This window comes from Lampetra planeri, chromosome 45 (genome assembly GCF_965212315.1).
Source record: "Lampetra planeri chromosome 45, kcLamPlan1.2.h2, whole genome shotgun sequence".
Taxonomy (NCBI): domain Eukaryota; kingdom Metazoa; phylum Chordata; class Hyperoartia; order Petromyzontiformes; family Petromyzontidae; genus Lampetra; species Lampetra planeri.
In genome coordinates, this window is record NC_136151.1 from 2,878,325 (window position 1) to 3,022,503 (window position 144,179).

At 48.6% G+C, this 144,179-nt stretch overlaps 3 protein-coding genes and 1 pseudogene across 12 annotated transcripts in view; all 4 read right to left on the reverse strand.

The window, feature by feature from the left end:
* Window positions 1–7,962: 7,962 nt before the first annotated feature.
* LOC144733001 (uncharacterized) lies at window positions 7,963–58,408 on the reverse strand. 10 transcript variants are annotated; one of them, XM_078614697.1, is made up of 21 exons: window positions 58,297–58,408; window positions 53,914–53,972; window positions 53,792–53,809; window positions 53,078–53,095; window positions 43,863–43,880; window positions 43,152–43,169; window positions 41,441–41,458; window positions 40,730–40,747; window positions 39,578–39,595; window positions 38,288–38,305; window positions 36,987–37,004; window positions 35,678–35,695; window positions 27,970–27,993; window positions 27,795–27,854; window positions 24,676–24,699; window positions 19,974–19,997; window positions 19,107–19,220; window positions 18,255–18,344; window positions 11,594–11,641; window positions 10,727–10,753; window positions 7,963–10,334 (listed from the first exon to the last, which is right to left on the reverse strand). In XM_078614697.1, exons 2-21 carry the CDS (start codon window positions 53,968–53,970, stop codon window positions 10,170–10,172), a joined length of 813 nt encoding a protein of 270 aa, XP_078470823.1. In that variant the 5' UTR covers window positions 53,971–53,972; window positions 58,297–58,408; the 3' UTR covers window positions 7,963–10,169. The 10 variants fall into 10 exon arrangements, with proteins under 10 accessions (XP_078470823.1, XP_078470824.1, XP_078470825.1 ...); XM_078614698.1 differs by lacking the exon at window positions 58,297–58,408 and adding an exon at window positions 56,612–56,775; XM_078614699.1 differs by lacking the exon at window positions 39,578–39,595.
* An 11,976-nt stretch (window positions 58,409–70,384) lies between these two features.
* On the reverse strand, window positions 70,385–100,124 carry LOC144733003 (uncharacterized). The gene is made up of 11 exons (XM_078614708.1): window positions 99,947–100,124; window positions 99,815–99,844; window positions 98,335–98,364; window positions 94,252–94,308; window positions 89,098–89,133; window positions 82,426–82,572; window positions 80,595–80,660; window positions 80,202–80,231; window positions 75,816–75,863; window positions 74,521–74,538; window positions 70,385–70,506 (listed from the first exon to the last, which is right to left on the reverse strand). Exons 1-11 carry the CDS (start codon window positions 100,028–100,030, stop codon window positions 70,393–70,395), a joined length of 660 nt encoding a protein of 219 aa, XP_078470834.1. The 5' UTR covers window positions 100,031–100,124; the 3' UTR covers window positions 70,385–70,392.
* Window positions 100,125–105,421: 5,297 nt separating this feature from the next.
* Window positions 105,422–106,302, reverse strand: LOC144733236 (ATP synthase peripheral stalk subunit F6, mitochondrial pseudogene; annotated as a pseudogene).
* Window positions 106,303–124,426: 18,124 nt separating this feature from the next.
* The window catches only part of LOC144733188 (uncharacterized), a 21,884-nt gene continuing 2,131 nt past the window's right edge, over window positions 124,427–144,179 (reverse strand). The window contains exons 2-13 of the mRNA XM_078614981.1: window positions 138,311–138,445; window positions 137,400–137,459; window positions 135,051–135,131; window positions 133,136–133,213; window positions 131,783–131,860; window positions 130,923–131,000; window positions 130,466–130,510; window positions 129,534–129,611; window positions 128,358–128,417; window positions 125,465–125,548; window positions 124,550–124,765; window positions 124,427–124,467 (exon numbers count right to left, since the gene is read on the reverse strand). Coding sequence (XP_078471107.1) covers window positions 124,427–124,467; window positions 124,550–124,765; window positions 125,465–125,548; window positions 128,358–128,417; window positions 129,534–129,611; window positions 130,466–130,510; window positions 130,923–131,000; window positions 131,783–131,860; window positions 133,136–133,213; window positions 135,051–135,131; window positions 137,400–137,459; window positions 138,311–138,410 — 999 coding nt within the window. The 5' untranslated portion in view covers window positions 138,411–138,445. The remainder of the gene's footprint in view (window positions 124,468–124,549; window positions 124,766–125,464; window positions 125,549–128,357; window positions 128,418–129,533; window positions 129,612–130,465; window positions 130,511–130,922; window positions 131,001–131,782; window positions 131,861–133,135; window positions 133,214–135,050; window positions 135,132–137,399; window positions 137,460–138,310; window positions 138,446–144,179) is intronic.

Sequence of the window (144,179 nt, forward strand, 5' to 3'; positions counted from 1 at the left end):
GGGTAAGCGCACCAGCCGCGGTTTCCATAACCGGGTCCACAGAATCTGGGGTCGGCAGGTCCGGGCAACAGATTTGTTGGAAGATAGCATAGATGGGTTCTTCTTCTTGAGATGTTTAGACATTTCCGCACCTCACTGTATTGTCTTGTCTCAAAAAGATCCACTTCTGACTCCAGTTGTAATAAACGACTTCCATGACGGAATAGGACTTGTGTGGTTTTCTTTATTTTGACTGCTCGGCTCCGCACTCACTCCCGTTGGTTTCCCTCTCTCTCTCCCTTCACGCGCGGCCGCTCCCTCGCTCCACGCGGTTCCCTCACTCTGCCTCTCTCTCTCTCTCCTGCACACCGCTGATTGACGGCATGTTGGGTGGAGAAGAGCTTCGGCCCGAGACCGCCACGTGGCCAGTGGCGGGATGAGGCAACGGAGATGCAGCCTGGACTCTTGCTCTTCACACCGACCCCCGAGTCCTCCCATTGCCTCTCCTTATATCCCCCTCGCGTGCGTTGTAAGGAAACAGCCGCCGAAACTTGAAGACAGTTGGTTCATGATGGAAAAAGGCATTTATTTTGTTTAAAAATAACCCGTGGCTAATCGACCACTGATAATTATAAAAGGCCGGAATGTTGTATATATAGGCCTTTTTCCAAAAATGTATATTAAGAATAATTCTGCCAATAGTTTTTTTATAATCAATCGCGGGGTCGCATGGAGCAAAAGGGGGTGATGCAAAACCCTCCCCTTACGAGCAGCCGCCCTTCACACTCGGGACCAGAGAGCCGGAGATAAGCCATAAAAAGTAAAAAATACAGGCGTCACCAACTTCCCAGGCAGAAAAAACCAAACAGGCAAGTTTTTTTTAAGTTATTTTAGTTCATGGAAAAGTCCAAAAACTTAGCGACAAGAATAAGTGAACATCATAGACCCACACACTCACTCCGATTAAAGACCAGGCTACAATCTACATTAGTGGATTGTTATTTCTCATTTATAATTTTAATACTAATGATGCACCTTTTTTAATATTCTTCTTCTACCTACGCGACCTCACGAAAGCACCAAAGAGTGAATTATGGCAGTCAGGGATGCGTTTAAGCCAAAACGTAATTCTCCAACCTCGGGATATCAAATAATAACTCGAGAATAAACAGCACAAATCCCGGGATACAGACGGGGGAACGAAGGTTAATAAAACCTTAGGAATATACGTGGTAATAACAATGCTAAATCACAAATCTTGGATAAACATAATAATAATTATGAAATATTGTAGCGAGGGTCATCCACAAGAATAAAAGGCGAAATAAGTCAACCACACATAGAGAGAGAGCCTCACAACCGCCTTTGTCTCCCAGCAGCACGTATAGCGGGATGGCCCGAGGAAGGCGATAGAAACCAGGCTTTGATGAAACTTATATTACCTCAATAAAATCCGAACACACGCACACACGGACACGCGTACAGTTGTTCTCACAGGCTGAGAGCGACATCAAAGGAAGCTCTGGTCCTTTGTGAGAAGGAGTGCCGAAGGGAGAGATTTTCACATAAAAACAGAGACGCGACCCATACAACCCAGAAGACTCCAGCCAGCTACAGAAGACCACCATAAGCTACAGAAGACTACACAACACAGAAGGGCTCTGCAATCAACCAAGGATGGTGAGGCTTGCTGAGTAGCGATGTGTTGCCCAGTGCGAGTTCAGCGCTGACAGAAGTATCGCTCGAAAGTCATTCTACACTGAGTACTAGCTCCCACAAGCAGCTGCAGCTCGAGTTGAACTGACGAGCAACGTCAAGCAATCAACCTCGAGAAAGGGCGGAAAGTGCCAAGCATCGACCAAGCCAGCATCACAGAGAACCAGCGGCACGCGCAGTTGTGCACCGAGAGAGAGCACGCAGCAGTGCCACTGAGTGCCACCGAGCGCCATCGAGCGCCACCAGCTCCATCGAGCAAGAGTGTCTGTCACCAGCGAATGAACTGCGAGCGCATCGTTCATCGCCAGAGAGTGCGTGCAACCAGCTCATCCAGCAGTGGATGGAGCCGGAAGCTAATAGCAGACACGCCCCGAGCGAGAGGGAGCAACGAAGCTGTTCGTATGACACACCCACATTCACACGCTACCACGCATCGCCCGGCGTCTGTTTGACGCGAAGAATTGATCCAGGGAACCAAACCACACACACACATAAACATACCCGGACTAATAATAAGGATCAAGGAGACAAATCCCCACACACATGAAACACATACCCGGACTGATAATTATAAGGCTAATGATAAAAGTGCGTCAACTATTATTGATAACAAAGAACCTCGCTGCCAATTGAGTTACGTGATACGGTCGTTTAGAAGTATCTTAGTCGTTATTTTTTCATTTGCACAAAAATTAACAGTGAATTCATTGATGAAAACTAAACGTTTAGAAACCTACGTTACGAAGCAATACACTCGCAGGGAGAATATTGTGTAAAATCTTTCTTTTGATCACAGGATAATTCATTGACACATACTTTGCCTTCGGGATATGTTTCTTTATTGCCGTTCGTATGAATATCGTCGCATGCATGTTTAAGGACTTTTTCCTATCACCGTATATGCTCTCGTTACTCCGAGGAATTAATCGAATGTTCTGATTACCCAGTTTGACAACGTAATCATTGAAGATTTAATGAATGGATCAATGAGGAGAACATCTCCAGCAGTACTGTGTTAACAATTCCAAACATAAGAGTTCGCATATTAGAGTGTATATTTTCGTTTAGAAATTTAAGTTGCTTAACACAGAAGTGTATGAGTGGTTCCTTCCTGAGTTCGTGCATAATAATCTCAATCATGAGAACTGTATCCTGTGATGATATTTGAATTTGTAGACCTGATGTATATTCCAAAGAACACAGGATGAGATGTTACTATCCTTTGTGCAAGCACTTCCAAGAGTTCATGAACAGTGAGCCTGGTGAAATTTGGGGAGCGCATCGTCAGTAGTGAACCTTTGGATCCTAGGGTGTTTCGGCCTTTCATACTATACACCCTCCCCAAAGGCGGCCAGCGACAGGGTGATCAATCCTATGCTTGCGTCCCATTCCCAATTAGTCATAGGAGTTGCCTTGTTGTTGATAGCCAACATCCCATGGGACTATGCATGGCAGGGGTGTCCTCCTCCCTGAGTCAAGCATTGTTGACTGCATACCTCCTGGCCCTCTCACTTTGGGGCCCAGCTGGGGTGAGAAAAACACTAAGGCATAATCAGTAAATGTTAAAGCGAGAATAATTGTATTTTCCCGATTGATAATACGACCCTAGACCATGAAGCTAAGCTTAATTATAATAACTTCATACATGTGCATAACGTATAGACCACATCCCTCATTAGCATAATTTATGTGCATAAATACAGACATTATCATGGTCTCTGATAATTACGCATTTTTCCGGTTTTCATTTAATTTTTATTATTTTAATGATTTTTCTAATCCCAATATATACAACAGGGCAAGGCTCCGCCTCTAACCACGCCCCCCTCATAACCTTCCCCTGAGTTCCACCCATGAACCTTGACCCAGATATAATCCGTAGCCCTGATTGGCTATCACCATTACAGCAGTGCCTATGCAGTCCTCCGACGCCCGTCAGTGTGCCCTCTCATTGCACTGCAACAAACACATATGGTGAAACCAAAACGTTTTCGAAATTACCAAAATAAAGCTATACATACAATGTAACAGTGATCATAGGAACTGTGATTCAAATTTAACAATAAACGATATACATAACCTATACGACCAAACTTTGCAGCCATAGCTGGCAGCATGAGTCACTCCATAACTCTCTGGTTTACATTAACAGGTTAAATGTCTCACACTAACACAGCGACCGTCGCTCGTCTCCTCAAAGTTGGTGGTGGCTCTGCGATCTTACATTGACATGCAAATTTCCCACTTTAACATCACTAGCCCCGCCCACTTCGTTTATGACCCTTGGGTTACACCCATTTCAAACCTTTAAGACAGCCTGTCAGCAGCTTTCTCGCTCTTTTTTCTCCTGATGATGATTGCTTGTGTTGCGATCGACAAGTCATGTTTTTTAAAAATAATTTTATTATTTTCTTTGAACCTATCTACATGACTTTACCTAAAGACCTAAGAATATGAATTCCTACAGTCACGAAAGCTTTAAGTCAAGATTTAAAATTGAAAGCCTGCCGAGATCACCTGTTGATATTCCATCTCTCAGGCGACGCAAACCTTTCGTAAAATACTGTAATTCACGTTTGCGGGAGGTGATTTGGTGGCTTTCAAGTGTCGTTTCACGCAGAACTGTGACTTGGCGGGGCAGACAGAGGCGGAGGCGCTGAGAGCGCTTCCCACCGCTTTGGACGACGATGCCCTGACGGCGTTCTGCACCATTCCGCCGACGGAGAGGGCCATGCTTCCACGGGCCTTTGCCCAGATAGCGGCCATCTATGACCCACCATCGAAGGTTCGCCACAAGTTCGCTACGCGGAGGAGGGGGGAGACCGAGATGCCCCTCGCCTTCCGGAGTGCACTGCTGGTGCTGGCAAAGGCGGCCTTCCCGAAAATGGACCACGCTGGAGTCGACTCGTTGGTCCTTTAAAGGTTGCTGATGTTGGCGAGGGATTTCAATATCGTCCTGCCAGCTACAGAAGAGGATAATTTATCGTCACTAAAAGTCGCAAGATGCATTCAGGCACGCCTGCTTTTAAAGCAGCAGCAGCATACGGCATTGGTGGCATGGACAGTGCCCCTGGAGACACGCGGTGCATCTGAAGATACAGAGCCCGTCCAAGCCTGCACATCAGTCTATGGCGGAGGCTGGCGGGGACGTAACATGGAGTGACGGGGAGGACAAGATGGACGCCGGGGGTCCTTCTCTCGTTCAGGGAGCAGGTCTGTCGTGTGCTACAACTGCGGCCTCCCATCATCCTTCCGCATCTCCGCTGGGTCCAAAGGCGAGTCGCGACACACCACACACTCGGCCCTTGCCTCCACCTCACCCATCATGTTCAGATGCTGTTCGTTCCCATCGAGGGTGATGAGTGAGGGTTCGTGGCAACCACTTGCCGTGGCAACCACCGGGTGGTTGCCGCAGCGGGTTGATACAGGGAATTGAAATTAGAATACTTGTCAATACTGGTGCGTCCGGGAGTCTGTGTTTTGCCATGAATGGTGGTTTATTGGGTATTATCGGTCAGATTAACACAAGAAGTGTGCATTGGTGATATCAAGTTGACGGGACCTGTTCTGGTTTCTACATCCCTGGCCGTTCCTGCTTGTTGGGGACTGATTTCTTGGAGAAGATGCCCCTGAAAATGTAATTAGACCAAGGTTGTATTGAGTTGTCATCTGGCCGTTGCATGGCATTTTTGCCTTCCCCCACACGCTTGCACATGGCCAAGGCTACTGTACAAGCACTTGCGAGCAGAACTGTAAAGATCCCTCCTGGTGCCAAAATGTTGGTTCCCTTGCGGCTGCGATAACCGCTTGACCAGGAGGCGACTGCGGGAGGCATTTTTCTCGGACCCTCTAACAAAGCTGGTCGTGGCTTGACGTTGGTTGGGGCACAGACTTTAGTGTCTAGTAGCCAGGAACCCTTCATTCAGGTCCTTAACGCGGGGTTAGTAATGGCGATTATACAACAGGGCACCGTGTTGGCCCATGCGTCACCCGCGCTTCTTGAGGGAACACCGTGGGTAGTGTGGTGGCCGCATCAGTTATGGTGCCACAACAGAATCGCGATGATAAGTGGCTGGATACACTCTGCTTGGAAAATAAGGAATTATCTGATGCTCAGAGGATGGAGTTTTGGGCGCTCTTGAAGGAATTTTCAGATGTATTCAGTTCAGGCAAATTCGACATTGGCCACACTAACTTGTTGAGTCATCACGTTGCTACGGGTGAGACGCCCCTATTCATCCAAATCCTTATCGGCTGAGCCATAAAGAGAAGGACCATGTGCGGCTTGCAGTTGATGAGATGTTGGCTGCACATATTATCTCGTGGTCTTTAAAAAAGCATGAAGGCAGTTTGAGATTCTGCATCGATTTCCTTAAGCTTAATCAAATTTACGTGGCTGACGCGTACCCCCTACCACGAATGGACAATTCCTTGGATGCTCTGGCGGGGGGGCATTATTTCTTTACTCTTCATCTCCTTTCTGGATTTTGGCAATTACCTCTTGATGAGTCGTTGAATCCTATGACAGCTTTCTGTACACCGCAAGGCTTATTTGAATTCAACCAGATTCTGATGGATCTTCACTCAGCTCCAACCACGTTCCAGCGCCTGATGGAAATGGTTCTGGCTGGCCTCCAGTGGGACTCGTGTTTGATATATATTGATGATGTTATTGTGTTCAGCCGTGCGTTTAAGGAACATCTGGAATGGTGACGCTCCGTCTTTCTCAAAATACACGCAACGAACCTAAAATTTAGACCACGGGAATGTCATCTGCTCCAAAAATCTGTTCGGTACCTCGGCCATATAGTGAGTAAGTCAGAGATAGCGACGGACCCGGAGAAAATCGCGTCTGTGTGCTCTTGGCTGACCTCCAAGTCGGCAAGCAATGTGCAGAATTTAATTGGGTTTGCATCCTACTACCGCCGTTTTGTCTCCGGGTTCACCACTATCGCCAAACCTCTCCACGCCTTGACGGTCAATGGTCAAAAGTTTAATTGAGGGGAGGAGGAGGACCCCGCATTTGTTCTGCATGATCTGTGCCCTTGCACCCTGCACCTATACCCTGGAAACTCGTGCTCTACAGACAGCGAAGAACTGCAAGGAACTTAGACTGGAACTCCGTGGCCTGGCATTGCTCTGCGGGGACATTGCCACTTTTGTTGGTTTTCCATTTACCTGGTGCACCTCCACCATTTCGGATGAAAAATTCCCCGAAATCGACGACTTGCCTGACTTGTGGTACTATTGAGGCGAGCTTGCTTGTCCGTGTTCCGTCCTCCGTCCTCCGGGTAAGCGCCAGACAGAACATGTGACTGAATGTCGTAAATAACGTTTAACACGTAGAAGCAGTTGTAGTAAATAGCAGGGGCTTTCGCGACCAATGTTATCCTAAATAAAAGTGATTTTGGGTTAGATCACGTAAATATAAATGTGTCAATCTTGATTTGAAGCTTTGGTGACTGCAGGAATCCATACTCTTTGGTTCTTTCGGTAAAGTCACGTAGCTATAAAATAAATCATGACGTTTCGCTTTCCCACCTGATGACGGACGCTTGTGTCGCGCCCGAAACGTCGTGATTTATTTTATTTTATACCTACGTGACTTCACTGAAAGACCCAAAGAGTATAAATGTGTCGTCAACACACAACCACCCGACACAGCCAATTAGGGTTTGTCACGTAAACAAATCGTAGCCAATAATTACTACTTCAGCACTAACCGGTGTTTGGAGAGTAAACTCGCAACATGTCCCACTTGAGTACTGTAATGATTCGCTGGTGCTCCTCTGCACTCTGCTATTGCTGGAGGGCGACTGCATCCTACTTCCCAGTAGCGTCCTTTACGAGACTCCACCACAGAGGCTGATCTTGTCCACGCAGCTCCATATCATCCTGTACCACGTGAGTCCATCTCTTAACTATCCCGAATTGCACCCATTTAACCCCCTCTATCCGGCCAAACAAAATCTGTTTGGGCATGTGGTGGCTGGGCATGCAGGCTACGTGACCCAGCCAACACAGCCTTGCTTGCTGGATCGTTCAATGATTTGTGAGCTCAAATAATCCAGCCTGCAGATTAAACCCTGGATGGATCGTAGATAGGCCAGCCTGAATGTATCTAACCGGCACAGATATTCCATTTGATTTGAGGGGTCCACGTTTCGCAAGCGTAGAGAAGAGAGTGCATGACTGACCGAGCAGACCCGAAGCTTTGTGTGGAGCGACAGATCATCACCACCACCATCTTCACCACAACAACCAATGTCACCATCACCAGTAATATGTTTAATTTACAGTCGAGAAGCCTCATGATATTCATCACGACCACCATCACCAAAGATCCCCTGTAAAACATTAACAGGCTGTTGGGGAAAGTGCTATTAGAGAGCACCTATGCTGGTGGCCAGCACCACGCCCGGTCGCCTTTGTCTCCCAAGTGGCAATGTTTACACACCACACCATTTGAGATTAAACCGACCTAGGGGAGGTCCAGGACCTGTTCATATAATCGTCACTGGTGTTGGCCGTCAGAGGGAATCGGACACGGGCCGCCAAATTTGTAGCGCAGTGAGCTAACCGCTCAACAACCGCTGTTTAAATAATAGTCGAGAAGCCTCCACGATATTCATCACCATCACCACCATCACTAGCAGCTACTGACAGGCAGGGTTTTCTTCAGGGCACGCAGGTGATGCTGCGCCAATTCAACAATCCATTCACGAGCATTGAGAGACAATAAGTGGGTGAATACATTTAGGATTTATAGACGGGAAGTGAGTATATTAATTGAAGATCAACAGACAGGAAGTGGGTGTATGAATTGAGGATTGAGAGATAGGAAGTTAGTACACATTGTTGATTAACAGACAGGAAGTGGGTGTATTATTTGAGGATTGAGATACAGGAAGTGGGTGTATACATTGAACATTGAGAGGCAGGAAGTGGGTGTATAAATTGAACATTGAGAGGCAGGAAGTTGGTGTATAGATTGTGGATTAACTGATAGGAAATGAGTGCATTAATTGAGGATAAACAGACAGAAAGTGAGTGCATTCATTCATTATGTAATCACTGTGGTTTTCATTAGGCCCACTGGTACTGCTCACCTCTCTCTCTACGTGTGTGCTATGAAGGGCCATTGCCTGAAACTTTGCCTTCTCTACACTTTTCCTTTGAATGAGGGGGAAAGTATGTGGGGTCGCTACGGTGACCAACAGATGTTAACTACATCGCCTGGTATGCAGGAGGTTGTGGATTCGATTCCAACCCTGACGCCTTCTGTATATTTTGAGTTTTAGTATCTCTTGCCGCGGTTGCATGGATTTTTCTCTGGCTCCAATTTTGTCCCTCCATATTTAGAATCAACATGAATTAAGAGTATTTGGCTATTATACATTGCCACGTGATAAGCCACTTTGTTGAGGTATATATATTAGTCAGCCTTACCTTGTAAAATAATAAGTTTAGTTTTAGTTTAGTGAGGGAGTCGGTGGGTGGGTGAGTGGATAGGTTGGTGAGTAGGTGAGTGATCATGTTTCATGTTATGCCACAAGTAAAACTTTGCTGTTTTTTCCTGGATTTTTCTGTTTCGTGTAGTCACTTTAAGATGTTTATTGTTCACGTTTTTTGTTGTTGCGGTTGTACCTGAGTCAAGAGCCGCATGGCTCACAGAGATATACCTAATAAATGAAACTGAAACTGAGTGGATGAGTGGTTGAGTGTGTTGGTAAGATGGTGGGTGGATGGTTGAGTAAATGAGTGGGTAATATGGTGGGTGAGTAGTTGAGTGAGTGGGTGTGTGGGTAGGTGCGTGGGTGATAGGATAGCTGGGTGGGTGAGTGGGTGGGTGAGTTACTAAGTGAGGGATTCGGTGAGCGAGTAAATACGCGTATATATATTCCCCTTGTAAACCTCCTCCTCCCGCTCCTACTTCTAGCCTTCCTCCCGTTGACCCTGGAGCCCAGGGTTATACGGGGGGGGGGGGTGCAAAGCTCAAAGTTACACATCAGATTTAAACCCCAAGACCTGATACGTAAGATTCCACGCGACGCCAGTGAGTGACTGCATAGCGCAGGCTGGAACAGGAACGCACATCTTGACAGTGCATGTCGCGAAAACCAACCGTTGCCTATGAACATCTGCTGGCAGTTAACCAAAATCAGTCGGTTCTGTGTGAGTCTGTGGGTGTCTGTGTGTCTCTTTCTGATTATATGCGTCTCTGTGTGATGAGTCTATTGTTCTCTGTGTGAGTGTGGGTGTCTGTGGGTCTTTCTGGGAGTCTGTGTGAGATTGCGGGTCTCTGTGTGATGAGTCTGTGTGTCTTTGTGTGAATCTGTGGGTCTCTGTGGGTCACTGTGTGGTGAGTCTGTGGGTCCCTGTGTGGTGAGTCTGTGGGTCTCCTCCCTTCCCACTCCTTATCCTCCCTGCTCCTCCTCATGCCTCCTCCTCACTCCTCCTCCTCACTCCTCAGCTCATTGAATGGTAAGATCCACGTATGGGCTGTCCATCCCTGGATTGGTGGGAGCGCTGTCCAACTGCGAGTCTGGGCATTCGTAGGGCGACGTCGAGTGCTGAACCGTAGCCTTGAAGTTGAGGTAGTGAGGCTCCGTCTTCTGGGCTCTGCCCTCATCGTCCAGCTGGAGATGATAGAGAGAGGTGGAGATAGGTGGAGGGGAGGAGATTAGAGATATATAAAAATTGAGAGAGATGAGAGAGATTTGGAGGCGATGAGAGAGATAGAGATATTCGAGAGAGATGAGAGAGAAAGAGGTGGAGAAGATGAGAGAGAGAGAGAGAGATGGAGAGATAGAGAAGTAGAGGAGATGAAAGAGAGATATAAAGAGGGGGGAAGGAGATGAGATACATAGATACAAGATAGAGAGAGGAGATATAGAGAGAAAGGTGGAGGAGATGAGAGAGATACAAGGAGGGGACGAGAGATGATGGGTTAGGAGATAGGGGGAGACAATGAGAAACGGATATGTTGGGGAGACATGGCTCTCTACGCGATTCTCTACGTGGGTCTCACCTCTTCGTAGATTTCATCTTCATTATCCTGTTGGGGGTAAGAGAGAGATTGAATCACGTGGGTAAATGTAACGTTCCTCGTATAGTTTCAAGGAACAATAAACCATCATCATCACACGAACTCCGGTCACCCTCGTAGCAGCAGCGGCTTTTTGGCTAACCGTCGAACAAAGATGGTGGTCTCCGCACCGCATGGCGCTCCTGCGGCCATCTGGAATGCCCTTCCAATATATTAGGAAGCCACTGGAGCTCTGTACATTAAAATCATCATCAAGATTGATATGATTTTCTTTAGAACTGCTTGTTGTGTTTAGTTTCTTGTCCTACATCCCCGGCACCTCCGATTAGCGCCGTTGTCTATGTACGGTGCGAAAGAAGTTCAAAACACATACTTACAAAGACAAAGATCCCCTTTATAGCATTAACAGACTGTTTGGACAAGCCCTGTTAGCGAGTAATGGCTATGAAGAAGGCCGGAACAGCAAACGAGGGGGTGGGTGGTCATTACCATGGCCGGCCGCCTTTGTTTCCCCTTTGCTGATGTTCACATACAACTGCACCAGTTAATTATTTGAGGCTGAGCAGAGTGGTTGAGTGAGTGACAGAGTAGGTGAGTGAGTAGGTAAGTGAATGAGTGGGTAAGTGAATGAGTGAGTGTTGGGAAAGTAAATGAGTATTTGCGTGAGTGGGTAATTTAATGGGTGAGTGAGTGGCTTAATGAGTGGGTGAGTGAGTGAGTGGGCCAGTAAGTGCGTAAGTCAATGATGGGTGGGCGAGTGAGTGAGTGGTTGAAAGAGTGGGTGAGTGGATGAGTAAATGGGTGTGAAATTGCCACTGGTGTTGATAATGATGATGGTGCTGATTGTACCTTCATCGCCTCCCGCTGAAACTTAATACCAGGCAGTTCATCAGGCACCTGTGATGAACACAGAGATCAGGTTCAATGGCCATGTGGGTGGGCGCGTGAATGAGTGTGTGAGTCAATGCGTGGGTGAGTGAGTGGGTGAATGAGTGATTGGGTGAGTGTTTGACCGAGTGGGTGAGTGAGTCAGTGAGTGGGTTTATAATTGACTGAATGGGTGGATCAGGGAGAGAGTGAATGTGTGAGTAAATGAGTGGGAGAGTGAATGGGTGAGTGAATGAGTGGGTGAGTCAGTGAGTGGGTCAGTGAGTGTGTGAATGAGTTCATCAGGCAGATGTGATGAACACAGAGATCAAATCAGTGGGTGGCTTCGCAATGGCTGTGTGGGAGGGTGGGTTCACAATGGCCGTGTCGGTGGGTGGGTTCACCATGGACGTGTCGGAAGGTGGGTATGGCGTAGTGCATGAGGCATACCCATTAAGCTGGAGAGAGAAACTAGTGTATTTGGGCGCGGTCCTTTGTGTGGAGCCAGGAGGAGGCACAGCGTGGTCAAATCGGCGTGGTGATATGTTTTGAGTGGAACAGGCCAATCTCAGACCATTTATAGTCGGGCCTCTCACGTGATTGGCCAAGGGGATAAACAATGGGCTGAGAGCAGCACAATAAAAGGAGCACCCAAGCCGGCAGTGGGGGGTGGGACGAGCTGGACGAGCCCCCACCCTCTCAAGCAGCGACGCGAGTGAGGACCAGGGGATCATCACTGTAAGTAGCAGTTGAGGGCTGTCTTCCACTCCATGGAATATATATTTTATAGGGAAACGTTAGGTGACATTAGTATTATTATTATTGTCATCTGTTTCCAGCGGCCGGCCTAGGGATTGATCCAGGGCAGGTGGGACTCCTGGGATGGAGCAAGGGCATGATGGAAGCAACGGAGATCCGTCAAGAGCACACAACGAATGCTCAGTGTCGTCAACATATCCTGGACGAAAATGATCGCTTTTTCTGCTGGTACAACAGATTCACCAACAGCTACCAGTTGATGTGCAAAGTCGAAGCACGAGAAGTTGACAATGCACTTCAAGCGGGAGAATAAATTCCATTGGTCAGTATGGTGCTGAGACGTGATTGTCAGTCGGATCAACGATGATACAATGCACCAACATCAAACGAAGTCACGATGGTCTTCGTCAACCAGGATGGCGAGCCACCATTCGAGCGTGCCATTCACATCTACCCGAGGAATCCACAGAATCCCAAAAGGCAGTTCATCAACCTCTATTTTCAGTCCCAGCATGGATCCCATGACGTACGCGATTCTACATCCATACGGCGAGCCAGGAAGGTAACCGAACTGGCAGTGCGAGGCTAACGGGGGGGGCACAACTGAATAGCGTTCGGAACAACGTCAGCATGCTTCAGTATAAAGCAGCTCAAACGGCGATTCGAGGCAACTTCAATCCAGTCATGAGTGCTGGAAATATGACTCAACAATGGTTGGTGAATTCGTACCTGCAAGTCAAGGCCAACAATCTCAACTAGAACCGCCAAAATCAGCAGTGACTGCGAGTAGAGCAGTACCAAGGTGTCGCAGACCACATCGCAAAGTTAGCCCAAAACGCAAACATTGCAGCTGGCGTCGAAGTCAATCCTCCCTTTGAGCTTCGAGGGATCACTGAGAAAAATGCGTGAGCGATGCAATGTCGATCTTTGCGAGTTGGGGTGCACCTGACCTCTTCATAACATTGACCGCAAATCCAAGCTTGCCAGAAATCACTGACAACCTTCGACTGAGTGAGCAGCCATCAGCTCCACCCGACTTGGTGGCACGTGTGTTCAAAATCACGTTGGACGCTCTGATCGATGATCTGACCAAACACGGTGTGTTTGGAGAATTGAAGGTCCACGTCTACACCATCGAGTTCCAGAAGCAAGGCCTTCCGCACGCCCACATCTTGGTGACTCTGCAAGCTCAGGACAAGTTCACAACCGCCGAACGGATCGACCAGTTTGTATGCGCCGAAATTCCAACGCGGAACCATCCACGACTGTGCGAGATTGTCACGAAATGCATGATGCACGGTCCATGCGGCGCTGCAAACCTACGCGCCCCCTGCATGAACGACGGAAAGTGCAGCAAGGAGTTCCCAAAAGTTTTCAACAACACCACAATCCCGAATGTTAGCGGCTACCCACTCCTACCGTCATCGATACGCTGAGCAGGCAGAAGTCCAAGGCGTTTCGATGGACAATCGATACGTCATGCCGTACAGCCCCTACTTGACGCTCTACTTGACGCTCAAGTACAATGCGCACATCAACGTGGAAGTTTGCACTTCCCTTCAAGCCATCAAGTACATCTATAAATACATCTTCAAGTTATTCGATTGAGCTAACATTGTTCTCACTTCGAACGGACAGCCGGAACTGCGCTAAGATGAAATCACCAATTTCATCGATTGCCGCTCCACAGGCGATGTGGCGGCTCCTCGAGTCGAAGATGCATAATCGCTCACACACAGTGAGGGGACTGCCAGTCCATCTGCCCAACCAACAGACAGTAATGTTTGAAGCCAGACACGAGGAGGAAGCTCTGCTATCAACAAAGACCGGTCGCACAAAGCTGGAATCGTGGTTCTTGCTGAACGGAAGCGATCAAGACGCACGTCAGTGGCTCTACACCGACATCCCGCAACACTACGTCTACGTTCTAGGCAACTGGCAGAAGCGGCAAAGATGAGCCGACAAGATCGTGTCCCGCATGTACACGGTCAGCATTAAAGACGAAGAACGTTTCTATCTTCGAATGCTGCTATTGCATGTTCAAGGTACGACCAGCTTTGAGTCACTGCGGACCATCGATGGAGTCGTGTGCGAGAGCTTCAAGGCAACAGCTTCAGCAAGAGGTCTTCTTGATTCGGACGGCGAGTGGGATTGCTGCTTGATGGATGCCGGCACCCACATGATGCAAAAGCAGTTGTGCGAGATGTTTGCTTTCATCTGCTGCTTCTCTCAGCCCGCATCACCTCTCAAGCTGTGGGAGGACCACAAATTGGACTTAACTCTCGACTACATGCCAAGAAATGCCGACACCACGATCAACAAAGCACTTCACGACATCAACAGCATTCAGCAACATAACGGATTCTCTTGCAAAGCAATTGGCTTGCCAACACCAAAGAGAAACCCACCAGAAGAAGATGTGTATGACCAAGTTGCGGAAGCAAACGAGGGCGCATGTCTCGCGATGCTCAACAAGAAGCAGCTGGACGCCTTCAACAAGATCATCATGGCTGTCGATGACGAGAATGTGACGAACCGATGCTTCTATCTCGACGGTCTCGGAGGTTCGGGCAAGAACTTCCTCTACACAACTCTCATGGCGTACATCCGTGGTCGAGGACAAATTGTACTGCCATTTGCAACAACAGCATTGCTGGCACAATGCTCAAAGGAGGACGTACTGTTCACAGTGGATTAAAGCTTCCAGTTCTCTTGCTCGACACTTCAGTCTCTTCCATGCAGCCTGCATCACCACAAGCCGAAGTTCTGCACAAAGCTTCGCTCATCATCATCGACGAAATTACTATGCTACCGAAGAATGGACTTTGCTGCATCGACAAGCTCTTGCGCGGGGTGATGGGCAACGAGAAACCATTCGGCGGCTAAGTCTTCGTTATAGGCGGCAACTTCCGACAGACTCTTCCCATTGTGCCACGAGGAACGCGAACGGACATTGTTGAGTGCTGTATCAAGGCAAGCCGGTTGTTGAAGAACTTCACGCAGCTCATGCTTACGGCAAACATGCGCAGTGAGGGACAAAATGAGCACAACGAATGGCTGCCTAAAGTTGGAACAGGCAGCTTGCCCCCAGTGCCGGGAATGTTCGAATAGAGCACAATTCAAGTCCGGGATCAGATTGTGGCAATGGAGGATCTCATCGAATCCATCTAAGGTAGCATTGGAGATATGTCTATAGATGACATTTCGAAGAAAGTAATTGTCGCACCGACCAATGCACAGACACTCGAAATGAACCACAAGATCATCGGACAGATGCCTGGCTAGACCACCATCTACTTCAGCGCCGATTCAGTCATAAGCGAGGATCCTATCGACACAATACATTTTCCAGTCGAGTTTCTCAACGACCAGACGCCATCGGGAATGCCACCATACGTCCTGCTGCTGAAGAAGGGCGTCATCATTATGCTTCTGCGGAATCTCGACCCAAAGAAAGGACTTTGCAATGGCGCGCGACTGATTATCGAGGTGACGCGAAAAATGTCATCAAGGTGCGGATAATCTCCGAGTGTAACCGAGGCGATTTGGTGTTGATTCTCAGAATCGACTTGGCCTCCACCGAGACAACTTTGCCATTTGTTTGTGGTGACGACAATTTCCCATTATCCCTGCATACGCTATCAAAATCGACACACACGGATAGACGTTCAATTACGTTGGAATCGATCTGCAGACGGCGGTCTTCTCGCACAGCCAGCTCTATGTCGCCTTATTTCGATCCCACAATCCAACCAGGCAAAAGTCCGCATCGAACCGAACCCCCAGCAAGGACATCTACTTAACGACGAGAGAAAATTCACACGAAATGTCGTTTTCAATGAAGTCTTCCAGATGCAAAATGATGTAAGCGTTCAATGAAGATATCAAATTCTCTAATTCAAAACATAATTAAATTCAAAGATGTTTCATTTCAAAACGGAGCATCGGGTGCTTGCGTAAATGCGTCGTTCATGTGCAAATGTTGTAAATGTCTTCTTGGTTCTTTCGGTAAAGTCACGTAGAAGGAAAATAATAAAATAATAAAAATAAAACATAATAAAATAATTCTCACGACGTTTCGGCCACAACGCAAGCAGCCGTCTTCAGGTGGAGAACAGGTCTGTCGAGAGACAGAGTCTGAATGGCACGCCGCAGGCTTGGAGCGACTATTTATGCTGGGATAGAGGGGCGAAGAGCGACTTGACAAAATAATTTGCATATCACGAGTAATTTAGCATATTTATGGGAAATGCAGATATGCGATTAGTACTACTTGTGAAATGCGTAGGAGGTTTGGCTAGGGGTTTAAAGTCATTATGCCCATGCATTATACAGGATTAGCAGTATCAAAGGGAGGAAGGTTAGAATTATTAAAGGGAAGGAATATTAATAATATAGCGCCGCAGCAACTAATATGCTTATAAACTATACATTGTAATATTACACTATGTATTATTCTACCCACCCAACTGTATACCACACTGCTATATATTCACTATACAATTATGATACTATATATTACCTTATACATTGTATTAAACATTACACTTTAATACTATTTATTATTATACAATATGCTATACACTATACCATTGACCGTCGCGTGAAAGGTACTAAGAGGAAGCAACAAAATATGTCAATGGGAGAGTGGTGATAGGAAGCTTGCAGCGGAGCAAAGAATTCATTCCCTGCGGAGTGCATATACCTTTCACGCGACGGTCAATGGTATAGTGTATAGCATATTGTATCATAATAAATAGTATTAAAGTGTAATGTTTAATACTAGTTGCTGCGGCGCTATATTATTAACATTCCTTCCCTTTATTAATTCTAACCTTCCTCCCTTTGATACTGCTAATCTTGCATAATGCATGGGCATAATGACTTTAAAACCCCTAGCCAAACCTCCTACGCATTTCACAAGTAGTACTAATCGCATATCTGCATTTCCCATAAATATGCTAAATTCCTCTTGATATGCAAATTATTTTGTCAAGCCGCTCTTCGCCCCTCCATCCCAGCATAAATAGTCGCTCCAAGCCTGGGGCGTGCCATTCAGACTCTGTCTCTCGACAGACCTGTTCTCCACCTGAAGACGGCTGCTTGCGTTGTGGCCGAAACGTCGTGAGAATTATTTTATTATGTTTTATTTTTATTATTTTCCTTCTACGTGACTTTACCGAAAGAACTAAGAAGATGAATCCCTGCAGTCACGAAATCTTTAAATCGAAACGTTGTAAATGATTTTGAAGGGCGCCGCAGGCACCCCCAAACAACCTCGTGTAGAAATAAAAGCTGACATCCCTAACATTCAGGTATCTGAGTGGTCTAACACCAGCTCGAGTCAATACACCCCAACTGTCAGCCCTCGTTGATGGGCAACGTGACAGTGGGTTTGCAATGACCATGTCGGTTGGGGTGTTTGTGATATCCGTGTCAGTTGGTGGGTTCACAACGTCCATATCAGTTGGTGGATGGGTTCACGATAGCTGTGTTCGACGGTTGGTGGGTTCACAATGGCCATGTAACTGGGTGGGTTCACGATGGCCGAGTCCGTGAGTGGGGTTCACAATGGCCATGTCGGTGGGTGGGTGGGTTCAGAATGGCCGTGTCAGTGGGTGGGTTTACGATGGCTGTGTCGGTGGGTGGGTTCACGATGGCCATGTTGGTAGGTGGGTGGGTTCACGATGGCCGTGTCAGTTGGGTTCACCATGGCCATGTCGGTGGTTGTGTTTGCGATATCCGTGTCAGTAGGTGGGCTCACAATGATCATATCGGTGAGTGTATGAGTTCAAGATAGCCGTGTTCGTGGTTTGGTGGGATCGCGATGGCCGTGTCGGTTGATGAATGGGTTCACGTTGGCCGTGTCTATGGGTAGGCTCACCGGCAGTTGGCCCCGGGCCACTGGACTCGGGATGTATCGTGAGGGATCCTCTGTAGCAGAGGTGTTTTGAGGCTTCTGTAGGGCATGGGGCTGGGGCAGAAGAAGAGAGAGGAGAGGGGGAGGGGTTTGTGAGAGAGTGAATAGGTTGTGAGTTGGTGAGTGAATCGATGAGAGAGTGAATAGTGGGTGAGTTATATTCTTGGTTCTTTCGGTAAAGTCACGTAGAAGGAAAAAAAAATCCCACGACGTTTCGATTGCAACACAAGCAATCATCATCACGTGTGAAAACTACAGCAAGAAAATTTGAAAAAAGTGGCGTTTTTTTCTTAACGTTAGCAAAACCGCCACTTTATTATTTCCCTTCTACGTGACTTTATCGAAAGAACCAATAATATGAATTCCTGCAGTCACCAAAGCTTTAAATCGAATAAAGTTGGTAAGTTAGTGAAAGATGAAATAGTGAGTAAGAATGTGATGGTGAAGAGTGAGCAGGTTGTTAAGAGTGAATAGTTAACGAGTTGGTGAGTGATTGATTTGAGTGCATTGGTGAGAGAGTGGATAGTGAGTGAGTTGATAAGTGAGTTAAAAGCGAATGAATCGGTGAGAAAGTTAGTGACATGGTGAGTGAACAGCGATTGAGTTGGTGAGAGAGTGATTAGATAGCAAGTACGTTGGTAAGAGAATGAGTGATATGAGCTGTGAGAACCTCTTGGTGTTGACGATATTGACGACGATGATTATGATCATGACGATGATGATCATGCTGATGATGACAATGATGACGATGATGATGATAATGGTCATGACGATGATCGTGATGTGATTACGAGGTCATTCATCACCAATGCTCACCTCATTGCGTCGCTTGCAGTAGCAGACGCTGAGCGTGATGACGAGGATGAGTAGAACCCCGGCTCCCACCCCGACTCCCACGCCGATTCCCAGAGCAGAGCTCGGCGCGGAGGTCTGGGGAGACGCGTGGGGGGGTGGGGAGACACGTGGGGGGGAGAGATGCGTGGGGGGGGGGGGGGACGGGTGGGCGGGGGGGACACGTGGGGGGGTGGGAGACGCGTAGGGGGGGGGAGACGCGGGGGGGGGGTAGACGCGGTCGGGGAGATGCGGGGGGGGGGAGACACGGGGGAGGGGAGACGCGGGGGGGGGGAGACGCGGGGGGGGGGGGAGACGCGGGGGGGGGGGGAGACGCGGGGGGGGAGAGACGCGAGGGGTTGGAGACGTGGGGGGGGGGGGACACGCGGGGGGGAGGAGACACGGGGGGGAGGAGACGCGGGAGGGGGAGAGACGCGCGAGGGGGGGAGACGCGGGGGGGGGGGGGGGAGATGCACGGGGGGGGGGGGACGCGGGGGGGGGAGAAGCGGAGGAGACGCGGGGAGTTAGATGGGGAGAGACGTGGGGGGGGGGGGGGTGGAGACGCGGGCGGGGGGGAGACGCGGAAGAGACGTGAGGGGGAGATGTGGGTGGTGGAGACGCGGAGGGGGGGGGTGACTCGGGTGGAGAGTGCGGAGACTTTTTTGATTGAGTTAGGAGAGAGTTAAGGAGATGTATGTTTAACTTCTTTCACACCGTTCATAGCCAACCGTGCGAATCGGAGGTGCTGACCCCATCCTGACGGTTTGGTTAAACCTCGTAGGGGATAGTCCGCCCACGTGGAGTGTGCGTGTGTGGGTGCTGATGGGATGTGTACAATATTATTCTACTCACTGTAGGTCGGGCGACCGTCGTCACCTGCAAAAATAACATCATCGTCATTATTAGTAACATCATCATTGTCAGCAGCATGATCATCAGTGGGGAGACAAAGGCGGTCGGGCGGGCGTGATGCTGCCACAGTACCGACCTTCATACATAGGCGCTTCCTTCTTATTTTTTTGTACAACGTCACATTCAGGTGATCAAAGCCAGGAAAACCTCGTCAGGAGCAAGCGCAGTTCATGATTGTATCATCGTCGCTCTCGTTCAGTGCTTTTTCACCGATTTCTTTTCAGGGGGGGGGGGGGGGGTGGGACATTTGCCGACAAGACGTCAGCAGTACGAGTGAGGGGCCACGCCACACGTTTAGGAACAACCATTGGGGGATTTGACAGCAAGCAGCATGATGATGGGGGGGTGGGCGGGTGCTGTCGCTGTTTGTGTGTTGTCGGGGGTGGTCGCACATTAGGGGCCCATGCTTAAAGGGTCACTATGGGGGCTGCCAGTGGCCCCGCGGGGCTTTGCAAATTTAATGACAAGTTGCCAACTGTTGATCAGGAGGGGTAATCGTGAGTATGGGTGCGTTATATAATAACCAACTACAAGAGGGGCGTAACTGGGTTAAAGGTAAAAGGTGGGATCAGCCGGAAACCTGCTCGAAGGTTCTAGAAGGGTGCATGGTCGGCGGCGGGGCCTGGCCATGCCAGTAAGTATATAAGGGGGACGTGACCGAAGGTTCGGGGCTGTCGTTGGGTCCGGGTCCTGGCTGCTGTCGCTGTCTTCACCGTCATCTCTCTTCATCGTTCGGCCATATGGCCGATCCTTTGCATGGCTCTCATTGTCGTCGCTATATTAGTCGGCCAGCTATGTAGATAGACGCCGACGATGGGGCTGTGTAGATGGGTCGGCTATGCGTAGTCGTGTATATATATGTCGCCCAGTGATTGTGCCTAAAGTGTGAGAAAGAAATTAGAAGCCCTCTAAATGTTGTCTCGGAAGTTGCTCACTACACAATGAAGAACAACGGGGTAGTACATGGTCTCATTCCATAGTTAAGTATATAGTAGTGTGTCGTGTAGTGTAGTGTATAGTCGCGTAGTGTATATTAGTTTTGTGTATAATAGTTGGAATGGTGTGGGCGAGCCGAGGTGGGGGTTCTTAATGTTACCGATTGATTATAATTAATATTCCACCAAGGTGGAGTATTCTATCAGCAGGCTTCATCGTCAAAGCGTGTTCAGAAGAAAGTGACATTTGCCAACTCCCTTAGTTCAGAGGCCTAATGATGGAGAAAGTTTATTATAATTAATTTTCACGGTGTAGCCGTCTTTGTTCGTACCTTGTGTGGAGGCGGTGCGTGTGTGGAGGCAGTGCATGGTCTAGGGGTCACGAGGGGCAATTACAGAGTGGAACAATCTGGGAAGTTGAGGAATGGGCTCGAGAGTTCGAGAAAAAGGGCGTGGCCATGGGCGGAGCGAGGGCCATTCTGGGGACAAAAGGAGGGTGCGTGGTTTGGGGCTGCCGTGAGATTAGGTCGACTGTCTTCATGCCGTCGCTGTCTTCATATCGTCGCTGTCTTTAGGTCATCGCTGTCTTCAGGTTATCGCTGTCTTCACATCGTCGCTGTCATTGCCGTCTCCATGTTGTCGCCATTAGCTTGCGATCCCTGGACCAAATTATCTGCATGTCATACCTGGCCAAGTTATCTGTGTGTCATCCCTGGCCAAGTTATCTGCTTAAAGCGTCCTAAATAATACATAAAAGAACCCTCTACAGTTTGTGTTGTCCGAGAGTCATTACACTAGTATGGGTGCCAAACGTTAAAAATCGCCACGGCCCATGGGGGGAAGAGATTCATGTCTGGTATGTGCCATATGCACAACCACCCTGCCTGGTCTTTTCGGGACAAACCCTTGTGGAGTGGGGGGGCTGGTTTGTAGGGGATGGAATATAACGGTGTGGCCCAGCGCAGTTGCAAAGTGGAGAGCCAAGGTGGCTGAGGTTACATGAGGTAAAGGGGGGTGGGGGGTGGTGAGGGGGGAGAATACTCTAAAAACCCCAACTTCTGGAAGCAACGGCGCCGTTCTGTCTGGCGGCGGGTGTTGCCAATTAAAAGTTTAATACAGTACAACAAGTTTTCAAGGTTCCAATTGGAGGACGCTGCACGTGCCAAGTTGATTGACATAAAATTCCATAGGCAAGAGACGAATGTCTATTACCCAGCAAGAGGCAGCGGATGGGCTGCTCAGGAGGGAGAGAGGCCGTGAACGTGGGACTACATTTGTGGACTTCAGCGGGCACCACTGTGTACGGTGGAAGACAACGACCTTGGATCACCCCGACCACCGGACTCCAGGAGAAACCAGCGATGACTACCGGGCAGACGGCTCCGAGACCCAGGCTGCAGCCCTGTTGAGTTATTCAACGTGGGGATAGAGGAGATGGCCGGGTCCCTGGACTGTCCTTGCATAGAGTCTCAACTTCATAACCACGACTGCAGCCGTTCAGATTTGTTCAACGTGTGGTTGAAAGCGTCTACCAAGTGCAAAGGCCGTCTTTTGAGTGGATCCTTCAAGAATACAATTGTCAATGCAAAACAAGATACTCCAGTTGGGTCCTGGGAATCCTTGAGGCTGCACACGATCCTGACTGCAGATTCGTGTTCTTATGCTGATTCATGCTGCTATTTTGTTTTTTCCGAGACTGGAATGTGTGAGTGTACGAACGGTCCTCTTGTTTTTTTAGTATGTTTTACTAGCTTTACTACCCGGCTTCGCCCGGGACTTGGATTCTCGACGCCCGGCCGCCTTTGTCTCCCCAGTGGCGATGTTCACACCACGGTTACTCGTTTGAGGCTGAGTCGACCTAGGGGAGGCCCAGGACCGGTTGAAATGATCGTCACAGGTGGTGGTAGTAAGTGGGAATCGAACTCGGGTCGCCGGGTTCATAGCGCAGCGCACTAACCACTACACTACCGCTCGCCCCACACACGCGCCCCCCGTCCATAGGTACACATACACGCGCTTGCTATAGGGTGTGCGTACGGCAGTAAACGACAGAAATAATAAAGCAATGCTGCGCGAAGAACGTCTTAGACCTGCAAAACATTTGTATGGCACTTTACTCACGGAGGGTTGGGGGGGGGGGATGCGTGACATGAGCAGGCACACTGCGTTACGCTTCCGCACGCGCGGGTCACATGACAGATGTGACGTCACAGCTCACTTGCCGTGCAAAATATATGCATTATTGCGCCCCCCCCCCCCCAAAAAAAATATACAAAAGTAATGTTTTTATAAGTTTTGCATGGTGTACATTCTGGAAAGTACCCACATGGCAAATTTCACGTTTTTTTCATGTCGGGAAGTACGCTAAACATTTTGAACAGACACACATTCACAAATTTCCCTTTTTTACATATATAAATTACCACGGTGCTTTGTTAATGTCACCACACGGGGGCAATGCGTAACCGTGTGCTATTCGACTTTCAAGGAAGTTTCAAGGAGTCGGTTCTATTCAGCGTTCGGTAACTTTTGACACGCCAGTACATTATGCGATAATTTTGAAAAGTATTGTACTGATTGTTCTGAAGTTGTTGTCGAGCGATTGGCACTGTGTATAGTTGAACAGTTTATTTAGAATTGCCCTGTGAGCTAAGAAGCTCTTGAATCGGGTTTAATCGACAAAGCAAAAAAACTGTTAAATTAAAAAGACAACTTTGCAACAGGTCGCATAAACATTATGATTACAATAAATACAGCACATACTTTGTTTTCCTTTCCTTTATTTTACTTTATTTTATTTTACATTAACTTTCTAATCTCTTTCTCCATTTTCTTTTTCTCTCCCCCGAGTCGTTCTTATGCGACGACGGAAGCTCATTGACTTTTACTTATTTTACTTTATTTTACTCAATTTATTTTATTTTTATTTTACATTTACTTGCGAATCTCTCCCTAATATGTCTCCATAATCGCCCCATTAACTCAAACATATATAACCCCTTATTTGCAACAGTTCTCTCACTATTTGAGGATGACCGCTTGTGTTGCGATCGAAACGTCGTGATTTATTTTATGTTATTTTTTTTTACCTACGTGACGTTACCGAAAGAACCAAAGATTATGGATTCCTGCAGTCACGAAAGCTTAAAATTAAGATTAAACACAGCAGCGAAAAAAGTCAACAAGTAAATGAAATGTACAATATATTACTTATAAATGTAATATTTAAGGAACGGGAAGATTGAGATTCAATACATATTGTAGATGCGGGAAGTTATTATCCGCCAGTGTTTGAGTCGTGTCCTTGAACAAAGTGTCATACATTCTAAATCTGAAGACTCTCTGTATTCCGGATTGCGTTATTGTATGCCGCCATTAAAGCGCTTTCAAAAGTCCACATTGGTGCCCTTGAAGGAATTGCATGGGAGAGATAATGGAGCCGAATCCCTCTCTCTCCCATCTTAATAAAAAAGAGCAACCATCACAATAGCATAGTTTATAATAGTGTAGTTTATAATAGTGTAGTGTGTATATCTGTCTGTATGTATGTATGTTGAACTTCTTACGCACCGTACGTAGAAAACCATGCAAATGGGATGTGCTAAACCCATGCTTCCGGTGAGTTGAAATCTTAAGAGGGCAAGGTCCATGCGCGTGTAGTGTGTGTGCATTTGCTGATGGGATGTGTACAACGTTCTTCTACTCACTATAGGTGGCGAGTATGTGGTATCCTGCAAAAACAGCATAACCAGCATCAGTAACATCAATCATCGATATTTAAACGTATTTTCTAAACAATTTTTTTATTTTACAATTTGCTTATCGTCGTGTGGGAATGTATAGCAGCCAATTTCTCTAAAATGCGTGGTGATGATTCTAATGTGGAGAGAAAACCCGGAGGACCCGTAGAAAAATCCATGCGACCACCACGGGCAAAGAGACATGCAAACTCCATATATACTGTACAGCAGGCCTCGTGGTCGGGATCGAACCCACGAACTCCTATATAAGAGGCGAGGTGGTTAACATCTCGCATCATCATCGTCGCTGTAATAGCCACCACCATTATCATCAGCCCCAGCAACAACATCACCACTCACCACCATCACAACCAACGACAAAAACAAGAACCGTCGTCCGTCACTAAGTGGTGATGACATCACCATGGCGTTGTGCCAGGCTCGGTGCATCTTGAGGCCACGTGACGTGTTGTGATATAATGTCATGCCTAATAGATGCACCACCACCTGTGCTCCCCACTGCGTTTTAGCCTCTCAGCACTCTGCTCCTTGTTGTGAGCGTTACTCCTCCGCCCTTCAATGTTTATTGAGGGCGACTGTCTTTAGCTGACCTGTAGCGTCCTTAACGAGCCTCCTTTTTAGATGTATTTATAACTGCTTTTGTATTTAGTTTGTCCTTTCCTCCGATTACCACGGTTGGCGTATGGTGCAAAAGAAGTTCGTTATACGTACATACGTAGAGGTCGATCTTGACTACACTGGTACTGAACATTGGCAAGTGCACTCAACTCCACATCCTTCCTGTACGCATCAGCCTATCTCCATACTCTAGCTTATGCCGTACCCTTCTAGCCGCCTCTATCCAAAGATAACCTGCTTCGTAGTGCATAAATCATCACTCGAACTCCGGTCATCCTCGCATCGGCTTTGGCTGGCCATCTGACAAAGACGGTCACTGCATCGCGTGCTTTGGGATGCGCTTCTGCAGCCGTCTGTAACGCTCTTCCTTCCGATATGAGGAAGCCAATAGAGCTATGCACTTTACAATCATCGAGTTTGAAAATCATTTCTTTCAAACTGCTTTTTGTGTTTAGTTCGTTGTCCTTCTGCACCTCCGCTTTGCACGGTTGGCTATGTATGGTGCGAAAGAAGGTCAACATATATAGTATGCTACTATGCACTACACTGCTATATACTACACGACTATACACTACACCACTGCAATTAGCACGGTTGGCTACATAGCGTGTGAAAGAAGTTAAATAAACACAGTAAAGCCTCGCCTGCCGGAGCTCACTTTCCAGCAACTATGAGTTCCTCACAAAATCTAGAATACTTCAAGCCCAGGATGGATTGTAGGCAGGCCAGCCTGGAAGCTTAGAGAAGGGAGTGCATGACTGACCGAGAAGGCCCGAAGTTTTGTATTGAGTTATCAGGCAGGCGGCTTCCACACAGCGTGCTGCCTGGCAAAGGGACGATGTTTAATAATCCTTCCCAGGACCTTTCCCGGCCTCGCCCTAAGGAGGGAGATGCCCCCTTAGTTATTACAATTGGCACCGTCCCCCTTGTTAAAGAGGGGGACCACCAGGGAATCCTTCCAATTCTGTGGAACCTGTCAAGTGGTCAGACGGTTATAATGCTGTGATTATAGGGCAGTCTGCACACAAACACCACCCTCTCACTCAGCAGTTCGCTTGGAAGATCATCTCTACCCGGTGCTTTTCCTGCTCTCAAACTCTGGATCTCTCTTCGTACTTTCTCAACAAATGGCACCTCAGCCAGCCACTCACAGGGAGTGGCTTCATCCTCCAATATTTGACACACTGCAGCGCCAAGCAGCGTTAACCAAACATTTCCCCCGTGATATAATCTGTGCTGAGGGAATTTTCCTCTCCCATAACCTTGCAGAAATGCTACAAATCTGCGAACATGTTCCTAGGGGTGTGAAATAGCTTAACTATTTATCTCATGGACGTTAATATGTATGGTATTGCAAGTGACTTTTTTAATTGAAAATAAAGAGTGATTTATGATCGCCAGCTTCTGATGCAGATTTCATCTCCTCAGGAAACTGCAACCACCACTCATCCATTCAGCGAAGCACGGCTCTCTGAACCTCCGAGCGAAGGCTGGGGTATTTGACGTGTGATGCTGTAGACGGTGGGAGTCTGCTTGTCGTTTTCTCGCAGGCAGCCGAAACACCACCTCTGTCAGCCAGGGTGCCTCGGGAGGTCTCGACCGTGTACTCAATGCAGCCTTTGCATCTGCATGAGCAAAAGTCCTCTGAAGCTCTCCCATTTACCCTGGGTATCATGAGGTATGTGTGGGGGGGGGGGGGGTCGATGCCAACCCCAGCTTCAATCACTGATTATCTTCTCGCATCTAACAGGCCACTGTGGGTTTGAATGGCGTCCAAGATGGACGCCCAACATCATCTTAGAGATGGCAAGCCAATTGTCAGTGGGCAGATCAGCTCCATGGAAAGTCCTGGTGTCAAGGAAATGGGCCTACATCCGCTGTTCCCTCTATATAGTCCAACAGACCTTCTTGCTTGGACCCAGCATCCATCCATGATGTTGTGTGGATGCGTCAATACCAGAACAGCATGTTGGTGATTACAAACCTAAGTCTAGAAGCCTCCTGCTATTGTAATTGAACAGATTTGATCTATGCCTTCCAATTACGCCAATCCAGGGGTTTGCATCATGACCCACTTGGGCATTAAAGTCACAACAGGAGGACTCCATCCTGAAGGGCCACTAGAGCTAGCACATGTGACAGTAAATCTTAGAAGACATCTGACTCATCAGCCTCGCCTGCATCCCTCTACTGATGTCCATTTTCAGCGGGGGGCATAAGCAACCACCAGCACTATTCTTGTGCCCTGTTGATGGTGAAGCGAATAAACAGTAATCTGAGACATCATGAGGGGAACGGCTGATTGGTATCAGCCTCTCCACCAATGGCATTGCTCACAGCCACCACAGCGTTACCGACCGGCAGCCATCACCACTATCACCACCACTAGCACTATCATCAGTATTATCAACACCATAACAGCAACCACCACCACCATCACCACTGACCGTTGGGTAGGGTTCACACGCATCTGAGAAGCTGGCTCCAGGAGGTCGGGGGAGATTCAACTGTTGAGACATCATCAGCAAAATAATGATGATCAGCTGCAACATCATCATCAGCAACATTAGCAGCATCAAAAATATGATGACAAACATCATCAGCAGGAGCATCAATACGTACCTTGTAGACGATGATGGCTAAAGTCTGCGGGACAAGAAACAGGACATCACCATTAACATCAATGATATAATCAACAACAACAGCCCCCTTTTGCCACTGAGTGGAGCTGACATCGCCATGGCGTTTGTGCCAAGCCAGGTGCACTCTGAGGCCACGTGAAGTGTTAAAAGCTCACGGACAAGAGCTTACAAGACATCATTGTAATCGGCAGCAGCATCTAGACCATCACTTCCACCATCACCATAACCACCGCCATCACCACCACCATCATCAACATCATCATCATCACCACCATCACCATCCTTACCACCATCACGGAAATCATGAACATCAAAAGCCGCCATTCACCACTAAGTGGCGGCGGTGTCATCATGGCGCTGGTACCAGGCTAGGTCCATTTTGGGGCCACGTGAAGTGTTGAAAGCTCTCCCTGCTGGCACAAGGTCATCGCACAGACCCAAGTGTCATGGGTTGACTGCTGTGCTAGCCTAGGTGTAGGATGAGGTCACGGGACAGACCCAGGTGCCAAGATGTCATCTTGACTAAGATGACTTAGTCAAGATGACATCATCTTGACTAAGATGACTGGCAGATGCATCAGCTGTGCCCCTTACTGTGCCAACTTAGTGCGTTTTAACTACCTGGCACTCCGCTCGTTGTTGTGAGTGTCGCTCCTCTACCCTCGGTTGTTGCTGGAGGGCGACTGCCTCCCACTGTCTAGTACCATCCTTCACGAACGTCATTCTCAGAGGCCCGATCTTGACACTGCTGGTACCGGTAGTCGACAAGTCCACTCAGATCCAAATCCTCCTGTACCATATCAGCCCACCTCTACTTTAGCCCATGCCATGACCGTTTAACCCCCTCTATACGGTCAAACAAAATCTGCCTCGCCATGCAGTGGCTGGACTTGTGGGATACATGGCCCAGCCAACATAGCGTCACCTGCTGGGAGGAGCTCACACATGGCGAGTCTGTCCAGATCTTTCAAGCATCTGTGAGGCCCTCGCATAATCCAGCCTGCAGTTTAAACCTAAAACGGATCATAGGCAGGATGGACTGAATGTTTCGAACTGGCAAATATGTTCCATTAGGGGGTCCATATTTCACAAGCATAGAGAAGGGATGGCATGGCAGTGGCTGACAATATCCGAAGCTTCGTGTGGAGTAATAGACCAGGTAGCTACCACACAGCATTACGCAGCCGATGAAAAGATAATGCCACCCGACTGACTGGAAGTGAGACCTCTGCTGTCAAACCTGAGCTGGACATAATTGCCATTCATGAACAAGATGATCCTACTCGAATGATTAAAAGTGATAATTCTACTGCCAAAACAGAGCTGGACATGAGCATACCAATCCACTTTCGCCACAACTAGCCCATCACGGCAAGTGGAGGGCGTGGAATGTCTGATGACGTAAAATACTCAGGCAGGTGCTTAGCTTTGGTAGGGCTGATGGCACGACCTCCATCTCTCAGTAGCATACTCCAGGTTCAGCAGCAGAGCCTCCAAACTCTTTTCAGCGTAAGCAGCAATCACCAGATCATCAGCTTACATAACAAGATTGACCAATAGGGAGCCGTTAATGGTGCCTGGGCAACGATTAGCTATCCATTGTATATGTATTAGATAGAAACTCCACTGGTACAGCCATAAAAAGCGTCTCTAACTATACAGCGCCAGGGGATGCAGGCACGTGTATCAGTTGCCGCTCCTGCATTTTTTGTTTTGTTATTGTGTCTGTTTATATCCTTTAAAATATTTGATGCTTAATATCGTCGGATCTACAAAGATTAACGAGCTGACATTTTCTACACACTCGTCTCGCGTGACAATTCAATATTTTATAAAAGAAACTGGTCAAGATCGTGGGTTTTTTAGTTTTTTTACTTAATTGTAATAATTAATACTCGTAAATTCCAGCCCCTCTTTTTGAAATTACGAATGGTCGCGCCCAACTACGAGGGTAAATGTCTTGTCAAATCAGAGAGGCTGTTGCTGGGCGACTGCTGACCAATGAAATGATTAATTACATCGCCACTCGTTATGGCGACGAAGCGGCCGCCATGCGTCCCTCTTCCTTAGCGCGAGACCAACAATTACAATATTAATAATTACTACTCTTCTTATTCTAAACATAATAACATACTTTTAATCGTTATAAATAGCGTTTTCATTTGCTTAGTAACGCCCGTTCTGATGTGCTGAGGGCGGCATGGTTATGCTGAAGTTGCACAAGCAAGTGAGAAACGTCATGATTGCCATTTAAATATGGTCATGTTATCGCCAATTTACAAAATGTTCTAATTATCACTACTCATATAACTACTCTAAATTAAAGTGTTCACTGTGCAGCTTGAATAAGCTGTCGCGATATATACACTGCTGTGCGTTTTCGCGAATTGTTATAACATTACAGTCCATATCTATTGCTGTCTCCCATACACTACCGTACCTGATGATCGCAAGTTACATAATTAAACGTGCTATACGTTTCGCCTTGTTCTAAATGTAATTTCACTCCACTTGGATATGGGAATGCGCATGCTTTCAATTACTCTAGGTTCAGCTGTTCACATAGGCAAGCCACCATTGCCATCTCTACACGTTGATGCACTGACCTTGCCATTGCAATGGGCAATTTCCACTGCTCGAGATTACCACTGCACAATGCCCCTAGGAGCATAGAAACCTTTTGTCATTCCACTGATAGATGACGGCCTGAACACGCCGCGCTGGTTTCGGAGGCCATTTGACCATACTTCCCCCGCCGCTGGTCAGTGCGGATTGCCCCTCCCCCCAGCCCTATGATAACCTGTTTGTGCATGGTGAACACCCCGTCCAGCTACTGTCCTGGGTCAAAACTGCTTTACTTTCGAAGTCCAAACAGATCAGCCACATTCCAAATCAGGGTGGTTTCTTCCTAGGCCTTGAGGGAGATAGCCTTGCCGTTCTTCACAGTTAACATCATGCGGTGGCGAGATGTTTACTACCTCGCCTGGTTAACAGGAGGCCCAGGGTTCCATCCTAACCCTCACGCCATTTGCATGGTCTCCCCCTATAAATTACATTTTAAATTTGCATAAAAAGAGATTAATATTACTTTCGTTTGCGTTGCTGCACTTCAACTTACATGAGCTTACTGTATGCAAATTACCAGAATTTACGTTCACGTATTTACTAATATAAGAATAGGTTTTACCCTTTCTGGAAATAAAGACGGTGTTAAGATGTTGAATCACCAAACATAAACTTTTTTGCAATTTATCATGTCTGCATTAACCACATATACTTGTGGCGAACATGCAGGCAAAAAAATGCTATGATAGTATATGCATGTATTTTAAACTATTTGATCCACACCAGAGACAGCTTTCTTTAGAGCCTATTCTCAAACAGTGTGCTGGGGTGCTACAGGTGACCTGCCAGAGCATTGCAGGTGTACGACTGGTGCGCTGCTGATGTGCTGCTGGTGTACTACTGGTACTCTGGTAGCCACTGGTGCACTGCTGAGGTGACTGGCTGGAGCACTGCAGGTGTAAAACTGGTATACTACTGGTGTGCCACTAGTGTGGCACTGGTGAACTACTCATGTACTACCAGCGCATTAGTTGTATACTACTGATGTGCTGTAGTACTGCAGGTGTACTACTGGTGTGATGCTGGCACACTACCGGTGCACTGCTGAAGTGCCAATGGTGCACTGTTGAGGTGCTACTGGTGAATTGCTGGAGCACTGCTGGTGTACTGCTGGTGCACTGCTTGTGGACCTCTGGTTTGCCGCTGGTGTACTGCCAGGGTGCTATAGGAGATCTGCTAGAGCACAGTGCGCGTACTACTGGAGCTCAGAAAATCCTAAGGCACCCACCGGACCTCACTATGGGTTAGGCCACATTAAATCGGCACCCCGAGCCCGAGTTAAGCCTACTGCTGTCCACTCAGTGCCCATTCATGACATGACTGATGATACTGTTACAGCTCTGGTTACCAAACAGGAAAGCAACCACACTACGTCTTTATTCACAATCGCCACCCATTTAATATTCCAAATGCCCATCGAGCAGTGAAACGAAGGCCATCCAACTCACCATTGCCGTTCGCTATCATCTTCAATTCCCAGCTACTGCCCAAAACCTTGGCAACCCACCGACGGTATATATCTTGAACGCCTCATCCATCGCCAAGCACCATGTAATAGACCGCCTCTACGATGTTGGCATTGCATTCATCTCCGAGACCCATGCCCCATTGTCACCCAGCCTACAAGCGGCTCAAACACCCTCGGCCATATCTTTGTTTTGACAGAAGATCATGACCACATGAAGGTCGTGAAGCCTGTACTCAAAACTGACCATCTGGAAAAAAATCGCGTATTCTGGCCCCCCGAAAATGCAAGCCCACAAAACCAGAATACCCTACACCTTCCGGAAAAGAGGCCCCACTCAACATGCCAGGTTTTTTGCTAATGTTGCTCAAATTTAAACTCAGCTCCGCCTGTTATCCGAATCCGACATTCAAGCATCCTTCGACCATTTTTACACTACCGAGTTCGCTACTCTCAATTAATTATACCAAGAACGCTCTGTTACCCTCATCTCACGTGATCCATATTTTGTTGCAGATGAAATGAAGGCTGACCTGCGACTCAATAAATTGATGCGAGCAGGCCGACTTGAGGAAGCCAGTGCACTTGCAACCCACATCAGCCGAAACATTACCAGACAAATACAACTGCACTTGTCAAGGCAGATCCTCGACTGGATGTGAAGGGGATATGGGATAATGTTCGGCGCCTCTCTCACCATGATATATACTCATCCATCACTGTGCACCCCCTTAATGCCTATTATGCCACTAATTCCCATGATCACTCATACACCATCACCAGGAGGAAGTCCCCAGCTTTAGCTTACAACTCGAACCACCACATCTCTGAGCACGTGATATTCACATTTCTGGACAGACTCTGCCACATAGCCACCGGTCCTAACAACTTCCCAGGCTGGTTTCTTCGTGTTGGTGTCTCGATATTTTGCCGGCCCATTGCCCAACTATTTAATGTGCATCTCTCCTCGAATGTTTCTGAGCAGTGGAAGCGAGCATCTATCAATCCTATATCTAAAGATGTCCACCCCTGTCCGCCTTTCTGACTTAAGAGAAATATCCATCACTTCTGTTTTATCCAGGATGCTTGAAAGGATTGTTGTAAGGACATTCATCTATCCCATTCTACGCAACCGACCACCGTCCTCGACTTACTTTAGTCAATTTGCCTTCCGCTCTTCAGGCTCCACCACTGCTGCCCTCATCAAATAGGCATTTATATTAACGTCCAACTGACTCATAACTTTTCAGTCACTCAACCACCCAGCCTGTGAAGGTTCTCTAGAATCTGGCGAAATTTTGAGATTGTGGTTTGGGGTATGGAGACTGAATGGATTTGATTTCTTTTCTCTGCAAGGATTTTGTTCTTGTTATCTGTATCTTTTCTTGTTATGTATGTATATATGTTTTTATCTGCTAAGTAGTGGGATTTGTTTTTGTATTATCTGTGTACTGAACTGGATAATTGGTGTGCAGCATTGTCGGATACAATTGCGTGAATTACGTTATTTTAAATTATATTATCCACATTCTACCCCGTTGCTGTAATGTTCACCACAAACAAGTACATTAATGTCATCTGCATGGACTTCACGAAATGTTCCTGACAACATCTATAACTAACAGTCTCAGTTCTCAATAACCATTCTCATTGCACCAAGTTTGCGAATGAGACTTCTGAGTATGCTACAATGAATGCCAGTTTAATCCAGGGTTTAGCGCTTGGCCCTGCAGGCTTTATCTTCACTGCCGCAGACCTACAACCGAGAACCACTGACAAATGTACTCGTTAAATTCGCAGATGACATCTATTTAATTATTCCAGAATCCAATTCTGCATCAACTGCCGAAAGAATTGACCACATTCAGAAGTGGGTCACTTGTAATAACCTGACGCTAAATCAAGAAAAGTCCACAAAACTGATCTTCAGGCAAGAGGGTAGACAAGGCAGCCGCAGTATCAACCACACCGCTGATCCACCTCCCCTTCAATTTATCAAGCGATAGGCGGTGATGAAAATTTTGGGTGTGGTCATCATCATCATTAACTTTTCAATGCCCCCCCCCCACATTGCTTCTATCATTCCATCGTGTGCTCGTACTTTTTTGCCTTACACATTTTACGGGCGCACTGAATGCTGCAAATCTGCAGTTATGTTGTTTTTGTTTCAATCATTATCGCCAAGATGAGCTATGGCTCTCTCAGCATGGTGGAAATGTACCAACGCAGCTGAGCGTGATCGGCATGAGTCAGTTCTGCGCCGCAGCAAAAGAGCGGAGGTCTGCGCACCCAGCATGCCCCTATTTGAAGAGACCTGCAGAACCGCCGACATGTCCCTCTTCATTCGTATTTAATCTAACCATGGCCACGTTCTGCACCCATTGATCCTCCCCCTCTCCAAAATCAAAAGAACATATCACTTGCGCTTGCGGCCGCACAACTGTGCCTTACCGCATAAGATGTCTCTGCTAGGAAACCAGCACGTTATAGTTCATATGCTTTTAATTGTTATTCAGTTGATTTATTGATTGTGGCTACACCCATAGATATTTGCATTTTATTGTATAGAACAGCACCATCTGACCCCCCCCCCCCCCTTTGGCAATGTCTTGTAGCCCTTACCACCATTCCCCTATATATGCCAGTGTAATTGCCCAAAACGTGACGGGTTTATAAAAATTGTTTAAAAAACCAAAGTTTTAAGATTGTATTGAATCAACAAAATAAATCACTATCACATTTGGTGTAAATTTACGAATATATTATTATTCTTCTGTAATGGTGTGCAAAACCAGAAAATGAAATCCAAAACAAAGCGCACTTGGCTTTTATCAAAGGTTTGGAGAAAATTGATTATTCGTGTAACAAACAAATAATTTGTAACAGTTAAGGAAAATCATTTTTAAAAAATATAATTGCATGGACATCCACATAGCCTAACTAGCGTCACACACACAATACAGTGTCAGGCGTTTGGCACAGATCACCAAAACTATATGTATAATATATTTTTTGCGTTTTTCAAAAATTATATACATAGCTGCGGCATGTAGGCTAAACGATTTATTATTATTTGAAAGATGTCACTATACAGTCCAGCATATGTTTTGCTTGCAAACGGTGTGCATCCACGATGGCGTGTGGATGCGCCAAGTCCCGGAAAAGCGAGTTGGTGATTACACTCCCATGGGCTTCACACAAGTCAAGCAGTCTCCGACCGTTATCAATGAGCTGATCTGGCCCATACCTTGGAATCACTCCAGCCCAGGTGTCTGCATCTTGACCCAATCGCACATTAAAGTCACCCAACAGGATGACACTATCCGAAGTGGCAACGTTAGCTAGGACCTGAGACAGGAGGTCGTAGAAGGCATCTGACTCATCGGCCTTGCCTGCATCCATCTACTGATGTTCATCTGTGGTTAAAGCGCAAGCAACCTCCACCACCGTTGATGGGGAGGTGAGCCCACAGCACCCTGGTACTTAGAGCTTCCCACACCTCACCAATCCCTTCATTATTTTGTTCAGAAGAAGAGCCACTCTTCTGAATGAAATATCCACCTCATAGTGTGTATGTCTGTGAGTGTAAGTTACTCACATCTGCAGTAACCGGAGCCTAAAAAACAAAATCAATAACATCATCAGCATCATCATCAGCAGCATCATCATTAACAACATAAGCATCATCAGCATCCGCAGCATTATCAGCATCACCTTACCTCAGCCACCATCACCATTACCGCCACCATCATCACCGTCAGTGACGCCATTTCTGCAAGTTATTATTAATTGAAAGATGTCACTATTTAGCTCAGCAGATGTTCTTGCTTGTGTAGAGGTGTTACGGGAGGGCGGACAAACACACCAGGGGTGGTTATGCCCCCACGCGGAAGGATGCTTACATCCACGTCCGCATCGTTTAGCCCTAGGGGGCTGAAACGGCGCTGTGATCCCCCACGGCCCCACCCCTCGGGGGGGGGGGGGGGGGAGTTGCTATATAAGGCGGTGAGCCAGTGGGCTCGGGGTTCAGTGTTTAGCTTAAACCAGTAAAGAAGGAAGACCGGCTAGATAGGCCCTGGGACTCCCCTGGATCGCCGTCCTTCTAAGGACCGACCATGGCGAGCCAGTGGCGTGGCCCCGAGAGCCCAGAGCCGATGTACTTGTAAGAGCCGGTCTGGTGACTCAGGGTGCCGTGATTCCAGCTTGGCCAGAGCTGGGTCAGCTAGCCTCCCCTAGCTCTGTAGTGGAGGACCTGGGAGTAGGCTAGCCGGGATAGAGATCGGGGGATCTCCCTCTTAGACGGGTGAAGGGGCCGATACCCCTTCGAGTGTTGTATACCTTGGCCTGTATAGAGTGGAACGGTTAATAAATAAGTGTGTCTCCGACTACGTCGTCCAAGTCTCTTTGAACCTACTACACTTGTAAACAGTGTGAATCCACGAGGTTGTGTGGATGCGCCAATGCCGGAAAAGCGTGTTGGTGATTACACTCCCATGGGCTGCACACAAGTCTAGCAGTCTCGTACCGTTATAATTGAGCTGATCTGGCCCATGCCTTCCAATCACTACAGCCCAGGTGTCTGCATCTTGACCCACTCGGGCATTAAAGTCACCCAACAGGATGACTCTATCCGAAGCAGCCACGTTAGCTAGGACCTGAGACAGTAGGTCGTAGAAGGCATCTGACTTATTGGCCTTGCCTGCATCCATCTACTGATGTTCATCTTTGGTGAGAGCATAAGCAACCTCCACCACCGTTGATGGGGAGGTGAGCCCACAGTACCCTGGTACTTACAACTTCCCACACCTCACCAACCCGTTCATTCTAATATTAATAAGAATAGACACTCTTCTGAATAAAATATCCACCTCATAGTGTGTGTCTGTGTGTGTGTGTAAGTTACTCACATTTGTAGTAACTGTAGCCTAAAAAATAAAATCAACAACGTCATTAGCATCGTCGTTATCAGAATCATCATTAACAACATAAGCATCATCAGCATGCGCTGGATTATCAGTATCACCTTACCTCAGCCACCATCACCATTACCGCCACCATCATCACAGTCAGTGACGCCATTTCTGCAAGTTATTATTAATTGAAAGATGTCACTATTTAGCTCAGCAGATGTTCTTGCTTGTGTAGAGGTGTTACGGGAGGGCGGACAAACACACCAGGGGTGGTTATGCCCGCACGCGGAAGGATGCTTACATCCACGTCCGCATCGTTTAGCCTGGGGGGCTGAAACGGCGCTGTGATCCCCCACGGCCCCACCCCTCGGGGGGGGGGGGAGTTGCTATATAAGGCGGTGAGCCGGTGGGCTCGGGGTTCAGTGTTTAGCTTAAACCAGTAAAGAAGGAAAACCGGCTAGATAGGCCCTGGGACTCCCCTGGATCGCCGTCCTTCTAAGGACCAACCAGGGCAAGCCAGTGGCGTGGCCCCGAGAGCCCAAAGCCGATGTTCTTGTAAGAGCCGGTCTGGTGACTCAGGGTGCCGTGATCCCAGCTTGGCCAGAGCTGGGTCAGCTAGCCTCCCCTAGCTCTAGAGTGGAGGACCTGGGAGTAGGCTAGCCAGGATAGAGATCGTGGGATCTCCCTGTTAGACGGGTAAAGGGGCCGATACCCCTTCGAGTGTTGTATACCTTGGCCTGTATAGAGTGGAACGGTTAATAAATAAGTGTGCTTCTAACTACGTCGTCCAAGTCTCTTTGAACCTTCTACACTTGTCAACGGTGTGAATCCACGATGTTGTGTGGATGCACCAATGCCAGAAAAGCGTGTTGGTGATTACACTCCTATGGGCTGCACACAAGTCTAGCAGTCTCGTACCGTTATAATTGAGCTGATCTGGCCCATGCCTTCCAATCACTACAGCCCAGGTGTCTGCATCTTGACCCACTCGGGCATTAAAGTCACCCAACAGGATGACTCTATCCGAAGCAGCCACGTTAGCTAGGACCTGAGACAGTAGGTCGTAGAAGGCATCTGACTTATTGGCCTTGCCTGCATCCATCTACTGATGTTCATCTTTGGTGAGAGCATAAGCAACCTCCACCACCGTTGATGGGGAGGTGAGCCCACAGTACCCTGGTACTTACAACTTCCCACACCTCACCAACCCGTTCATTCTAATATTAATAAGAATAGACACTCTTCTGAATAAAATATCCACCTCATAGTGTGTGTCTGTGTGTGTGTAAGTTACTCACATTTGTAGTAACTGTAGCCTAAAAAATAAAATCAACAACGTCATTAGCATCGTCGTTATCAGAATCATCATTAACAACATAAGCATCATCAGCATGCGCTGGATTATCAGTATCACCTTACCTCAGCCACCATCACCATTACCGCCACCATCATCACAGTCAGTGACGCCATTTCTGCAAGTTATTATTAATTGAAAGATGTCACTATTTAGCTCAGCAGATGTTCTTGCTTGTGTAGAGGTGTTACGGGAGGGCGGACAAACACACCAGGGGTGGTTATGCCCGCACGCGGAAGGATGCTTACATCCACGTCCGCATCGTTTAGCCTGGGGGGCTGAAACGGCGCTGTGATCCCCCACGGCCCCACCCCTCGGGGGGGGGGGGGAGTTGCTATATAAGGCGGTGAGCCGGTGGGCTCGGGGTTCAGTGTTTAGCTTAAACCAGTAAAGAAGGAAAACCGGCTAGATAGGCCCTGGGACTCCCCTGGATCGCCGTCCTTCTAAGGACCAACCAGGGCAAGCCAGTGGCGTGGCCCCGAGAGCCCAAAGCCGATGTTCTTGTAAGAGCCGGTCTGGTGACTCAGGGTGCCGTGATCCCAGCTTGGCCAGAGCTGGGTCAGCTAGCCTCCCCTAGCTCTGTAGTGGAGGACCTGGGAGTAGGCTAGCCAGGATAGAGATCGTGGGATCTCCCTGTTAGACGGGTAAAGGGGCCGATACCCCTTCGAGTGTTGTATACCTTGGCCTGTATAGAGTGGAACGGTTAATAAATAAGTGTGCCTCTAACTACGTCGTCCAAGTCTCTTTGAACCTACTGCACTTGTCAACGGTGTGAATCCACGATGTTGTGTGGATGCACCAATGCCAGAAAAGCGTGTTGGTGATTACACTCCTATGGGCTGCACACAAGTCTAGCAGTCTCGTACCGTTATAATTGAGCTGATCTGGCCCATGCCTTCCAATCACTACAGCCCAGGTGTCTGCATCTTGACCCACTCGGGCATTAAAGTCACCCAACAGGATGACTCTATCCGAAGCAGCCACGTTAGCTAGGACCTGAGACAGTAGGTCGTAGAAGGCATCTGACTTATTGGCCTTGCCTGCATCCATCTACTGATGTTCATCTTTGGTGAGAGCATAAGCAACCTCCACCACCGTTGATGGAGAGGTGAGCCCACAGTACCCTGGTACTTACAACTTCCCACACCTCACCAACCCGATCATTCTAATATTCAGAAGAATAGCCACTCTTCTGAATAAAATATCCACCTCATAGTGTGTGTAAGTTACTCACATTTGTAGTAACTGGAGCCTAAAAATTTAAATCAATAACGTCATTAGCATCGTCATCAGAATCATTAACAACATAAGCATCATCAGCATGCGCTGGATTATCAGTATCACCTTACCTCAGCCACCATCACCATTACCGCCACCATAATCACCGTCAATGACGCCATTTCTGCAAGTTATTATTATTTGAAAAATGTCACTAGATAGCCCAGCGGATGTTCTTGCCGGGAAACGGTGTGCATCCACGATGTTGTGTGGATGCCCCAATGCCGGAAAAGCGTGTTGGTGATTACACCCATGGGCTGCACACAAGTCGAGCAGTCTCCTACCATTATCATTGAGCTGATCTGGCCCATGCCTTCCAATCACTCCAGCCCAAGTGTGTGCATCTTGACCCACTTGGGCATTAAAGTCACCCAATAGGATGAGTTTATCCGAAGCAGCCACGTTAGCTAGGACCTCAGTCAGGAGGCCGTATAAGGCATCTGACTCATCGGCCTTGCTTGCATCCATCTGTAATAAAACAGGTCTCTTTTATTTCTTTGTTATGGACAGCTCGCGTTCCGCTCTCCCGGTCACTCTGCGGCACGTCGCAGAACTAACGTCCCGCACCCGCGCCGCTCTCGCGCTTCCCCCGCTCCCGCGCACCGCTGGCAGACGGTGCGCTGGGAGCCGTCTCCACGCCGCCACATGGTCGATGGCTCCCGGAGACTCCCGACGTGGCCCAGCTTCCAGCTCCCACCAACTCACCCTGAGCCCTTTCCGGCTCCTCCTTATATCCCCTTCCCACGTCACCCAGACTCTGCCCTTCGCCACACCCCTTAAGAACCTTCCAAATAATAACCCTCCCTTAACGCCCCCGGGCTCCGCCCTTAGACCCTGCCCCCGATGCTTCATGGTGCCTGGTTGGCTTAGGGCTGGGGCGGCAAAACCCCACATACGCTCGCATTACACATCTACTGATGTTCATCTGTAGTAAAAGCGCAAGCAACCTCCACCACCGTTGATGGGGAGGTGAACCCACAGTACCCTGGTACTTCCAGCTTCCCACACCTCACCAACCCCTTCATTATTTTGTTTAGAAGAAGACCCACTCTTCTGAATAAAATATCCACCCTCATAGTGTGTGTGTCTGTGTGTGTAAGTTACTCACAAATGTAGTAAGTGGAGCCTAAAAAATAAAATCAATAACATCATCAGCATCATCGTCATCATTATTAACAACATGAGCATCATCAGCATCCGCAGCATTATCAGCATCACCTTACCTCAGCCACCATCACCATTATCGCCGCCACCATCATCACCATCAATGACGCATTTCTCCAAGTTATTATTACTTGAAAGATGTCACTAGATAGCCCAGTGGATGTTCTTGCTTGGAAACGGTGTGCATCCACGATGTTGTGTGGATGCGCCAATGCCGGAAAAGTGTGTTGCTGATTATACTTCCATGGGCTGCACACAAGTCTAGCAGTCTCCTACCGTTATCATTGAGCTGATCTGGCCCATGCCTTCCAATCACTCCAGCCCAGGTGTCTGCATCTTGACCCACTCGGGCATTAAAGACACCCAACAGGATGACTCTAACCGAAGCAGCCACGTTAGCTAGGACTTCAGACAGGAGGCCGTAGAAGGCATCTGACTCATTGGCCTTGCCTGCATCCATCTACTGATGTTCATCTTTAGTAAGAGCACAAGCAACGTCCACCACCGTTGATGGGGAGGTGAGCCCACAGTACCCTGGTACTTACAGCTACCCACACCTTACCAACCCGTTCATTTTTTTGTTTAGAAGAAGATCAATTTTTCTGAATAAAATATCGAACCTCATAGTGTGTGTCTGTTTGTGTAATTTACTCACATTTGTAGTTAGTGGATCCTAAAAAACAAAATCAATAACATCATTAGCATCATCATCAGCATCATCATTACCAACATAACATCATCAGCATCCGCAGCATTATCAGCAGACACCTTACCTCAGCCACCATCACCATTACCACCACCAGCATCACCGTCAATGACGCCATTTCTGCAAGTTATTATTACTTGACAGATGTCACTATATAGTCCAGCAGATTCTAGATTTGAAGTTTTCGTGACTGCAAGGCTCCATACTCTTTAGTTTTTTCGGTAAAGTCACCACCTGGCCAGTGAATTAGAACATGTACACCGGGCCCTAAAGATGAATGGATATTTGAACCAGATTATCCGCAAAGCTGTTTCTCCAACCATAGTGAGACAACCCCCTGAGACTCCGATCAAAACCATCACGTTGCCATACATAGCAGGGGTTACCAAAAATATTTCCAAACTCTTGAACAAACAAAGATCCAGGTCTCATTCAGTGCAGTACATACAATCCGTGATCTGATCTCATCTGTAAAGGATGTCATTCCTGATTTGCAGTACCCTGGAGTCTACAAACTGAGTTGCATTTGTGGTGATTGTTACATTGGGGAAACGAAACGACATATATCAGACCGTATTCGCGAGCACAAGGCAGATTTGAAACACGGCAGGACGAATTCTTCTGCCGTGGCTGATCACTGCTACAAAGCGGTGGGCTCTCATGATATTGTTTTCTCCGATACCAAAGTGCTCTGCAAGCCGTCTGGATACCACCAGATATTTTTCAATGAAGCCATCCAGATATAGAAACATAGACATAACTTCAACCGAGAAGATGGATTCAAATTGAGCAATCATTGGAAGGATGTTATTAACCAAGTTGAACCTTAGCTGCCTTATAGTTTATATTCATATCCGCATCTCCAAACTTTTACTCACAGCCCTGTTCACTCCCATCACTTAGAAATTTGCCGTGCAGTGTTTCGAGCTTGCAAAGTTCACTTCCCCAACCCCCCCCCCCCCCCCCCCCAACGTGTCACAGCTTTAGTTCGAACTCTAGGACCATATTTCAGTGATTGTTTTTTCGCTGTGGTTGGCCCCACCTGATGACGGACGCTTGTGTTGCGCCCGAAACGTCGTGATTTAATCTAGTTATTTTCATTTTTATTTTATTTTTATTTTCACCTACGTGACTTTACCGAAAGAACCAAAGAGTCCAGTAGATGTTCTTACTTGGAAACGGTGTGCATCCACGATGTTGTGTGGATGCGCCAATGCCGGAAAAGCGTGTTGGTGATTACACTCCCATGGGCTGCACACAAGTCTTGCAGTCTCTTACCGTTATAATTGAGCTGATATGGCCCAATGCCTTCGAATCACTCTAGCCCAGGTGTCTACATCTTGACCCACTCGGGCATTAAAGTCACCCAACAGGATGACACTATCCGAAATGGCAACGTTAGCTAGGACCTGAGACAGGAGGTCGTAGAAGGCATCTGACTCATCGGCCTTGCCTGCAACCATCTACTGATGTTCATCTGTAGTAAAAGCGCAAGCAACCTCCACCACCGTTGATGGGGAGGTGAACCCACAGTACCCTGGTACTTCCAGCTTCCCACACCTCACCAACCCCTTCATTATTTTGTTTAGAAGAAGACCCACTCTTCTGAATAAAATATCCACCCTCATAGTGTGTGTGTCTGTGTGTGTAAGTTACTCACAAATGTAGTAAGTGGAGCCTAAAAAATAAAATCAATGACATCATCAGCATCATCGTCATCATTATTAACAACATGAGCATCATCAGCATCCGCAGCATTATCAGCATCACCTTACCTCAGCCACCATCACCATTATCGCCGCCACCATCATCACCATCAATGACGCATTTCTCCAAGTTATTATTACTTGAAAGATGTCACTAGATAGCCCAGTGGATGTTCTTGCTTGGAAACGGTGTGCATCCACGATGTTGTGTGGATGCGCCAATGCCGGAAAAGTGTGTTGCTGATTATACTCCCATGGGCTGCACACAAGTCTAGCAGTCTCCTACCGTTATCATTGAGCTGATCTGGCCCATGCCTTCCAATCACTCCAGCCCAGGTGTCTGCATCTTGACCCACTCGGGCATTAAAGACACCCAACAGGATGACTCTAACCGAAGCAGCCACGTTAGCTAGGACTTCAGACAGGAGGCCGTAGAAGGCATCTGACTCATTGGCCTTGCCTGCATCCATCTACTGATGTTCATCTTTAGTAAGAGCACAAGCAACGTCCACCACCGTTGATGGGGAGGTGAGCCCACAGTACCCTGGTACTTACAGCTACCCACACCTTACCAACCCGTTCATTTTTTTGTTTAGAAGAAGATCAATTTTTCTGAATAAAATATCGAACCTCATAGTGTGTGTCTGTGTGTGTAATTTACTCACATTTGTAGTTAGTGGATCCTAAAAAACAAAATCAATAACATCATTAGCATCATCATCAGCATCATCATTACCAACATAACATCATCAGCATCCGCAGCATTATCAGCAGACACCTTACCTCAGCCACCATCACCATTACCACCACCAGCATCACCGTCAATGACGCCATTTCTGCAAGTTATTATTACTTGACAGATGTCACTATATAGTCCAGCAGATTCTAGATTTGAAGTTTTCGTGACTGCAAGGCTCCATACTCTTTAGTTTTTTCAGTCACCACCTGGCCAGTGAATTAGAACATGTACACCGGGCCCTAAAGATGAATGGATATTCGAACCAGATTATCCGCAAAGCTGTTTCTCCAACCATAGTGAGACAACCCCCTGAGACTCCGATCAAAACCATCACGTTGCCATACATAGCAGGGGTTACCAAAAATATTTCCAAACTCTTGAACAAACAAAGATCCAGGTCTCATTCAGTGCAGTACATATGTAGTGGTGATACGCGCTGGGTGTGTACGTCATGTGCCAGCGCGTATGTACGTGTGTGTGTGGTGACGCGCGCTGACGGGGAGGAGCAGGCGTCAGTGCGCGGGTGGGGGTAGTGCTGCTGATTGGCTGTGTGCCGGTGACGCGCTGAGAGGGAGTGATCGGGTGGCAGCGCGGTGTGATTGGTAGAGGAGTGGAAACACGCGCTGGGCGGAAACGGATCGTAGAGATAGCGCGTGGTGATTGGGTAACTGAGGAGCGGTGCCGACGTTGAGGTCCGCATCCGCTCCGTCTCCCGGGAGGAAGAGATATATAAGATGATGCACAGAGGAGTAGAGGGCAGAAGTGGAACCATCTAAGAATGAAGACGAAGGTGCAGAGATAGAGCCCGGAGAGGAGAGTAATGGAGAGGAGAGGAGAGTAAGGGAGAGTAGAGGAGAGTAAGGTATAAGTGTGTAGCCAGAGAGAGAGAACGGTCTACACGAGCTGAGTGATGTATAGTGTGTAGCCAGAGAGAGAGAACGGTCTACACGAGCTGAGTGATGTATAGTGTGTAGCCAGAGAGAGAGAAAGGTCTACACGAGCCGAGTATGCATACGGTGTAGCCAGAGAGAGAGAAAGGTCTACACGAGCCGAGTATGCATACGGTGTAGCCAGAGAGAGATGCAAAGTCTACACGAGGCGAGTGGAGAGTGTAGCAGAGGCGCAGAGTCTACACGAGACGAGAGAAGAGTGTAGCCGAGGCGCGGAGTCTACACAAGGCACAGAGAGCCAGCAGCACAGAATCTAAGAGAGTCAAGAGAAGCGTAGGGTGAAGAAGAAGAGGTCACGAGTTGTACCGTTGTATGGTGACCGCATTGTGAAGAAGAGAGGCCACGCGTTGTATCGTTACAAGTCAAGATTTAATAAAAGAAGTGTGTTCCCGTCAAGGAGTTTCCTGCCGTCATTTTCCAATACTTCATCTGGCGTCAGAAGTGAAACGGGCTTCCAAGCATGGAGACAAGGAAGACCCGTAGGACCCACGGGATTGACCGCGAGGAAAACCTGGACGACTCGGGGCCGCTGGTGGCGGGGGGTGAGGAGGAGGACTTGCCCACGCTACAGGATCCGTCGACGGCGCCGGCCGAGCGACCGGGGACCGAGGCCGTGCTTCGTGAGGCGCACTCCCGACTGGCGGAGCTGCTGCTCGCCGCCGCGTCCATCTTGGCGGAGATCAGCTCGTCGGGAGGAGCGGGGACGGTGGGGGACATTTTACAAGGTCGCCCCGCAGATTCCCGCCAAAACGAATGGGGGATTCCCGCCATTGCGCCTGGGCCTACTTTTGGCGGGAACGGCGAGCGCCACGTGGTGGTGGGTTCCCAAGCGCGCGCATCGACGTCATCAGCGCGCGAGGGGGTCCGCCATTTTACGTCTGCCGCTGGAGCCGCCATCTTACACACCGACGGAGAGGCGGAGAGGAACCACGAGGCGGATGACTTCATTTTTCAGCAGCGTCTGCCCACGTTGTCAGCCTTCAAGGCGGAAGGCGGAGACTGGGGCAAATTTCAGCGAAGGTTTTTGGCGCATCAAGAGATGTCAGCGTGGTCCGATGCTACGGCGCTGCGGGCGTTGCCTGCCCTGCTGGACGACGATGCGCTCGCGGCCTTCAGGTCTGCACGGAAGTCGGACCGCTCCACGCTGAAGGATGCGCTGGGTTTGTTGGCCAGGGTCTACGGACCTCCCTCGGCGTGCCGCCATCATTTCTACGCAAGACGGAAAGCGGCCACGGAGACCGCGCTGGCCTATCGCACGGCGTTGCTGGCTCTTGCTGATGCTGCGTTCCCTCGGATGGACGAGGAGGGCCAAGACGCGATGGTTTTGGAGCAGCTGCTTAAGTTGGCGCAGGACCTGGGGGTCCCTATCAACACAGCTGACGAGATTGATATTTCTTCTTTGAGAGTCGCCACGAGTATTCAAGCGCACGAGGCCCTACAACGGAAACAAGGAGTTGGTTGCAACGCTGCTGTCGTCGCAGCTCCGGGTTCGGTGGTCACCGAACCCCAAGTCGTCAGCCCACGAGAGGAGGCGTTCGCCACGGGACGACCAGGGGACTGGAGGCCGGGGGCTCGGTCGCCTCTGCGATCGGGCCGAAAGTCGGAGCAACCAAGATCTACTCCGACCCTCGTCACGTGCTATAACTGCGGCCTCCGGGGCCACGTGGCGTCCGGGTGCCGCGCTCCGCGTCAGCGCGCCATGGGTGCTCGGCTGGACGACGACCGAGATCCCAAGTCATCTCTACAATCCCCGGCAAGTCGCGGCACCTCACACGCTCGGCCTGTTTATTCGGCACACATGGGACGCCGCGTTGCGGCGGAGGAGGGCCGGTTAAGGTTCGGGGATTCGGTTCGGCGAGGGGGGTTCGGCCGGGACCAGGGAGACATTGAATGGGCGGAATTGGGGCATAGAATTGTGGCTGCTTCGGCGGGTTCGTCCGTTGTTACGGGATCTATTGATGGGGTCGAGATTAGGGTGTTAGTGGACACGGGGGCATCGGCAACTATTATATCGGACCTCATTTATGATATTCTCCCAGTCCAATGTCGTCCGCTGTTTCCAGTGGATGTGCCATTTTACGCCGCTAATGGGGGATCGTTGGGCATTATCGGTCAGATTAGGGCGTCCATTTGCATTGGAAATATCAAATTGTCGGGACCCGTTTTCGTTTTGTCTTCTTTGGCGGTTCCGTGTCTTTTGGGCACTGATTTTTTTGGCTAAAATGCCCATTAAAATTCTTATCGATCAACGATGCATTGAACTGCCATCGGGTCGCCGGATTGCATTTTTGACGAGCCCTACTGACATTCGGACGGCGTGCGCTACGATACAAGCGGTGGCGACACAGACCGTGCATGTGCCCCCGGGTTCACAGATGTTGATTCCCCTCCGGTTGCGGAAACCATGGGTGAGGGAGGCTTCGGAACAAAGTATGCTTTTGGGTCCTTCTAACAAGGCTGTCGGGGGTCTTGATTTATCGGTGGCTCACACTTTGGTGCGGGCTGACAGGGATCCGTTTGTGATGGTTTTGAACGCGGGGTCGCGGCCAGCTGTCATTCCACAGGGCACCGTGCTGGCTCACGCGGCGCGGGTCCCTGTGGATGATGGGTTGGTTGCGCAGGTGGGCTCGAGCCCCGCGCGGAACGTTGAGCCAAGGGAAGACCTTGAGTGGGTCCATTCGCTATGCGCCGCCTCGGACGATTTGTCGGCGGCGCAGTTGGGTGCGCTGCGCGAGTTGCTCATGGAATTCTCTGATGTGTTCAGTAAACATGAGTATGACATTGGGTGCACGGATTTGTTGCACCACCACATTGAAACGGGCGATGCGGCGCCGTCAAGCTAAATCCCTTCCGACTGAGTCCCGTGGAGAAGGAACATGTTCAGTCGGCTGTTAACGAAATGCTAGAAGCCGATATTATTTCGCCCTCCTCTAGCCCGTGGGGAGCGCCTATTGTGTTGGTTAAGAAGCAGGACGGGTCCCTGCGATTCTGCGTTGATTTCCGTCGCCTGAATAAGATCTCTGTGGCTGACGCGTATCCGCTCCCCAGGATGGATGAGTCCCTCGATGCATTGTCTGGTGCGCGATATTTTTCGACTCTTGATTTGTTATCGGGGTTTTGGCAGTTGCCGCTCGACGAAGAGTCGAAACCTAAGACAGCATTTCGGACTCCAGGGGGGCTGTTCCAGTTTAACCGGTTACCCATGGGACTTCACTCCTCTCCAGCGACGTTTCAGCGACTTATGGAGTTGGTTTTGTCGGGCTTGCAGTGGGATACATGCTTGATTTATATGGACGATGTCATTGTTTTCAGTAAAACGTTTGAAGAACACCTCCAGCGATTGAGAGGGGTGTTCTTGCGAATGCGATCGGCTAAGCTGAAATTTAAACCGGCCAAATGTCACCTCCTTCGGAAGTCGGTTAGATACTTGGGTCACATTGTCGATTCTTCGGGGATCTCCACCGATCCCGCGAAGACGGATTGTGTCGGTTCGTGGCCGACACCTACGTCCGTTTCCGACGTGCGTAGTTTCATCGGGTTTGCTTCTTATTATCGGCGGTTCGTTGAGCACTTCGCCACTATTGCAAAACCCTTGCACGCTCTAACGGCGAAGGGAGTGAAGTTCAAATGGGGACCGGAGGAGGAGGCCGCGTTTCGCTCCCTCCGGGACGCCTTGGTGGGTGCCCCACCCTTGTGTTATCCCGATTTTGCGAGTCCCTTTTTGCTGGACACGGATGCTAGCAACACGGGCATTGGGGGGGTGCTATCCCAAGTCGTTGGGGGTGTCGAAAGAGTTGTCGCCTACGGTAGTAGGGTGTTGTCTCCGGCGGAGCAGCGCTACTGCGTCACCCGTCGCGAGCTGCTTGCCATTGTCTTTTTTGTGCAGCAGTTTAGGCCATATCTCTATGGTCGTCACTTTACGGTCCGAACGGACCACGCGGCGCTACAGTATTCATTGAGGGTCGCCCAACCCTCGGGCCAGTTGTCGCGTTGGTTGGAAGTCCTCCAGGACTATCAGTTTACGACTACGTACCGTAAGGGGTTGCGACACACAAATGCCGATTGCTTGTCGCGGTTGTTGCCTTGTGATGAATGCGCGTGTTTGTCGGGATCGGCGCGCTGTAAACCGACGCTTGCGGGGGAGATGGGGGCACTGGCTGCGACAGCGGGCGCACTGATCGTGGATGATTCCACTGCCTCTCAGGGTCGGGACTCGCTGCTCTCGTTGTCGCTCAGCGAATGGGGCCGTCTCCAGATGGCGGACAGCTCGCTGCTAGCATTGCGCCGCAAGGTTGGGGGTCCCGAGGGGGACCAGGAGCGTACCGGCTCCTATGTACTTGAGCAGGGCATGTTATTGAGATGGGACAGGTTGTCCCGGCGGAACGCACTCGTGGTGCCTTCCGCTGTAAGGGGGAGGGTTGTCTTGGCGGCACACGAACGCCTCTTGCACTTGGGAGTTAACAAGACGCTTGCCCTGCTTCAGCGTGACTATTACTGGCCGGGAATGGGAAGTGATGTGGTAAATATTCTGAAGGGGTGCGTTGAGTGCGCCAGGCGTAAACCACCGCCCGTGGCAGCTAATCCACCGCTGCAATCTATTCAGGTCTCGCGTACTAACGAGCTCGTTGCACTCGATATTTTGGAGCCCTTCCCAGTCACGCCGAGAGGGAATAAATATTTGTTAGTGGGGGTCGAATACTTTACCCGATGGCCTATGGCGTGGCCTCTCGCTAACCAGTCGGCAGCGGCTGTGACGGACGCCTTCGTCCAGGGCTATGTCCTGGACAAGGGGGCTCCCGAACGCCTGCTGACCGACCAAGGTAAAAATTTTTCGAGTAAATTGTTGCAAGAGGTGTGCGATCTGTTGGGTACCAAGAAGGTGCGTACCTCCCCGTACCACCCGCAGACAGACGGGATGGTGGAGAGACTCCACAAAACTTTGACTTCCATGCTGTGCCAGCAGGTGTGCGAGGCACATGTAGATTGGGACCTGCAGGTCCCGGGAGTCCTTGCCGCGTATAGAATGGCCCCCCATGCAGCTACGGGGTTTTCCCCATTCTATTTGATGTACGGTCGGGAAGCTGACCCGCCAATGGAAACGCAACTTGGCCTGCCCGCTCCACGAACTAATTCTAAATTGGCAGAACATATTAAGTTTAATATTCACAAGCTGACAGAGGCGAGGGAGGCCGCACGGCTTAATTCCCGGGCTCGCCAAATTGCTAATGAACGGTTGCGGGCACGGAAGGTGTCCGGGCACGATTGGAAACCAGGTGACAGGGCCTGGCTGCATTGCCCTCAGGCACCCTTGGCTACGTCGCCTAAATTGTTGAGACCGTGGAGGGGACCCGTGGAGGTCGTGCGCGTTGCACGACCCCAGTGCGTTCAGATAAAGTGGGGAAAGCGCCGTTGGTACGTTCACCCCTCCCGACTGAAACCGTTCTCGCCTCCATATGGCCTCCCCTTGTGTCGTCATGGCCGAGCGTGTGACGTGACCGGCGACCCACAGGGGGAAATGTCTCTGCCTGATCCACGCGTATTTTCGCCTGATCTGCTCCCAGGTGTCTCGGATCTGACAGCTGCCGACCACCGGCGGCCGGATCTCCGCGGCGGGGCCGGCCCTTTCAGGCCCGTTCCGCGCCGTCTGGAGCAGCCGGAACCGTCGGACGGTCGTCAGTGTCCCGCCCCATACGACGGACCAGCCAGACGGACTCGCGCCAAGTCGTGCTACTTTGCGCGACCCGCCTCGTGAGGAGTCGGGGCTGTTGGTGCGCCTCGTCACTGCGTGTAGTCGCAGGGACGTGGGGCGCGTTCGTTTTTTGGAATTTGCTCGTATCGTGTTATTGTTGACTTTTCGTGTTCATTGTCAATCTGTACATAGTTATTCTTGTTGTTGTTGTTGTTGTTATGTTACGGGGCACACTCGGGGGGTTACGGGGTTTTTTTTTGTTGGTTGTCGTTTTATCGTCGCGGTTGGTTGTTGTTAGCAGCCGGGCCGGCTGCGAGCTATGTGGGAGGGGGTGATGTAGTGGTGATACGCGCTGGGTGTGTACGTCATGTGCCAGCGCGTATGTACGTGTGTGTGTGGTGACGCGCGCTGACGGGGAGGAGCAGGCGTCAGTGCGCGGGTGGGGGTAGTGCTGCTGATTGGCTGTGTGCCGGTGACGCGCTGAGAGGGAGTGATCGGGTGGCAGCGCGGTGTGATTGGTCGAGGAGTGGAAACACGCGCTGGGCGGAAACGGATCGTAGAGATAGCGCGTGGTGATTGGGTAACTGAGGAGCGGTGCCGACGTTGAGGTCCGCATCCGCTCCGTCTCCCGGGAGGAAGAGATATATAAGATGATGCACAGAGGAGTAGAGGGCAGAAGTGGAACCATCTAAGAATGAAGACGAAGGTGCAGAGATAGAGCCCGGAGAGGAGAGTAATGGAGAGGAGAGGAGAGTAAGGGAGAGTAGAGGAGAGTAAGGTATAAGTGTGTAGCCAGAGAGAGAGAACGGTCTACACGAGCTGAGTGATGTATAGTGTGTAGCCAGAGAGAGAGAACGGTCTACACGAGCTGAGTGATGTATAGTGTGTAGCCAGAGAGAGAGAAAGGTCTACTCGAGCCGAGTATGCATACGGTGTAGCCAGAGAGAGAGAAAGGTCTACACGAGCCGAGTATGCATACGGTGTAGCCAGAGAGAGATGCAAAGTCTACACGAGGCGAGTGGAGAGTGTAGCAGAGGCGCAGAGTCTACACGAGACGAGAGAAGAGTGTAGCCGAGGCGCGGAGTCTACACGAGGCACAGAGAGCCAGCAGCACAGAATCTAAGAGAGTCAAGAGAAGCGTAGGGTGAAGAAGAAGAGGTCACGAGTTGTACCGTTGTATGGTGACCGCATTGTGAAGAAGAGAGGCCACGCGTTGTATCGTTACAAGTCAAGATTTAATAAAAGAAGTGTGTTCCCGTCAAGGAGTTTCCTGCCGTCATTTTCCAATACTTCACATACAATCCGTGATCTGATCTCATCTGTAAAGGATGTCATTCCTGATTTGCAGTACCCTGGAGTCTACAAACTGAGTTGCATTTGTGGTGATTGTTACATTGGGGAAACGAAACGACATATATCAGACCGTATTCGCGAGCACAAGGCAGATTTGAAACATGGCAGGACGAATTATTCTGCCGTGGCTGATCACTGCTACAAAGCGGTGGGCTCTCATGATATTGTTTTCTCCGATACCAAAGTGCTCTGCAAGCCGTCTGGATACCACCAGATATTTTTCAATGAAGCCATCCAGATATAGAAACATAGACATAACTTCAACCGAGAAGATGGATTCAAATTGAGCAATCATTGGAAGGATGTTATTAACCAAGTTGAACCTTAGCTGCCTTATAGTTTATATTCATATCCGCATCTCCAAACTTTTACTCACAGCCCTGTTCACTCCCATCACTTAGAAATTTGCCGTGCAGTGTTTCGAGCTTGCAAAGTTCACTCCCCCAACCCCCCCCCCCAACGTGTCACAGCTTTAGTTCGAACTCTAGGACCATATTTCAGTGATTGTTTTTTCACTGTGGTTGGCCCCACCTGATGACGGACGCTTGTGTTGCGCCCGAAACGTCGTGATTTAATCTAGTTATTTTCATTTTTATTTTATTTTTATTTTCACCTACGTGACTTTACCGAAAGAACCAAAGAGTCCAGTAGATGTTCTTACTTGGAAACGGTGTGCATCCACGATGTTGTGTGGATGCGCCAATGCCGGAAAAGCGTGTTGGTGATTACACTCCCATGGGCTGCACACAAGTCTTGCAGTCTCTTACCGTTATAATTGAGCTGATATGGCCCAATGCCTTCGAATCACTCCAGCCCAGGTGTCTACATATTGACCCACTCGGGCATTAAAGTCACCCAACAGGATGACACTATCCGAAATGGCAACGTTAGCTAGGACCTGAGGCAGGAGGTCGTAGGAGGCATCTGACTCATCGGCCTTGCCTGCAACCATCTACTGATGTTCATCTGTAGTAAAAGCGCAAGCAACCTACACCACCGTTGATGGGGAGATGAGCCCACAGTACCCTGGTACTTCCAGCTTCCCACACCTCACCAATCTCTTCATTCTTTTGTTTAGAAGAAGATCCACTCTTCTGAATAAAATATTGACCCTCATAGTTTATGTGTCTGTGTGTGTAAGTTACTCACAAATGTAGTAAGTGGAGCCTAAAAAACAAAATCAATAACACCATTAGCATCATCGTCATCAGCATCATCTTTACCAACAACATCATCAGCATCCGCAGCATTATCAGCATCACCTTACCTCAGCCACCATCACCATTATCGCCACCATCATCACCGTCAATGACGCCATTTCTGCAAGTTATTATTATTTGAAAGATGTAACTAGATAGCCCAGCGGATGTTCTTGCTTGGAAATGGTGTACATCCATGATGTTGTGTGGATGTGCCAATGCCGGAAAAGCGTGGTGGTGATTACACTCCCATGTGCTGCACATAAGTCTAGCAGTCTCCTACCGTTATAATTGAGCTGATCTGGCCCATGCCTTCGAATCACTCCAGCCCAGGTGTCTGCATCTTGACCCAATCGCACATTAAAGTCACCCAACAGGATGACTCTATCCGAAGCAGCCACGTTCGCTAGGACCTGAGACAGGAGGTCGTAGAAGGCATCTGACTCATTGGCCTTGCCTGCATCTACATACCAATGTTCATCTTTGGTGAGAGCGCAAGCAACCTCAACGACCGTTGATGCGAAGGTGAGCCCACAGTATCCTGGTACTTACAGCTTCCTACACCTCATCAACCCCTTCATTCTTTTGTTCAGAAGAAAAGCCACTCTTCTAAATGAAATATCCATCATCATAGTGTGTGTGTCTGCGTGTTTAGGTTACTCACATCTGGAGTAAATTGAGCCTAAAAACAAAATCAATAACATCATCAGTACCGTCGTCATCAGCATCATTATTAACAAAATAAGTATCAGCATCCGCAACATTGTATTATCAGCATTATATTACCTCAGCCACCATCACCGTTACCGCCACCATCATCACCATCACCGTCAGTGACGCCATTTCTGTAAGTTAAAGTAACAATCATCAACACCACCATCATCTTCAACACTATCACCACCACCATAACCACCACCACTATCACCACCATCACCACTTCCATCACCACCACTGTCACCACCATCAATATCATCACCATTATCATCACCATCATTAACACAATCATCACCATTATCACCATCACCACCATTATCACAACTACCACCCTCATCAACACCATCACCACCATCATCACCACCATCATCACCAATGAGAATATCCGCCATTCGCCACTAAGTGACGGTGATGTCACCACGGCACCTGTGTCATGTTAGGTGCACTTAGAAGTCTCGTAATGTGTTGATGAATCACTGACAGGAGGTCACGGGACAGACCCAGCAGGTGCCATGGGTTTGCTGACTGAGATGACTAGTCGAGGCACCATCTGTACCCCCTACTGTGCATCGTTCCTCTGCCCTCAGTTGTTGTTGTATGGCAACTGCCTTCAACTGCTCAGTAGCGTATTTCACGAGCCTCCTCCATAGAGGCCGATTTTGACACTGCTGGTACCAGTCTTCGGCAAGTACACTCATTTCCACATGCTCTAATACCACATCAGATCATCTCTTCTCCAGCCCATGTCGGACCGTTTAGCCCTCTTTATGAGGCTAATCAGAAGCTGGACATGTGGTGACTGGGCATGCGGGCTATATGACCAAACCAACGCAGACTTGCCTGCCGGAGGAGCTCACTGATCGGAATGTGTCCAGATCTTTCAAGGATTTGTGAGCTCAGACAATCTAGGCTGGTAAAACCCAGGACGGATCGTAGGCAGGCCATCCTGAATGTGTCTAACCAGCGAAGATGTTCCATTAGAATGGTCCACATTTCACAAGCATAGATAAGGGATGGCATGACTGTGGCCGAGAAGACCCGAAGCTTCATGTGAAGTGACAAACAAGGTAGCTTCCACGCAGCATTATACAGCCGATGGAATGATAATGCTCCCCGACTGATTCGGAGTGTGATCTCCGTTGACACACAGCAGCTGGTCATAAGCACACTGTCCAGGTTTGGGAAATTTTCCACTCTCTCCACAACTTCTCCATCACCAATGGGAAGCTGAGGGGTGGAGTGTCTGATGGCACAAAATACCCAGGCAGGTACTTAGTTTTGGTGTGGCTGATGGTAAGACCCCACCTCTTAGTGACACACTCCAGGTTTCAGGAGCAGCACCTCCAACTCCTCCTCCGAGTGAGCAGCAATCACTAAATCATGAGCATACATAACATGGTTGACTTATAGGGAGCCATCCTTCGACCACACTCGAGCATCGATCAGCCTCCCATTGTTTCTGTGTACCAGATGTAAATTTCTCCGGTACAGCCATGGAAAGTTTCTCGAACTACATAGTCAAAGATGATACACCACCTGTGCCCCGGACTGTGCCAACTTGCTGTATTTTAGCTGCCCGGCATTCCGCTGGTTGTTGTGAGCATCGCTCCTCTGCCCTTCATTGTTGCTGGAGAGCGACTGCCTCCAACTGCCCAGTAGCATCCTTCACGAGCCTCCTCCACAGAGGCCGATCTTGACACGGATGGTGCCAGTCATCAGAAAGCCCACTCAGTTCCACATTATCCTGTACCGCATCAGTCCATTTCTTCTCCAGCCCGTGTCGTGCCCGTTTAGCCCCCTCTATCCGGCTGAACAAAAGCTATAGATGCTTAGTTAAAACCCGCCACCACCCAACACAGCCAACTAGTAAGAGTTGTTACGTAAAAAGAACATGCTAATTCGTTACTAGTACAGCACACTGGTGTGTTGGAGAGCCAAGCCACGACATTTACAATCTGAGTACGACGTTTCGCCAGTAATTACAACTAGCTTCATGAGGCGACAGCCAGATTTGTGGAGAAGTCCACCTGTTACGTTCCTTATATAGAGGCGGGCTCCCACAAAGGGGGTCGGGAGACTGTCAACCCAGGGACAGGGTTGCCCCGGGCCATGGCACTCTGGTTGACCCCATAGGCACGTGATCCAGAGTGTCCACAGAGAGGCCCCCAAGTAGGGGGACTAGGGGGTGATCACGTGTCTGGGGAGAGCTCTCGAGAGGGATCGAGAGGGAGCTAGAATGCTCCCGAAGGTGGGCGGGGCCGAGGGCGGAGCCGGTCCCGACCCGGGAGGATGTAAGGTGGGTCCCTGAGAGGGACCGGGGTCGCTTCATTCTATAAGCTGGAAGCTCTACATCTACAAGCTGGAAGCTCTACGTCCTACGTCTGAAGAGGCACCAACACGTGGCCGGGAATCCGAGTGAGGGTCCGATCCATTGCAGCCGTAACGCCTATGTGTAGTGTAGTTAGCTGGGTGGTCACCACCTTAGGCTGTATCTGGTAAAGGGGCAGTTACCCCTTTGTTTATACGTGTTGCGAATAAATGTGTTGCCTCTGAAGAGTAACATCTGCGACTCAGTTGGACTCACTACACACAGACAAAAACACACAAGTAGATATGTAGTGGGTTAAATAACTAGAGGAGAGTTCTCTGAGGCAACACGGGATTTATTTAACAATAAATCCTTAACACAGAGGGGTAACGGCCCCTCACACCCGATATGCTAAGGTAGCCCCTCCAGACTAATACGCCTCTCACTGGCTAATCTAACTACCTTCTTAAGCGAAGCTTGGGTCTTCACTGGTATAAGCTGGAGCCAACCCTAGCCAGGGGTATGGCTCTGTCCTGTGGGCTCTTCTCTTCAATCTTCATTGGTATAAGCTTGAGCTGACCCTAGCCAGGGGTACGGCTCTGTCCAATTGGGCTCTTCTCTCCAGGAGGCTCTCTGATCTTTTGGTGAGCGACGACAGCTGGGACCGTTCAGAGGTCCGGATTTTATACAGGGCTGTAGCTTGCCCCGCCCTGGCCACACCTTCCTTTCTGAACCTTCTAGCAGGACCTGGGAGTGATGTCATCCCCCAGCCCCCTCCTGGCTTCTGGGGTCTGTACCGCTGGTCATGCCGTTCCATAGGGGTTACCGTTGGGCCCTGTGGGCCATAGTCCCTTCACACTGGGGCACAGCCCCTCTTCTTCCCCCTATTGGCATGTGGCCGGTACTACCAGCTAACTGCATGGAGATGGCGCATCTCCGCCCAATAATACATTTACAGATAGACAAACACACAGACACGATGATACATAACCACCATCATCAACACCACCATCAACATAATCACTATTACCGCCATCACCATCATCACCACCAACATCACCACCACCACCATCACCAACAACATCACCACCATCACTACAACCGTCATCATCACCACCACCATCATTAACACCATCATCATCACTATCATCATCGCCATCATCATTAACACCATCACCTTTACCACCATCATCATCATCACCCCCACCATTACCACCACCACCATGTTCACTGCACACACACACCATATGCACAATTTAAGGCTGAATCGACCGAAGTGATAATCCCAGCACAGGATTCAGATATTCGATGTGTCGCGCAGTGTGGTGAGCTAACTACTGCGCCACCGCTCCACGCTTTATAGACACACGAAGACAAAGATCCCCCGTGAGCAGCACCTATGAAGGCTACCGACACTGTGGCACACAAAAGGAGTGAGCGGCCGGATCGCCGAGTATTTCATGGCGCTAACCGCTACACAGATCGACAGATACACAAAGACACACAGAGAGACAGATACACAGAAAGACACACATAGACAGATACACAGACAGAGACACACAGAGAGACATACACAGACACACACGAGACAGACAGATACACAGACAGATACACAGACAGAGACACAGAGAGACATACAGAGAGGGAGACACCCAGAGATAAAGATACACAGACAGAGACACAGAGAGACAGATACACAGACAGAGACACACACAGACAGATACACAGAAAGACACACACAGAACCAGATACACAGACAGAGACACACAGAGAGACATACACAGACACACACGAGACAGATACACAGACAGATACACAGAGAGACAGATACACAGACAGAGACACACACAGAGACAGATACACATACAGAGACACACAGAGGGACATATACACAGGCAGAGACACAGAGAGACATACACAGACAGAGACACACACAAAGACAGATACACAGACAGAGACACACAGAGAGACATATACATAGACAGAGATACACACAGAGACAGATACATAGACAGAGACATACAGAGAGACATATACACAGACAGAGACACAGAGAGACAGACAGAGACACACACAGAGACAGATTCACAGACAGAGACACACAGAGAGACAGATACACAGACAGAGATACACACATGTATACTCACATAGACGAGGTGTCCCTATGAATCTTTCTATGATTCTCTCTGAGTCTCTCTCTCTCTCTCGCTGTGTCTTTCTCTGAGTGTCCCTCTCACTCGTATCTTTCTTTGTCTCTTTCTACCTGCATTTCTGTTATGCATAATTCGCATTCTTGCCATCGCTTCCTCCTCTTTCACTTCCTTGAAGTGTTGTATCCCTCGCGGGTATGTTTACACGCCGCACCCAGGTACTGATGAGGCGACCTAAGGGGAAGAAGCCCTCCTTAGGTCGGTTTCACATCATCTTTGCTGCTGATGTTGGGCCTGAGTGAGAATCGAACTCGGGTGATTCAGGTCCGGGGTTAGTTGCGCGGGCGGTAGCGCGAATCACTGCACCACGGCTACCGACTCACAACCTCTCTCACTCACCCACCCACTCACTCAGCCACCGACTCACCCACTCACTTACCAACTCACGCACCGACTCACCCAACCACTCACTCTTTCACTCGCCCAATCACTAACTCACCCACTCTCTCACCTACCTACCCACCCACTCTCTCAAACTCACCAACACACTCACCCAACCACTCTGCTACTCATTCACCGATTCCCTCACCCATCCACTCACTCAAACACCCAACCACTCACCCACCCAACAACTCAATAACTTACCCACCCACTTACTCAGTCACTCTCCCACTGACTCACTCACACACTCACATAAATTCTCACTCACCCATTCAGTAATCCGTTCACCCACTTTCACCCTCATCCATCCACTCACTCACCTACTAACCCTGCTCCTCACTCACCGATGCAGTCACTTACACATTTCCTCGACCACTCACACCCTTACTCGTCCAATCACACCCTAACTCACTCACCCACTTGTGATGCCGCCGCCACGAAGCCGTTCGGCAGGCGCCCCATCCCCGACCTCGCCACCACCAAGCAACGGAGCCAACCCCTCGTCCCCCTCACCTCACCTCACATGAACACACCCGCACGCATGTCCCCCCCCCCCATAGAGCTGGAAGGGAAGGTCACCTGATCGACCGGTTTTTATCCGAGAACCCTTATCGGGATTAACTCTCACGGTTTCCGGCGATCAGGGAATTGGACGGCCTCCCCCGACGCTACGTTGCACCGCGGCGCTGCGACCTGCCTTAAGATGGTATGGCGGCGGCGAGGGGCATTCGGCCACCGCGGTTGAAGCGCATCCCCCACACACACCACCCACGTGTCGACGGGGCAAGCAGGGGAGGGACGGGACAGCATGAGTAGCGGGACCGCAGGGGCTCTTGCGCATAGTCACGGATGGTTGGGATAATTACGCTTGAGCGCGCAGGCACCATTGTTAGGGAGGGAAAGGGATTAATTAGAATTTACGCCGCGCAACGCCGCACACTGATTAGCATATCACAGGCGCCCGGAACCGCGGTGCGCGTGCCAGAGGGGCGCGAGCCCATTGTTCAGAGCCGACACCCTTTGAGGTAGGGAGGATAAATAGTGGGCGCAAAGGGGAAATCGGGGTCTCTCACTCCAGCGCGAGGCGACGATACGCAGCTCCAGCCCAGCGACCCGGACGTCCGTGTGACGCACCGAGGTACGCTGCGAGCAGGGGATCAACGGACCGCCGTGAGCACCTAACAGTGAGTAAGGAGGTGAATTATAATTATAGCAGATAAATCGGGAATAGGCATAAAGGTATCAGCGTGGGCCAGCCTCGTCGACTCACTGACTTAGCATCCATTCGCGAGTAGCAGATAATAAATCATTAATAGCGAAGCGTGGACTCGCGTGATCTTGTTGAGCAGTGTGTCGCGTGGGGAGCTGCGTGTGTGTGCGTGCGGCCACCCCGTGCGCGATACAGGTGCGCGATCATAACGTGAGTTGAGTTGGAGGGCGCGGAGTGGCGTGTGTGGGTGCGCGTGTGTACACAGTAGTTCGCCACGTGAGTGAGCGCTGCGTAGAGCGGCGCACGAGTGGGTGTCGCGTGTGTGCAGGTGTGTGCGCTCGTAGTGTGGGGGAAGGGGTCGGTGCGCCCGCAGGTCCCCGCTCCGTCTGTCGCCGCCGGGACTCGCGCAGTGTGAGGGCAGCGTCGTTCGGCCTCCGACCCCTGACCCCCGTTTAATAGCGCGTGAGCCGTGGAGAGACAACGCAGCGTTTGCAGGTGAACGAGAGCGGGCGGCGAGCTATGCCTCTCACACGAGCTCGCGGAGGGACGGACCAGGGAGGGGAGCCGTCGGGCGATGAGCCCAGCGACGGCAGCAGCTACTCGCAGAGCAGCGAGGGGTCGGCGCACGGCGGGGCCCCTGCCATACGCACGGAGCATGGAGGGACTTCGGGGGCCAGCGACCCCGACACACTCACACAATCACTCACCCACTCACTAAATCACCTATGCATTCACTCACCCACTCTCCCACTCTCCCACTCACCCACTCACCCAACTCACACCCTCATCCATTTTCACCTCCTATTAGCACGGTTGGTTACGTATGGTGCGAAACGTCAATTCACATACATACATATGTCATGACAGTAAAGTCAACCTGCAGTGCGAGTGGTCTAGTGGCCACGAGAATGATCAAGAATAGGGGCGTGGCCAGATGATGTAATGAGACAATGGAGTCAACCTGCAGGGCGAGTGGACTAGGGTCAACAAGAAGAATCGGGAATAGGGGCATCGCCACGCATCGTATAGAAGGCGGGATGTGCGGGAGATTCGGGACTGCTGCAGTGGGTTATTCGCTGGTCCGAGGGAGAGCACGTTGCTCCTTAAATAAAGAATCTTTTCTGGACAAGTGCGTCGAAGTCGACTCTACACATACATCCACTGACTCAATCACCTATCCTCCCATTCACTATTCCACTCACCCAACCAGTAACTCAGTCACCCAGTCACTCACACTCACTCACCCTCCTGCATATCTCACTCTCAATAATCTGCTCACCCAACCACTAACACAGTCACCCAATCACTCTCCTGCTCACCCCCTTACCCACTCTCGTGTAATGGACGAAGACTCCCTCTCCCGCATTCCACGTATGGGAAGGATATTAGCCCTTCTCAAAAGAAAAGGTCATGTCCCTAGGGGCGCCCCCAGTGGCAGCTGACCATGTGTGTCTTAGTCTTGCATGTATGTGCTGAACTTCTTTCGCACCGTACTTAGCCAACCATGCTTATTGGAGGTGTAGTGGTGGTATTGACGTGCGCCGACTGTGACAGTGATGGATCACGGGGCGGCGCGGGGTGCGGGGTTGGGCACGCGTTGTGGGCGTGGTGTGGACGCGCGCGCCGGGAGTGACAGATGACGGGGCGGCGCGGAGTGAGTGGTGAGGCACGATGAGATGTGGGAAAAGAGGATCGTAGCCAGCGCCCGGCGATTGGTCGAATAAGTGGGTGCTCGCAGCGACGTCCGCAGGTGGGGTATAAAGGGGGACGCGCGAGAGCACTCGGGGAGAGTTACCCAGTTGAAGACCCGAAGACGGAGCTGAAGACCTAGTGCTCCGAGTAGCTAAGTGGATGTTGGTCATCCGAGTAGCTCAGTGGCGTTAGTCGCCGAGTAGCTAAGTGGATGTTGGTCATCCGAGTAGCTCAGTGGCGTTAGTCGCCGAGTAGCTAAGTGGATGTTGGTCATCCGAGTAGCTCAGTGGGCGTTAGTCGCCAAGTAGCTAAGTGGGTGGTTGTCACCCGAGTACTAAGTGGATGTTGGTCATCCGAGTAGCCCAGTGGCGTTAGTCGCCGAGTAGCTAAGTGGATGTTGGTCATCCGAGTAGCTCAGTGGGCGTTAGTCGCCAAGTAGCTAAGTGGGTGTTTGTCACCCGAGTACTAAGTGGATGTTGGTCATCCGAGTAGCTCAGTGGGCGTTAGTCGCCAAGTAGCTAAGTGGGTGTTCGTCACCCGAGATACAAAGTAGGTGTTAGTCACCTGTAACCAAGTTTGATAAAATAAAGAGTGTGTTACCCGTGAAGTCGTCTCCCGCCGAGTTACTACATTACAACTGGCGTCAGAAGTAAACCTGTCTTCAAGAAGTATGGACACAAGGAAGACTACCCGTACCCACGAGCGAGGTCGGGATGACGACGGCGTACCGGGGACACCGACCTCGGGAGTAGAGGACGAGGAGTTGCCGCCAATGCAGCACTTCGCGGTGATGGCCGACGCTCCACTTGCCTCCGACACCAGCCTCCAGGACGCGCACTCCCGGTTGGCGGAGTTGCTACTCGCCGCCGCCGCTGTCTTGGCCGACATCTCCGTTCCGGCGAGCGGAAAAACGGCTGCGGGGGTCGTGGAGGAAGCGACGTTGGAGGATTCCCGCCAAAAGGCGCTTCGCGCCAAAAGTCTGGAAGTTGCCGCCGTTTTTGGGGGGCCGCCACCGATTGGCGGGAAAGACGGACGCCACGTGGCCGGACACCTCCGCGCAGCGCAGCCCACGTCATCAGCGCGCGCCGGAGCCCTCCATTTTGCGCCTGACAACCGAGCCGACATTTTACACAACTCCAGCGGAGCGCGGGAAAATCTCTCCGACGTCGACGACGATCGGGTCCTCCAGCAAAGATTGCCCGCGCTGTCGGCGTTCAAGGCGGATGGGGGCGACTGGGGAGCCTTCCAACGAAGGTTCCTCGCTCATCAGGAGATGTCGGGGTGGTCCGACACCACTGCCCTGCGTGCGTTGCCAGCGATGCTTGACGACGACGCGCTTGCAGCCTTCACATCTGCTGCAAGGTCGTCCCGCTCTACGCTCCAGGCCGCACTACACCTGATGGCGAAGGTGTTCGGGCCGCCCTCCACGTGTCGCCACCAGTTCTACGATCGGCGGAAGGTGGCTGGGGAAACGACGCTAGCCTACCGCACGGCACTACTCGCCTTGGCGGACGCAGCTTTTCCCCGCATGGATAAGGAGGGGAAGGACGCCATGGTGACGGAGCAGCTGCTGGTGTTGGCCCACGAGTTGGGGGTCCCCATCAACGTGGCAGACGAGATGGAGATCTGCTCCCTGGCGATCGCCACGAGCATTCACGCGTACGAGGTCCTCAAACGCAAGCCGGGGGTCGTCTGCAAATGGCCGGGGAACGCGGCACTGGCCGCCACGATCGCCGAACCTCAGCCAGCTGCGGTGCGGGAGCAGGCCTTCGCTGCATCGCGTCCGGGGGAGTGGAGAACGGGAGGTCGTTCGCCCACACGTTCGCCCCGCAAGCTGGAGCAACCGAAACCTACGACGTCCGTCGTCTGCTACAACTGCGGCCTTCGGGGTCACGTCGCAGCCGGGTGCCGGGCCCCGCGTCAGCGCGCCGCAGGACCATGTCGGGACGACGACCAGGGCCACAAGTCATCCCAACAAAACCCGGCAAGTCGCGGCACCTCACACGTTCGGTCCACAAACACGGCACATTCGGGTCGCCGCTTCGCGGTGGGGGGTTCGCGGCTGGGTGCCGGGGGTTCAATTCAGCGAGGGGGGTCCGTACGCGGCCCGCAAGCAGTCGAGTGGTCCGAATTGGCCCACAGGATCGTGGCTGCGTCAGCCGGGTCGTCCGTGGTAACGGGGTTCATTGACGGGGTTGAGGTCCGGGTGCTTGTTGACACGGGTGCGTCGGCCACCATCATCTCGGACCTTATTTATAACATTCTTCCCGTCCAAAGTAGACCCCTTCTGCCAGTAGACGTGCCATTTTATGCGGCGAATGGGGGATCCCTGGGGATCATCGGCCAGATTCGGGCGACTATTTGCATTGGTGACATTAAATTAGCGGGCCCTATTTTTGTATCATCATCGCTGGCCGTTCCCTGTTTGCTAGGTACGGACTTTTTGTCAAAAATGCCCATCAAAATTCTTATAGATCAGGCCTGCATAGAGCTTCCGTCAGGTCGGCGGGTTGCCTTCTTGTCGAGCCCTACCAAAGTGCGCACGGTTTGTGCGACGGTGCAGGCGCTGGCGACTCACACTGTACGGGTGCCCCCGGGATCGCAAATGTTAGTACCCCTTCGGTTCAGGAAGCCACTCGAGGTGGGTGCGGAGGCACAGGGGGTGCTGTTGGGGCCGTCAAACAGAGCCAGTAAGGGCCTCGACTTAGCGGTTGCTCAAACCATGGTGAGAGGGGACAGTGAGCCGTTCGTAATGGTCCTGAATACGGGGTCGCGGCCGGCCGTAATTGCGCAGGGAACGGTGCTGGCTCACGCCGCGCCGCTACCCGTTGAGGAACGGCTCGTGGCTCAAGCAGATTTCACTGTCGAGTCGCATCCTCAAAGTGATGAGGGGACTGAGTGGTTGGACTCGCTGTGTGCGGGTTCTGCTAACTTGTCCGGGGTGCAATTGGGAGCATTGAGGGGTTTGCTCATCGAGTTTGCTGACGTGTTCAGCAAACATAAGTACGATATCGGCTGCACTGACCTGTTGCGCCACCACATAGCTACAGGGGACGCGGCCCCTATTCGTCAGAATCCCTTCCGGCTCAGCCCGGCCGAGAAGGAACATGTGCAATCGGCGGTTAATGATATGTTGGCGGCCGATATCATTTCGCCCTCTTCTAGTCCGTGGGGTGCTCCTATTGTCCTAGTAAAGAAACAGGACGGGTCCTTGCGGTTTTGTGTCGATTTCCGCCGCTTAAACAAAATCTCGATGGCGGATGCGTATCCGCTCCCCAGGATGGATGAGTCGCTGGATGCCTTGGCTGGAGCGCAGTTTTTTTCCACACTCGATCTGCTTTCTGGATTTTGGCAATTGCCACTCGATAACGAGTCAAAACCTAAAACTGCTTTCCGGACACCTGGGGGCCTATTTGAATTCAACCGTTTGCCCATGGGCTTACATTCCGCTCCCGCCACGTTCCAGAGACTCATGGAATTGGTTTTGTCGGGCCTCCAATGGGATACCTGTTTGATTTATCTTGACGATATTATCGTCTTTAGTCGGACTTTCGAGGAGCACCTCCAGCGACTGAGAGCGGTGTTCCTCAGGATGCGTTCCGCTAAGCTTAAATTTAAACCGGCTAAATGTTTTCTGCTTCGGGAATCGGTCAGGTATTTGGGCCATATCGTGAGTCGTTCAGGGATCTCGACGGACCCTGCTAAGACGCATTGCGTCAGCTCATGGCCAACGCCAACCTCGGTCACGGAGGTTCGTAGTTTCATTGGTTTTGCCTCCTATTACCGTCGTTTTGTCAAGCAATTTGCCACCATAGCCAAGCCCCTGCACGCTTTGACGGCTAAGGGTGTGAGGTTTCACTGGGGGGCGGAAGAGGAGGCTGCGTTCTGCTCCCTCCGTGACGCTTTGGTGCAGGCTCCCCCCTTGTGTTACCCCGATTTCACACAACCGTTTTTGCTTGACACGGACGCCAGCAATACGGGTATCGGGGGGGTGCTCTCACAGGTGGTCGGGGGGGTTGAACGGGTGGTCGCCTACGGTAGTAGGGTTCTTTCCCCCGCAGAACAACGCTATTGCGTAACTCGTCGTGAATTGTTAGCCATTGTGTTTTTTACACAGCAATTCAAGCCGTATCTTTACAGCCGTCATTTTACGGTCCGGACGGACCATGCGGCTCTACAATACGCTATGCGCGTGGCACAGCCATCGGGCCAATTGTCCCGATGGTTAGAGGTCCTTCAAGACTACCAATTCACGACGATTTACCGAAAGGGGTTGCGGCACTCAAACGCGGACGCCTTGTCGCGGTTGCCGCCGTGCACGGACTGCACATGTTTGTTGGGATCAGCGCGGTGCAAACCCCCGGTCGCCGGCACCCCGGGAGTTGCGCTCGCCGCCACTGACACCCCGGGAGAGGACGCCCCCACGGGGAGGGATTCGCTGTTGTCGTTGCCCCTCATTGAGTGGGGCCGCCTCCAGATGTCCGACAGCTCCCTACTTACGCTGCGTCGGAAAGTTGGCGCTCCCGAAGAAGGGGAGGCGCGGGTCGGTTCCTGGGTGTGCAGACAGGGCCTTTTGATGAGGTGGGACAACATGTCCCGGCGTCACGTGCTCGTTGTGCCTGTTGCTATGCGGGGTAGGGTTGTTCTGGCAGCTCATGAACGGCTCATGCATCTGGGTTTTCACAAAACGCTCGCCCTAATCCAGCGAGACTATTATTGGCCGGGGATGGGTAACGACGTGGCGAATATTCTTAAGGGATGCGTAGGGTGCGCCAAAAGGAAACCGCCACCATTGGCAGCTAATCCACCGCTGCAATCCATTCAGGTTTCGCGTATAAACGAATTGGTAGCGTTGGACATCTTGGGGCCCTTTCCGGTTACACCAAGGGGAAATAGGTTCCTGCTGGTTGGCGTGGAATACTTCACCCGATGGCCTATGGCATGGCCGCTCGCCAACCAGTCGGCTGCGGCGGTGGCGGACGCCTTTGTCCAGGGTTATGTGTTGGACAAGGGCGCCCCCGAACGCTTGCTGACGGATCAAGGGAAGAATTTTTCGAGCGTTTTGTTGCGCGAGGTGTGCGACCTGTTGGGTACAAAGAAAGTGCGTACTTCCCCCTACCACCCGCAGACTGACGGGATGGTTGAGCGTCTGAACAGGACGATTACGTCTATGTTGTGCCAACAGGTCTGCGACGATCAGGTTGATTGGGACTTACAGGTGCCGGGGGTACTCGCGGCCTATCGAATGGCCCCTCATGCGGCGACGGGGTTTTCCCCATTTTTTCTTATGTACGGGCGGGAGGCCGATCCGGCCGTGGACGTCCAACTGGGGATTTCCCAGCCACGGGCAAAATCTAAATTGGCAGACCACATCAAATTTAATATCGCCAAATTGACTGAAGCGCGGGAGGCGGCAAGGTTGAATTCGCGGTCGCGGCAAATTGCAAACGAGAAATTGCATGAGCGGAGGGTGCATACGCATGATTGGAAACCAGGCGATAAGGCCTGGCTGCATTGTCCACATGCACCGTTGGCTACGTCCCCCAAGTTGTTGAGACCTTGGAGGGGACCGGTGGAAATTGTGCGGGTTGCACGACCCCAGAGTATACAGATTAAATGGGGGAAACGCCGTTGGTATGTGCACCCCTCCCGACTGAAGCCCTATGCGGCACCGTGTGACCCCGTTCTGTGCCGTGACGACCGGGCGTGTGATGTGACCGTCGACTCGGGGAGGGAGGTGTCGCAGGCTGATCCTCACGTGTCTCCACCTGACCCACCCCCAGGTGCCTCGGGCTTGACGGCTGCTGACCGTCGAGAGCCTGAACCCCGGGGCACGCACGAGTCCTCGATGCCTGGCCGATGTCTTCCTGAACCGCCGGCACCACCGGACGTTCAACCGCGTCTGGTGCCGTACGACGGACCGGCAAGGCGGACTCGGGCTAGGTCTCAACAATTTTCATGAAGACGGTTTTTTTTGCTCTACACCGAGCTCGCCCGGTGTTCCCCTCTGCCGGGGTAATGTCCCGTTGTAGGGACGCTCGGAAGAAAAGGGGACACTGCACGAGTCGAAAGAAAAAAAAAAAAATTTCCATTTATTTTTTTTGCATACACATTGCTATTGTCACTCGCCGGTTTGTATATATTGTTCTATTGTCGCGGTGGCATTGGTTGAGGGTTGCGGATGGTAGAGTTCGCGTCGTGTTGTGTTGTTAGCTTAGTTGTTGTTCTTGTTGTTGTGTTGTGTTACGGGGCACACAGGGGGGGTTTGTATATTTTTATAGCAGCCGGGGCGGCTGCGAGCTATGTGGTAGGGGGTGATGTAGTGGTGGTATTGACGTGCGCCGACTGTGACAGTGATGGATCACGGGGCGGCGCGGGGTGCGGGGTTGGGCACGCGTTGTGGGCGTGGTGTGGACGCGCGCGCCGGGAGTGACAGATGACGGGGCGGCGCGGAGTGAGTGGTGAGGCACGATGAGATGTGGGAAAAGAGGATCGTAGCCAGCGCCCGGCGATTGGTCGAATAAGTGGGTGCTCGCAGCGACGTCCGCAGGTGGGGTATAAAGGGGGACGCGCGAGAGCACTCGGGGAGAGTTACCCAGTTGAAGACCCGAAGACGGAGCTGAAGACCTAGTGCTCCGAGTAGCTAAGTGGATGTTGGTCATCCGAGTAGCTCAGTGGCGTTAGTCGCCGAGTAGCTAAGTGGATGTTGGTCATCCGAGTAGCTCAGTGGCGTTAGTCGCCGAGTAGCTAAGTGGATGTTGGTCATCCGAGTAGCTCAGTGGGCGTTAGTCGCCAAGTAGCTAAGTGGGTGGTTGTCACCCGAGTACTAAGTGGATGTTGGTCATCCGAGTAGCCCAGTGGCGTTAGTCGCCGAGTAGCTAAGTGGATGTTGGTCATCCGAGTAGCTCAGTGGGCGTTAGTCGCCAAGTAGCTAAGTGGGTGTTTGTCACCCGAGTACTAAGTGGATGTTGGTCATCCGAGTAGCTCAGTGGGCGTTAGTCGCCAAGTAGCTAAGTGGGTGTTCGTCACCCGAGATACAAAGTAGGTGTTAGTCACCTGTAACCAAGTTTGATAAAATAAAGAGTGTGTTACCCGTGAAGTCGTCTCCCGCCGAGTTACTACATTACAGAGGCACGGGGAAAGGACAACACTCTTTTATCGGAAGAGGAAGTGTGATGATTGCCGCTGTGTGGTCTTAGCCTAGGGGCATCCCTATTGGCAGCTACTCCTGTGTGTGTTAGTCTTGCATATATATGTGTGTCTGTTGAACTTCGTTTGCACCGCATGTAGCCTAAACGTACTAATTGGAGTTGCGGGAGAAGGACAACCAGTCTTCTGTTGGGTACGGTGAGTGCAATGATTGCCGCTATGTGTTCATAGCCTAGCGGCACCCCCAGTGACAGCTGTCCCTCTAGGCGTTAGTCTGCTGCCAGTAGGGGAGTGTGATCATTGCCGCTGTGTTTATTAGTCTTCTGTCTGGAGGGAAGGGAGGGGGGTGGTTGTGGACAATGATTGCCGCTGTCTACTCCTAGCCTAGAGGCACTTGCAGTGGCAGCTACTGCTGTGCGTGTTACGCTTCTTGAAATGGGGGTGGCGGGAGGGAATGGGACAATGATCGCCACGGTGTTTGTTTTTCCCACGGTCGTGGATGTGTAGACAATTTTGAGACAACAGGAATATTTGTTTCTTTAATTCGGTACGTAATCCACACAAAACCGTACAACAAACATCAAAACCCAGGGATCACAGCCATAGCTCACGCCTCTCCCTCCCTCGCCCCTGAGAGTTATCAGGCTTTACCGCTACTCTGCTGCTCAGAGCGACGTCCGACCGTTTCATTCCACGTGCTTGAAGCTTCTTCGGCATACTGGAGGAATGCACGCAGGGAGTGACTGCATCCTCTGGAATCTGAGGCACGGCAGCCCCAGCAGTGTCAACCCCACCTTGCCAGCCACTGACCACTGACTCACAGTTGAGTGGCTACTTCCTCTGGTATCTGATGCACCACAGCCCCAGAAGGGTCAACCCCCTCCGATGTTTGAGTCTCCGCGGGTGCTATGTTGAAACTCATTGGAGAGAGGTCATGGGACAAAGCAGTCCTTAAGAAATGAGTTTTCAATCTAGCATGGTGGTGTAGTGTATAGTAGTGTGTATGTATGTTTAACTTCTTTCGCACCGTACGTATCCAGCCGTGCTAATCGGATGTGCGCGACTAATGACCTAGGCATGCAGCGGTGCACTCGTCACAGTGAGCATAAGTTGAGACAGCAGTATTGCACCCGCCCAGCCTTGACAGATTGTTGGGGAAAGTGCTGTTAGCGAGCACCTATGAAGGCCGGAACGGCACACGAGGAGGTGGGTAGTCTGCCTAGTGGCGATGATTATGCACCGCGCCAACTACACACACGCATATTCTACATGACGTCATCACTCCAGACTCTACTCTAGCTCTCTCTACCCCCTATCTTCTATATTCTCCTGTTCTCCCAACTCTACCCCCTACCTTCTCTTTCCCAACTCTCTCACTCATATACCCCTATTCTCTCCCATCTCTCTTATTTAATCTCCGCTCTCTTTCTGAACTCTCCCCCTCCCTCGATTTCCCATCTCCATCTCCTCTCCCCTCATATCATCTCTCTCTTCTTTCATCTCTCTCCTCTTACCCAACTCCCCCCGACCCCCACTCCCCCCGACCCCCACTCCCTCTCTCCCATCTCCTCCCTCCCCTCTCCCATTTCTCTCCTCCTCTCTCACGCAAATTCCACGGTCGCCGTCTTCTCCTCTGCGACAACAGGGTCTGGGCACAGGTACGCAGACTGGGCCTCAGCACAGACTTGGATGTTCGTATAGCGTGGATCGTCCACCTGGAGATAGAGGGAAGAGTTTTCTATAAAACTGTTGGGTTTTTTGTACTTTACTAGGTAGTAAGGATGACTGAGCTATGTAGCTCCTTTTTCAGACGTGACCTGGCCATCACAAATGATAGCTCAACGAAGTGGCTTATCATCATCGTCATCGTGTGGAAATTTTTAGCAGCCAAATACTCTGATTGCATAGAGACAAATAGAGACCCATAGAAAAACATAGAGACCCATACTCATCCAGACCCATACTAAAACTAAACTATTTGTATTTTACCAGGTAAGGCCCACTGAGCGATGTAACTCTTTTTTCAGAAGCAACCTGGCCATCACAAATTATAGCTTAACGAAGTGGCTTCTCATCGTGTGGAAATGTGTCGCAGCCAAATACTCTTAAACAGGGGTCCTCAAACTTTTTAAACAGGGGGCCAGTTCACTGTCCCTCAGACCGTTGGAGGGCCGGACTATAGTTAAAAAAAACTATGAACAAATTCCTATTCACACTGCATGCATATATCTTATTTTGAAGTGAAGAAACAAAACGGGAACAAATACAATATTTAAAATGAAGAACAAGTAAAGTTAAATCAACAAACTTGCCAGTATTGCAATGGGAACTATGAGCCTGCTTTTGGCTAATGAGATGGTCAATGTCCGGTTCCATATTTGTCACTGCTAGTCGTAACAAGTGATGCAAGTGTGCATCCGTTAGTCTAGATCTGGTTGGAGATTTCAAATGTTTCATTCTGGAAAAAGTTTGTTCACAGCCATAAGCGCTGCCAAAGATGGTTGCCATTTTGAGTGCATGGTTCCTGAGATGAGGATATGTCTCAGAGGGGAGAAATGCATAGAAATTATGAAGGCTGCTTGACTTGAATGCGTCTTTCAGAGTCACAATTCTGCAGTTCAGCCAGTTCCATTTGGTAAATTGTATCCACATTTTCAATGTCAATAGAAAATGGGTTACGGAAAAGCTGTATGTCCTGTTCATTGAGATGAAGCTCTTTAAATCTAAATTGGAACTCCTTTTGCATTTTTTCCAGTGAATCCACACATGTTTTGTTTGGGAATGCAACCAATGGTTTTTCCGCTAACAGATTTTGAGTTGTGGGGAGATGGCAGAAGTTTTCCTCCTTCACTTGTTTGATGAGGAGGCCTAATTTTACTTCAAATGCTTTGATATGTGATTGCATATCACAGATGAGCTTCCCCTTTCCTTGAAGTTGCACATTGAAACTGTTGAGTAGCTCTGTTACATCTGTCAGAAAGGCAAGGTGCCATTTCCATTCTGCATCATTGAGCTCTGGTACTTCTTTGTTTTTTGAAAACAGAAAAGCTGTCATCTGTGGAAGTAAGTCATAGAAACGTTTCAAAACTCTCCCTCGACTCAGCCAACGGACTTCTGTGTGGTACATAACATCTTCATAGTCAACATTTAGCTCAGACAGAAATTCCTGAAATTGTCTGTGGTTTAGTGCATGAGCTCTAATGAAGTTAACAGAGTCCCACTTCAGTGATTTACTACACAGCGCTTGTTGGTGGATGAGGCAGTGTATGGCTATTGGATGAGAATGGTTATGTTTGTCCATCTCTTGGTTAATGCGAGCAATTACTCCTTTCTTAGACCCCACCATGCTAGGAGCACCATCAGTTGTCACACTGGCTAGTTTAGCCCAGTTCAGCTCCAAACCATTCACAGTTTGGCAAACCTTTTCATAGATATCCTCTCCTGTAGTTGTTCCTTTGATGCTTTGCAGTGCAGCAAGCTCTTCTGTGACTTTGAAATAGTCATTCGTCCCACGAATAAAAATTAGAAGTTGTGAAGAATCACGAACATCATTGCTTTCGTCGAGTGCTAAGGAAAAATAGAAAAGTTTTTTTGTGGAGTTTTGCAAATGCTGATGGAAATTGTCTCCCATTTCTTCAATCCTCCGTGAAATTGTAGGTCCTGAAAGACTCACTGTACTAAATAAATCGGCCTTCTCTGGACACATCTCTTTGGCAACAGAAAGAAGGCATTCTTTAACAAATTCTCCCTCAACGAATGGTCTGCCAGTGCACATTATTAGCTTGGCAACTTGAAAACTTGCTCGCAGTGATGAAATATTTAGCTGCTTCTGCTTCACAAAAGTATTTTGCTGAGTTGTTAATGTATTTTTCAGTTTTAATATTTTATCTTTTCTCACTTCTCCGACCAAACAATCATATTTATCTTTATGTTGAGTTTCATAGTGTCGACGTAAATTGTATTCTTTGAACACAGACACTATATTCTGGCATATCAGACACACAGCTCTTTCCTTGTACAGCATGAAAAAGTAATCATAAGTCCACTGTTTTTTGAATATCCTACACTCCGAGTAAAAATTTCTCTTTCTTGACATCATTGTTTCCTAGGGAGTCAAAATTGCTATTAGTAAAATACCAATATATATACAGCGCTACAAACACAATATACCAGCAATAACTTTGCCCACACAGAGACATACAGACTGCACTGCCCATCAATGCAGTCTGATTGGGGGAACTCCGCTTTTACCCCAGGCTCACACTAGTGCGGGTGCCATTAAAAAGTTAATTACACCTGCAGTTTTGTTCACAGATCGCAGCCCAATGAGTGCTCACCAGCGCAGCCCAATTAGTGCTCACCACACTATGAGATCTCTTTTACCAGTGGCAAAATATAATAGTAGGTTTTTACCCTTTTAACTGGTACAAAACTGACACCTTTATTCAAGGCATCATGTTTGCAATGACCACAACACAAGTAGTCAAAAAAGCAAACAAAAAGAAGCAAAAAGAAGCAACTCTGATAAGGATGATAATATGCAATGGGGACTAGGCTCTAAAGAAAGCCGTCTCGGGTGTGGGCCAATCAACTTCAAGGATAGTGCATATTATCATCCTTATCAGAGTTGCTTCTTTTTGTTTGCTTTTTTGACTACTTGTGTTGTGGTCATTGCAAACATGATGCCTTGAATAAAGGTGTCAGTTTTGTACCAGTTAAAAGGGTAAAAACCTACTATTATTAGTGCTCACCAGCGCAGCCCAATTAGAGCTCACAAGCGCAGCCCAATTAGTGACCATGGGCCGGATAAATGCCCTCGGTGGGCCGCATGTGGCCCGCGGGCCGTAGTTTGAGGACCCCTGCTCTTAAACGTTTGATGTTGATTCTAAATGTGGAGGGGAAAAACAGAGGACCCAGAGAAAAATCCACGTGACCAGCACTGAGAGAAACGCCCAATATACAACAGCAGCAGGCATCAGGGTCGGTATAGAACCCACGGCATCCTGCATACCAGGTGTGGGAGTTAACATCTCCTAGCCACCGTGGTGAGAAGAATGGCAGCACGTGGAGAGAAGTCGCCATGATGATGCGATGAGACGGGACGCTCGCAGAGAGATGGCCAAACGTCGACACCAGAGTTTAGACCTCGGTGAAACTGCCGAGTTCAGAGCCTGCCTGGACTGGAGCCTCGGTCTGGGCGTCAGCCTACACCTGGGCCTAATTATGGACAAGGGTCTTAGCCTGGACCTCAGCATGGACCTTGGCTTGCACCTGGGCCTTAACCTGGACCAGGTCCTGAGCCTGGACTTGGGCATTAGCATGGACCAGGGCCTCAGCCTGGACTGCGGCTTCGATCTGGGCCTTGCCTGCATGTGGACCTGAACCTGGGCCTTGGCCTGCACCTGAGCCTGGGCCTTGGCCTAGGCCTGGGCCTGCTCCTGGACCTGAACCTTGGCATTGATGTCGCTTAGATGGAAATGAGGGTGTTCGGGGTGGGGGAGGACAGTCGGGTAAGAGAACCGAGAGATGGAGAAACGCGACGGTGAGAGATGAAGAAGCCATGCATCAACTGGAGAAACACACAGTTTGGGTGGAGACACGGAGACAGAGAAGCACGGAGAATGGTGGACATAGAAAGGCGTGGAGACACGTGGGGAGGAGGAGACAGAGAAGGAGGAGACACGGGGAGGGGAGACACTTAGGAGACACGAGGAACTGCAATCTCTCACCTCCAGGTAGACGTTTTCCTGGGGAGATAAGGAAAGTGCAGCGAGAGTTACGCATCACTCACAGTAACAACAGAAGCTGTCACTCTGGTGCATGTGCCAGGCTAGGTGCATCTTAAGACTCACTGATACACCCAGCCACTCAATTGACCCACTCAATTACGCAACCACCCACTTATTCGATCACCCACTAATTTAACCATTCACTCACAAACTCACCTACTCTTCCACCCACGCATTCACTCATCCACTCACCAACTTACCCATTCATTCGCTCAACCACTCACCCACCCACGCACTTAGCCACTCACCTAAACACTCACCCATGCACTTCACAAAACCACTCCCCCACTCACTCACCCACTCACTTGCTCAACAATTGACCCACCCACACTCACACACCCACTCAATCATAATGGTGGTTGTAATGGTGATGATAGTGGTGGTGATAATTGTGGTGGTGATGATGATGGTTGCTTACGCCCCTACTGAAAATCTGTGGAGGGATGCAGACAAGGCTGATGGGTCAAATGCCTTCTATGACTTCCTGTCCCCTGGCTAAAGCGGCCGTTTTGGATAGTCATCCTGTGTGGTGACTTGAATGTCCGAGTGGGTCTTGATGCAGACACCTGGTCTGGAGTGATTGAAAGGCATGGGCCAGATTAGCTCATTAACAGTAGGAGGCTGCTAGATTTTTGTGCAGCCTATGGGCTTGTAATCACCAACACGTTGTTTCGTCAAAGGCGCATCCACACACCAACATGGATGCACGCCTAGTCTAAGCAAGAACATCTGCTGGACTACATAGTGACGGAACAGTAAATGCGGATCAATGTATTTTAAGCCAGGATCTACCAAAAGCACCACAACAGATTGAGGCAGTCGCCCTCCAACAATGATGGGAGTGCCGGGAGGCAAAAATGCAACAAGTTGATACAGGTGTGCATCTGCCATTGATATTAGTCAGTCAACCCAAGGCACCTGGGTCTGCCAGTAACCAGTCAGCGAGCCTTCAACACTTCACATAGCGTCAGGTGTACCTGGCCTGGCACAGGTGCTGTGGTGACATCACTGCCACTTAATGGCGAATAGCAGCAGTTTTGTTGGTGATAATGATAATGGTGGTGACGATGATGATGGTGGTGATAATACTGGTGATAGTGGTGATTTTGGTAAGGGGTTACATGAGTGGGTGAGTGAAAGAGTGGTAGTGGGTGAGTGAGTGAATGAGTGGGTGATTGGATGAGTAAATGAGTGTGGCATTGTCACTGGTTTTGAAAATGATGGTACTGATTTACCTTCATCGCCTCCCGCTGAAACTTTATACCAGGCAGTTCATCAGGCATCTGCAATGAACACAGAGATCATGTTCAATGGCCGTGTGGGTGGGTTGAAGAGTGTATGAGTGAATGAGAGAGTGAGCACGTTTGGCAAAAACAACCCCATACCTCCTTGGTGGTGCCGGATGCTAACGTTGTGGTGGATGTGAGCAATGCCATGGAAGGGAGGACAATTCCAAAATCGGCTATTCCCCTCATGACACTTGTAACCACCTCAGCGGTCAAATGGGGTGTGAGGGGCTGGTCACCCCCTCCACCTTCAATCGAATTACCACAAAACCACGGGAAAAACATCTAGCTCAGCTTGTGCTGGAGGCCCCGGGGGGCAGGCGTTGATGATGTCTCCTGGCCAAACCCCATTTGGCAGGGACAGGAGACTAATTCCTTACCCTCGGGGCTCCTCCAAAAACATCAAAAAGCCACTGTGGGTGGCCATGTAGAATGTTTGAATGCTCACTGCGAAGGAGAGGCTGCCACTCCTCTGTCGGGAGCTGAACTGATACCGCCTAGATCTCTGGGGTATTCAAGAGGTACGGTGGACTGATTCTGGCTCCTGCCAGCATGAGGGATGGACAGACCTCTACTCGGGACAGGAGACTGTCAAACAAAAGAGAGTGGCTCTTCTTCTGAACAAAATAATGAAGGGTGTGTGGGAGCATGGCAGTGAGGTGTGGGAACCTGTATGCCCCAAGCTACTGTGGGCTCGCCTTCCCATCAACTAGAGGTGAGGAGTGGTGGTTACTTATACCCCCACCGAAGATGAACATCAGTGGAGGGCTGCAGGCAAGTCCGATGAGTCACATGTCTTCTATGACCTCCTGTAACAGGTGCTAGCTAAACTGGCCCCTTAAGATAGAGTTATCCTGTTCGGTGACTTTAATGCCCAAGTGGGTCATGATGCTAGCACCTGGTCTGGAGTGATTGGAAAGCATGGGCCAGATCAGCTCAATATCAACAATAGGAGGCTGCTAGACTTTTGTACAGGCCATGGGCTTGTAATTACCAACATGCTGTTCTGGCATTGGCGCACCCACACAACATAATGGATTGCACGCCGGGTTCAAGTAAGAACATCTGCTGGACTAAAGAGCGACAGAAAAGCGGATGCGGGCCCATGTCTTTGACACCAAAATATACTGTGGAGCTGATATGCTCAAATACCATCGGCTTGTCATACGTAAGATGTGCTAGCAATTATTCCACTCCAGTGATGGGTGTACATCTTGACCCCATTTAAAGCCACAGTGACCTGGTCTCAGCTAGCTGATTAAAGTTGCAAGCGAAAATCAGCTGGGGTTGGCATCGTCCCCCCTCCTGATGCCGAGGGGAAATGGGTGAGGTTTAGGACTGTGACTCATGCAGCTGCAATGGCTGCTTTGGATACACGGTATAAGCATCCCCAGAGATCCTGGCTGGCAGAGGAGGTGTTCCGGCTGGCAGAGAAAATACGACAAGTCCACTCCCACCGTCTACAGCATTCCATGTCAAAGAATGAGCAGGTTTACCACAACCTTCTTTTGGAGGCTCGGAGAGCCGTGCGGTGCTGCAAGGATGGGTGGTGATCGCGGGGTTGCTGAGGAAATGGAGTCTGCCTCAGAAGCCTGCGATCACAAATCACTATTTAACTCCCTCAAAGTAACTTGCAGCGCCATACCTAACACCTTAATGAGGGGAAAGAGAGGTGATCTGATCTCTGACCCCCAGGAACAGGTTTACAGATGTGCCAAGAATTCATGTGAGGTCTTGAGGCAGGGAAAATCCCTTAGACTGGATAACATCATGGGGCAAAGTGGGAACGACCCTGCTGAGGCTGCTATGCCTCAACTATTAGAGGTAGTCACCCCCTGTGAGTGGTGGGCTGAATTACCAAAAACATAACTCTGATGTTTTTTGTTTGAATTATGACTGCAGGTATTGTGGTCTATGCAAACATGACTCCTTGTAAAAAGGTGTCAGTTTTGTTGCCAGATAGAAGGGTAAAAAACCAATTATCATATTTTTACTGGCAAATGAGGTTCCCATAGGCAGAGATGATCTCCGCAGCAAAATACTGGGGGAGGGTGGCGTTTGTGTGCAGACTGCCCTATATGATATCATAATAACAGGCTAGATCCCTGGATGCGTTCCACAGGATTGGAAGGATGCCCTGATGGTCTTCTTCTTTAAGAAGGGGAATCGCACAGACTGTAACCACTACAGGGGCATCTCCCTCCTCAGTGTGCCGGGAAAGGTCCTGGCAAGGATTATTCAACATTGCTTCCTTGCCAGGCACGCCAAGTAGAGGCTTGCGTAACCCCAATATGGTTTCAGGAAAGGGCGGTCCTGCACAGATGCCATATTTTCTGTGAGTCTGCTACAGCAGAGGTGTCGGGAATTCCAACAGGACCTACATATTTGCTTTATTGACCTGGTCAAAGCATTTGATACCATCAGTAGGCCTGGGCTCTGGGTTGTTCTTCGTGCTTTTTGAGTCCCTGACTCTCTGTTTACTATCACTAAGGAACTTCATGATGGTGAGCAGGCGACAGGGATGTCCTCTGGCTGAACCGGAGGAATATCCATCTGGTACAGTAACAATGTCCGGGTGTGGTCAAGGGATGGCTCCCATTGGCCAACCATGTTATGTATGCTGTCGTTCTGGTCATTCAGAAGAGGAGTTGAAGGCACTACTGCTGAACCACTAAAACGAAGCACCTACCTGGGTATTTTGTGCCATCAAACACTCCACCCCTCAACTCCCAATTGGTGATGGGGGAGCTGTGGGCAGAGTGGAGAGTTTTCCATATCTGGGCAGTGTGCTCATAACCAGCTCCGGTTTGACAGCAGAGGTCTCCTTATCACTTGAGTGGCATTATCTTTTATCATCAGATGTGTTACTTTTTATGCAAGCTACCTCGTCTGTCGCTCCACACGAAGCTTCGGAAATTCTCGGACATGGTCATGCCTTCCCTTCTCTATTCTTGCGAAACATCTTCCCTGGTTTGAAACATTTAGACTGGTCTACCTACGATCTATATTCGGTTTAACCAGGCTGGATTGTGTGAGGAGCTCACAAATCCTTGTGTTGGCTGGGTTATGTAGCCCACATGCCCAGCCACCGCATGCCTAAACAGCTTTTGTTTGGCTGGATATAGGGGTCTATACGGGCATGGCATAGGCTAGATAAGAAATGTAGTGATGTGGTACAAGAGGATGTGGAGCTGAGTGGACTTGCTGATGACTGGTACTGACGGTGTCAAGATCGGCCTCTGTGGAGGATGCTCGTGAAGGACGCTGCTGGGCAGTTGGAGGCAGACACCCTCTAGCAACAATGGAGGGCAGAGGAGCGATGCTCACAGAGCTCCGCATGGCTAAAACACAGCAAGTTGGCAGAGTAGGGGGCAGAAGTGGTGCATTGACCAGAGGTGATGTCATCATGGCACCTGGGTCTCTCCCGTGACCTCTTACAAGCAGGCATTCGATACTTCACGTGGCCTTAACGTGCACATAACCTGGCACAAGTGCCATGGTGACGTCACCTCCACTTAGTGGCGAATTGCTGATGATGGCGGTGGCGATGATGGTGGTGGTTGTTTCACCACCAAGATCTCCAATCATTCGCTTTACCGGATAAAACTGCTCCTGCCAAGCACCAGCTATCTCCTGAGTGACACTTCGGAGGGAACCAGCTACGAGACAATTCGATTAGTCTTTCGCCCCACAAACCCAGGTCGGACGATCGATTTTAACGTCAGAACCCCCAGGGGCGTCCATCAGAGTTTCCTCTAGAGTCGCCCTGCCCGGGCATAGTTCACCAATTTTCGGGTCCCAACGCGTATGCTTTTGTTCTACTCCCCCGCACGTAGGCGGTGAGGGGTGGCGTAGCAGTTTAGCGTGCAGCTGCGCTAGGAACCCGGCGACCCGAGTTCGATTCCTGCTCAGGGCCACCAACACCCGTGACGATTATTTTAACCGGTCCTGGGCCTCATCTAGGTCGACTCAGCCTCAAATGAATACCTGGTGTGGTGTGTAAGCATCGGCAGTGGGGTGACCAACGCTGCCCGGGAGGGTATTGGCCATCTATAACCTCGTGTGCCAGGCCGGCTGTCATAGATGCTACTCGCTAACAATATTTGACCCAACAGCCTATGGGGGGATCGTTGTCTTTGTCTCTTTGGTGGTTATGGTGATAATAGTGGTGGTGATGAGGTTGGTGGTGGTGGTGATGGCAGTGGTGATGATGCTGGTGGTGGTGATGCTGGTGGTGGCGATGATGATGATGGTGGTGATGGTGGTGGTGGTGATGATGGTGGTGATGGTGGTGATGGTGGTGGTGATGCTGGTGGTGGTGATGATGATACTTACAGAGAGATCCTTTGCCATTTCACCTGGAATCTGTGAGGAAACAGTGAACAATTCTTGGTCTCTCAGTATGTTTATGATGACCGGGTCAGTGTCTAAGGGTGTCTCTGAATCTCCGTGTGACTCTATGGTTCTATGTGTGAGTATGTTCGTCTTCCTGTGAGTTTATGGGTCTCGGTGTGAGTCTATGGGTCATTTTGTGAGTCTATGCATCTCTACGCGACCATTTGAGTCTATGTGTGTGTCTATGCATCGCTGTGTGAGTATATGGGTCTGGGTGTGAGTCTGTGGGTCTCCATGTGAGTCTGTGGGTCTCTATGTGAGTCTATGGGCCTCTGTGTTATGAGTCTAGTGGTCTTTGTGTGGTGATTCTCTGGGTCACTGTGCAAGGTTGACCGGCATTCTCTTGCGGTCGACTATAGACTTCTGTCCAACATCTCCCACACCTTCCTTCTGCTGCGGCTGCAGGAGGAGGGGATGGGGGAGGAGAGGGAGGGGCAGGGTGGGGGAGGGTGAATGAGGGTAAGTCCCCATTGGGCTTTGTACCTCTTTTTCAGAAGCAACCTGACCATCACAAACAATTGCTCAACGAAGTGGCTTATCATGTGGACATTTATAGCAGCCAAATACTCCAAACGTGTAACATTGATTCAAAATGTGGAGGGAGAGAGACAGGCATACTGCAAATATATAGCAGGTGTCAGGGTCAGGATCGAACCCAAGAGCTCCTCTATTATACACGTCTCTCTCTCTCTCTGTGTCTCACTCTCCACCCCCCCCCTCTTTCTCACTATGTCTCTCCCTATCTCCATCCATTTATCTCTCTGTATCTTCATCTCTCTCGCTGTACACGTCAGAAGGCTACGCCTACACCGTGGACGTGTCCACCACGTTGCCACGCTGCTACGTGTGCGGTGGCGTCGGCCATGCCCGTGCAAACTGCACGGGCAAACCAAAAGGAAAAAATGCGCAGCCTGAAACAAACGTCACACAGCAGCAGCAACAACAGCGCCAGAAGCAGCAGCAGCAGCGCTGCTAGCAGCAGCTTCCACCACAGCCTCAGCAGCGCCGGCAGAAACAGCAGCAGCAGCCGCTATAGCCTGTGTAGCGGCAGCAGCCGCAGCCGCAGCAGCCGCAGCAACAGCAGCTGCAACAGCAGCAACACCAGCAGCATAAGCCACAGCAGCAGCAGCCACAGCAGCAGCCACAGCAGCAGCAGCAGAAGCCACAGCAGCTGCAACAGTAGGCGCAGCAGCAGCCACAGCAGCAGCAGGAGCCACAGCCACCTCATTCACAGCAGCCGCAGCAGAAGCATCAGCAGCCGCAGCAGGAGCAGCCGCAGCAGCCGCAGCCACAGCCACCTCAGCCTCAACAGCAGCAGCAGCTGGTCGCACAAAGCCGCCCACCGACAACGAGGATGCGAGGGTTTCACCCTCGTCACCTCGCGTAAGCGCAGGGTAAAGCCTGGCCACGGCGAAGGAGGCCAAGCGGCCCCAAACCTTAAGTGCGCGGCCACCGCCGATCATGAGCCCTACCCAAAAGTCACAGAGCAGGACGAGCAACGCTCCCCCGCGAGCGCCATCCCAGATGGCCTTGCAGGAGGTGAATATGAAGACATGGTCGCTGGCGACCCGCCTGAGGACAGCACGGTGGGACAAGTACCGCCAACACCCCCTCCGCCACCGCCGCATGTCGCCTCAGTATCCTCATGGCAAGAGTAACCATCGCCTATGCTCAGGCGAAGATGGCGGTGTACCGAACGAGGAAAAAGATTCTGGCAGGTGACACTGACGGCTGCTCTGTGCTTCCAGTGATCAGGGGCCTGCTTAAGGCTCCGGCTGGAGCACGCATACCACACACGTCAGTGATGTGCGCATCTTCTTCGAACGCTGGGGAGCCGGACAAGCCCTCTGTACCAGCGTGGACGGCACCCTCGTGTTCACCTTCTGAAACACTTGCTCGTCACCGTGGCGTGCGCGATAACCACCACGTGACTTTTCTTTCATGTTGTGCGCGGTGCATTTAATGCCACAGCGCGTGGATTTATAGCGTTTGTTTATTTGTTTGCTGGTGACTGTGTATTTCGTATCGGAAATGCCTGCAGTGCTGTTGCTGCTGGCGGCAATAAAAGTTGTTTAAAGTCTCTCTCTCTCTCTCCATCCATTTATCTACTTGTCTATCTCTGTCTGTCTCTCTCCCCGTCTCGCTCTCTCCCTGTCTCTCTTACCGGCTGGGCTTCGCGTTTCTTGCGGCAGTAGAGGAAGCTTCCAATTGCGGTGATGGCGGCGACCACGGCAACACTGACTCCAACCCCGACACCAATCCCCACGGCCGTCGAAGAGGAGCCGGAGGAGGAACTAGTGGGGACGGTAGCCTGCAGAGAGACAAGAAGAGAGAGAGAGACTTTGACGAATGGAGCGAGAGACACGGGGAGAGAGACAGATGGATGGAGAGAGCAATTTATTGAGAGACTCGTAGAGAGACACACACAGATAGAGAGAGAGAGACACGGAGAGAGAGAGAGAGACACAGAGAGAGTGACGGATGAAGAGAGGGACACCAAAAAAGAAAAACGGATGAATAGAGAAAGAGAGAGAGAGACGCATGGAGAAATAGACACGGATGGAGATAGAGGCAGAGAGAGACGAATGGAGACACACACAGAGAGAGACAATCTCCACATCCACTCGCACTTCGCTCAGTGGCTACTGCCAAAGCAAGGAACGAAGGCACCATTCCAGCAGGGCTGCATCAAGACGACAAGGAATACGACCCCGGCGTGAGGCCGTGATGCAAGGGGGTTGGGGTAGGGCTCGCTTCACCGACTCATGAATTCTCATCCCCAACCCTACGCCTGTGCACCGCCTGCACAGAGCAGTCCCCTTTTTTTTAGAACCGACGGGAGAGGAGCGAGCCGCCTGCATCGGGGCGAATCAAACAAACAAAAAACAACGGAGGGAGTGAAACGTGCGGCAGAAAAGTGATGTGGAACGAGGGCGAGGAACTTCCGGGCACCGGGCACTGCCCTGGGCGCTCTTGGCAGTGGTGGGGGTGGGGGGCATGCCGCCACCTCCTCGCGTCACTGCGGTGCCCTCCGAGTGGAGCCACCCACAGCCTCAATTTTCCTCCCACCCCCCCCGACATCACCCTGCAGCTTCCCTCGCCCTGTCAACCGCCATTCTCACAAGGAAGGCCGGGGGGGAGGTGGTGGGAGAGTCTGCAGGGACGACCACGGCGATCGCTCCCCTGCGGACGTGGGGGGACGGCGAACCTCACCAACCCCCCCCCCCCCCCCCAGTCTCCCTCAAACACGAATTGGCACACTGTGTCAATTCGCACGGTTTACCTCGTATTCTTGTACAGGGAGATTGAGTTTAAAAAAAATGTGTTCATTTCTTTGTGTTTCTCCCTTGCGATGGGACTTTGTAGGATGAACGTTGAGATTTGTAAGGGGCACGGCGTGACCAATAAGGTCTGAATTGGTCTGTAATAAGGTAGGGCACTGATAATTATCAATTTTCTGGGATACAACAAGGCAGACAACTACAGGGAGTTGGTGGAACACCTCCCCAAGGCATACAAAAGCCTTGGTTGCAACATGTCACTAAATATAAATTGTTTGCACTCTCAACTAGATTTATTTCCACCGAAATGAGGAGCAGTGAGTGACGAGCATGACGAGCGATTTCACCAGGACATTGCCACAATGGAGAAACGCTATCAGGGCAAATGGAGCCCATCAATGCTGGCAGGCGATTGCTGGACAGTGACAAGAGATGCTCCATTTGATGAATGCAAGAGACAAGCCAAGAAGCGCCAAGTAGACACTTAATAATGACTAAACTATGTACTTATATATACATAATAGTTTTTGCCTTTTATTTCATAATAAATGTCATTTATATAACCCTTTTGCTGATTTTTTTGTGTTACATGAACAGGACAGGTGACATGTTATCATGTAAAGCAACTATCAACAAATGAAAAGAGCTAGGTTTACAATTTACGAGTAAAACACTACTATCTACACAATTTACATAGATTTAAAATGTAAACAACTTAAATATCTTGGGAACAGTAGCCAGTCAGTTGTTTTAATTAACATATTCGAATTCAGCACGTCAAAATCAATAATAAACAGCACATTTCATCTCCGAAGCAGATGACGTCTAAAAACAATTGTAGACCTATGTAAGGGGTTGACAGCTATGAATTCGTTCTATGAAGGGGTTTGCATTCTTCCACCATCATCATCATCACCCACGCAAAGCGGAGCGCTCGCCACAAATGAACCGCAGTGCCCTCCGCCGCCGATCGCGTCACACAAAAACGGTCGAACGAGGACGGGTCCGGCGTCGTCACGTTGCTGCTTCTGCGGCCGTCTGGGGAACACTCTCCTCCCTGTAAATTTGAAGTTTTCGTGACTGCAGTGATCCATACTCTTTGATTCTTCGGTAAAGTCACGTAGGTATAAAATAAATTAAATCACGACGTTTCGGGCGCAACACAAGCGTCCGTCATCAGGTGGGACAACCCCTTCTAGTAGCGCTCCACTTGGCAACACCCCCCCCCCCTCTCTATCTCTCCTCCCTGGCTCCTCCCCCCTCTCTTACCTATGTAATAAAGGACTCCATCACACGATGTTGATCTCCGTTGGTCCTTTATTTGTGTTCGTCTTCCACTCACCCCGCTGGCCTCCTCCTCGGTCCAGCGTCGTCTCTCCTTGCGCCCCGCGCACTCTGCAGCTACCCTGCTGCCTGTGCAACCTCGCACCCCCTGCTAGTCCTCCGCTAGCTCTGCAGCTACTCTGCTGCTCCGTGCAACCTCGCACGCCCTGTGCTAGCCCTCCGCTAGCTCTGCAGTTACTCTGCTGCTCTGTGCAACCTCGCACGCCCTGTGCGCCCCGCGCACTCTGCTCTCTCCTCACCCCGCTGGCTGGCGCCGTCTGGTGAGCCCCCTCAGCCTCCAGGCTGAGGGCACGGCGACCACCCAACGTGGTCTCCCTCTTCACTCCCTCGACTGCTCCAGATGTCTTCCTGTGTCCTTCCTATAACCTCTCCCCCACGTGATCCTGACTCCTCCCTCTCCCACGTGACCCTGACTCCTCCCTCGCGGATCGTCACATCCGGCCTGCCCATTTACGCTTGCATTACACCTATATAGCTTCTTGTCACGGCAACCCTTTTGTCCACTTCAGCAATTGTTTCTTGCAGAATTGCCCGATGATGCTGGATGCAATTACCAGCGAAACGTCGTACTCAAATTGTAAATGTTGTGGTTTCACGCTTCAACACACCGGTGGGCTAAAGCAGTAAACTATTTGTCTTTTGTCAACGTGACAGTTTTTTACTGATTGGCCGTGTCGGGTGGTGGAGGGTTACGACACATTTATAAATAACGCGATCTAAACCCAAAAACGTTGATTATGAATAATATTGGTCGCGAAAGCCTACGTGTTAAACAGAACTCTCCTCCCTTTCGCATATACAATGGGTGAAGCCGCTGGGGAACGGTGCTGCCACTCTTTGCGCCATCATCTCGATTGACAGACTCGTTTCTAGAACTGCTCGTTGCTGTGTTTTAGTTTGTTGTCATACAATCGCAACTTCCGATTAGCTCGATTTGGCTTCGTGCTACAAACACACAACACTACTGCACACTATACACTACACTACTATACACGACACCACTACAATAAACTGAAAATACATTTCTTCAGAACAGGTCGTGAGTTCGATCCCGGCCCTGCGAGATGTTAACTCCCTCGCCTGGTATGTAGGAGGTCGTGGGTTCGATCCCGGCTCCGCGATATGTTAACTACCTCGTCTGGTATGGAGAAGGTAGTGAGTTCGATCCCGGCCCCGCGAGATGTTAACTCCCTCGCCTGGTATGTAGGAGGTCGTGGGTTCGATCCCTGCTCCGCGATATGTTAACTACCTCGTCTGGTATGCAGGAGGTAGTGAGTTCGATCCCGACCCTACGAGATGTTAACTACCTCGCCTGGTATGCAGGAGGTTGTGGGTTCGATCCCGGCTCCGCGATATGTTCAGAGGTGTAAAGTACTTGAGTAATTTTACTTGATTACTGTACTTAAGTATTATTTTTGGGGATTTTTACTTTACTTGAGTACGAATAAAAATCAATATTTTTACTTTTACTTAATTACATTTTTTTAGAAAAAAAAGTACTTTTTACTCCTTACAATTTTATTTACAGTCAAAAAGTACTTATTTTTTGGAGATCACTTCATTCTATTTTTCGTTGCTATTACCAAACCAATTGAATTGCGCTGATGCCCAGTTTAATTTAAATGTTATTTATTCTGCCTATGAAAATCGTTTTCACATTACGTGAAATTGGTCAGACATGTTCATTGGTCCTTTGGAAGTGACGTCATGTCACATCTATTACCACAATGCACAGCACCTTGACCTGGAAATTAGAGAAATTATAACAGTCAATCAGTGGAAGAAAATGGAGGAAGAACGTGATTCAGCTGCGAGCACAGTCCAAAATCAGCCACAGGATCAAGAGCACCCGTGGCCGTATCTTAGCGAATTCTTTTCTTTTAGTGGTATTAATAAGGATTCATTCAAGATTAAATGTGTCCTTTGTCTCCCGCTTAATAAGGAAATATCGGCCTTCAAAAGTTCGCTATCAAACTTAAGGAAGCATATTGAGGTAAGTACGTTAAGTATTTTGTTTTACTGATAGTTTTTTTGTGTGCATGTTTTGACCTTGATGGCGCGCCTTTTATATGTGTAGTAGGCTTATTTTCACTAATGCATGCGACTGACAATATAAGGCTCACGTAATAAAATGCTAAAATGCATTTGTAATTGTCTGTAAATTATTTGCTATGGTAACGTTAGGTCCACGGGAAATTTGGCGCCTATAGCAGTATTGCTTTGAATCATCATTATCGTTCCGTGCTCTCATTGTGTTTGAATTCATGCACAACACGAGAAAATCAAGCGAGGAATTTTTATTTTTAATAATTACCAAACATGTTGTATTGTCAAAACGGTAACACTTTACAATAAGGTTCATTAGTTAATGTCAGAGGTGTGGACTCGAGTCATGTGACTTGGACTCGAGTCAGACTCGAGTCATGAATTTGATGACTTGCGACTCGACTTGGACTTGCATAACAATGACTTTGTCCCACCTATGAGATGTGGACTCGAGTCATGTGACTTGGACTCGAGTCAGACTCGAGTCATGAATTTGATGACTTGCGACTCGACTTGGACTTGCATAACAATGACTTTGTCCCACCTCTGGTTAATGTATTAACTAACATTGAGATTAAAAGCTTAAACAATAATCTCTAGTTTTCATTCTTGCTGTTACTTTTACTTCTTTAATACTCAAGTACAATTTTAATGTGGTACTTTTTTACTTTTACTCAAGTAAGATTCTAGCCAGATACTTTTACTTTTAATTGAGTAAAATTTTCCCTCAGTACTTGTACTTTCACTTGAGTAACATTTTTGAGTACTTTTTACACCTCTGGATATGTTAACTACCTCGCCTGGTATGCAGGAGGTAGTGAGTTTGATCCCGACCCTACGATATGTTAACTACCTCGCCTGGTATACAGGAGGTCGTGGATTAAATCCTGACACTGACACCTGCTGCATATTTGGAGTCTGCGTCTCTCTCCCTGTGGTGGTCGCGTGACTTTCGCCTCCACATCTAGAATGGACGTCACGATGCGTCGAGAGAGTATCTGGCTGCTGCTTTACATTCCCACGTGATCATGATGATGTCAGCCACATGGTTGACCCTGCTATCGTTATGTGATGGCCAGGTCGATTATGAACAAAAGCTACTGAGCTCAGTGGGTATTACCTGGAAAAATAAAAAATGTATTGTTTAGTTTGAGTGCGTCAATTCCTGCCGAGTTCGGCTGATGAGATAACCCACGCCAAAGACAAAGATCCACCGTGAAGCCTTAACAGGTTGTTGGGGCAAGTGCTGTTCGTGAGTAGCAGCAGCATCGGATTCCTTCAGTCTAGTTAAATATCCTGATTCTGAACCCAGGCGATGTGCATAGACACCACAAGATCACCAGAGAGGAATGGCCACTTCCCATCATGCGCCGGCAAGAGAGAGATGGGGAGAGAAATGGTGGGAGATAGAGATGGGGAGAGGAGAGCAGAGCGTAAAATATTTCGTGAAATATTTCATTTAAAAAGGGGAGGGGGGGCACATAAAGTAAAGCATTGAAAAAACCCAAAAAACTAAATGTTGAACGAAGCAAAGTGCCGATGACACCGAGCATCTTCTTGTTTCCTCTGATCGTAAAAAAAAGAAAGATGGTGATATAGCGACGACGGAGAGAGAAGTTGGGGAGATATGTTGAGAGACTTTTGACTTTTAAACAACTGTTATTGCCGCCAGCAGCAACAGCACTGGAGGCGATTCCGATATGAAATACACAGTCACCAGCAAACAAATGAAAACCAACGCTTTAGATCCACGCGCTGTGGCGCTAAATGCACCGCGCACAACACGAAAGAAAAGTCACGTGGTGGTGGTGGTGTTCATCGCGCACGCCAGAAAGATGGAAAGAGAGATGGGCAGAGAAATGGAGAGAGAGAGAAATCAGATTCTTACATTTATACTCCTAAAGGGGGAATCCGATGAGCTATGAAGCTCTGTTTCACAGATGTCCAGTCGGGGTCCACGGGGTCAGAGTGTCACGATAACGCATGAAGGGTGATAGCGGCCTCTGGTGGTGAGTGGCATCCTAGTGATGCTGATGATGATTTTGGTGTTTATGTTGTTGCTGATGATGATGTTGCTGATGATGTTGCCGATGATGATCTTGCTGATGATGCTGCTGATGATGTTGCTGATGATGGTGATTGGTGTCACGTGACGCTCTACTCACCACGACAGAGACGGTGGGTGTTGTGGTGATATCCGTCTGCAACGTCATCATCGGCAACGTCATCATCGGCATCGTCATCGTCGGCATCGTCATCGTCGTCATCATCATCGGCAACGTCGTCATCGGCAACGTCGTCATCAGCAACGTCGTCATCGGCATCGTCGTCATCGGCAACGTCGTCATCGGCCTCAGCGTCATCGGCATCGTCGTCATCGGCAACATCGTCATCAGCAATGTCAACATCGGCATCGTCATCATCGGCATCGTCATCATCGGCATCGTCGTCATCGGTATCGTCGTCATCGGCAACGTCGTCATCGGCATCAGCGTCATCGGCATCGTCGTCATCAGCAACGTCGTCATCGGCAACGCCATCATCGGCATCGTCATCATCGGCAACGTCATCATTGGCATCATCGGCATCATCGACAACGTCGTCATCGGCATCGTCGTCATCGGCATCGTCGTCATCGGCAACGTCGTCATCGGCATCGTCATCATCGGCAACGTCATCATCGGCATAGTCATCATCGGCAACGTCATCATTGGCATCATTGTCATCATCGGCAACGTCATCATCGGCAACGTCATCATCGGCATTGTCATCATCGGCAACGTCATCATTGGCATCATCGTCATCATCGGCATCATCATCATCGGCAACGTCATCATCGGCATGGTCATGATCGGCAACGTCATCATCGGCATCGTCATCATCAGCATCGTCATCATCGGCATCTTCATCATCGGCATCGTCATCATCGTCATCATCATCGGCAACGTCATGATCGGCATCGTCATCATTGGCATCATCGTCATCATCGGCAACGTCATCGTCGGCATTGTCGTCATTGGCAACGCCATCATCGGCATCGTCATCATCGGCATCGTCATCATCGGCATCGTCATCATCGGCAATGTCATCATTGGAATCATCGGCATCATCGGCAACATCGTCATCGGCATCGTCGTCATTGGCATCGTCGTCATCGGCAACGTCGTCATCGGCATCGTTGTCATCGGCAACGTCATCATCGGCATCGTCATCATCGGCAACATCATCATCGGCATAGTCATCATCGGCAACGTCATCATTGGCATCATCGTCATCATCGGCAACGTCATCATCGGCATCGTCATCATCGGCAACGTCATCATTGGCATCATCGTCATCATCGGCATCATCATCATCGGCAACGTCATCATCGGCATGGTCATGATCGGCAACGTCATCATCGGCATCGTCATCATCGGCATCGTCATGATCGGCATCGTCATCATCGGCATCGTCATCATCGGCATCGTCATCATCGGCATCGTCATCATCGGCAATGTCATCATCGGCAACGTCATCATCGGCATCGTCAACATCGTCAACGTCATCATCGTCATCATTGGCAACATCATCATCATCGGCATCGTCATCATCGGCAACGTCATCATCGGCAACGTCATCATCGGCAACGTCATCATCGGCATCGTCATCATCGGCATCATCATCATCGGCCACGTCATCAGTGGCATCGTCATCATCGGCAACGTCATCATCGGCAACGTCATCATCGGCATCGTCATCATCGGGATCGTCATCATCGGCAACGTCATCATCGGCAACGTCATCATCAGCATCGTCATCATCGGCAACGTCATCATCGGCATCGTCATCATCGGCAACGTCATCGTCTGCAACGTCATCGTCGGCAACGTCATCATCGGCAACGTCATCAGTGGCAACGTCATCATCGGCATCGTCAACATCGTCAACGTCATCATCGTCATCATTGGCAACATCATCATCATCGGCAACGTCATCATCGGCAACGTCATCATCGGCAACGTCATCATCGGCAACGTCATCATCGGCATCGTCATCGTCGGCAACGTCATCATCGGCATCGTCATCATCGGCATCGTCATCATCGGCAACGTCATCATCGGCAACGTCATCGTCGGCAACATCATCGTCGGCATCGTCATCGTCGGCAACGTCATCATCGGCAACGTCATCATCGGCATCGTCATCATCGTCATCGTCATCATCGGCATCGTCATCATCGTCATCATCATCATCGGCAACGTCATGATCGGCATCGTCATCATTGGCATCATCGTCATCATCGGCAACGTCATCGTCGGCATCGTCATCGTCGGCATAGTCATCATTGGCAACGTTATCATCGGCATCATCATCATCATTGGCATCGTCATCATCGTCATGATCGGCATCGTCATCATCGGCATCATCATCATCATTGGCAACGTCATCATCGGCATCGTCATCATCGGCATCGTCATCATCGGCATCGTCATCATCGGCATCGTCATCATCGGCATCGTCATCATCGGCATCGTCATTGTCGGCATCGTCATCGTCGTCATCATCATCGGCAACGTCGTCATCGGCAACGTCGTCATCAGCAACGTCGTCATCGGCATCGTTGTCATCGGCAACGTCGTCATCGGCCTCAGCGTCATCGGCATCGTCGTCATCGGCAACATCGTCATCAGCAACGTCAACATCGGCATCGTCATCATCGGCATCGTCATCATCGGCATCGTCGTCATCGGTATCGTCGTCATCGGCAACGTCGTCATCGGCATCAGCGTCATCGGCATCGTCGTCATCAGCAACGTCGTCATCGGCAACGCCATCATCGGCATCGTCATCATCGGCAACGTCATCATTGGCATCATCGGCATCATCGACAACGTCGTCATCGGCATCGTCGTCATCGGCATCGTCGTCATCGGCAACGTCGTCATCGGCATCGTCATCATCGGCAACGTCATCATCGGCATAGTCATCATCGGCAACGTCATCATTAGCATCATTGTCATCATCGGCAACGTCATCATCGGCAACGTCATCATCGGCATTGTCATCATCGGCAACGTCATCATTGGCATCATCGTCATCATCGGCATCATCATCATCGGCAACGTCATCATCGGCATGGTCATGATCGGCAACGTCATCATCGGCATCGTCATCATCGGCATCGTCATCATCGGCATCTTCATCATCGGCATCGTCATCATCGTCATCATCATCGGCAACGTCATGATCGGCATCGTCATCATTGGCATCATCGTCATCATCGGCAACGTCATCGTCGGCATTGTCGTCATTGGCAACGCCATCATCGGCATCGTCATCATCGGCATCGTCATCATCGGCATCGTCATCATCGGCAACGTCATCATTGGAATCATCGGCATCATCGGCAACATCGTCATCGGCATCGTCGTCATCGGCATCGTCGTCATCGGCAACGTCGTCATCGGCATCGTTGTCATCGGCAACGTCATCATCGGCATCGTCATCATCGGCAACATCATCATCGGCATAGTCATCATCGGCAACGTCATCATTGGCATCATCGTCATCATCGGCAACGTCATCATCGGCATCGTCATCATCGGCAACGTCATCATTGGCATCATCGTCATCATCGGAATCATCATCATCGGCAACGTCATCATCGGCATGGTCATGATCGGCAACGTCATCATCGGCATCGTCATCATCGGCATCGTCATGATCGGCATCGTCATCATCGGCATCGTCATCATCGGCATCGTCATCATCGGCATCGTCATCATCGGCAACGTCATCATCGGCAACGTCATCATCGGCATCGTCAACATCGTCAACGTCATCATCGTCATCATTGGCAACATCATCATCATCGGCATCGTCATCATCAGCAACGTCATCATCGGCAACGTCATCATCGGCAACGTCATCATCGGCATCGTCATCATCGGCATCATCATCATCGGCAACGTCATCAGTGGCATCGTCATCATCGGCAACATCATCATCGGCAACGTCATCATCGGCATCGTCATCATCGGGATCGTCATCATCGGCAACGTCATCATCGGCAACGTCATCATCAGCATCGTCATCATCGGCAACGTCATCATCGGCATGGTCATGATCGGCAACGTCATCATCGGCATCGTCATCATCGGCATCGTCATCATCGGCATCGTCATCATCGGCAATGTCATCATCGGCATCGTCATCATCGGCATGGTCATGATCGGCATCGTCATCATCGGCATCGTCATCATCGGCATCGTCATCATTGGCATCGTCATCATCGGCAATGTCATCATCGGCAACGTCATCATTGGCATCGTCAACATCGTCAACGTCATCATCGTCATCATTGGCAACATCATCATCATCGGCATCGTCATCATCGGCAACGTCATCATCGGCAACGTCATCATCGGCAACGTCATCATCGGCATCGTCATCATCGGCATCATCATCATCGGCAACGTCATCAGTGGCATCGTCATCATCGGCAACGTCATCATCGGCAACGTCATCATCGGCATCGTCATCATCGGGATCGTCATCATCGGCAACGTCATCATCGGCAACGTCATCATCAGCATCGTCATCATCGGCAACGTCATCATCGGCATCGTCATCATCGGCAACGTCATCGTCTGCAACGTCATCGTCGGCAACGTCATCATCGGCAACGTCATCAGTGGCAACGTCATCATCGGCATCGTCAACATCGTCAACGTCATCATCGTCATCATTGGCAACATCATCATCATCGGCAACGTCATCATCGGCAACGTCATCATCGGCAACGTCATCATCGGCAACGTCATCATCGGCATCGTCATCGTCGGCAACGTCATCATCGGCATCGTCATCATCGGCATCGTCATCATCGGCAACGTCATCATCGGCAACGTCATCGTCGGCAACGTCATCGTCGGCATCGTCATCGTCGGCAACGTCATCATCGGCAACGTCATCATCGGCATCGTCATCATCGTCATCATCGGCATCGTCATCATCGTCATCATCATCATCGGCAACGTCATGATCGGCATCGTCATCATTGGCATCATCGTCATCATCGGCAACGTCATCGTCGGCATCGTCATCGTCGGCATAGTCATCATTGGCAACGTTATCATCGGCATCATCATCATCATTGGCATCGTCATCATCGTCATGATCGGCATCGTCATCATCGGCATCATCATCATCATTGGCAACGTCATCATCGGCATCGTCATCATCGGCATCGTCATCATCGGCATCGTCATCATCGGCATCGTCATCATCGGCATCGTCATCATTGGCAACGTTATCATCATCAGCCGTTTCCTCACCGGGTAAGGATCGCATGCATCAGAGTAACTTGCCAACGAAGGTCGGTTAACCATCGACTGGAAAACACACAAAATCATCAGCAACATCATCATCATCAGCATCATCATCATCAGCATCATCATCTTCAGCAGTAACATCATCAGCATCATCAGCAGCAACATCATCAGCATCATCATCAGGAACAACATTATCATCATGGTGGTAGGTTTTTACCCTTTTAACTGGTACAAAACTGACACCTTTATTCAAGGCATCATGTTTGCAATGACCACAACACAAGTAGTCAATAAAGCAAACAAAAAGAAGCAACTCTGATAAGGATAATAATATGCACTGTCCTTGAAGTTGATTGGCCCACACCCGAGACGGCTTTCTTTAGAGCCTAGTCCCCATTGGTGTAGGGCCAGATGACACCAGAAGGCGTACAACTCAAAAACAGTGCAATATCAGAGTATTGAGAGTTCGGGGTAAACATTTACACTATGAGATCTCTTTTACCAGTGGCAAAATATAATGGTAGGTTTTTACCCTTTTAACTGGTACAAAACTGACACCTTTATTCAAGGCATCATGTTTGCAATGACCACAACACAAGTAGTCAATAAAGCAAACAAAAAGAAGCAACTCTGATAAGGATAATAATATGCACTGTCCTTGAAGTTGATTGGCCCACACCCGAGACGGCTTTCTTTAGAGCCTAGTCCCCATTGGTGTAGGGCCAGATGACACCAGAAGGCGTACAACTCAAAAACAGTGCAATATCAGAGTATTGAGAGTTCGGGGTAAACATTTACACTATGAGATCTCTTTTACCAGTGGCAAAATATAATGGTAGGTTTTTACCCTTTTAACTGGTACAAAACTGACACCTTTATTCAAGGCATCATGTTTGCAATGACCACAACACAAGTAGTCAATAAAGCAAACAAAAAGAAGCAACTCTGATAAGGATAATAATATGCACTGTCCTTGAAGTTGATTGGCCCACACCCGAGACGGCTTTCTTTAGAGCCTAGTCCCCATTGGTGTAGGGCCAGATGACACCAGAAGGCGTACAACTCAAAAACAGTGCAATATCAGAGTATTGAGAGTTCGGGGTAAACATTTACACTATGAGATCTCTTTTACCAGTGGCAAAATATAATGGTAGGTTTTTACCCTTTTAACTGGTACAAAACTGACACCTTTATTCAAGGCATCATGTTTGCAATGACCACAACACAAGTAGTCAATAAAGCAAACAAAAAGAAGCAACTCTGATAAGGATAATAATATGCACTGTCCTTGAAGTTGATTGGCCCACACCCGAGACGGCTTTCTTTAGAGCCTAGTCCCCATTGGTGTAGGGCCAGATGACACCAGAAGGCGTACAACTCAAAAACAGTGCAATATCAGAGTATTGAGAGTTCGGGGTAAACATTTACACTATGAGATCTCTTTTACCAGTGGCAAAATATAATGGTAGGTTTTTACCCTTTTAACTGGTACAAAACTGACACCTTTATTCAAGGCATCATGTTTGCAATGACCACAACACAAGTAGTCAATAAAGCAAACAAAAAGAAGCAACTCTGATAAGGATAATAATATGCACTGTCCTTGAAGTTGATTGGCCCACACCCGAGACGGCTTTCTTTAGAGCCTAGTCCCCATTGGTGTAGGGCCAGATGACACCAGAAGGCTTTATTGACTACTTGTGTTGTGGTCATTGCAAACATGATGCCTTGAATAAAGGTGTCAGTTTTGTACCAGTTAAAAGGGTAAAAACCTACCATTATATTTTGCCACTGGTAAAAGAGATCTCATAGTGTAAATGTTTACCCCGAACTCTCAATACTCTGATATTGCACTGTTTTTGAGTTGTACGCCTTCTGGTGTCATCTGGCCCTACACCAATGGGGACTAGGCTCTAAAGAAAGCCGTCTCGGGTGTGGGCCAATCAACTTCAAGGACAGTGCATATTATTATCCTTATCAGAGTTGCTTCTTTTTGTTTGCTTTATTGACTACTTGTGTTGTGGTCATTGCAAACATGATGCCTTGAATAAAGGTGTCAGTTTTGTACCAGTTAAAAGGGTAAAAACCTACCATTATATTTTGCCACTGGTAAAAGAGATCTCATAGTGTAAATGTTTACCCCGAACTCTCAATACTCTGATATTGCACTGTTTTTGAGTTGTACGCCTTCTGGTGTCATCTGGCCCTACACCAATGGGGACTAGGCTCTAAAGAAAGCCGTCTCGGGTGTGGGCCAATCAACTTCAAGGACAGTGCATATTATTATCCTTATCAGAGTTGCTTCTTTTTGTTTGCTTCATTGACTACTTGTGTTGTGGTCATTGCAAACATGATGCCTTGAATAAAGGTGTCAGTTTTGTACCAGTTAAAAGGGTAAAAACCTACCATTATATTTTGCCACTGGTAAAAGAGATCTCATAGTGTAAATGTTTACCCCGAACTCTCAATACTCTGATATTGCACTGTTTTTGAGTTGTACGCCTTCTGGTGTCATCTGGCCCTACACCAATGGGGACTAGGCTCTAAAGAAAGCCGTCTCGGGTGTGGGCCAATCAACTTCAAGGACAGTGCATATTATTATCCTTATCAGAGTTGCTTCTTTTTGTTTGCTTTATTGACTACTTGTGTTGTGGTCATTGCAAACATGATGCCTTGAATAAAGGTGTCAGTTTTGTACCAGTTAAAAGGGTAAAAACCTACCATTATATTTTGCCACTGGTAAAAGAGATCTCATAGTGTAAATGTTTACCCCGAACTCTCAATACTCTGATATTGCACTGTTTTTGAGTTGTACGCCTTCTGGTGTCATCTGGCCCTACACCAATGGGGACTAGGCTCTAAAGAAAGCCGTCTCGGGTGTGGGCCAATCAACTTCAAGGACAGTGCATATTATTATCCTTATCAGAGTTGCTTCTTTTTGTTTGCTTTATTGACTACTTGTGTTGTGGTCATTGCAAACATGATGCCTTGAATAAAGGTGTCAGTTTTGTACCAGTTAAAAGGGTAAAAACCTACCATTATATTTTGCCACTGGTAAAAGAGATCTCATAGTGTAAATGTTTACCCCGAACTCTCAATACTCTGATATTGCACTGTTTTTGAGTTGTACGCCTTCTGGTGTCATCTGGCCCTACACCAATGGGGACTAGGCTCTAAAGAAAGCCGTCTCGGGTGTGGGCCAATCAACTTCAAGGACAGTGCATATTATTATCCTTATCAGAGTTGCTTCTTTTTGTTTGCTTTATTGACTACTTGTGTTGTGGTCATTGCAAACATGATGCCTTGAATAAAGGTGTCAGTTTTGTACCAGTTAAAAGGGTAAAAACCTACCATTATATTTTGCCACTGGTAAAAGAGATCTCATAGTGTAAATGTTTACCCCGAACTCTCAATACTCTGATATTGCACTGTTTTTGAGTTGTACGCCTTCTGGTGTCATCTGGCCCTACACCAATGGGGACTAGGCTCTAAAGAAAGCCGTCTCGGGTGTGGGCCAATCAACTTCAAGGACAGTGCATATTATTATCCTTATCAGAGTTGCTTCTTTTTGTTTGCTTTATTGACTACTTGTGTTGTGGTCATTGCAAACATGATGCCTTGAATAAAGGTGTCAGTTTTGTACCAGTTAAAAGGGTAAAAACCTACCATTATATTTTGCCACTGGTAAAAGAGATCTCATAGTGTAAACATTATCATCAGCAACATCATCATCATCAGCTGCAACAGCATCATCATCAGCAGCATCATCAGCAACATCATCAGCAGCAACGTCATCAGCATCATCATCAGCAGCAACAACATCATCAGCAACATCATCATCGTCATCAGCTGCAACATCATCATCAGCAACATCATCATCAGTAGTAGCAACATTATCATCAGTAGCAACATCATCAGCAGCAGCAACATCTCAGCAACACCATCATCAGCAAGAACAGAAACACCATCATCAACAACATTTCTCATCAGCAGCAACATCATCATCATCATCAGCGGCAACATCATCAGCGGCAACATCATCATCAGCAGCAAGATCAGCATCATCATCAGCAGCGCGGTACTTACTCGGTTGTATATGATGACCAAATCAGTTGCCTGCAGAGAAAAAATACACGCCATCATCATGTCCTTTTAACTTATTTCGCACCATACATAGTCACCTGTGCTAATCGAAGGTTGCAGACAGCATAGTAAAAAGTAGTGTAGTTCATAGTGTAGTGTATAGTAGTATATTCTTGGTTCTTTCGGTAAAGTCACGTAGAAGTGAAATAATAAAATTTCCCTTCTTTCGGTAAAGTCACGTAGAAGTGAAATAATAAAATTTCCCTTCTACGTGACTTTACCGAAAGAACCAAGAATATGAATCCCTGCAGTCACGAAAGCTTTAAATCTACATTTATAGTAGTATAGTTTATAGTGTAGTGTATAGTAGTGTAGTTTGTAGTGTAGTTTATAGTATAGTGCATAGCAGTGTAGTTTATAGTGTAGTGTATAGTATTGTAGTGTATAGTTGTGTATACGTATGTATGTGTGTATAACTTATTTTGCACCGTACATAGCCACCCTTATTAATCCATGGTTGTGTCTAGTGTAGTGTATCATAGTGTAGTGTATCGTGTAGTGTAGAGTTGTACATAGTATATATTAATGTTGAACTTCTTTCGCATGCTACGTAGCCCACCGTGCCGATCGGAGGGGGCGGGGGAAGGACAACAAACTAAAGACAACAAAAACGAAGCAATTGTAGAGAAATGCACACTTGGTGGCAGTGTTGGGGGAGCGGTGGCGCAATGGTTAGTGCACAGCGCACTGCGCTATGAACTTGCACAAGGAGACCCGAGTTCGATTCCGGCCACTCACGGCCAACATCTGAATCGGTCCTGGGATCCTCCCTCCCCTAGGTGGACTCAGCCTCAAATGAGTATCCTATTACGGGTGACAAAGGTGGCCGGGCTGTGGTGCTGGTTACCCACTGCATTGTATGGCAGAGTACCGGCCTTCATAGCTGTTACTCGCCAACAGCGCTTGCCCCTACAGTTGTTTGAGGCGATACGGAGGATCTTTGTTTTGTGTCGGTGACGGAGTGGTTGAATGAGTTAGTGAATGAGTGAGTTGGTGGACCAGTGGGTGGGTGAGTGAGTTGGTGGGTAAATGAGTTGGTGGGTCTGTGGGTGGGTGGGTAGTGGAGTGAGTGGGTGAATGGGTGGGTGGGTAAGTGAGTAGGTGAATGAGTGGGTGGTTGAGTGGGTGGGTGGGTGAGTGAGTGGGTAGGGTGGTGAGCGGGTGGGTGAGTGAATGGGTAAGTGAGTGAGTGAGTGGGTGAATGAGTGGGTGAGTGAGCGGGTGAGTGGGTGAGTGAGTGGGTGAGTGGATGAGTGAATGGGTGGGTGAGTGAGTTTGTGGGTGAGTGAGTGGGTGTTTGAGTGGGTGGGTGAGTGAGTAGGTAGGTGGGTTCGTGGGTGAGTGAATGGGTGGGTGAGTGCGTTGGTGAGTAAGGGTTGAGTTGGTGAGTGAATGAGTGAGTGTCATAGGCTATCATTCTTACGTTCTGGTAGATGGTGATATCACTTTGCACCTAAAAACATAATCAACATCATCATTAGCATAATTCACAGCGTCATATTGAACACCTGCATCAGCATCAACATCATCATCAAAATCATCAGCATCACCTTACCTCAGCCACCATCACCATCACCACCACCATCATCACCATCAGTGACGCCATTTCTGTCCTAAAATATATCAACAAAATCATCATCACTGCCACCACCAGACGACAGACACACTCACTAACTCGTTCACTCACTCACTCACCCACACCCTCACTCACCCACCCACTCATTCACCCACTCACCCACTCACTCACCGACGAACTCACTCACCCACTCCCTCACGCAGACTCGCGCACAGGTACACTCACACAAAGCCAAAGATCCCCCGTAGAGCCTTCAAATGCTGTCGGGGCAAGTGCTGTTAGTGAGCGCCCATGAAGGCCAGCACTGTGGCACACGAAGGGGTGGGTGGCCAGCACCACGCCCGGCCGCCTTTGTCTCTCCAGTGGCGATGTTTACTCCACACCGCAACTTGGTTCTCATTTGAGGCTGAGTCGATCTAGGGGAGTCCCAAAACCGGTTCAGATAATTGCTATCGCTGGTGTTGGTGGCCGTGAGCGGGAATGAAACTTGGGTGGCCGGGTTCACTCACTCACTCACTCACCAACTCATCCACTTACTCACCTACCCACTCACTCACCTACCCACTGAATCACCTACCCACTCACTCACCTACCCACTCACTCACATACCTTATCCCCCACTTACCACTCACTCACCTACACACTCACTCCCATCCCAAGTCCCCCACTCACTCACTCATGCACCTACCCATTCACTACCCAGTCCCCCACTCACCCACTCACTCACCTACCCACTCACTCACCTACCCACTCACTCACATAACCAGTCCCCCACTCACTCACTCACCTATCCACTCACTAACCTACACACTCACCTACTCACTCTACGTGTCTCACCGTATCTCCGCGTCTCTCTCTCTGCACGTCTCCGCGTGTCTCCGCACAACACTTTCTCTCCCCTCCCCATCTCTCCTCCCCGAGTCTCCCTCCCCTTGACCTTTTCTCAAATTTCCGTGCTCCTCTCTCTGTCTCGCAGTGCAATCACCGTGATTTATTCACTGCTGGATGGAGATCAATGTGGTTATGATGATGACTCGACCCTGGGTTTGTTCTCTAATCCTCGTGCTTCCTCGTGCTCCGCACTTTGTCTCTCAGTGCAATCACCATCACCGGTGGTCTATCCACTACTGGATGGAGATCAATATGCTGATGACATATCTACGTTTGTCTATGTGTGTGTCAATGCTTAAGGAGAATAAACTGGTATCCAATCTTCGACCGCCATGAGCAGGTTTTCTGAGCATTTATGTGAGTTCTTGGAGGGAGGCGAAACTCTTAGCCCAGAAAACATCATGGGGTAAGGTGGGGATGACCCAGCTTGAGGCTGCGGTGCCTCCAATATTGGAGGAAGTCGCCACTCTCTGTGAGTAGCTGGCTGAAGTGCCATCTGTTGAGGAAGCATGGAAGGCGATCCAGAGTCTGAGACCAGGAAACGCACCGGGCAGAGATGATCTCCCAAGTGAACTGCTCAGTGAGGGTGGCATTTTCGTACAAACTGCCCTACATCACATAATAACAGTCTGGACCACTGGATGGGTTCCACAGGATGCCCTGATGGTCCCCCTCTTTAAGAAGGGGAACCCCACATACTGTAACAACTACAGGGTCACCTCCTTCCTCAGTGTGCCGGGAAAGGTCCTGACAAGGATTATTCAACATCGCCTTGCCAGGCACACTGAGAAGAGGCTTGCGGAGCCACAATGTGGTTTCAGGCGAAGGCGGTCCTGCACCGACGCCATATTTTCTGTCCGTCTGCTACAGCAGAAGTGTAGGGAATTCCAACAGGACCTACATCTCTGCTTCATTGAGCTGGTTCATGCCTATACACCATCAATAGGCCAGGGCTCTTGCTTGATCTTCATGCTGTCAGAGTCCATGACACTCTGCTCACAATCATTAAGGACCTTGATGATGGTGGGCTGGCCCGGGTAAACTGCGTGGCCGGGAGTCAGAGCCATTCCCTGTTCACCTTGGGGTGCGACAGGGATGTCCTGTGGCTCCCACCATATGAATCATCTCTTTCCACCACATACATTATTATAAATTATAATACTCAGATTGATGCTCCTACTGTTGTGGAGTTACTCATGAAACCAGCTATGGCTGCAGGGTTTTGGTAATACATGTTGTTTATGCCATTTATTGTGAAAATTCCGTCAGTTCCTATGATCACTGTTTCATTGCTTTCATGGCTTTATTTTGGTGATTTCGAAAAGTATATTGGTTTAGCCATGTTTGTTTGTTGTAGTACAGAGTTAGACTGATGGCCTTAATCTAAGTTGTCTTGTGGTTGTTGTTGGTTGTTTGACTTGCATCCCACTGGGATTTTTGCACACAGCGTTGGTGTACGGTGATTTTTTTCTGCAATGTTTTGCTGTCTTTTCTTGGATTTCTGTTTGCACTTAGTCACATATTCACTTTAAGATGTGTTTGTTCGTGTTTTTGTTTGTTGCGGTTGCACCCGATTCAAGAGCCGAATGGCTCACAGGGCTATACCTAATAAATGAACTTGAACTTGACCATAGATGTAGCAGTAGAATGTCCACCACGATAAGCCATTTCGTTGAGCTGTCAATACGTGTAGCCAGGCTGCTCATCGGATTTCGATTCTGATATCTCCATTGTGAACATCTGCTGGTAGGAATGGCCCGCTCGGAATGTGAGCCGGCTCACATTCCTCGCCACCTGAGTCTGCAAGTTCCTGTCAGTGGCAATGGTCAACAAATTTAAACCCCCCAAAAAATATACTTCCTTGTCATCATAACTTTGTAGTTTGCGTTGTGTTTAGTTTATTACACCCCACCTCCAAGCACACCTCCGACGAGCACGGTTGGCTACGTACGGTGTGAAAGAAGTGCAACGCTTGTACATCACTATACACTACTATACTATACATTACACTGCTATACACGACACTACAATACACTCCACTAAAAAACACTACACAACTATACACCGCTAGTATACACTAGACTAATATACACTCCAATACAATACAATGCACTTTACTAAACACTGCACTATATACTACCTCAGATTAGCACGGTTGGCTACGTACGGTGCGAAAGAAGTTCAACACACATACGTTCTGTCTCCCTCCCCATCCTCCCCCTCTCGCCTTCTGTATGTGCATGGACGTTTGGCTGTGTGTGTGTAAAACAAACTACGAGCTATGTTGATTTGTACCAGGTGTAAGGCTCCACTGAGCTGCTGTGTAGCTATTTTTTAAAAGCGACCTGGCCATCACAAATGATAGCAGCTCCACAAAGTGGCTGATATCATCATCATCACGTGGGAATTCATGTAAGCCAGGGAGCGGTGGTGCACTGGTTAGCGTTACTCTGCACATCGAACTGAGCAAGCCTGAGCTCGATCCGTGCTCACGGCCAACACCGGTGACGATCATCTGAACCGGTCCTGGGCCTCCCCTAGGTCGACTCAGCCTCAAATTAGTACCTAGTGTGGTGTGTACAAACATCACCACTGGGGCGATAAAGGCGGTCCGGGTGTGGTGCTGGCCACTCAACCCCTCGTGTGCCACAGTGCCGGCCTTCAATAGGTGCTCGCTGACAGCACTTGCCCCAACTGCATTTTAAGGCTATACGGGGGATATTTGGCTTTGTGTGAGTGACCCTGTGCGCGAGTCTGTGTGAGGGAGTGGGTGAGTGGGTGAGTGAGTGGGTGAGTGGAGTGGGTTGGTGGGTGAGAGAGTGGGTGAGTGAGTGGGTGAGTCGGTGAGTGAGTGGGTGAGTGAGTGGGTGAGTGAGTGGGTGAGTGGTTGAGTGGGTGAGTGAGTGGGTGAGTGGGTGGGTGAGTGCGTTGGTGGGTGAGAAAGTGGGTCAGTGAGTGGGTGAGTCGGTGAGTGAGTGGGTGACTGAGTGGGTAAGTGGGTGAGTGAGTGGGTGAGTGGGTGAGTCAGTGGGTGAGTGGGTGAGGGAGGGAGTGGGTGAGTGGGTGAACGAGTTTGTGAGTGTATCTGTCGTCTGACGGTTTAGACAATGGCCCTTCTTCAGAGCCCGTGGCAATCGTGGCTAAGAGCAGTGTTCTGAACCTATTTTTGGCTACTGTGTTACTCCCACCCTATTGTTGAAATTTGTGTCAACTGAGTACTCACCCCTCGCCTGATCCAACATAGTTCTGAGAAATAAATCTACGAATAATGAACATCATCAATATTTTCACCCAATTATCCATTGTGTGCGGTCATCCTAAGTGGAACTAACTACAAGCCAATACAACAACATTTAACAAGACGCTCTGCACGCGTGACGCAAGTATTGGTTCTCGATTGTTGGTTACTGCTGGAGACCCGCATTGTTTAGCGATCAGTGAATTTAGAAAGGTCTATTTTAATATCGTTCAAGGTTAACCACGCGGATTTAAATGTTATCGCAGTTATTTTACACCAATTCATGAAGGCTGTCTGTTTTCAATAAATATAAGACTTAACCTGATACGTTTTTTGTAAAAAAAAAAAAATCTACGTTAATAATTACTCCAAACATTTGTATTTTTCCGTGAAAAAAATGTTGACGACTTTATTTAACTTCTTATATTTAAAGACGTACCCATCTGACAAAAAAACACTCATTTAAAGATTCTGTTATTTTGTTATTATAAAGAACAAAAATTTATGAACGTAATACTCAATGAGGGGAAGCTCTCCTATATTTTACCGTTGTCAAATTATTCAGATGTAAACATAAAAAGCGGATGTTTTCATCCAAAACCGCTTGAATCCGAAATATCTCAAAAACAAAAAAAGATAGAACCCAACAGTGGCTCTTAATTTGATGTTATTTGCCGTCTAACGCTCTATAGAAAAAAAATGATATCTTATATTTTCAACGGTTTCTGAATGACAAACGTGTTTATGGGGCACTTAAAATAGAGATTTGGGGGTCTTAAAATGTAAAATCTCGGATTTTCTGATTTTTCCTTTTGTTTGTGTCCTAAAAGCTACTTTTGTACAACCTTTCAGCTGTATACCTTGTCGGGAAGTATCCTCGAAGTTTTTTGAGACATGCAGAATAATGTCTTTAAAGTTCAGCAAATATTTTACATTTTGCATTGGCAGATTCACCTTACGCACGTACATGATTATTCACCAATGACTCTCGCGTAAGGATACAATTTTAACGCGTCACCACCCCACGTGTAGCCGCCTAGGGGATCTGCGTTGAGTGACAGAGCCCTCAGCCCCTGTAACTCGGAATGCGACCGGCTCGCATTCCTCACCGCTGCCCGAGTCTGCGAGCTCCTATTGAGGTCGAGTGGCCAGAGGCTCAACAAAAAAACATCTATTTCCTTGTCCGCATGTTTTTCTCTCTCTTTCTCACTCACCCCCAACCTCTCTCTCTCTCCTTCTGTCTCTCACCCCCACCCCCTCTCTTTCACTCTCCTGTCTCTTTCTTTCTCTCTCCCTGTCTCTCTCTCTCTCCCCACCATCCCTCTCTCTCAATTTCCCTCCCCATCCTCCATCTCTCACTCAGCACACCACCCTCTCTTATGTTTTCCACTCTCTTTTTTTTGTTTTGTTTTACATCGTTTATTTACTTAGTCATATACAGAAGAGTTTCTGATGAACAAATATTAACTCCTACGCATCCAATGTTTCTTGTGTTCCTCTTCAAATTCAGGCTATTTGAATTTCAGCTCAGGAAACTTGGTGAGATCTCCACCTCCGAAGAGTCGCTGAAGCTTGGTCATCTCCTCTTCTTGGTTCTTTCGGTAAAGTCACGTAGAAGGGAAGTAATAAAATAATAAAAATAAAACATAATAAAATAATTCTCACGAAACTGTCATTCAGACGCTGTCGCCTCGACAGACCTGGTTTCACCTGAGGACGGCTGCTTGCGTTGTGGCCGAAACGTCGTGAGAATTATTTTATTATGTTTTATTTTTATTATTTTATTACTTTCCTTCTACGTGACTTTACCGAAAGAACCAAGAAGATGAATCCCTGCAGTCACGAAAGCTTTAAATCGAAATTTATACTTGGTCATCTCGTCAGCGAGATTCCGCTGAAATTCAGCACCGGCATCCACTGGCCCGCCTGCAGCCTTGCTCTTGGTGTTGTACTCGTGGATCTTGTCCACAAACAGCTTCTCGATGGGGTCGAGTTGGCGTGCTGCTGTATTAAAGGCGACGGCCGAGAGGCCCAGGTTGCGACGGAGCTGCAGGGCTAGAGTAGCAGTGGAGTGGAGCTCACGAACATCCGCTTCACAATCATTTCCTTGTTCGCGACTCCACCGCACGAAGACAGCCTCAGGGTTCCGCGATGCTCGGAATCGACCCTCGCCGTGCGAGTTTCGTGTTTTGCATATCAGGTGCCTTCACCTCTTCCGCCTGTAACTCTGGAAGAATTCATTTCAGCCCGAGGCGAATTCCACGCCCTGAGAACGATTGTTAACTACCTCGTCTGGTATGCAGGAGGTCGTGGGTTCGATCCCGACCCTGCGATATGTTAACTACCTCGCCTGGTATGCAGGAGGTCGTGGGTTCGATCCCGACCCTGCGATATGTTAACTACCTCGCCTGGTATGCAGGAGGTCGTAGGTTCGATCCCGGACCCTGCGAGATGTTAACTCCCTCGCCTGGTATGCAGGAAGTCATCAATGATTTTTATTATTACCATCACTAGGCAAGGCTCACTGAGCTAGGCAGCTCATTTTCAGAAGCCCTGACCTGCCCATCACAAAGAATAGAGGTTCAACGAAGTGGCTGATACCATCATCATCGTCATCATCGTCATCATCACGTGACAATTTATAGCACCAGCCAAATACTCACAACACTTTAATTTTAATGCTCAGAATCAGAATGTTTATTTATAGTGCAGGAGGAATCCGATGAGCTATAAAGCTCTTTTTCTCAGATGTCCATATGGGGCGGGTAAGAACGTTACAACAACAAACAGTACAAACACATGATAGCAGTGTAAAGTACAAGAAAGGTAACCAAATCACCTTAACACCTACAGATACAACGAAACCATCCCCATCCTACCAGGCATAGCCCACTGAGGTTTTAACTTATTTTCAAAAACGATCTGGCCACAAATGATAACTCAACAAAGTGGCGTATTACCATTTGGACATGTTTTTCAGAAAAAAATGTCTAAATAGTCTAAAGGCGTGTTTCTAAATGTCGAGGGACACACCGGAGGACCCGGAGAATAAATCCACGAGACCACGGGGAGAGAGATAGAGAAACATGCTAACTCCACATATACAGCAGCAGGCGTCAGGGTCGCGATTGAATCGACGACCTCCTGTACATCAGGCAAGGTAGTTAACATCTCTTAACCACAGCGGCGCCCTCACACAGCCTGTCGGTCCAGCTCAAACCTCCCAACTCTCTCCACGCAAACAAGAGTTCTATGGGGGTGTTTTTTTTAAACACTTCCCATCAGCCACAGACCACACAAACACACTCACAGATCCTTGTCAGCCAGCAAAGGTCTGGGCCAGGTTATAGCATGGATGTGTCATGTAGTAGCAGCTGAGTCATCAACAATAAACCCACTGGACAAACAAAAACACCAAGAGTATGGGTCTACCCTAGGGGAAACTCATGCAGATTAGGGGGAAGGGAATACACACTGTACACGCTCACTCACTCACCCACCAACTCACTCAACCACCGACCCACTCACCCACCCACCCACTTTCCCACGCACTCATTCACTAAATCGCCCACTCACCCATCCGCACGTATATGCACGCACTCACTCATTCACTCACCCACTTGCTCACTCACTCAACCACCAACTCACTCACTGACTTCTCACCCACAAATGTACTCACTAACTCCCACTCCCACTCATCCACTCACCCACTCATTCACTCACTTACCCATCCAATCACTCAACCACCAACTCACTCACTGACTTCTCACCCACAAATGTACTCACTAACTCCCACTCCCACTCATCCACTCACCCACTCATTCACTCACTTACCCATCCAATCACTAACTCACCCACTCACTCACCCACTCACCCATCCACTCACTAAATCGCCCACACTCACCCACCCACTCGCCCACACATGCATACATGCACTCACTCATTCACTCACCCACTTGCTCACTCACTCAACCACCAACTCACTGACCTCTCACCCACACATTTACTCACCAACTCACTCTCCCACTCATCCTATCACCCACTCATTCAACCACTCACCCACCCACTCACCCACCCATCCACATATCCATAGACGCACTCACTCACCCACTTGCTCACTCACTCAACCACCAACTCACACACTGACCTCTCACCCAGCTACTCACTCACGCACTCACCCACATGCTCACTCACACTCACTTACTTACCCACTAAACCACACAAAAAGATAAAGATCCATCGTGTAGCATAACAGGCTGTAGGGGGGGCGATGCTGTTAGCGAGTAGCACCTATGAATGCTGGCAAGGGGTACGAGGGGTGGGTGGCCAGCACCAAGCCTGGCCGCTTTTGTCTCCCAGGTAGCGATGTTTACACATCGTACCAGATACTCATGTGTTGTTGGAGAGCGACTGCCTCCAACTGTCCAGTAGCATCCTTCATGAGCCTCCTCCAAAGAAGCTTATTCTTGACACTGCTGGTACCGGTCGTCGGCAAATCCACTCAGCTCCGTATCCTCATAAACACATCAATCCATCTCTTATCCCGCCCATGGCGCGCCCGTTTAGCCCCCTCTATCCTGCCAAACAAAAGCTGTTTAGGCATGCAGTAGCTAGGCATGCTAGCAAGATGCCTCAGCCAACGCAGCCTTGCCTGCCAGAGGAGCACACCGATTTGAAAGATTTTGTGAGCTCCAAATACTATCCAAACTGATTAAACCCAGGATGGATCGTAAGCATGCCAGCCGGAATGTTCCTGACTGGCGCAAATGTTCCAATAGGGGATCCACATTGTTCAAGCATAGAGCAGGGAGGGCATGACTGCGGCCGAGAAGGCCGAGAAGGCCGCGGTCATGCCACCCCTCAGTGACTGGAGTCAGAGCCAGTCCACCAGACATCATGAAACCAATCCAGGTGGTACCAGCAGATCTCCTGACAGAGGAGTGGCAGCCTCTTCCCCGCAATGAGGCTTCCAACATTCCACGTGGCCACTCGCAGTGGTTTTTTGCCGATTCTGGAGGAACCCCGAGGGTAGGTTTCAGCCTCCTGGAGGGGCCACCAGCCCCTCGCACCCATCCAGAGCCACCCTTTGCTGCTTTGGTGGCTACGAGCACCAAATAGCTGATCGTTATCGGTCTTCCTCCCATGGATTGCTCAAAACCATGACACCGTTACCGGCCAACACCATTGAGGAGGTGAGGGTTGTTTTTGCCACGAATTGCTACACTACTTCTCCCCTCACCTACATACTCATCCCCACGCGCAGCCAACCACTCACTCAACTACACAAGACAAAGATCCCCTGTATAGCCTATTCACAGACTGTTGGGGCAAGTGCTGTTAGCGAGCACCTATGAAAGCTGGCACGGCACACGACGGGTGGGTGGCCAGCACCACGTCTGACCACATTTTTGGCGACATTTAGATTGCACCAGGTCCTCATTGAGGCTGAGTCGACCTAGGAGAAGCCCAGGACCGGTTAAAATAATCGTCACTGGTGCTGGCCGTGAGCAGCAATCGAACTTGGGTCGCAGGGTTTGTAGCGAAGCACGCTAACCACTACACCACCACTCCCCACTGCTCTCCTCACCCCCACACTCAGTCAACAACCCCCTCACCCACCCATTCACCCCACCTCACCTCACCCACCCATTCACCTCACCTCACCCACCCACCTACCCACCTCACCTCACCCATAAACCTCACCCATAAACCTCACCCACCCACTCACCCATCCAGCTACCTACCTCACCTCACCCACCCCACCCGCCAACCCACCCCATCCACCTCACTCACATCACCCACCCACCTCACCTACCGACCTCACCCACCCACCTCACCCACCTCACCCACCTCACCCACTCACTCACCTCACCCACCCACTCACCTCACCTCACCCACCCACTCACCTCACCCATCCACCTCACCCACCTCACCCACCAAACCCACCTCATCCACCCAATCACCTCACCCCACCCACTCACTTACCCACCCACTCACTCACCCACTCACCCACACAAAGTGCACCTTGCATGGCATAAGCTCCAAGGTGACGTCATCGCCACCTCGTGGTGCAATGCGGTTGTTGTTGTGAGTCAATGGACTTAATGTGAATCTGTGGGAGTACAGCAACAAGTCGAGTTTGGAGACCACGCCAGTTGATTTCAGATATTGAGCGCAACACAGACTGTCAGTAAGGCTCATACCCCATGACCCCACAGCAAAGATCTCCCATATAACCTCGAGGAGGATAATGAGGCAACTGCTGTTACCGAGCACAGCACACGAGGCTATGGATAACTTGCATCACGCTTTCCCGCGCCGCCTTAGTCTCCATCTAGTGGAGGTCCACATATGTAATGTAGTAACTCGGCGGGAGACGACTTCACGGGTAGCACACTCGTTTATTTCACCAAACTCGTTCACAGGTGACTAACACCTATTCAGCTACACGGGTGACCAACACCCACTTCGCTACTCGGCTATCTACTCGGGCGACTAACGCCACTTAGCTACCCGGGCGACTAACGCCCACTTAGCTACTCTGGCGACTAACGCCCACTGAGCTACTCGGGTGACTAACACCCACTTATCTACTCTGGCGACTAACGCCCACTGAGCTACTCGGGTGACTAACACCCACTCATCTACTCTGGCGACTAACGCCCACTGAGCTACTCGGGACACTCCCTGCCGGGATGTCCGCCTCGACTGTGGGTCCCCAGCCCGACCCACGAGGGCGTCGGACCCCGGGTCCCACAGCCTCGCCTCCGAGCCACGCAGGGCCCCGGTCCCCACAAGGACGGCGGGACTAGGGGTCTCGGGCACTAGGTCTTCAACTCCGTCTTCGATCTTCAACTGGGTAACTTCTCCCTGAGTGCTCATGCGCGTCCCCCTTTATACCCCACCTGCGGACGTCGCTGCGAGCACCCATCCTATTCGACCAATCACTGGGCGCTGGCTACGATCCTGTTTTCCCACATCTCAGCGTGCCTCACCACCCACGCCGCGCCGCCCCGTCATCTGTCACTCCCGGCGCGCGTGTCCATACCACGCCCACAACGCGTGCCCAACCCCGCACCTCGTGCCGCCACGTGATCCATCACTGTCACAGTCGGCGCACGTCAACACCACCACTACATCACCCCCTACCACATAGCTCGCAGCCGACCCGGCTGCTATAAAAATATACAAACCCCCCCTTCCCCCTGTGTGCCCCGTAACACAACAACGACAACAAGAACAACAACTAACGTAACAACACAACACAACGCGAACACTGCCATCCGCAACCATCAACCAATGCCACCACGACAACAGAACAATATATACAATCCGGCGAGTGACAATACCAATGTGTATGCAGAAGAAAAATAAACGAAATTTTTTTTTTCTTTTCAACTCGTGCAGCGTCCCATTCTTTCCGAGCGTCCCTAGAACGGGACATTACCCCGGCAGAGGGGAACACCGGGCGAGCTCGGTGTCGAAAAAAACGTCTTCATGAAAATTGTTTTTCCCTAGCCCGAGTCCGCGTTGCCGGCCCGTCGTACGGCACCAGACGCGGTTGACCATCCGGTGGTGCCGGCAGTTCAGGAAGACATTGGCCAGGCATCGAGGACCCGCGCGTGCCGCGGGGTTCCGGTTCCCGACGGTCACCAGCCGTCAAGCCCGAGGCACCTGGGGGTGGGTCAGGTGGAGACACGTGAGGAGCGGCCTGCGACACATCCCTCCCCAAGTCGACGGTCACATCACACGCCCGGTCGTTACGGCACAGAACGGGGTCACACGGTGCCGCATAGGGCTTCAGTCGGGAGGGGTGCACGTACCAACGGCGTTTTTCCCATTTAATCTGTATACTCTGGGGTCGTGCAACCCGCACAATTTCCACCGGTCCCCTCCAAGGTCTCAACAATTTGGGGGACGTAGCCAACGGTGCATGTGGACAATGCAGCCAGGCCTTATCGCCTGGTTTCCAATCGTGCGTATGCACCCTCCGCCCATGCAATCTCTCGTTCGCGATTTGCCGAGACCGCGAATTCAACCTCGCCGCCTCCCGCACTTCAGTCAATTTGGCGATATTAAATTTGATGTGGTCTGCCAATTTTGATTTTGCACGCGGCTGGGAAATCCCCAGTTGGACGTCCATGGCCGGATCGGCCTCCCGCCCATACATAAGAAAAAATGGGGAAAACCCCGTCGCCGCATGAGGGGCCATTCGATAGGCCGCGAGTACCCCCGGCACCTGTAAGTCCCAATCAACCTGATCGTCGCAGACCTGTTGGCACAGCATAGACGTAATCGTCCTGTTCAGACGCTCAACCATCCCGTCAGTCTGCGGGTGGTAGGGGGAAGTACGCACGTGATCCATCCAGTACGCACGTGATCCATCACTGTCACAGTCGGCGCACGTCAACACCACCACTACACATACACTGCTCTGCAGACCATCAGCCTCGTGATTTCCGTAACAGCATCGGAGCAGCAGCTGGTTTCACAGTGACATAGCCTACACAATGACGTGTAGCATATCGCATTGACAAGGCTCGATTATTGCAACTCACTACTCTACGAGACGTCTATAAAAATATATATATTACCAAGCTGTAGCGTGGAAATAATTGTCTGCCACGTGTCGTGGCGGGGTTACTGAAAGATTGTACTGTGTCTGTCCAATGCTCGCCGAGCTGCACTGGCTTCCGATTGCCGATCGAATACATTACACACAGAAAGTACTTGCCACAAATTTTAATGGCAGTGTGCAGTCTCCAATTCCTGGGCACTGGGGCAGTCGACAGCTGGTCGCCTCAGAACCCCGAGTGTAAACGTAGGGAGCCGTGTGCAGCCTCAAACTCCGGCCGTACTTCAGTGTGCAATCTCCTGTGGGCAATGTTTTTATTTCACGTTATATCTGTAGGGGACTGTAAGGAGAAAGTGCTAGAGAGTACGCGTTGAAATAATTATAAACAGGTGGCCGGAAGGTACTGTATAGATGATCTAATGAAGAATACGCGTGCCATAGTGGAGTGGGAGGCACTGTCAGATAGGAGCGGGGCCGAGCGGGTATTTGAGGGGGAGCGAGGCCCGCGATCTGGGCACTTGCCCGGGGACTATCAACAAACAGGGTGGACCACATCAGGGCGAACTGATCGTCAAACAACTAGGTGGAAACCATCGGGGCTGATTGATAGCAGTAGTAATTGCGAGCGAAGTTACTATTACGTTCGAAGTTGTAAATACGTTGAACTTAGAAATAAAGATTCGCCTTGCACAAAATGGACGTCTCGAAGGAGCTTCTTTACGCATCGTTATGAAGGGTGCGCAGTGCTGCCAAAAGGAGCCAGTCGTTGCAGCCCGGAGAACCGTGTTGAGCATCTGCAATATCTGGCACCTCCTTTTCCCGTTGCTGAGTTCCACCATCTTCCATAGGCTCTTAACACAAAAGGACCCTGGATGTGGAAATTACCTGCCACTCAATGAGTTAATGACCCACATGCTGTTTCCCTCTCACAAATTGAACAATCGTTTAATTTGGGTTCAAGGGATAGCACGCTGAATACAACGGTGCAAAATTCCGTTTTAAACCTGATCATCTGTCCTCTTCTCAGAGCTTTGTTCAGGCACTCGCAAGTCCCTCTCCAATGTCCTTATAAGAGTTTAACTACACGTTTTTTTGGCACTGTGTGACATTTTGCTCCCCATGCCGGTCACTTCTTTCTCTGTCAAATATTCCCCTCCCCTACACTCAGACAAGCAACAGGCTGGAAGAGGCAGGAGGGTGGAGGAAGGGGTCCTTCTTCTCCAGAGCACAACGCCGTCCGCCATCGGTACAGGGTTGGGGGCAGAACTCCCGAGTGTGGGAGTTTAGTGACTAATACGGGCCGCTACACAAATGAACCACGATACCTTGCTGCTGATCTCGTCAAGAGTATAAGCCATCACGAAAATCCGGTTCACCTCGCAGCAGCGGCTCTTTGTGGTGACCATCGAACAACGATGGTCACCACATCCCGCACTTTCAGGTGCACTTCTGCGGCAGTCTGGAATGCTCTTCCTTCAAATCTTAGAAAGCTACTGGGGCTATGCACATTTACATCATCAACATTGACAACTCTTTTCTTTATAACTGCGTTTTTTTTGTCTTTGCCAGTTGGCTATGTACAGCGTGAAAGAAGTTCAATATACATACAGACCCTGAAACCGCTTCACCTTTCTAGGTCTCGTCAACAGTGCGAACTCCTCGCAACTCATGATAGCTACATTCATTGAGGGCAGGAAAACTATGAACCCAGGGTCCCCTGGCAAAGCCATTGCAAACCTGCAAGAACACCAGACCAAAGGCTCGAATCCAAGATCTGTGTCCCTGACATAGCCATTATGACTCCGTTGAGAAAAACCCAGACTCAGGGTGCAAACCCAGGATCTCAGCGGTGCCCTCTGAGCCACCCTCCACCTCCTCTGCTCGGTCGCTGTGTTATAATAATGTACGTTCAGAGAGACTCGTTGAGAAGCAATGTCAGTTTTGTAAAACCAAGCTTTAATCGATTTAGACTCCCCAGCTTGTGTACAGCGGCATGTATAAGGTAACAGCAATTTGAGACGAACAACATCGTGGCCATGTCATACGGACAAAATGACGGCCATGTCACATGGACAAAATAGTGGCCATGTCACAAAATAGCTGCCACATTGGACAGACAAAATGAAGACGTGAGAGTTCCCTTGCCTCTTGTATAAGAGAGAGAGCGAGAGTGAGAGAAAGATTACATTCCAAACAAAATAGTTCATTCGTATAAGTGGAGAGACCTAAAAGCTAAGGATTGATCATACGGGGTGCTCCGGTTTCTATTTGGACCCCAGCAGACTACTCGTTCACTTCTAGATTTTAAGCTTTCGTGACTGCAAGGATTCATATTCTTAGGTTTTTTCGGTAAAGTCACGTAGGTAAAAAATTAAAATTAATAAAAGTAAAATAAATTAAAAATCACGACGTTTCGGAGGCAACACAAGCTTCCGTCCTCAGGTGGAACCGTCACAGCCACGACAGCTGTATCAAGTAAATGAGAGATTACAAGAGCTACCACTCCGTATATATAATGGTTGAAGAGGGGGAAGGGCCAAGTACGGCACACTTTTTATTAATATGGTAAGGTGAGGCTTAAGACTAAGAATAGACTGCATAACAAAGGACTGAGCCTTTGTTATGGAGAGGTACAGTTTGTGACTACGCCTAGCCTACATAACAAAAGTGTGAAAAAAGAAAAAACCTAAACCTGGTAAAACAAGAACGGCTGTCTATCAATAACCTGTAATGTTGTCTGTCAAATAAGATGGTCCAAATAAGTGTAGTTAAATCTTTTTTGCATGGTTAATCACATCTTTCCAATGTTCTAGATTTGAAGCTTTCGTGACTGAAAGGATTCATATTCTTATGAATGTGACTTACGTGACTTTACCGAAAAAACCTAAGAATATCTTTCCAATGATTACTCAGTTTGTAACCATCATCACGGTTGAAATTATGTCTGTGTTTGTATACCTACGTGACTTTACCGAAAAAACCTAAGAATATGAATACTCGTTCACTATTAAACTGACTTTCATTAAATCTTGACTTAAAGCTTTTCGACGTGATGATAAACCACTTTGTTGAGCTATCGTTTTACTTTCATTTTACCAGGTAAGGCCCCCTGAGCTGCGTAGCTCTTTTTCAGAAGGGACCTGGTCACAAACGATAGCTAAACAAAGTGGTTCATCATCACGTGGAAATGTATAGCAGCCAAATACTCGCAACGCATGTCGTTGATTCTAAATGTGGAGGAGAAAACTGGAGGACCTGGAGAAAATCCACGGAGGAAAGAGAGAGATGCATACTCCAAATATACAAAAGCAGGCGTCTTCAGGGTCAGGATCGAACCCACGACCTCTTGTATACCAGGACAAGAAGATACAATCTCCCTAACCACCGTTTACAGTCTGAAAGAAACAGAAAGGCGATGGCCGAGTCTGAGTGGGGCCAGTAAATCGATCATAATGCTCAGAGGGAGTGTGGAGGCGATAGCAAGGACACTGGAAATTTAAAACCCAGTGATTATGAAGGTAAATAAGGACGATTGTGATTATAAAATTGCAATAACAAATCGCGCGGTCGCTCCTTTAGTGGAGGAACACGAACTACCAACTCAATTCGCGTCTATGTCACTCACCCGTCGACGTCGCTCACCCGTACAGATGTCTCTCTGGTATAAAAAAGATAAAGATTCCCCGTATAGCCTTAACAAACTGTTGGGCAAGTGCTGTCAGCGAGAACCTCTGAGGGCCAGCATGGCAAACGAGGGGGTGGGTGGCCAGCACAAAGCCCAGCCGCCTTTTTCTCCCCAGTTGCGATGTTTACACACCGCGCCAGGTACTCATTTGTAACTGAGTCGACCTAGGGGAGGCTCAGGACCCGATCAGATAATCGTTACTGGTTTAACTGTGAGCAGGAATCAAACTTGGGTCACCCTGTTCGTAGCACAGCATGCTAACTGCTACACTAACACTCCCTTTTGTGGTGCACACTCTCACACACACACGCGAGTGTGATTCTGTTCTACTTTTGGTGGAAGCAGCAACGACGTAGTTCCGGAGCTCGATGCCCATTGTGGAGGTCCTGCTGCTTCTGCTGCCACAACCAGAGGGCGTCAGGAGAAAGAGCGAGCCCGTGTTTTTCTGTTCCTCCTCCGTTGAAGGAGCACAGACCGCAGTCGTTTTACTATACAGCCTCTACGAGTCTCAGTGTATCTCTATGAGTCTCTATATACCTCTCTGGGTTTTTAAGTATCACTGAGTCTCTATGTACGTCTCTGAATATTGATGCATCTCTCTGTGTGATTCTATTCGACTCTCTTGGGCTTGATGATGGCAGCAACAGCAGCGATGTGGTGCAGGAGCTGCATACCCAATACGGAGTTCTGCTGCTACTGGCCACAACAAGAGAGCATCAGCTGAGGGTTTTTTTTATTGCTCCTGCTCTTCTGTTAAAGGAGCACAGACTACAGTGGTTAACCAACTTAGTGACAAGTAATAGACCTACCCCATTCCTAATCAGCTATTGGCCAGTACAAGGACCACCCACCCCTAATCACCTAGTATGAGGGGGAGGAGAGGGAGAGAAGAGTGGGAGGAGTGTTGAAAATGGGGACTGTGGGGATGAGAGTGTTGGAGAGTGCTGCTTTCATTTTGCTTCCTCTATATAACTTGATCAACCGGCTGGCTGTTGGCAGCTGTGGGGAGGAGATTGAGTAGATTAGGGTCAAGATTCACGATGCACATACTTGCACACACATACAGATACAACGATAGCGCTAACGGGTTTTGTATGATTAAAAAAAAATTAGCACTCTTTTTTACAATCTCAACCCTCTGATATATGTGTTTGGTGTTCTCCATTCCTAGTCCCTCATATCACCGCAACGTTACACAAAAGCTCCATACAACACGTGGTCTTTCACGACTAATAATATTCACAATAAATGTTTTTTGGTTCGATCATGTTGCTCCATTTAAGACCGGAAGCAAGAATACTTTTTGACAATTCTTGAAAATCGCCTGGTGAAGCTGGTTGTAAACAACGGCAACACATTAGAGTACTGGAATTGTAAATGATGTGGGTATACGCGCTTCATCACAATGGTGTCCTGAAGTAATAGCTGATTGGCACGTTTAGTCCACGTGACAAACCTTCGTAATTGGCTGTGTCGGGTGGTGGTGGAATAACTCACTCACCACCCACTCACCCAACTTACCCAAACACCCACTCATTTGCCACACTACTCACCCACCCACTAACCCATCCACTCACCAACCAACATTTCTTTAGAACCACTTTTTGCGTTTAGTTTGTTGTCCTTCCCCTGAACCTTCGATTAGCACGTTTGGCTACATACGGTGCGAATGTTCAGCATGTATACATACTACACTACTATACACTACAAGACTGTACACGACACTACTATACACTATGCTATGGTAGGAGGAAAGCAGGGAACCCTGGCGAAAACGTATGCAGAACAGGGGAGAGAACATCCACACTCCACCCATTAACACACGCACTCGGTCGCTCTGCAGACCCACCCTGAGATCACACGACACCCCACACAAAAAGTGGCTCCCAAATGGGGACTCGAACCCAGACCCCTCACTTGCTGCGAGGTCGCGCGAGTGTCACCACTTTACCACCGCCTTGCCTCCCCGCGTGACACCGCTGTAAGACTAACACTATGGCTGTGGTTGGAAGCTGTTGTGGTTGTTGTGGGTACTCACGGTGGCGATTTCTCAATTGATGAATGCACGCGGCTGAAAGATAACGACAACAACAACTTGATATCAATAACATAATACATCTAACGTTTTTTGGGTTCGATCATGTTGCTCCACTTAAGACCGGAAGCAAGAATACTTCTTGACAATTCTGGAAAATCGCCTGGTGAAGCTGGTTGTAAACAACGGCAACACATTAGAGTACTGGAATTGTCCTGAAGTAATAGCTGATTGGCACGTTTAGCCCACGTGACAAACCTTAGTAATTGGCTGTGTCGGGTGGTGGTGGTCTAACTCACTCACCACCCACTCACCATCCACTCACCCAACTTACCCAACTACCCACTCATTTACCACACCACTCACCCACCCACTCACCCATCCACTCACCCAGCAACATTTCTTTAGAACCACTTTTTGCGTTTAGTTTGTTGTCCTTCCCCTGAACCTTCGATTGGCACGTTTGACTACATACGGTGCGAATGTTCAGCACACTACACTACTTATACACTATGCTATGGGAGGAGGAAAGCAGGGAACCCTGGCGAAAACGTATGCAGAACAGGGGAGAGAACAGGGGCGGTTTCTTCATTAGGGCGATTGGGCGACGCACCACCAAAGTGTGAAAGGGACTTTTTCAATCACATTCAAAATCTCATTCAACCACAGAGTTACGGTAGCCGTTACTGTGCCTCTGGATATAGTCCAATCAGCGTCAAATCACGTTCTGTGGAGTACCGGCTCTTTTTGGGCGATTTCACTCTGGCTGAGAATCGCCCAGAGTGTTCCCATAGACTTACATTCAAAGATTTTTTATTCGAACTTCAGGCGCTGCAATGCATTCTCTATGGCTTCCGGGAGGGCTCGCACTAACGTGCTTACGTCATCATACGTAAGCACGTTTCAGTCAACAATATTATTTGTCGCCACCGAGTGGAATCTTTAATAAAAGAAACTGAGTGGATTGTAATAATAGTGAGTATAGAAACAAACAAGGAGATGTATTGTAAGAGTCACTTTATTTTTCATTAATATTAAAGTAGTGAAGTTGCAATCTTAATTTTGGAACTTTCATGACTGCAGGAATTATTATTTGGTTCTTTCGGTTAAGTCACGTCTAAAGATAAAATAATAAATTAAATAATAGCATATTACGACGTTTCTATTGCAACACAAGCAATCATCATCAGGCATAAAAGAAATAACAACAACAATCTAACTAGAAAAAACTATAGACAGACATACAAGCAGACAGTCATCACAAGGACACATAGAGAGAGAACACATATCGGCACAAAAAGAGAGGTCGTTTCTGTGACGAGGCCTTAAATATAGAGAGGGGGGCGGGGTCGGAGAGAGGGAGGGGGCAGATACAAATTTGCATATCAATGAGTGGACGACAAACGTGATGCTGCAAGTGTGATGACACGGCAAGCAAGCTTGAAACTCAGGAGGACACACTAAAATTAAATAACCTAGTAAAATATCGAAATGTAATGTAATACAACACAGAGGGTTGGTCAACACACAATTAACGCATAGCCCGGTTGATTACGTATTTCAAAGATTGCTAAGTTAGAATTTAAGTGTGAAAATTCCAAAGAGAGGACACAGGCAGAGAGAACAGACAGCGGTAAGCAAGATGACGACGTGGTACGGTACGCAAGCTTGAAAATTAGGAGATAGACACACTACCGTACCACGTCGTCATCTTGCTTACCGCTGTCTGTTCTCTCTACCTGTGTCTTCTCTTTGGAATTTTCACACTTAAATTTTAACTTAGCAATCTTTGAAATACGTAATCAACCGGGCTATGCGTTAATTGACCGACCCTCTGTGTTGTATTACATTACATTTCGATATTTTAAAAGGCTTTTTAATTTTAGTGTGTCCTCCTGAGTTTCAAGCTTGCTTGCCGTGTCATCGCACTTGCAGCATCACGTTTGTCGTCCACTCATTGATATGCTAATTATTCTCTGCCCCCTCCCTCTCTCCGACCCCGCCCCCCTCTCTATGTTCAAGGCCTCGTCACAGAAACGACCTCTCTTTTTGTGCCGATATGTGTTCTCTCTCTGTGTGTCCTTGTGATGACTGTCTGCTTGTATGTCTGTCTATAGTTTTTTCTAGTTAGATTTTTGTTGTTATTTCTTTTATGCCTGATGATTGCTTGTGTTGCAATCGAAACGTCGTAATATGCTATTATTTAATTTATTATTTTATCTTTAGACGTGACTTAACCGAAAGAACCAAATAATAGTGAAGTTGCCTTTACATGCTTAAGCTGTTAATTTATCCAGTGCATGGGTGGACCTTATCCTTATCAATCATCCAGACATTTGCCCCCCCTGAGATATTTTGCAGGAGCCGCCACTGGGAGAGAACATCCACACTCCACCCATTAACACACTCACTCCGTCGCTCTGCAGGCCCACCCTGAGATCACACGACACCCCACACAGAAAGTGGCTCCCAAATGGGGACTCGCACTTAGACCCCTCGCTTTTTTCTGCGAGGTCGCGCGAGTGTCACCATTTTACCACCGCGTTGCCTCCCCGCGTGACACCGCTGTAAGACTAACACTATGGTTGTGGTTGGAAGCTGTTGTGGTTGTTGTGGGTACTCACTGAGGCGATTTCTCAATTGATGAATGCATGCGGCTGAAAGATAACGACAACAACAACTGATATCAATAACATAATACATCTAAAATGACACGTGTAACATAACACACATAACGAACTACATGAAACGTATCACGTGGGTTATTCGTTTGTCCTGTGTCCGCATATGCGGCTATGAACGTGGCAAACAAAAAAAACATTGAAGACCTGACCATGGAAGTGCCGGGATTCGCTCTCTCTCTCATGATGGCTGTGAACCCCCACACTGAACCGCGCTCGGACACAGCACGGGAGATGCGCGTTGTAACACGTTGTTCCACAAATGGAAAAGCAAAGAATCACCAAACTGCAACTGTGGTAAATCCCAAAACATCAAAAAAATCACTAATGAGCTGCGCCATCCGCGTACACCCTGGCGTTATCGCTGCAATCAATACAACATCTATTGCTGCCTTGGTTTGGTTAAAGGACCTTAACATTCAACTATGACATAATCTATTCCAAATGTTGCTTACATACCCTACGAAAGAAGAAGATCGGCGATGTAAAAACACGTTTATTTAATTATTTTTCAATGAGAGCCCAGTACAAAACACAAAGCACGATGTATTGAAGGGGGTAACAGGAATCTCTCCGAACCCGTTGGATATCTTCCCATTGACCTTCGCCATGGTACACTTCGGAATTAAGGGTGCAAAAATCTGTCCATGAAGCAGAACGTGCTTGGAAAAAGTCCAGCCTCACGATTCATCAAAGAACAACTTTATACTCATCATAACAGCATTGCCTTGGCTAAATCGTTCTGCATTATTGGTCGCATTCCAAATAGTGATAACAATCCTCAGACATAATTTTCCTGTCTCAGTCAACTTTTTAATAAGTAACCAAATGTAGACTCCCACTCTTCCGCTGATTTCTGTACCAGATAATTGAAATATAATATATAATTTAAATTAACCAAATTAGAGTATTTTCCCACTGTTCCCTTACTTACAGTACTTACCGCCGGCTCAGTTCCAGGGCACATTTTGACCAAGTTTCCCGCAATTTCAACAGCGGAACTCATCTCTTTGTTTGCTATCTCTCGACCCACCAACTGTCCTTCAAGGCTGTTATGGGAACATTCTGCTATGCTGAGGCCGTTTATCCCCAGTCTTCTCAACAGTTCCCTCAATACCAGCACAGTTTCAGACATGTTAAGATGGCGGCTGTCATCCAATTTAAAATAAGTATAACCCGTAAAAACAAAGTTTTTCACTATAAATCCTTTATATGCGTGGCAGCGAACTTAATATAAAGGATTTAAAAACATATTCGCCTGTGGAGGACGCGGGGATCGATCCCGCGACCTTTGGCATGGGAAGCGAGGGCGCTACCAACTGCGCTACTCCGCCACGGCCTGTGGAGGGGTTACGCTCTGGGCTCTTATACTGTGACGTTCAGCCAAAACGATGAATGAGTTCTATTTGAATATATATAAAATATTTTTTTTTTGCCTAAAAAGTGTAACATTTTGGGAATTTTTTTTCACGAACATTAATTGTCTGGCACAACGAGTCTGTGTGGAAAATGTCAGCTCGATTGGATCACAGGAAGTTGGTTAAAAAACGAGCGAAAGATTTGCACGGTCCTAAGCATGCAAGCAAGCACGCAAGCAAGCAAGCACGCAAGCACGCAAGCAAGCAAGCAAGCGAACTTAATATAAAGGATTAAAAAATATATTCGCCTGTGGAGGACGCGGGGATCGATCCCGCGACCTTTGGCATGGGAAGCGAGGGCGCTACCAACTGCGCTACTAAGCCACGGCCTGTGGAGGGGTTATGCTCTGGGCTCTTACACTCTGACATTCAGCCAAAGCCATGAATGCGTTCTATTTGAATATATGTAAAATAATTTTTTTTGCCTAAAAAGTGTAAAATTTTGGGAACTTTTTTTCACGAACAATAATTGTCTGGCACAACGAGTCGGTGTGGAAAATGTCAGCTCGATTGGATCACGGGAAGTGGGTTAAAACACGACCGAAATATTTGCACGGTCCTAAGCAAGCAAGCAAGCACGCGAACTTAATATAAAGGATTTAAAAAAGGGCTGGTACTACACCCGATGGCAATACATCGCACGCCGTGCCTCGCTAGCGCCGGCATTACCAAGTGACATCCACAATTTCACTACATACGTGATGTCCACGATGTAAGTGCATTGCATGCTGTGCCTCTCTAGGGACACCACACAGTGACATCTGCGATGTCACAACAACATGTACGCCATTATGTGAGCACATTACACCATACCTTTTATCTCTTCATTGGCTTATGAGGCTTTAAATGGGCTCACCCTACATTACTTACATGAACTAATAAATGTATATATTCCAACAAGAAAATACTGCTCAGCACTTGCAGGTCTAGGTTGCACTTTTTAGGTGAATGGGCTTTTGTTAGTATGTCACTCAAACCATGGAACTCCACACCACTTGAAATCACAGAATCTGAGTTTGTAGATATATTTAAGTCTGGTTTGAAAACCAATCTCTTTAAAATGGCCTTCTCTATGAGATCTCTTTTACCAGTGGCAAAATATAATAGTAGGTTTTTACCCTTTTAACTGGTACAAAACTGACACCTTTATTCAAGGCATCATGTTTGCAATGACCACAACACAAGTAGTCAAAAAAGCAAACAAAAAGAAGCAACTCTGATAAGGATAGTGCATATTATTATCCTTATCAGAGTTGCTTTTTTTTGTTTGCTTTTTTGACTACTTGTGTTGTGGTCATTGCAAACATGATGCCTTGAATAAAGGTGTCAGTTTTGTACCAGTTAAAAGGGTAAAAACCTACTATTATGGCCTTCTCTCTTTAGTTTTGTTCGGTTGCCTCGGTTCTGTTACTAATTTGAGGTTAAATTGACCTAAGGAAGGCCCAGGCCTGATTCAGAAAATCGCCACTGGTGTTGTGGCCATGAGCGGGAATAGAACTTGGTTCGCCGGGTTTGTACTACCACTCCCCACAACAACAATACCGGCCAATCGCCACGAAGTGGCGATGATGTCATCACGGCATTTTGCCAGGCCAGGTGCATTTTGAGGCCACGGGAAATGTCGAAGCCCAGCTGGTAGCAGGTCACAGGACAGAACCAGGTGTCATGGGTTGACTGACTGAGATGAGTGGCAGATGGACCATCTATGCCCCTTACTGTGCCAACTTTCTGCATGTTAGCCGTGCTCCACTTATTGTTGTGAACATTGTTCCTCTGCCCTCCGTTGGAGGCAATCGCCCTACAGCAAAAACTCCCAAAATCATTTTTCACAAACCTCGTCCACAGAAGCCGATCTTGACACTGCTGGTACCAGTCATTAGCAAATTAACTCAGTTTCATATACTTCTGCTACGCTTGTTTAGCCCCCACTATTCAGCTATGGAAGCTGTTTGGATATGCAGTAGCTAGGAATGCGGGCTAAACGCACACACACGCACACGTGTACATGCACGCACACATATATCTACACACTGACACATGTGTACACACTGACACGCACACACGCACATACGCACATACACACAATCATGCATACACATGTACATAAGCAAATACGCATATATACGCATGCACACGCGCCAATATCGTAATTGCATTGTTTTGCGCCAGAATCTGAGTGACAGAGCACGTGGAGTGGCCATACTGATTTCTTTTCTGAACTTGAACAAGACAGCCACCACCACCACCACCGCGACCACCACTCCTCCAATGATCGCTGTTGCACAGGCAGTGGAGGAGGAGAGGGACAAAAAAGAGGTGTTTGTGATGGATTCGTGATTCCACGACATTCATAATTTAACGAATTATTGAAGTTATTGATAAAAAATCATTTGAATGTGTAACTCGCTGCCCCCGTGAAGTATTCGCTCATCGCTCTCAAAGAGAGAGAGAGGGATATAAGTGGGGAGAAACCACAGAGGAGTAGCAGAAGGCAGCAGCCAACCCAACCCAGCCAAGCCCATCCCCCTTTTCATAACTGGTTGATAACACCTTATATATGAAAGCCCGGCAATAACCCACGCATGTGAGAGGGGGGGGGGGGGGCAACACTCTATCGCACACTGATGGAACAGATGGAGATTAATCCACACACTTTGCGAGTGAGTGTGCCTTCTCCTGGCACACTCAGGGGTACAGCTCCCCCTCGATGGCCACCAATGGGTAGAAGGGAGTGAGCTGGAACAGAAGATTAATCCATGCACTTTTTTCTGCAAACTTCTTCTAGCAGAGCCAGTGTATGGTTCCTCGTTGACACCCACCCACGGGAAGGGAGTTTCAAACCCATCTGTGTGTGATCCACCAACCCTAACTCCTGCCTCCACAGCACTAACATGACATTTAAAGTCAGAACTAGCTCAGTAACCTGTCAAAACTAATTTTCAAGTGACGAGCGACTCTCCCTCTCTCCACTCACCTATTAAGGTGTAGTCAGGATGTTCTTCGATGCACGTTGCAATGCTGTCCGCACATCCTGCGATGCTGATGATGTTCTCGCACTCTGAAACAACAGACAACAAACCGACTTTGCACAAGATGGCCAATGTCCTACACAAAATGGCCACTGCACTGCATCAAACAAGATGGGCGCCACGGTGGCGAGATGTTGACTCCCTTTCCTGGTATAAAGGAGGTCGTGGGTCCAATTACGACCCTGAAACCTGTATATTTGGAATTTTTCGTCTCTCTTCTCGTGGTCGTGTGGATTTTTCTCCGGTTCCTCCAGTTTTTCTCTCCACATTTAGAATCAACATGCACCTAAAGTAATTGGCTGCTAAACATTTTCACATAAGGCAGTTCAATGAGCTATCATTTGTGGCTAGGTCGCTTCTGAAAAAGAGCTACATAGCTCAGTGAGCCTTACCTGGTCAAATAAAAAAATAGTTTTGAACTCCAATACCCTACACAAAATGGCCACTGCATCAAACAAAATGGCCCCTGGCATATCTATTTATCTCTGTTTACCCACTGGTTACTGTTGTATATATGCCTTTAACCAAACATTTATATTAAAAGTCATATTGCCTATTTTTAATGCCAATGCTTCTTGTAGACATATGCGCAATCCCTACATACCGAAAGTCCGAAAAACTCGGCAAACCGGGCTCACTCGGAGAAGGGATGAACCAATACACGAACACCTAGAGAGGAACGCCCGTTTCACAACAAACACATGGCTACAGATACACACACACAGACCACATCTAGGAGCAATTAAGTGGGTCTGTGTCCACACAAATCTTGGGATGACCTCTGGAGGGAGGGAGTATAATAGAGCTTATAACATCGGGTGCCAGGATGCCTGCAGTCAGAACCAGGGATGAATTAAGGCTGACCCGATGGATGCACCACATATTCATAGGTGGGAGGAGCTATGGACTTTTGATGTGTCACAATGAATTAATGAAATAAGCAAAACATTCCTACATAACAGTATACAAAAATCATATTCTTTGTAAAGGCAGACTCCGAGATTTGCCCTCGTGACTGGCAATAGAGTTGAGTTCCTGCTAAGTCAGACTCTAAGGATCGCTGAATGTTTAATTTTACATTTTTCTTAATTTTGAGTCACTTGCAGAGTCAAGGATTTCAAGCACTTGTGCTCTACTAAGCTAAGAGGTGTGATAAGTTACGTGGTTGAGGAAAAATGTTGAGAAGAATATTTGTTAGCAAGGAACCTTATACAGAATTCCTCATGCTATTGTTGTGCGAAGGAATTTTCTATATAATACTGTGATAAGCTAAGAGGTATCAGGGAATTGTTGGAAGAACGTCCATGGTAGTATAAAGCAACTTTTCCAAGTTAAGACTTGAGTTATACACAAATATCGAGTGTGCATGAAATATTGTCCAAGCTATAGGCTGGAAAAATAATTTGTTGTCATGTGACTGACATTGTATGAGGTGAAGAGGCTCGGAGTCTGAGCGGAGTCACGTGCAGGCTACTGCACAGCGTGGGACCTCTAGAGAGTGTACAACTACGGTGGTCGCACACCAAATCACTTCCAAGGCTGCTGCCAGGCAGCGTGCTGGGCTACCGTGGCCGTAGCATGCTCCAGCTGCAGATCGAGACTGACGTGCAGACAACCCACATGTGCGCAGCATAGCAGCTGCTTTTATGAGCATTTAGTATGGATTGACGAGTAAGTATATTTGCATGGGTACTGTGATTGCAATTTTTTTGATATTATAGGAGTTTAGATTAAGCAGGATTCAGAGTGCTTCTTTCCTAACTCATGCATAATTTTCTTAATTGCGGTGAGATCTGAATAGTGATAGCTGACTTTATTACACATCATTGATACATCGATAATCAGTAAATGAACCTCATGGCGGGGACCCTGGCGTCTAGAATAAACGAAAGTCCAAATCGTAATTAACTTATTTATTTTTGGCGACTCTGTCCCACCGCGCACATAAACGCCGAAAACCACCTGGCGTGGATCATTCTGTTGTTATGTCGTCCTAGCGCATTGAGGACGAATGCACAGAAGAGCTGAACAAGCGAATGCACTCCATGCTCGGGTTTGGGCAGGATCATAAGTCTTAACTAAAGCTGCTCAAACTACCTACACGACTTAAGTCCTTTATTTGTCATAACGGTATGCATAATACAGTGAAACTGCTCTCTTATCTTCATTATTGTGACCTACCAATGTCTGCAGCCAGGATCAATTGATGACAATCCTATTATCTGCAGATGTTTAACATATGAGATGCGTTGCACCGTAAATTATTCCTGTTTGATAATACTTCTCTTATCCGTATGCATCTGTGCAGATAGTTTTTTTTTGCGGTTAAGCCATAATCCCCACATACTGCTCGTATCAATGCGGATAAGAGGAGTGGTGACCCACTACTCTGCAGAGTAACATTGGTATAAACGCTTGTTAAAATATGAACAGCACTTTGAAAACGCGTACTATTTTACGTACTGTTTACAAAGTGCGTTCACAAATCCACACTGAAAAACAAAATGATTGACAGAGGGGTGTAAATTATTTTTTCGATAGTGTATTTAAATAGAGGTACTGCAGGAAGTAGTTTTCAGTTTTAAAGGCACAGTTCAACAAGACAACACTTGCCACCATCCTTCAAACCCATTGCTGAAAAAGAGCAAAGTTTTTGTTTACATTATAATTGTTTGCGTGAGAGCCGGGGGCTTATGGGACCCCGGGGTCCCGCCATGAGGTTCAAATGTTAAAGCGAAAAATCAGTACATGTTAAAGCGAGAATCATTGATGACTGCAGCGAAGTCTTTATTAGCGCAAGGCAAGGGAGGAGCAAGCCACAAAGACGGAGAGTCTCACCGTGGGGGAAGTCGACGGCCACGTAGGCGCAGTGGTCCAACTCGAACCGACGCTTCGAGGCTGTGGAGGAGAGAGACACAGTCCATGGTCACCCGCTCGAACACAGAGTTTCCGGGTAGTCGGGTTATGACATCTGATACCGACGCCACTCCTCCCTCTCATACCTCACACCTCACTATCCCGCCGCCCTCCACAAACCACGCACCCCCTGCTACTCCATCTTCCCCACTCTGTGTCGCATGCCGTTGCTGCGTACGACGTCACAACCGTTGTTTGCATGTTGTTGCGGGTTGACTGGTTGGTGATGATAGTGGTGGTGGTGGCTGCGATATTGGTGGCAGCGGTGGCAGTAGTGTTACAGTATCTGGGATATTTGTATCCATGTATTTTTTGTGTCTTCGCGCCTATGTGTTTGTGTATCTGCGTACGTGTAGTCGTGTCCGTGTATGGGGGAGGAATGGTTGTGGTGGTTGCTTACGCCCCCCGCCGAAGATTAATATTAGTGAAGGGATGCAAACAAGACCGTCCCAAGTGCTAGTTAAAGTGTCTCCTCTTGATAGTCAACCTGTTGGGTTACTTTAATTTCCAAGTGGGTCATGACGCAGACACCTGGGCTGGAGTGATCAGACGGCACAGTAGGGGGCGCATCTGCCAGTCATCTCAAGTCAGTCAACCCATGGAACCTGGGTCTGTTCCATCACCTGTCAGCAAGCCTTAAAAACTTCACGTGGCCTCCAAGTGCAGTTGGCCTCGCACAGGCACAATGGTCACGTCACCATCACTTAGTGGCGAATGGCAGGTGTTGGTATAGGTTATGAGTGTGGGGAGTTAGCACGCTGAGCTATGAACCCAATGACCCGAGTTCAAATCCCACTCACGGCCATCACCAGTGAGATTACCTGAATCGGTCCTGGACCTTCCTTAGGGCGACTCAGCCTCACATAAGTACCTGGTATGGTGTGTATTAAACATCGCCATTGGGGAGACAAAGGCGGTCGGGCGTGGTGCTGGTCACCCTCCCACTCATGTGCAGTGGCGGCCTTTGATAGGTGCTTGGGGTAGTGATGTTGGCTATTGTGATAGTGGTGGCAGTGGTGGTGCTGGAGGTGATGGTGGCGGTGATTGTGGCAGTGGTGGTGGTGGAGGGAGAGATATAGAGAGAGGGTCCCCCTCTACCTGGGTTGACGGCTAGCTCGGTGTGATGCTCGTGCAGGCAGGTCTTCACGTTATCGAAGCACTTGTTGTATGCACACTCTGAGTTCCCCGGGGATGGAGGCGTGGGGAGAAGAGACAGATTGGTCAGTTTCAAGCCGTGCGATCAGTGAGCAAATTGTTGGAACCGTTGCCCCAACGTTGGCCCAACATTGGCCCAACATTGGTATTGGAGTATGCCTGTTCTCCCCATAGTCGCGTGGAGTTTTCTCTGGGTCCGCTGGTTGTTCCCTCCCGATTTAGAAATATCCATTTAGAGTATTTAGCTGATTCTAGATTTGAAGCTTTCGTGACTGCAAGGATTCATATCCTTAGGTTTTTTTTGTAAAGTCACGTGACTTTACCGGTAAAGTCACGTGACTTTACCGAAAAAACCTAAGAATAGGTATTTAGCTGCTATCCATTTCCACATAACACACCTCTTTGTTGAGCTATCATTCGTGGCCATGGCACTTCAGAAAAAGAGCTATATAGCTCAGTGGACTTTAATTAGTTTAGTTTATATGTGGTTTGGAACAGTTGGGTCAACGTTGGACCGGCGTGGTGATTGTGCAATGTGTTTGTGCAGGTGAGAGTTAGAGATGATAAATGATCGCAGTTAGCGCACTGCACCACGAACTCGGCCACCCGAGTTCAATTCCCGCTCATGGTCAACACCGTTTACGATTATCTGAACTGGTCCTGGGCCTCGCCTATGTCGACTTAGCCTCAAATAACTACCTGGTGTGGTGTGTAAACATCGCCACCAGGTAGGCTGGGCGTAGTGCAGGCCACCCACCCCCTCGTGTGCCGTACCAGCCTTCATAGGTGCTTGCAATATGGTGATGGTGGAATGTATGTGTGTGGGTGAGAGCTAGCGATGGCCATTGTCGTGCACCACCATCACCACAACTCACGTTGAGCCTTAGAGGAGATCTTGAATGCCTTGAGCTCGCTTGTGGCTGGCAGAATCAAGGAGACCAACACCGTGTTAGTGGTTAGATATTAGTGGTAGGGGTTAGAGATTAGTGGTAGGGGTTGGAGATTAGTGGTAGGGGTTATAGATTAGTGGTAGGGGTTAGAGATTAGTGGTAGGGGTTATAGGTTAGTGGTAGGGGTTAGAGATTAGGGGTAGCGGTTAGGGGTTAGAGGTTAGGGGTAGGGGTTAGAGGTTAGGGGTAGGGGTTAGAGGTTAGGGGTTAGAGATCAGGGGTAGGGGTTAGAGATTAGGGGTTAGAGGTTAGTGGTTAGAGATTAGAGGTAGGGGTTAGAGATTAGCGGTAGGGGTTAGAGATTATGGGTAGGGGTTAGAGATTAGGGGTAACGGTCAAAGATTAGGGGTTGAGTTAAGGGGTTAATTTTAGGGGTTCTGACCATAAGCAGTAATTCTACGCGACCACTCCTCCTTGAAGCAGACTGTCCTGTTCAGCAGATACCCGTCCCTCTTGCACTCTGCAAACCCCAACAACAACATCATCACCCTTATCACCATGAGTTTTATCCGTGTGCAACTCCCTTTCACCCCCCATATGAATAGTAAACACAACTGATAATCGATTGGTTGGAAAAATATTAGAATTAAAACCCAATGCAGAACCGCAGGACCCTCCTGAAAAATAATCCTACTCATTTTGGTTTTCCTGGATGAACCAGTAAATTATAATAATTATTAGATATGTCCCGTTTTTTAATCCCTACTACAGAAATTACGCAGGGTTACTGTGTGTAAATTTCCATGATATCGTAGGGGCGGTTGAGACCAGCTTGTCTCTGTCTAGATCCACACAGAGACAGAGACAAAACTCCCCCATGTAGCCTCTAACAGTTTGTGTGAGGCAATTGCTGTCCGCTAGCATCAGCACTTAATGGGGGCCGGGAAGGCACATGAAGGGGGTGGTGTGGCTAGAATTATGCCTGCCCAGCTACCTTGGTTTCCCCAGTATTGCTGTTTACATTCAGATGTAAGCGATTTCTCACTCACGAGAACAACGTACGCATGCATGCACGCACACACACGCAAGCACAACATCACAGATACACGGCACAGGTGGAAACCATACAACACACTGTTCATGGCTGAATTAACATGGCCTTATGTTTAACAAGACGGACACTGCCCTCCTACACAAAATGAACACAGCCCTACTACACAAGATGGACACTGTCCTACTACACAAGACAGATACTGTGCTACTATACAGCATTGCTAGCGCCTGCTCCTTGTATCTCTGCACCTGTGATTTGGTCCAATGATGTGCGGAACTTCAGCAAGCAATTCATATCCACATCGTTGAATGCATCGCCCTCACATTCTGTGGGAGGGAACAGAGACACGAGGCCCGGTAGGGGCCGTGCATCAACCCCACAAGGTGAACATGTGCTTCCTGCATACAACGTGGGGGGCTACCCCACAAAATCCATGTCCTTAATAAAATACACCCCACAAAATCCACGTCCTTAATGACAGAAACGCAGCCAAATAACGATAATTTGACAATTAAAAGACCGTTCTTTGGAAGTGATTTACACAGTTGAAATTGAAAAAAGGCCAAAATGATGGTATTCGTCGTGCAATGAGGCACTTAACAGGTGGGTCACGAAGGCTACCATCTCCCACCAAGAAAACTATGGTGCTCCATCAACCGCTTCAGAACAGCGGCTGGTCGCTGCGCCACAGCTCCTTCCACAAGTGGAGAATGAGAGACAACCCACACAGTGTGACTGCGGGCATCATAACCAAACAATGAAACCTTGCATTGTGAAGATCTGCATCCTACGCCAGCTCTCTCCGGCGGACTGAGCAGTATTAGTCGTGGCTACTCCTGAAGCTATTGCATGGCTCACAGACTTAAACTTGAAGGGTGATTTGCACATACTTGCCTTGTCGCTGGAAGAAGAAGAAGATAATATATCATCCTAATGTTAAGAACTTCACTGAACCCACGTCCTAATGATATGAACCCTACTAAATCCGAGTCTTTAATTATAGGAACCTCACTGTACCCATGCCGGCCACACTCAGCCTGATCACAGCTAAAATCACAGTGAGTTTGATGAGTGGAGGGAAATGTGGGTACTCCCACCTATTAAGAGATTAGTGTTCGGGGAGAGATATTAGAGTTGGGATGAAAGCTGAGTGTTAGCAGTCAGGGGTAGGAGTTAAAGATGAGTGTAGGGGCTAGAGTTTGTGGCTAATGGTGGGGGGTCGTGGTTAATGGTTCGGGTTAGCTCTTAAGAGTTAGTGGTTGATGGTTAAGGTTCGTGGTTAACAGTTAGTGGTTAAACAGTTATAGTTATTCGTTAATGGTTATGGGTTCATAGTTAACAGTTATGGGATAGTGGTTAACGATTGGGGCTATGGTTAGTGGTTAACAGTTGGGGTTAAGGTTAGTGGTTAATAGTTATGGGTTAACTGTTCGGTTTACAGGATAGGGGTTAGGGGTTAACGGTTGGATTTAATGTTCTTGGTTAACGATTATAGGTTTGTGGTAATGGTTAGTTATTATCTGTTCGGGATAGTGGTTAGGGTTAGTGGGTTATTGGTTAGGATTAAGGGTTAGCGGTTACTGCTCGATTGCTGCACTCACTCTCCTCCTCAGAGAGGTATTTATTCAGTTTCTCTTCACATTTCTTCTTCTCTTTCATGCAGCGCTCGATCTGACAGTCTGCACAGTCACAACAGCATCATCAGCATCAGCACTGTGATCCAGGATCACCCGTATCACATACATTATGATCAACATCATCATCATATGGAACAGTGAAGGGAAACTGGCGTCTCGAAAGCCGCATGCAGTTCTTTAATCCACCACATGTAGCTCTATCAAAGGGGCATAACGTCGAATACGCTATCACAGTAGTAGCGAAGAATAATGAATGTGTCCCGTGTTGTGCCAAAAACTGTCAATATATACTTCGGTGGTAAGGGGGCGCTGGATAAAAAAAAACGCTAGATAATCACTAAACGTTATTTTTAAAAGCTTATTTTTGGACATTCTTGGATAACATCATGTTTTAGGTGTTGTGTATGTTTTTTATTTGTTTACTACGTGAAATTGGCTAAAATAAACAACATAAATAGACACGAATAAATATCATCCTGGAAAAAGTTACCGTGTTTACTGTACCATAACACTCCAATCTCTAAGACTCTGCATGGGTCATGTGCGTACACTTTTGTTTCAACAACACGTGTTTGACGATCGCCGGGCCGATTCAGCCTTTAGACCAGTGAATAACATGCACTTTTAGCCGTGTCGCACTGTTTATTTTCTGTTTTTATTGTTGGAGTTATTAGTCATGAAAAATGTACGTACGTGTAGTATTTTAATTTTCTACGTTTTTGTATGAAGTGTATAATGTACTGCAAATAATATTTGATCCTGAAATCCAGCATATATATTTTTTTGTCACGCATATGGTGCCGATCGCTGGACTCATTAACAGCCTTTAGAGCGGTTTTCCCGCTTTCTCAGGATCAGTCCAGGACCATCGAATAATGTTGGAAGCCGTATAATCGCATGCTGAATAATCGATGATCAACTGTACACATTCATATATACAGCAATCCCTTGCCAATCACGGTTTCGATTATCCACGTATAATATTACTTATAACCGTTTTGCCAATGACGGTATACGGTTCTGCGTAACTAAGCCGTGTTCAAGCATCCGCCACCAATGGCGCATTAAGCATGCGTACCCTCCACGCTTATGGGTTGGCCACCGCTGATAAAACACCAGTAGTTTCAATATCACAAGACAAAGCTCCCCCCACCCCCTTATAATCCACACAGGCTGTTGCGACAAGACAAGTTATGTTAACGAATAGCACCTATGAGGCCAGCACAACACACGAGGGTGTGGGTGGCCAGCACTACGCCCAGCCGCTTTTATCTCCCCAGTACTGATGTTTAATACACACCAGGCAAGGTACTCATTTGAGGCTGAGGCGACTTTGAGAATGCCCAAGAAGGGTTCAGATGATCATTGGTGGTGGCTCTGAGTGGGAATAAAACTTGGGTCTCTCCCAGGTTCGTAGCGCGGTGCGGTGCTAATCACTTTATCATCGCTTCTTAATATCACCATTCAACATACATACATTACCATTGTAAACATCTATCATTACACTATGTAACACAATTTTTGTTCCTGGGTAATAAGTGTTATTTTTTAATTGCTTTTGCCTAATAAGTATAGAAAATGGCTATTATTCCCCACAAACCTTAGTTTTGTGACCAGGACTTTATGTGAACGAAATACACAAATGCACAGGTTTTCTAATCGAAAATAGGTATATTTCAAAATATCACTGTCCTGGTCACAAAAGCAAAGTTTGTGGGAAATAATAACCATTTTCTATACTTTTGAGGCATAAGCAATTAGCAAATAACATTTACTACCCAGGAACTATTTTTTTTGTTACACAGTGTTATCATCATCAGGGGGTAGAGCTTCATCCATCAGTGAATACATCTTGACCACGGTCCCCATGGCCACTCGCCTGTGGAATCGACGGGCTGATCCCCAGGAGTCATTGCTGCACAGATGGTCGAAGCCTCCTGGCACTTCTGGTATTTGCAGTCTGCATTCAACCAAACCAGAGAGCAAATCACAGAGGGGACCACAAAATGGATCAGAGAGCAGATCACAGAGTAGATCAGTGAGTGGCTCACAAAATAGATCAGAACAGATCAGTGAGTGGATTACAGACCGAAAAGTGCATTACAGAGTAGATCATAGAGAAAATCATAGAGAAGTTGACAGAGAGGTTGACAGAGTGGAGTGCAGATCAGATTAGACTCAAAAACCAAATACCGGATGGATCAATGCGGTTCTATACATTGCAGGGGCCACCATTGATCATATTTGCTTAGTTTTTATGGGACTGATTACAGGTGTTAAGACGCGTCCTCTGGTCTAACACCTTTGAGACTAGGCTCCGAAGAAAGCTGTCTCTGGTGTGGATCAATCAGTTTCAAAGACAATGTATATATTATCAGAGTATGTTTTTGTTTGCATTCTGACCACAAGTATTGTGTTTAATGCAGACATGGTTCCTTGTAAACGGTTTCAATTAGGTGTTTTAACATCTTAACACCTGTTTTGTTGGCAGAAAAAAGGGGAAACCCTATTCTCATTATGAAGGTCCTTAATGATTTTGATGAGAGTTATAGGACCCCGAAAATGCAAAGAACAACACAGAGCCCTGGCCTATTGATGGTATCATAGGCCTTGACCAGGTTAATACAGCAGAGATGTAGGTTCTATTATAATTCCTTACACCTCTGCTGTAGCAGACAGACAGAGAATATGGCATGCATGTTGGACTTCCCCAGTCTGAAACCACATTGGGGCTCCACAAGTCTCTCCTCAGCCTGCCTGGCAAGGGGCCGATGTTGAATAATTCTTGTCAGGACCTTTCCTGGCCTCACACTGAGGGAGATGCCCTGGTAGTTGTTAGATCGAGTGCGGTCTTCCGTCTCAAAGAGGGGGACCACAAATGCATCCTTCCAATCCTGTGGAAGCCGTCCTGCGATCCACACCATTATAATGATGTCCTATAGGGCAGTCTTTAGACAAACACCACCTTCCCTCAGCAGTTTGCTTGAGAGATCTCAATAGATGGGCACATAAGCCAGCCACTCACAGTGAGTAGCTACACACAGACATCAATACCTGCCATTCGACACTAGGTAATGATGATGTCACTATGACGCCTGTGCTAGGCCAGGTGCACTTTGAGGCCACGTGAAGTATCAAAGGCTCACTGACAGGAGGTCACAGGACAAACCCAGGTGCAATGGGTTGACCGACTGAGATGACTGGTAGATGTACCAGCTGTGCCCCCGACTGTGCCAACTTTCAGCATTTTAGCCACTCCACGCGTTATTGTGAGCGTTGCTCCTCTGCCCTCCATTGTTGTTGGAGGGCGACTGCTTCCAATTGACCAGTAGTGTCCTTCATGAGCCTCCCCATAGAGGCCAATCTTGACACTGCTGGTGTCAGTCTTCGGCAAGTCCACTCAGCTCCACTTCCTCCCATACCACATCAGTCTATGTCTTCTCCAGCCTGTGTCATGCCCGTTTACCCCCCTCTGTCCGGCCAAACAGAGACTGCTTGGATATGTGGTGGTTCGGCATGCTGGCTACATGACCCAGCCAAGGCAGCCTTGCCTGCCGGAGGAGCTCACCGATGGGAATGTGTCCTGATCTTTCAAGGACTTGTGAGCTCCTCACACAATCCAGCCTGGTCAAACCCAGAATAGATCGTAGACAGGCTGGCCTGGTTGTTTCTAACTGGCGCAGATGTTCCATTCGACGGGTCCACATTTCACAAGCATAGAGAAGGAGGGGGCATAACTTTGTCCGAGAAGACCCAAAGCTTCGTGTGGAGTGACAGATTAGGTAGCTTCCACACAGCATTACACAGCCGATAAAAAAATGCTGCCTGATGTCAAACCGGAGCTGGACACACACAGACAATCATAGACAATTACAAATATCCCACATATAGCCTTAACAGACTGTCAAGGCAAGTACTATGAGGAAACATCTGTGAAGGACAGCATAGAACCGAGGAGGTGTTTGACCAGCACCACGCCCGGCCAACTTTTTATCTCCGCAGTGGCTATGTTTACACATCGCATCAGGTACTCATTTGAGGTTGGGTTGACCGAGGGGAGGCCCACGGCTGCTTCAGATAATCGTCATTTGTCTTGTGCTGTGAGCGGGAATCGAACTCCGGTCGCCAGCTTCGTAGAGCAGCACGCTAACGCTGCACTACCACTCCCAACTCGCACACACAGACACACTCGCACACAAACAAAGACGCACACAGGCTGTTATCTGACCGTGAATGGTCTTGAGTGAGAATCCACACTTCCTTTCCACCTCCACATCATTAGGGCCACCTGCAAAAGCACGACAGGAATTTACTGGGTTCAGTCTGGCGTAGGAAGAAGTAGCCAACTCCTGTGAGTTGGTGGGTGAGTGAAGGTGTGGATGAGTTGGTAGATGCGTTGGCGAGTGTTTTGGTGGCTGAAGGAGTGAGTGGGTAAGTGAGTGGATTAGTAGGTACGTGAGTGAGCGAAATAGTGAGTGGGTGAGCGAGTGAATGGGTGAATGAATGTGTGAGTGAGTGAGTAAATGAGTGACTGGGTGAGTGTGTGAGAGAGTTGGAGAGTGAGTAAGTGGGTGAATGAGTCAGTGGGTGAGTGAGTAGATGAGTGTCTGAGTGGGTGAATGCCTGAGTGAGTGTGTGGATGCATTGGGTGACATCATCACAACTACCTGGACCACAAGCAACTGGACTGGAGTGGTTGAAAGGTATTGGCCAGATCAGCTCAATATGTATGGATGCTGCTAGACATCTGTGCAGCCCATGGGCTTGTAATTACCACAAACACTGCTCCAGCATTGGCGCATCAACACAAAATTGTGGATGCACGCTGCTTCCAAGTAAGAATATTTGCTGGACGACATTGTTATGGAACAGCAAATGTGGGCCAATGTCCTTGACATCAGGACCTACCATGGAGCTGATCTGCCCACTGACCATTGTCTTGTCATCTGTCACATGCGCTTGTCATTTTTCCACTGCAATGGTGGGTGTCCACCTAGGACCCCCATTTATACCCGCAGTGGCCTAGTCTTAGCCAACTGCTGATGAAAGTTACAAGTGAGAATCTCGTTATCACTTGCAAATAGGGTTGGCATCGATCCCCACCTCCTGCCTACTTCCTCCTCCCTACCTCCTGCTCACCTGTCTTCTTAAACGTTTCGGCATGTGTGAGTCGGATGGTGAGGAGGAAGAGGGTGAGGAGGAGGTAGGCAAGGAGTGGGTTTGGAAGAGGGGACGCCATGGAGTCCTGAGGTCCAGTTGCTTGTGTCGGCGATTCTGAGGTCGGTAGGAGGAGGTGGAGATTGAATGGGTAAACAGAGAGAAGTAGAGGGGCAACATCATCACAGTCACCGCCATCATCACTACCATCATGACCATCATCACCCACCACCACTATCATTGCTAGTACCATCTACACCACGATCACCACCACCCATCAACACCACCACCATAAACACCACCATCACCACCATCTTCACCATCACCATGACCATCATCATCATCAGGACCATCATCACCACCACCGCCATGACCATCAACATAAACTCACACAGACACCAACAGAGTCACAAAGAGGCATCGAATTTAACATGGAGTGGGCTTTCACAACCAATATTATCCATAATGATAAATATATATTAGGTTAGATCGTGTAAATATAAATGTGTGGCTAACCAGCATCACTACCACTCGACAGAGCCAACTAGAAAGGGCTTTCCACATAAAAAAATGTGCCAATTTATTACTACTTCAGCACACTGGTTGTATGTTGGAAAGTAAACCCCTTTGTAAATTTAACACGTTGGCTTTCGCGACCAGTATTATTCATAATAAAGGATTTAGGGTTAGATCGCGTTATTATAAATGTGTTGCAACCCTCCACCACCCGACATGGCCAATCAGTAAAAAATGTGTCACGTTAACAAATTGCCAATTAGTTACTTCTTCAGCCCACCGGTTTGTTTGAAGAGTGAATTGACAACATTTTAAATTTGAGTACGATGTTTCGCTGGTAATTACATCCAGCATCTTCGAGCGATTTAGCAGAATAGTGAAGTCATCCACCTGCTTCCGGTCTTAAATAGTGCAGGATAATGTCATCATTGTTGAACCCCATCAGGTTTCGAGATCAGAGGTGGAGGTGGGGGGGTTTTGCAATTATGTAATAGATCAGTAATCAGCCACTTAGAATGTGATTCCTCTATAAGGAATTGCAATATGCATTGCGTATCTATACATATAAATGCCTATCTTTATGTGATGAACGCTGCACTTCCCATCGTTTTCATGCAGAGGGCGCATAGGTGTGAACGACAGAGGCGCACGGACAGACGTTCGATTACGTTAGAATCGATCTGTAGAAGAGGCGATTCGGTGTTGATTCCCAGAATCGACTTGGCCCCAACCGACACCACTTTGCCATTTGTTTTGCGACCACGACAATGGCCATTCTCCCCGCATACGCTATCTTAATCAACAAGTCGCAGGGAAAGACGTTCGATTACGTTGCTAAGCGCACTACTTTATCTATATTTGTGTGAAGCATATGATAAACGCTTGCGAGAGAGAGAGAAGAGCGAGGAGATGCCAAGGAGAGGCGGCCCACTCTTCTTTCTCTATTTGCCTTCATAATGTTCCTTAAAGATGTTTTCACTTTCAGTAACAAATTATGGACGTGGACGAAGATCCCCTCGCAAAAAAGCGTCGAAAGGCTGGAGTTGCTCGAGAGAATTCGTGCAGCACATTGTCAATCTCAACATTGTTACATCAATCGACAAACTGCTGAGCAATCCCAGTCGCGGCGTGAAGCAGATGCCGCAGTCCATTGACTTCGAATCGCGGCTGAAACTCATGAACAATCGCAGTCGCGGCGTGCAGCTTTCGTTCAGAGTCAGCGCTTAGTTACAGAGCGTCAGAGACAAGCGTTCTGCAATGAAGCAATACATTTCGACAACACTCGAGTAGAGGCGCACAATTGCAGTCCAATGAACATCATCTGCCAGTTCTGCAGCTCGAGGAACTTCATCTTAGAACGCCCTGTTGATCGGAAATTCACTTCGTGCTGCCGTAAGGGCAAATTAAAGTTGACAAATCAAAAGGATATCAAAGGAGTTGAGCTGGAATATCCTGAGTTTCTCCACGCATTGCTGACTGACCAAACTCATCCGAATCACGCTCACTTCCGCGATCACATACAATCCTACAACAGCGCAGTTTCCTTCGCGTCGATGGGAGCGAAGATCGTCGATTTGCCAGGACAAGGCCCATATGTCTTCAAGGTCCACGGCCAGACATATCACCGCACATCTCATTCCGTTGGTCAGCATGGTGCTGACACGTGATCATCAGTCAAATCAACGACGATACAACGCACCAACATCAAACGAAGTCGCGACGGTCTTCGTCAACAAGGATGGTGAGCCGCCATTCGAGCGTGACATTCGCATCTACCCGAGGAATCCACAGAATCTCAATCAGCAGTTCATCAACCTCAATATTTTGAGTCCCAACATGGATCCCATGACGTACACGATTCTGTATCCGTACGGCGAGGCCGGATGGAAACCGAACTGGCAGTGCGAAACTTACGAGGGAGCACATCTGAATAGAGTTCGGAACAATGTCAGCATGCTTCAGTGGAAAGCAGCTCTAACGGCAATTCAAGACAACTTCAATCCAGTCATGAAAGCTGACTCAACAATGGTTGGTGGATTCGTACCTGCAAGTCGAGGCAAACAATCTCAACTACAACCGCCAAAATAAACAGCGATTGCGAGCACAGCAGTACCAAGGTCTCGCAGACCACGTCGCAAACTTAGCCCAAAACGCAAACATTGCAGCTGGCGTTGCAGTCATCCTCCATTCGAGCTTCGAGGGATCGCCGAGAAACATGCGCGAGCGATTCTTCGATGCAATGTCGATCTTTGCGAAATGGGGTGCACACCTCTTCATAACATTTACCGCAACTCCAAGCTTGCCAGATATCACCGACAACCTTCGACGGGGCGAGTAGCCATCAAATCGACCCGACTTGGTAGCGCGTGTATTCAAAATCAAGTTGGATGCTCTGATCGATGATCTGACCAAACACGGCGTGCTTGGAGAATCAAAGGCGCACGTCTACACCATCGAGTTCCAGAAGCAGGGTCTTCCGCACGCCCACATTTTGGTGACTCTGCGAGCTCAGGACAACTGCCGAACAGATCAACCAGTTTGTGTGCGCCGAAATTCCAACGCGGGACCATCCACGACTGCGTGAGATTGTCACGAGATGCATGATGCACGGTCCGTGCGGCACTGCAAACCCACGTGCACTCTGTATGAATGACGGAAAGTGCAGCAAAGAGTTCCCAAAAGTTTTCAACAACACCACAATCCCCAATGTGACTTTCACCATCTGACACTGTTTTTGTCCGATGTATGAGCGTCTTGATGAGAGATGATTTGTGTGCTGGGTGATGATGCGAATCTGCATTCAGATAGGCATCAGTGTGCGTTCCCTTTCGGTAGACGCTGTGTGTTATTTTATCATTTTGACTGCCTCCAAGCAAAATATACAGGAAGGGGGGTGTGTTGTTCACCTCCATTTCCATGGTGAACTGGATAGGCGGGTTTTGTGCATTGAGATGATTTAAAAATGCATTTAGTGTATCTTGAGCATTTGGCCAGACGATCAAAGTGTCATCGACATATCTAAACCAAAAAGATGGTTTTAATGTACTTGAGGCAAGTGCTTTTGTTTAAAGTTTTCCATGTACAGATTTGCTAAAGCAGGAGACAAAGGAGAGCCCATTGCTGCTCCTTCCTTTTATTTAAAGAAGTCACCACTCCATAAGAAATAAGTGTTATTTAGACAATAGTCAGCTAGTTTTGGAATATCTTCTGGTAAACCTGTCTTATTTACTAGTGTATCAAGTAATTTAAGTGACTCATTAACTTTAACGTTAGTGAATAGAGAAATTACATCAAAACTCACCAGAATATCATTAGGGTTAAGATTAATATCTTTAATCACATTCACAAGATGTTCTGAATGTCTTATTAGTGAAGATGTCCTCCCGATGTAGGGCTGTATTTGTTTAGTTACATATTTAGCTTTTTTCTACGTGGCAGAGCCTATTGTACTTACTTTGGGTCGTAATGGGATACCGATGTTATGAATCTTTGGTAGCCCATATAATCTTGTTGGTTTTGACGCCCGTGGCTTAATTTGGCATTACTCAGTCTTGGGGATTAATGCATTTGCAATGATTGCAGAAGTATTCGTTATAAAGTATTGTTTGGATCTCGTTTAATTTTAATATATATCTTCCTCCAGTAAATATTTAATTTTATTATCATAATCTGTTCGGGACATCACTACAGTACTGCGGCCTTTATCAGCTGCCAGAATTTGAATTTCTTTATTTAATCGAATCTCTCTTAAGGCTATTGCTTCGCCAAAGCTAATATTTATTTTTGGTATTTAGCTCTTCTAAATTATTTTGGCAACCTCGTGTCCAGTCTTATCTGCCTTGTTATGTGGAAGATGTCTTACTGCTGATTCCACCTCGGCAATTATCTCATCTACTGGAATTGTGCGTGGGGCAATGACAAAGTAAAGGCCTTTAGAAAGGACAGAAATCATGTCGCTGGTTAAATCACCAAGATTGTATGGGCTACCAAAGATTCATAAAATCGGTATCCCATTACTACCCACAATAGACTCTGGCACGTATAAATTAGCAAAATATGTAACCAAATACAGCCCTACATCGGTAGGACATCTAAATGTATAAGAAATTCACAACATCTTGTGAATGTGATTAAAGATATTAAAATTATTTGGGTCTTTCGTTAAAATCACATAGATAGGTTAAATTTTGTTATAAAACACTATGACGTTTTTATCGCAACACAAGAAATCATCATCAGGTGGAGAAAAAAATGGGGGTAAGCCTCTAAATTCAAACTTTGTGTAAAGGTTTAAAATGGGCGTAGCCAAAGTGTCAGAACGGAGTGGGCGGGGCACAGGAGCCCTGAGGCAGCATGGGCGGATAAGGTTATGTTCATGTGAGAGATTAAAATACGGTGAACCTTGGAGAGTGCAGCATGAGCGAAGAAGCTAATGTTAATGTGTGGGATAAAAAACTGGTGAGCCTTGGAGAGTGATAAAATGGAAACATCACGGCCAGTTATGACTTAAACTGGTTGATAACGTCTTTCCAGTGAATGCTGAGTTTGTACCCATCCTCTCAGTTGAAATTGTGTCTATGTCTGTATATATGGATGGCGTCATGAATGAATCTTTGTTGATAGCTAGTGGGCTTGTAAAGTACCTTCGTCTTAGAGAAATCGATTTCGTAAGAGCCAACCGCATTAAAACAATGATCAGCCAAAACCAAAGTATTTGTCCTACCGTGTTTCAGATCTGCATTATGCTCACGAACACGGTCCGAGACATGTCGCTTAGTTTCCCCAATGTAACTACTGCCGCACACACAGATTAGTTTGTAGAGGCCGGGGTATTGCATGTCAAGGATCTCATCCTTCACAGATGGTATCAGATCACAAATTTTACGTATTGCGTTAAATCGACCTGGATGTTGTGTTTGCTCATGATTTTCGAAATCTTTTTGGTGACTACTGCTATGTATGGCAAGGTGATGGCTTTGATTGAGTCCTCAGATGGTTATTTCCCAACATTTGGGCTGATTGCTTTATGGATTGTATAGTCTGAATATCCATTCGACTTGAGAGCTTGGTGTACATGTTCCAGTTCACTGGCTAGGTGATTGTCGGAGATACATCGAGCTCTATGGTGTAGAGTTTAATGAGGGAATTCTTCTGGAATGGATGGTTTTGGGAGTCAGGTTTTAGGTATTTTTAAATCATCTCAGTGCTCAAAATCCGGCCATCCAGTTCACCATAGAAATGGAGGTGAACAACACACTCCCCTTCCTGGATTTTTAGCTTGGACGTAGTCAAAATGTTAAAATAACACACATTGTCTACCGAAAGTGAACGCACA

Excerpts from the sequence above, each read along its gene's own strand:
- LOC144733001 (XM_078614697.1), bottom strand. The coding sequence starts at position 53,970 with ATGGCGTCACTGACGGTGATGGTGATGATGGTGGCGGTAACGGTGATG. Across the intron at positions 27,855-27,969 it reads TAGCCATCATCGTCTACAAG|TTGAATCTCCCCCGACCTCC; the intron begins GTACGTATTGAT and ends ATGTCTCAACAG. Across the intron at positions 10,335-10,726 it reads AAGATGAAATCTACGAAGAG|CTGGACGATGAGGGCAGAGC; the intron begins GTGAGACCCACG and ends TATCATCTCCAG.
- LOC144733003 (XM_078614708.1), bottom strand. The coding sequence starts at position 100,030 with ATGATGATTTTGTTGATATATTTTAGGACAGAAATGGCGTCACTGATG. Across the intron at positions 82,573-89,097 it reads CACCCACCGTCTCTGTCGTG|GCTACCGTCCCCACTAGTTC; the intron begins GTGAGTAGAGCG and ends GTCTCTCTGCAG. Across the intron at positions 75,864-80,201 it reads AAATGGCAAAGGATCTCTCT|ATGCCTGATGAACTGCCTGG; the intron begins GTAAGTATCATC and ends TGTTCATTGCAG.